General features: G+C 37.2%; 11 protein-coding genes across 16 annotated transcripts in view; 4 read left to right on the plus strand and 7 right to left on the minus strand.

The window, feature by feature from the left end:
- Nucleotides 1–15598: 15598 nt before the first annotated feature.
- Nucleotides 15599–26062, minus strand: LOC103992188 (putative 1-phosphatidylinositol-3-phosphate 5-kinase FAB1C). Its single transcript, XM_009411798.3, has 11 exons — nucleotides 24822–26062; nucleotides 24008–24733; nucleotides 23754–23907; nucleotides 23332–23676; nucleotides 20403–21224; nucleotides 19978–20312; nucleotides 19762–19888; nucleotides 19515–19676; nucleotides 17877–19394; nucleotides 17533–17790; nucleotides 15599–16519 (listed from the first exon to the last, which is right to left on the minus strand). Exons 1-11 carry the CDS (start codon nucleotides 25259–25261, stop codon nucleotides 16265–16267), a joined length of 5142 nt encoding a protein of 1713 aa, XP_009410073.3. The 5' UTR covers nucleotides 25262–26062; the 3' UTR covers nucleotides 15599–16264.
- A 17379-nt stretch (nucleotides 26063–43441) lies between these two features.
- LOC135617549 (uncharacterized protein At1g66480-like) lies at nucleotides 43442–45308 on the minus strand. The gene is made up of 2 exons (XM_065117893.1): nucleotides 44681–45308; nucleotides 43442–43891 (listed from the first exon to the last, which is right to left on the minus strand). Exons 1-2 carry the CDS (start codon nucleotides 45248–45250, stop codon nucleotides 43847–43849), a joined length of 615 nt encoding a protein of 204 aa, XP_064973965.1. The 5' UTR covers nucleotides 45251–45308; the 3' UTR covers nucleotides 43442–43846.
- An 11653-nt stretch (nucleotides 45309–56961) lies between these two features.
- LOC135616200 (cytokinin hydroxylase-like) lies at nucleotides 56962–59713 on the minus strand. The gene is made up of 5 exons (XM_065115391.1): nucleotides 59355–59713; nucleotides 59033–59262; nucleotides 58685–58926; nucleotides 57991–58366; nucleotides 56962–57654 (listed from the first exon to the last, which is right to left on the minus strand). Exons 1-5 carry the CDS (start codon nucleotides 59638–59640, stop codon nucleotides 57232–57234), a joined length of 1557 nt encoding a protein of 518 aa, XP_064971463.1. The 5' UTR covers nucleotides 59641–59713; the 3' UTR covers nucleotides 56962–57231.
- Nucleotides 59714–69899: 10186 nt separating this feature from the next.
- On the plus strand, nucleotides 69900–71544 carry LOC103992190 (zinc finger protein CONSTANS-LIKE 16-like). Its single transcript, XM_009411801.3, has 2 exons — nucleotides 69900–71041; nucleotides 71135–71544. Exons 1-2 carry the CDS (start codon nucleotides 70004–70006, stop codon nucleotides 71366–71368), a joined length of 1272 nt encoding a protein of 423 aa, XP_009410076.2. The 5' UTR covers nucleotides 69900–70003; the 3' UTR covers nucleotides 71369–71544.
- Nucleotides 71545–71804: 260 nt separating this feature from the next.
- On the minus strand, nucleotides 71805–82905 carry LOC103992192 (protein CURVATURE THYLAKOID 1A, chloroplastic). 4 transcript variants are annotated; one of them, XR_010488781.1, is made up of 8 exons: nucleotides 82645–82905; nucleotides 82250–82353; nucleotides 82066–82173; nucleotides 81761–81832; nucleotides 75867–75927; nucleotides 75074–75343; nucleotides 72240–72939; nucleotides 71805–72126 (listed from the first exon to the last, which is right to left on the minus strand). XR_010488781.1 is itself a non-coding variant. In XM_065117894.1 (7 exons), the coding sequence occupies exons 1-7, from the start codon at nucleotides 82793–82795 to the stop codon at nucleotides 72995–72997; spliced, it is 804 nt and encodes a 267-aa protein (XP_064973966.1). In that variant the 5' UTR covers nucleotides 82796–82904; the 3' UTR covers nucleotides 71805–72994. The 4 variants fall into 4 exon arrangements, 1 of the variants encoding a protein (XP_064973966.1); XR_010488780.1 differs by having other exon boundaries at nucleotides 72240–73032; nucleotides 82645–82904; XR_010488782.1 differs by lacking the exon at nucleotides 81761–81832 and having other exon boundaries at nucleotides 72240–73032; nucleotides 82645–82903.
- Nucleotides 82906–83442: 537 nt separating this feature from the next.
- On the minus strand, nucleotides 83443–84628 carry LOC135617550 (cell number regulator 2-like). Its single transcript, XM_065117895.1, has 4 exons — nucleotides 84285–84628; nucleotides 84135–84206; nucleotides 83840–84055; nucleotides 83443–83679 (listed from the first exon to the last, which is right to left on the minus strand). Exons 1-4 carry the CDS (start codon nucleotides 84469–84471, stop codon nucleotides 83606–83608), a joined length of 549 nt encoding a protein of 182 aa, XP_064973967.1. The 5' UTR covers nucleotides 84472–84628; the 3' UTR covers nucleotides 83443–83605.
- A 1284-nt stretch (nucleotides 84629–85912) lies between these two features.
- On the minus strand, nucleotides 85913–89401 carry LOC135617552 (formin-like protein 11). 2 transcript variants are annotated; one of them, XM_065117897.1, is made up of 5 exons: nucleotides 88493–89401; nucleotides 87420–88396; nucleotides 87146–87336; nucleotides 86817–87052; nucleotides 85913–86747 (listed from the first exon to the last, which is right to left on the minus strand). In XM_065117897.1, exons 1-5 carry the CDS (start codon nucleotides 89120–89122, stop codon nucleotides 86022–86024), a joined length of 2760 nt encoding a protein of 919 aa, XP_064973969.1. In that variant the 5' UTR covers nucleotides 89123–89401; the 3' UTR covers nucleotides 85913–86021. The 2 variants fall into 2 exon arrangements, with proteins under 2 accessions (XP_064973969.1, XP_064973968.1); XM_065117896.1 differs by having other exon boundaries at nucleotides 87420–89400.
- Nucleotides 89402–92385: 2984 nt separating this feature from the next.
- Nucleotides 92386–93669, plus strand: LOC135617553 (cell number regulator 2-like). The gene is made up of 4 exons (XM_065117898.1): nucleotides 92386–92692; nucleotides 92773–92844; nucleotides 92955–93167; nucleotides 93295–93669. Exons 1-4 carry the CDS (start codon nucleotides 92401–92403, stop codon nucleotides 93366–93368), a joined length of 651 nt encoding a protein of 216 aa, XP_064973970.1. The 5' UTR covers nucleotides 92386–92400; the 3' UTR covers nucleotides 93369–93669.
- Nucleotides 93670–130375: 36706 nt separating this feature from the next.
- On the plus strand, nucleotides 130376–131399 carry LOC103992195 (cell number regulator 10). Of its 2 annotated transcripts, none has more exons than XM_065115393.1 (4): nucleotides 130376–130592; nucleotides 130677–130748; nucleotides 130845–131057; nucleotides 131132–131399. In XM_065115393.1, exons 1-4 carry the CDS (start codon nucleotides 130376–130378, stop codon nucleotides 131179–131181), a joined length of 552 nt encoding a protein of 183 aa, XP_064971465.1. In that variant the 3' UTR covers nucleotides 131182–131399. The 2 variants fall into 2 exon arrangements, with proteins under 2 accessions (XP_064971465.1, XP_009410080.2); XM_009411805.3 differs by having other exon boundaries at nucleotides 131140–131399.
- Nucleotides 131400–134356: 2957 nt separating this feature from the next.
- Nucleotides 134357–140458, minus strand: LOC135617554 (aluminum-activated malate transporter 4-like). The gene is made up of 6 exons (XM_065117900.1): nucleotides 139974–140458; nucleotides 139263–139400; nucleotides 138890–139159; nucleotides 138147–138283; nucleotides 137899–138045; nucleotides 134357–135325 (listed from the first exon to the last, which is right to left on the minus strand). Exons 1-6 carry the CDS (start codon nucleotides 140326–140328, stop codon nucleotides 134633–134635), a joined length of 1740 nt encoding a protein of 579 aa, XP_064973972.1. The 5' UTR covers nucleotides 140329–140458; the 3' UTR covers nucleotides 134357–134632.
- A 3176-nt stretch (nucleotides 140459–143634) lies between these two features.
- Nucleotides 143635–144179, plus strand: part of LOC135617555 (probable glutathione S-transferase DHAR2, chloroplastic) — a 4651-nt gene continuing 4106 nt past the window's right edge. The window contains exons 1-2 of the mRNA XM_065117901.1: nucleotides 143635–143958; nucleotides 144127–144179. The exon at nucleotides 144127–144179 is cut by the window's right edge and continues 38 nt beyond it. Coding sequence (XP_064973973.1) covers nucleotides 143757–143958; nucleotides 144127–144179 — 255 coding nt within the window. The 5' untranslated portion in view covers nucleotides 143635–143756. The remainder of the gene's footprint in view (nucleotides 143959–144126) is intronic.

The raw sequence follows: 144179 nt of genomic DNA on the forward strand, positions 1-144179 counted from the left end.
CATGCGATGATTCGCCTCCCTGTGGAGTCTGAGAGGATGATGCATGATGAGGTAATATATGGAGGTGGTGTGATATATAGAGTAGACGTGCTGTGGCGAGGCATGGGAACTGCACCTGCGGTGTTGTGGATAACGTAGCCTTTCGGAAAGCCATATAAACAGAAGACGGGGGCTAATGGGAGTCGCACTAACGCAAACAAAGAAGAGTGTTCCAGTTGTAGCTTGTAGATGGATTCGAGGTTTAGGTGGATTGCAGGTCATGTGATTTCTATGTGCTCGACTTGTGGTCCGGAATCAAGTGGGACTATTGAGTTGCAGCACTCATTGGATGCATTTGTACGTAGGAAAATTCTATGTTAAGGGAAGCTTTCGAAAGCCGCAACTTAATCGTGTCAGATAAAAGCAACACGCACTTGCCTCTATCATTCTGCTAAGTTCTAGCCTTTAGAAGACGCGTCCAAGTGGACTGCAATCGGTGCTTGAAATCTTCACGCAGAACATGCATCGAAGAGTAGAAAAGCAGGACGGTGGCGTTGTGAGAGAGACAGAGAGAAAGCACCGGTCATTTTCCTTCGGTCGCCGTTTGTCTCCGATCGTAGCACATCTACTTCAGTGGTGTCCCTCTGCTTCCTTAGGTCATAATTTGGTTAGGTCAAGTAGTGCTGTTTTCCATGTGTTTCGAAGGCCTTTAATCCCATCCCGATTACAATTCTTCATTGAAAGTAAGATTGTATCTATTAGATTGGTAGAGCAGTGACCTAAACACTTCAACTAAAATCAACACTCATCAAATGGGATAATTCTTCCATGGCCCAAATCTCCTCTTCTTAATTCTATTCCAATATATTTTACTTTTTAACAATCGAAGTGTCCTACGAAAAAAAGAGAGTAAGTCTAGTTCTTTGAAGGAAAGAGAATAAGGTGGTTGATCAACATTTATATCGAATGGATGCCGAAAATATTGAGAATCTATATGTTGGGATGATGTATATGCTATCACTATGTTTTACAATATTGCTACAATGGATAACAAGTAATATTATAGTTATTTCGATTGATACATATGATTTATTAGTACATTATTGTACAAGTGATAGGTTGTAGGTTGAAAAATGTGAGAACGTATAAAGTGTTATGAATGAAAGATTAAAACATACGTGATGTAGGTTAATCACAATACATTGAACTTTAATCTCATCGTCATCAGTGATTTTTTATGGTAGTCTATGATATCATCAACAACCATAGGTGATAGAAAGCTTGATCAAATTTCATTGATATGATCTCTATATATATAGGCTAGACGAAAGGCTTCGATTGGAGAAAGGAGCAGCAGTCAGTGACAGAAGTAGGGGTTGTGATCAATGAGAAGGAGGATGATCAGTCGCTTGTTGTCATCAAGGAGATATCACTAAACAGTGAGGAAGGAAGGATAAATCTTGCTCTAAGAGAAGAGATGTTGTGATACCATGATAGATTACAATGTGATAAAAAATTTTGATCAAATTTTATTAATGCGATATCTATTAATAGAGGTTAGAGGAGAAGATTTTCTTTAACAAAATCAAATTAGGCAAGAGAGATTGTCGCATGCAGAAATCTTATCTTCTATCAATAGGAACATCTAAATCATGCATGTAACTGTCACGCAGGTCATGGTGACATGCATCGTCATCCGTCGTCATATATGACGTAAGATGTCCCTTTCGTCAACTGACACGTAGGTCAAACAAGATAAAACTCAGTGCATGATAACAAACAGGTGGTGTCCATAATCGAAGGAAGTCTTAGAAGAGTTGAGAGACGGCGAGAGTGTGGGTTTGGTAGATACAACAAGTGCTACATGAGTGCATGACTCGAACAGCGATTCAAAAGCCCACGAGCACATCTACCTCCTTTCCCTGTCTCTAATTACCCACTTACACTCTTCGTCCTCAAATACTATTATCGTCTTTCTTCTTAGCTCGGCGTTAGATAGGTTGTTACGGTTCACATGCATAGGAACCTTAACCACAAGTCAAAACATCCTTCTTTTGCTATATGTACTCCTTTCCTGGAAGACTTGGGATCTTCATGCAGGTGGTACTTCCTGTATCATTTCTTTTGTAGGTCCAAACCCCAGACACGAGAGAGGGAGAGAGAGAGAGGGAGAGGGTTTGCAGGTCGTGTTGAAGGTTTGGGCAAAAGATCAACCCAGCTGCCGGATTGATACCATTCATTCATTGTTGGGTGAGCGATATCCATGCCTTGCTTGTGTCAGGTGATCAGTCCTTGCGTTATCGACCTTGTGTTCGTTGTCTGTTCGACCTTGAATATGAAGGGCAGGTAAGATGCTATTTTCGATTTATAGTTGACTGCTTTAGGATTCAACTGAGATAGAGCAGATCAAGCTGCAAGTTCAACAACCACATATGGCCTATGAAATTAACGAAAGCATAGGATTTCAGTGTATATATTTATATGCATCTAAGAAACACCATTGTCATGCAGAAAGCATAAGAAATTAGGTGGTTCACTGCAGTTAGGAAATACCTGACCAAATTTTCTAGGATTACTTGAATGAAACCTGATTTATTACAAGCATCTTGATGATCAAAAATCATATGGAAGCATATCTTAGTCAATATTCTGATCTTGGTGCAATTATTCTATGGTCCAGTCTTGAGTGGGGGCAGGGAATCAGACATATCCATGAAAATTGTTAGCAATATATCAGTTAATAAGCATATATTAACTACAACTTTATTAGTTATATTCAATTGCAGGAAACAGAGTAAAAATTTCTTATCATCTCACAAAAGCAAGCAAAGCAATACACTTTCATTCCCACTTCTTTTTTACTATCTCTATCTCTCTCTCTCTCTCTCTCTCTCTCTCTCTCTCACACACACACACACACACACACACACAAAGATACACACGCATTCGTATGGAATGATAGATGAGACCGACGATAGATCGGAGGTGGTAGATCGTGAAGGACCTTTATGAGGCAGGACAAGGATCTGTGACGAGCTTTCATGTAGCAACTTGATCAAACAGGGATTCCTTGGAAGTGAGAGGTGAGGTCTCTCAACTTTTTATGGGGTCTCATATTAGAGTAATGATTGTCGGCAAGCAGCTTCCATCCTTCTTATGCGTCGCTAGTTGCCAAACCCTCATTCGTCGTAGAACACCGTGCCACGGTGCCTACCTTTCAATCTTCTCTCTGCTACCGTAGCTACTTCGAGGCGATGACCAGCCTCTTACGTTGGTACACGTGCATGCATGCAAAACAAAGGTGGCTCCTTGGCCGACCATATCTAACCATTAGATCTTGTGACAGTTAAACTAGTGAGATAAAGTGTACAAAATGCTTAGCCACAAAGTTGTTCCCTAATTGACGTGCCACTACATCAATCATGTACAAAATGTTTCATTTAGGGGTAATAACTAATCACATTGCCATGGCGTAGATGATCACTAGGGAGGGAAAGCATCACCATTGACTGTTTCTTTCGTCGAGTTATGCGCATCTTTTCGGTTCGAATTAGATGTTGATTTATCCCCCAAAAAAAGGGTATATTCGAAAATGCTTCATTTGGCCTAGGAAATCACAGAATCCTCATAGGTTCTGTAAGAAAATTGAGTCGATATTTATCTCAAAATTCTTCTACTCATCTATTCTCTCTCCCTCTGATTTCATGATCATGATTAACACTTTCCTTAGAAGTTGGATATTATTTATGGGAATCTTATCGTTATATTCCTACAAGTGTGAGTATTTTTTCATATCTAAACAAGATTTGGAATCCTATATATTTGTCTTGTGATTAGTCTTTGTATAAAGGCTTATTAATTAGTTTTAAATCTATAAATTCCAGATATAATCTATCTAATATGCATTATATTGACTTAAAGCCAACTTAATTGAGTTTCTAATGGATAGATAGGTGGGATTGATCTCCAATGAAGCTTATCAGATCTTTTTACCAAAAACTTAATGGAATTGAATTGGGAATCGTATCAACTTCATTATACTTTGCATTGGCTTGTTACCTAAAAATATTTTTTATTTTGTTTCTCGTGATTATGTTTAAATTATCTTTTAAAGGATTTTAATATTTTTATTTTTATCTTTTAATGAATTAATTAGATAAAATTTCAGAGATAATGATCTATTGGTTTAAATTATTAATTTATACATATAAATATATGACATATGTATGTATAGATTCATCCAAGTCTTAAGTGTTCAGGTTTATAAGGCTTAGATACATAGTTCAATCTATTTCTTTTTAAAAAGTTCAATATAGTTTTCATTTTTTTTTTTACTTCAATCTTGATTTCTTCTTATTCTATTTGATTTGATCTTGGGCTAATAATATCTTATTATTACTGTTTAAGAAAGAATTGTAATAGTCTTAGGTAAATAAGATAATCTTATTATGATAATTTATATTTTAAAATCTCTTAGGTAAATAAGATAATCTTTTTGGACTATGGATTATAATAGTCATGTTGGTGATTTTAGTATTAAATTTGTCAATAAATCTAACTACAAAATTTGAAAGACTTTTTTGGACTCTTATCTTATAGGAGAATATTTATGGGATGTAGTTGGTAGTAATGCAACAAAAGCTCTAGGTGTTGTAAAATCTAAATTTATATTAAAGAGATCTATCTCTCATGATCACTTTAAACATATTATTGGTTGTCAATTAGTTTTAAAGATTTTAGTCACTCTTAATATATTACTAGAATATGACTCAACTTTAGTATTTGAAGAATAATTTTTTTAAATTTTATCCAATATGATCTTTTAAATTTTTAATACTTTTTAAAGATTAAAAATTTATGTTTGAATATAGCACTCTTAGACCTAGATGGGTAGATTTTTGATGCACAAATAAAATTTATTTTTTATGATCTTCAAAAAGAATATATTTCTTATATTATATTTATTGATAAATGAGTTAAACTATTATCTTTAGTAGAGCTAAAAAATATTTTTATTGCTCATAAATACTTAGCTCATTAAATAACGAGAGTCTCTACTACTAGTCATAGGTGTCCTGTAAGCCAATTACATGAGTGATAACATATGTCACGTGATATAACATAGTCTTTTTTACTTATTATTATGATATTTTCTTATTTTATATTATTTATTGTATAAATATATTATGATGTCAATGGATTTATACAATGAGAATCAGATCGTGATGAGATCACGATAATAAGACATCAAGATAACCAGATAGATTAGTGTATTGTATACCCGTCCATATGATGGAGGCAATTGGTCTCATAGCTGCTCGTGTGGGAACATTAGGGCTACAGTGCAAGTGCTCATTGGAGAATGAGTTTAGTAATTGATCCGCTCACGAAATGTTTGATAGTTGATGATACCTTATTATCAAACAACGATTCCGTCGTCCTAGTAGTATACCTGGTCCTTAGACTTGAGACACCAAGGATATCCTATATGAGTACTCCACTCTTTGATGCCAAACTTATAGATTTGTAAGTTTCAGATCTAGTACAACCGATCATCGGAAGTGACAGCCAACCTTACGAGGGCTATTGAGTGTCGATAGAGGATCATTTACTTTGGGTATCATCTGAGAGGAATATCTCATGTGTTCTTTCTTAGATAAATCCTTAGCCAAGGTCATTCGAATTAAGAGAGAAAGAGTTCTTTGGAAGAATTCGATTAGAGCGAGACTCGAAAAGAAACCGTATAAGCCTGACAACACTATACCTAGTATACGGTCTCTAAGATATTAAATAGATGAGGGTCTATAGGTACATAGTAAGTGAGGACATATATGTCCAAAGGATTGGATTCTCATGTATCGTTTGGGGACTATGGCGTAATGGCCTAATACATTCATAGTCGATTAGTCGAGTGAATTATTATAAAGATAATAATTATAAAGATAATAATTCACTGAGCCAGAAGAAGTTCTGATAGGTCTGACTCACAACCAGCTCGATTTTGGGTATAGAGAGTCATACATATATGGTAGGTGTTGCGACAAGTAGAGATTTGGATATGAGATATCCGTCGGAGCCCCCATTGCTAGTCATATATGCTCTATAAGCCAATTATATGAGTAATATATATATATATATATATATATATATATATATATATATATATATATATATATATATATATATATATATATATATATATATATATATATATATATAGTGATGTCCTTAGATCTATGCAATGAAAATCAAATCGTGATGAGATCACGATAATGAGACCGATTCGTCTTTAAACACAGATTCTAAATAATTCCGGTCATAGGTTACTCGAGAGGGACATCGAGATAACCGGACAGATTGGTATGTTGTATATCCGTCCATATGATAGATGCGGCTGGTCTCATAGCTGCTTGTGTGGGGACAACTAGGGATACAATACATGTGCTCTTTGGGTAATGAGTTCACTAATTGATCTACTTACAAAATGCTAAATGGTTTATAATGTCTTATTGTTAGACAATGATTCCATAGTCCAAGTGGTGTATCTGGTCCTTAGATTTGAGACATCAAGATGTCATGTATGAGTGCTCCACTCTTTGATATAAGACTTATAGGTTTGGATGTCCCAGATCTAGCATAGCCAGTCATCGGGAGTGGTAATCAACCTTACGAGGGCTATTGAGTATCGATAGAGGATCATCCATTCTCAGTGTCAAAAGAGAAATGTCATATGTGTTCTTACTCAAACAAATCCTTGGCCAAGGTTATTCGGATTAAGAGAGAATAAGTTCTCTAGGAGAATCTGATTTGAGCGAGACTCGAGTAGAAACCGTATGGGTCTGATAGTACCATATCCGGTATATGGTCTCTAGGATATTAGATGGATGAGAGACTATAGGTACACGGTAACTAAGGACAGACAGGTCCAATGGATTGGATTCCCCTGTATCGTCTAGGGACTATGGCGTAATGGTCTAATACGTCTGCAATTGATGAGTCGAGTGAATTATTATGAAGATAATAATTCACTGAGCCAAAAGGAGTTCTAACATGTATGACTCACAGCTAGCTCGATATTGAGCCTATAGGATCACACATATATGATAGATATTGCGATGAGTAGAGGTTCAGATATGAGATATCTGTCGGAGCCCCTATCTTATTGGATATCCAATAAGCTACTGAATTATTGGATCCTATGGATAGATCAAATAAGAGCCCATAAGGGATTATTGGATAAAGATCCACTAATCTAAGAAACTTTGGTAGTTGGATGAAGATCCAATACCTAGTAGGGGAGGATCCATTAGAGTTAAGTTGACAGTGGACCTCTATAAATGAGGAAATCAATGATCCATAGACTAGAGTCTTTTACTTGTCTCTCCTATTCTCCTCCCCCTCTCCACCTCGGTTTCGAGTTTTGAGGAGCGTTATCATAGCCCTGCTGTGTGGATCACCGCTAGAGAGAAGGGTGCTTGACCTCCTTCACCCTCTCTTAGAGATCTGTAGGGATATATGGATATACGATCTGCCCATGTAATATAATATATCTTACACGTGGTTTTCTGTTTTATGAATTTTTACACACCAATCTTCACACGATGATGAATATATATTTAAGAATTAGGGATATTATTTTCTGTTCTTCCATTGTGCATGCGATGTCGCCTTCAAGATTTTTCAACATCTATCTCAATGGATATCCAATAAGCCCATAAATTATTAGATCCCATGTATGAAATTCAATAAGAGCCAATGAGAGATTATTGAATAGAGATCTACTAATCTAAGAGGCTTATGTAGTTGGATAAATATCCAATACCTAATAGGGCAGGATTCATTATGGTTAAGTTGATAGGAAACCTCTATAAATAGGGGGGAACAAAAGGCCCATAGGCTAAAGCATTTTTGGTTGCCACCTCTTATTCTCTTCTCCACTTCTCATCCTCAAACAATAGGTGTGGAGATTTGGGTAGCGATTCGATGAGCATCTTCGCAGCCCCTGCTATGTGGATCACTACTAGAGAGGAGGGCGCTTGACCTTCTTCATCCACTCCCACATATCTATAGGATTTAAAGGATATATGATCTCTCTAGGTAACACAACTATCTCACACGTGATTTTTAATTTCACGAGTTTTTTTTGCACCAATTTTCGTATGACTATAAACACCTTTTGGGAAATTTGAGACTTCTATTTTGTGTTCTTCCACTGCACATATGATGTCGCTCCTAGATTTTTCTACATCTATTTCACGGGAAGATATAGATATCATTTTTATAAATAATAATAATAATAATAAAGATAAATAAAAGGATGATATTGGCATAAGTAAGAGCTTTCTTTTAGCAATATAAAATGAAAGAAGATCATGTTATAAGTGTGAAAAGTTAGGTCATATTAAAAAGTATTATTATATTAAAATTTAAGGAGAAAATATTATAAATAATGAAGATTATTCTAATATTTTTATGAAGATTAGGGTAAATGTTTATAATAGAGGTCATGACATCAATCAATTTTGAACATGACTAGATAGTTGATTTAGAATACGACTATTATCTCATTAGTGATCATACTAAATTTATCAATCTTCGTCAATATGAAAGTAATGATACAATTATTATGACAAATAATACTATTTATGAAGTAGAGAAGGAAAATATTATCATAATCTCATATAAAGATAATGATCCTATCACATTGTAGAGTGTGTACTATATTCTTGGTATAAAGAATTTTTTTATTATAAATGTAATTTATATTCTTTTTAGTCCTGACGAAGTTAAGTTTTTTTTACAACATAAAAGAATTAAATAAAAATATAATTCACATTAGTAAAATGTTCAAAGATTTATATATTTTATCAACATATAACTCTTATTTTGATAAGATGAGTATAAACAATAGTAAATCAATCTGATATATTAGACTTGTTCATATAAATTTTTTTAAATTAAAGATTATGATAAAAAAAGTTTAGTTAATGATCTTCCCAATTTTATTACTTTTAGTAGTGATGAAACTTGTGAATATTGTCAAATATGGTAAAGCACACAAATAATCCTTTTGATAAATTACTTTGGAGGTACAAATTTTCCTTAAGAGTTTATTCACAATGATTTAATAGACCTTACTCAAACTCCATCTTATTTAGGATCTTGTCATATGTTTCTTATTATTGATGATTTTACAAGATTTACCTAGGTTTACTTTGTGAAGAAAAAATCAAAAGTTTTTTTAAAATTTTAAGAGTTCAAGTTAATAGTTGAATATATTCTTGAAAGAAAAGATAAGATTAAGAAGAGTTCACTTCTCATAAATTCTTTTCATTCTATAAAGAGCATGACATTAAAAGGGATCTCACTTATGCAAATATACCACAATAAAATGATGTGACAGAATGAAAGATTCAACGTTTTTGGAGACTTATAATGTTCACTTATGTTATTAGTATAACATGTATTTCTTTTATGTTATTACTCAAATGCTTCTTAGGTTAATCAATTTGAGGTCTTCATATTAGCTTATGTTTGGTAAGAACCAAATATTAAATATTTTAGAGTATTTGAATCTTTGTGCTATATTCGCATACCAAACTTAAAGAAAAGCAAGCTTGATGCTAAGGTTAAGAAATTGATTTTTATTGACTATATTGAAAGGAAAATTTATGGTAAATGTATGGATCCACGAGCACATAGGTACGTGGTATCTCTAGATATTATATTTGATGAGATTTTTTTATTATCCTCTATAAGTAATTTTTTTAAAATATCAAACATAATAGTGATAGTAATATATATTCAAAACATAGTAGTTTTTTGATATTTAGTGCTCTTATATATTTTGGCTCATCTTCTTTCTCTTTTGTATCTACTCATGTTATTTTTTCTGATGGAGTAAAGTGATAGAGAGAATAATGATGTTCATAAACAGAAAATTCTAACATTGAAAAAAAAAAAAAAAAAAACAACTACCAAGCTAGCATATTTTAGAGATAAAGATAATGTAAGCATATGTCATTATTTTTTTTTCTAAACTAATCGATGATCTTTAGCTTACTTATTTTAGCGAAACCAAATATGTTAAGAAGTAAGAGGATCCCATGAATTAGGAAATGAAGGCTCTTCATAAAAATAAGATTTGAGATCTTGTGTCAAAACCTATAATTGAATATTTAATTACTTATGAATGAGTCTATAAGATAAAACGTAAGTTAGATGAAAATATAGATTGTTATGAGATAAGACTTATTGCAAGAGGATTTTTTCAAAAATATAGATAAGATTATAAAGAAACCTTTAGTCTTATGGTTAAGATGATATATTTTAGGATGATGATTACTCTAATAGTTAATCTTAGATTGAAGCTTGTCAACTTGATATGAAGAATACCTTCCTATAGGGTGAAATTCATGAGGATATTTATATAGAACAATCACCAAGGTATACTTTTATTTCTAAACCAAATTATGTTTATAAGCTCAAGAAGATGTTCTATAAGCTAAAGCATGCTCTTAGAGTATGGTGTGAAAAAATTATTCGATACTTATATTTTTATAATTATTTTTCTACTTATTTAGATCCTAGCTTATTTATTAAAAATAAAGAAAGCCTATTCATATTACTCTTCTATATGTGGATGGTATGATTATTATAATGACAAAATTTTAAGGTTTTTTAGTGATGTTTCTCTTTGGTTTGAAATAAAATTCTTGGAGAAGCTTAATATTTTTCTTACTTTGGAGGTGATAAATATACAAAAATATATATTTATCTCTTAAACTAGCTATGCAAAAAAAGTTATTAAAAAGTTTAGAATTAATAAAAATAAGAATGTTTCTACTCCACTTGATGCAAATATAAGTTGTAACGATAGTATTGTTCTTTCTGACTCTACGATCTTTTCATGATCTCATTGATGGTCTCATCTACTTAATAAATATAAGATAAGATATTATATTTTTAATTAATCTTGTAAACCATTTTATGTAATTTTTAAGGAAATCACATGTTTGATGCAACAAAGAGAATTCAAAACATGTGAATTATATCCTTCATTTGGGATTATCCTATAAGAAGACCATTCATCTTGAATTGCATGATTACATATATACTAGTTTATGAGGTAATTTAGATAATCATAGATCCAATTTTGACTATATATTTTCATATGATTTTGTGTATATCTCATAATATAATAAGAAATAACAATTGATCTTTCATTATACAATTGAAGCAAAATACAATGTTTCCTTACTTATTGCTCAAGAATATATATATATATATATATATTCTTGAGACATTTAATAGAGGATGTTTACTATCAAATTAATAAATTAACTATTTTATAGCATAATAATTAAAATACCTTAAAATTAGTTACAAATCTAATTTGTTATATAAGAACCAAATATATTGAAATTAAACATAATATCATCTAGAAAAAGACACTTGAAGGAGTTATTAAGGTCATGAAATTAAGAGCAAAATAATATCATAGATATCTTTGTCAAATCTCTTTTCAGAAGATCATTTGAAGATTTTCAAAATAAGTCAAGACTTATCTATGAAAGTATACTTTTAGGAGGTAATATTAAGATTTAAAATATTATCTTTTGGAGGATTTTAAGATTCTTATATTTTATCTTTTACATAAGTTGATTAGATAGAGTTATAGAGATAGGATCTCCTAGTTTAAATTGTTATTCTACACCTATAAATAGATGATATTTATATGTGTAAATTCATTCAAGTCTTAAGTGTTTAGACCTATAGAGCTTAAGCCTATAAGTAGTTTAAAATCTTTAAGTTCAATATAACCTTTTTTTTTTGTTTTTTTACTTTTGCCTTGATTTTTTTTTCTTATTTTGTTTAATCTTGGACTAGTAATACATTATTATATTATATATGATTTCTCCCTTTCTTCATAGATTATGAAGATATTTAAGGATTAATCTCTGATTACCTAATTGAGTGAAAGTATAATAATTGAGATTGTTAATTCGAGTTCCTAAAGAAGATATTATTTGCCTTAATTTCATAGGATTATGAAGATAATTGAGGATTTTAATAAATGTAGGATCCTTTTCCATAAACTTGGTTGGATAAAAATCAACCCATCACAAAAATTTCTCCTTTCTCACACAATACTTTGATTTTACTATGATGTCTTGTAATCTCAATTCAAGATGTTTTCAAAGTACATAAACTAGCTTAGATCCTTAGGATTCTTTATAGCAAAAGATGTTTTTTCCTCTGGCATTAAGATCTTTCTCTTATTCTCTTAATCGATTGTCTCTCCATAATATATTTACACCATTTGCTAGATTTAATGTTTTTCTCTCTGAGAAAGATGTTTTCAATGTTTTTTCTTTTGTTATTTGATGAATTAGGCTTCATATTTAAAATTTATCTTCACTCTATACATATGCCTATATTTCTTGAACAAACTTATTCTTGCTCTACTATGGGGGAAGTCATAACCTATCATTCATGCAATATTCCTACTAAAAATTTTTTTTTTCTTCATATGATATTTTAGTTTATGCTAAAGAAATTTTAAAATGAAACAAGAGATAATTTCTTAACTCTAGGGAAAATATATCCACTCCATTAATGTGATTTAACTTAGATTTATTGTTTACTAGCTATGTTCCAAGTATGATAAGAGATTAGGTGACAAGTAGATATGCCAATGTGATTTCATGAATGAGTGATTAAACTAAAGAATTAGACCTTTAGAAATCCATAATGCAAATTGAAATAGTTTGAGAAATCCATGATAATAAAATTTTGGGACAATGTTTTGGTTCCATGTTAGGAAATAATTCTTTTGAGGTGAAATTTTGGTGGACCCAAAATAATTTAGAAAGGAGAGGATAATAAAGGAGATATCTAACCCTTAAGAATTTAGTTTTCTCTTATATTCTCCTTTAAATTGAACTTTGTAAAAAAAAAGAAGGGTAAAACCTAAACTATCATAATATATAGTGATTTTGGAAGCTTCATAGCTTTTTTGAACTATTTATAATAATTACTCATGTGCTTGATTTAATCATTCACGTACAATTTGATTAGTTAAAAAACTCTTAATTTGAGTCATAAATTAAAACTTTCTCTTGTTCATCTTCAATCACAAAATCAATCTAATTCTAAAATTTACATGTTAATAATCTTTACACTTTTGACATATATAAAAAGTTCATATAAGGTTCTCTTTACACTTTTGACATATGCAAAAAGTTCATCGAGGTTCTTCGAGCTTTACAACTTTTAGGTTTATAATTTTTTCAAATTATATTAATCTTGAATAGGTCTTCAATTATGATGGACTTATTTTGATTTTATAAACTTTTACTTACGTACAAATTTCTTCTCTTTCAAAATTATAAATATTTATATATAATTTTAAATTAGGTCTTCAATATATATATATATATATATATATATATATATATATATATATATATATATATATATATATATATATATATATATATATATATATATATATGTATGTTAAGATCGAAAAGCCAACGAAGATGAGTAATAAACGAAGGACTGCACATTTGACACGGCTTGGCATGGATAAAGCACCCGTTAGTAATTTACTCTCATCCAAATGGTGGAAGGTATGTGAAACATCTCAATTATTTGTGAAAGTGTATTATCTTTTCCATATTTTAGCAACTTGAAACTAAATCTATATACTGTAATTAGTTATAATGAATGATTCATTACTTGTCATCGTCTTTTTGTTTTGTTTTTTTTTTTCGTTTTCTCCTGTATTTATGCTGTAATAAAACAGAATGAAAACCTTAAAGCATGCAACTTTGAAATTGATTGCTAAGGTTGTACCACTAAAAAATTGCTCATGTGGGGCAACTCATAATTAATGATGGAGGAGTTCAGAGAAATACCGATCACAGAGATCAGACAACAGATGAGAAGGATGTGGCAATCAATGTAACATATTGTGATACTATATTTGTACAAAACCTGATTTGTATTGAGTTGGAATCAAATTTATTTAAGCCACTTAATGATTTCATTTGGGTTCGATAATCATATATCATAGATTTAATTAAATTTACTTAAATTGTGTGGTATCTAAATAATCAATCTCTTCAAAATTTTTATGATCCCTTAAGGATTTTTGTAAAAAAAATAATGAATAAAAAAAAATATTTAACTCGAGATTCCACAAGTAAATATATCAACAATCACTTGATAAATAATATAAATTATAAATATATACTTAGTAAATTACAAACATTAATCCTTTTTATTAGAATTTAAAAAATTGGTAGATTGAATTAATTATAATAGGGGTTATATTTTTCATTAATTCAACATAGATGGAAAGAGGATCATTGCAAAGACAACGATGTGCTAATAGTAAAATAGAATTCCAAGCCAAATCATCACGGTAGCAACCTCCATATTACCATTCCTAAACAAATAAGGACTATATATTATAAAATTAGCTGATAATACCTAAGTCATGTGAGACTTTTATTATATTCATTTGTAATATTTTTTTCACAGACCAAAATAAACATGACTGTATTATAGACAAAAGAGCTATAAACATCGATGTTCTTCGACTCCAAACAAACCAAAGTTTTCAAATCTTGCAGAAAATCTTGCTCTCATATTTAACGTAGTTTATCCAATCTGAAGAGCTAACGAATTTACGGCCATGTTGCTCTTTATCAAAACATGTGAGAATCTAACCTTCATAAAATTTTATAAGATATACCAAAAGTTTTTAACAATATTCAAAAAGATCGAGAATATATATCACTATTTATAAGAATTTCAATAAGTTCAATGAATTCGACTCTCCCTACATTACCCTAAGGTATATTACGTTTTTAAAATGCAACACTCAAAGATGATAAGAATTTATTATAAGTAATATGTGAATGGATCAACAATAAGTATAGTGAAACTTAAATTATTAATTGACATGAGTTATTTGAGAACTCTTTTCTTTGACCATTAAGCACTTTATATCATAATACATAAAGTTACAAAAATATTTGTTATTTTTAGAAAAAAAAAAGATACTACGATATAGTACAAAGTATTTTCAATGACTTAATAATTTAGTTTGATCATGCCAAATCTTATAATAAGATTTTTTAATCATAACGCTTGATTAGTAACCTTCACAAAATCAACTTTTATTGTTAATAATTCTATAATATATTACTTGATATTTTGTCTATAAATTATCCCTTTAATCGAGATATAAATGGACTTCCCATTATCGAGATAATTTATAGAATCAACACATAAAAAATATTATCATTTTAAACTAATCTAATTATATATATATAATATCCTTTGTTTGTAAAAATATCCTTTGGTTAAACCTATACCATTGTGAATTGTCAAACCGAAAGGAAATTTCTCAAATTCAAAAAAGATTTTTGAGATTTTGAATAAAGGCATTCATGTGAGATCATTAGACAATCAAATACTATATTCGAGATCGCAAACAAACAATCTTATCATTGTACTATATTTCTGATCGAAATTATTAGTGTGCAGAAAGAAAATGTTCTTTTCCTGTATGACTTCAGCTCACAGTTTACATAAAACAGTGATATGAAAAAAACACAACCACAAGGTTCGATTTTACTAATTCAAGAGCTATTTGACTGCACACATCCTCTTTAAGGAACTTTGGAACAAAAAGAAAAGACCCAATAAGCCTAGCAGAGAATACTGAATCAAAACAGACACACAAAGGAAATGTAGTTGGGAAAGCAATGAGAAAATCTCTGTTTCACTCGTTACATTTGATGAAGTGAACAGTCAATTTAGCCTCATTGCAAGATAAAACTTTCAAGCTGCCATCCAAAACCAGAGTCGCTTTCAACACTCCCGGTTATGACACTTTCTGCTCCTAAGTTTGCAAGTCATGATGCTTTATGCATGTTATAAGCTCGCGAGTATGTCAGCATAATCAGTGACGATGAAGAAACTTAATGAATTTACACTTTTGAGTATAAAAATGAACTACAAGAATATGAGTGATCAAGCTCCAAGTTAGCATCTAGGCATACCAAGATTATGCTTGATGCCCAGACGATTTGGTCCAACATCTCCAATTCAAAAGCATGATCCAAGTAGAGCAATTGAATATGTTGATGATCTACAGTGCGATGAGATGACTACTCTCATCTTTGTAGAATAACTTGCGATGATATCTTCCAACTCTAATTCTATAGAAACAATGCGTGAAAATGTATCTTGCAGCTGGAGAAAGGACTCAAAAGAGCCATTGGTCAGGGACAGTGAGGAAGTAATTTGACATGGCTTTCCTGAACCTTTTCTTGTACTGATCTGGAGAAATTACAGTTGGAGTTGCATTTTTCGGGCCACCAAGGATGCCGGAAGCTTTTACCCATGTTTCAAGTTGCTTGTCCCATGTATATTGCCGCATGAAGTCTATAATTCCTATAACTAGCTCCTTTTGCGTCTCATCAATGCCAACCAGCAATGAGTAGTCCATGACATCAACACACTGCAAAAAAGAGATTTCAAGTAAATAAAAAAGGGAAGCATCTTCTTATGTTGTTGGGACTTCTAACTATGATGAACAGAAATTTATGCTCATAAACTAAAGAAGCCCACAAGCATTGATCTTTGGAAAGAAAGCAGAATAATTTACATGTATACCATTGTTCAAGTTACAGGGTTATCCCACTGTTACATGCTGGAAGATGATTGGCCCCTTTAACTCATATGACTATGCTAGTTATTCTGAAACATTTAGCTATGAGATTGTATAGGCATTGGTAACCCTTCGAGCTAACGAACTTGCTCATGACCTGCTTTAAACATGCTGCAACAGCATTTATTTCTAAGGAAAGATTTCAAAGGGAAACCTGCAACGCCAAATAACAAAGAAAATATCTTACCTCCTGCCTTCCACATCATCATGTTGTTCATTGCCCTTGGATTACCAGAGCAAAACAAAGTCTTTTAGATTGGTGAGTTAACTTGTTATCATTGGTTAAGGTTTAGAAATGGTTGTATCATGAATTCAAATACAACCATACATCTAGTTATGATGAGTAAGATGACTGCACAAACTAACAACATACATTAAAAAACCTAACAAGCCCATGAATAGTAGATAATTACTAAAGATAAGATATGACTATGCTACCTAATAAGTGTTTGGAGTAATTAAATCAAATGAAAAACAAATAACTCCATTGTGTAGTCCATTAAAGGGTCAAATATAGCAGGTAAAATCCAAGGCATTTCCAGTAACTTGGAGAAAAAAAAAAGGCACATGTGTCAAATGAGCATCAACGAAGGCACACCAATGTTTGAAATTTGATTTCTTTCCTTTTTTTTTCTCAGTGAAAGCCAGCCCGAGATATGTTCTGAAAGTTCGAATAGGCATGATCAAATTATCCAATTCACATTAAATAGTAAGAAATTTGAAATTTGATAGGTATTCATATTAAGAAATAAAACATAGTAAACAATTTAGTTATCAGAATCAAAATGAAATAGATTTCTTACTGTGAGAAAATAAGTATCGTTCCATACAGCCCGCTCCAAACTTCTCTTTGCCTTGCTTCCCAGAAATATTGGTTTTGTCTCTAACAGATTCAAATCTAGTAGAACTGTGTTGTTCCCCGAAGTATCAGGGTTATAACGGGAGCGTAGAGAACCTTTGAGATCATAAACTCTTGAAATATTCCTCTTAAAAAAGAGGTTCTCCATTACCATAACATCCATTTTCATTTCCCTCCCGCCTTTTGTGTGCTTGACAGTCACCTGATACATATAAGAGACAAATCATTACAGTGATGCTTTTACATTATATGTTTGCAAACTAAAGTATGATGGTGGCAGTCTGTGACCTGATAAATACCAAGGACTTTAGCAAGGCAGGTGGGACAACCAGAAGTTATGGATTGCGTCAAATACTTGAAGTATTGTGGAGCAAACTCCTCAAACGAATCTAACTCTGTTTTGGTGACCTGCTTAATTATGAATCTTTCATCCAATGACTTGGCGAAGTAAACATTGCTTTTACCACCTTGTGCACTCCATCTCTTGCAGCGGCTTAAGGAACGTATATAATCAAATTCACTTGGGCAGCATATCTTACGAAATGCATGAAACTGCTTTGCAAAGTAGCATGTAACAGAAAACTTTGCCTTGTCTGAAGGAATTGAATACTCATCCTCAAAAGAAATTTTGAAATGTGTTTCTTTCGTATCTAATAGGTTCATCTGAGATAGTTGAGGTTCATCATGTCCAACATGAGAATGATACTGAAATTTTGGTTGTTGAGCTGCTAATCTTGTACCAACATTGTTGTTGCTACCATAATTTCCAACACTTTTTTTTCCCGCCATACTGAAGTCCTCAATTTCATCCAAACTAGATGTTATGCAGTCACTATACTCTTGGGAAGCCATAGCATATGATATTATGCTGGTGGGCTCATCATCATAAACTGCAATAACAATATCATCAAGAGCATTTTGAGGTAGAAGTAACCGTGCCCTGTCAGTCATCTTTTCCAACACTGGTGAGATATGTACAGGTTTGTGATTGAGAAGATCATCCAATCTCTGAACTAACCTAGGAGAATTTTGTGAGTAAGCTCTTCTCATGCTTGTAATTGGGTCCCTTACCATGCTTGCAAGATCGCCAGAGGAGTCAAATGATTTTACTGAAGGTATATGCAATGAAGCAGGAAGAAAACCACCGTGTATTCTTTTACGGAACCTTAAAGCAGAGTCAAATGAATATACTCTTAATGGGGATTTTACCTTCCTGTAGCATGGAGAATCCATCAAAATTACTAATGCATCAGCTTCTGAACTACCTTTCGGTTGATCCATCACTAACTGACCTGAACCACTCCATGCCAAATCAATTTTGTCTGAGAGATTAGACTCACCAAAGATTGATGTATCATCCCAGTCATCATATTGAACAAACACAGAGTTAAAACCTGCTGAGCTCGAACAGTCCTCAATGGACAAGTCAGTTTCAACCATGTTTGTATTACACTCCAAAACCTGGAAGCTAAGTTCTTCATGCTGCTTTGAAAAACTTGATTTATCAGTTCCTAAAAGGGGCGATGACTTTGCAGTAACATCTCCAGCTAAGTCCTCAAATGTTCTACCTTTCCTAGGTATTTCTTCCCTCTGTTCTCTCAGATTGGTTCTAGGTGAAAAATTCGTAAGTCGTGAATCAATTATGGTACAACTTTTTTCTTTGGACAACAAGTCTAATGAATAGAGTCGACGATCCCATATGTAAGAATCAAGTAGAAGTGCACGTCTCAGCCGATTGAGATCTAAGATATCAAATGTTTCCTGAAAGGGTTGAATATTCCCAACCATAACTGGTTGAAGCAAGAGCTGTTACCACATAAGAGGGAAACTTTAATCAATATGGATTTGCCCTCAAAAGATTTATCATGACAAGGCTTAAAACTTCAAATCAAGAGAACTTAAAGAACGAGTGTCATTGCAACTTACATCATACTCATGTCTTTCCATTTTTAACAAACCCTTCAGCTTGATAATGTGTCTATAGATGCTTGCTTCTAAAGGTTTATCCTTTAATGTCGTAATCTTCCTCTCAATCACATGGAGAACATCAGATATCTTACCATGCAAGATATTTATTTTGTTGGATACCTGTGGGAGCAAAAAGTCACAATCTATTACTAAAGCTTTTGAACTTGATGTACACATAAACTTATATGCAAAGAATACAAAATACCAAAATTGCCTCCTGTCTCAACCATTCTTGCTGAATCTGGCAAGTGAAATCCAGAAGTGATGGTGGCAAGCAAACAGATAAAATATCTACAGGAGAATAGCGAAAGAACGCAACCATGCTGCCAAACCTGCAGAAGAAAAGAAAGAAATTGAAATTTGCATTGGAAGTCAACTCATTTGGAGGTTGGTTCAAACTTTCTTATCAAGCATCAAATACCCATAAAAACGAAGGCAGTCTCTTTGTAGAGAGTGACCACAACTTGCAATACGGTTAGCAGTTGCATGACTTGAAAAGCTAAGCTCCAAGAATTTCCCAAAAGAGAGCCCCCATGCAGCATCTGACATAATTACTCTGCGTGCAGCTGGTGGAACTCCATCCTCATCTTTTTCACACTTGAGGCATCGATGCCACATCCAAATCCTTCCATCATGTTCACCAGGTAACTCCATCGAAGGAAGTCGCCTGACCATAATAGTAAGGCTGCCCTGCTGGTGAGTATAACACCTAACATGGGCTTCTGTTGGCTCTTTACAGAATTTACAATAATTTGTCTGATGATGATGAGAGAAAATTTAGAAAAGTTCAGAATGTGTAAAGAACATAGAATAGAGTTGCACGGTCCATTGGCACAAAAAAAATACCTCGTCAAACAAGTCATCACGAAGATATCTCCCCAAAGGCTTATCAAAACTACCATAAAACTTGATGCGGAAAAGCTGAGAGCGCTCACAAACTCTGTTTTTTTTTATACAAGTGCTAGATAAAGAAACCAGTATGCTCTGATGATTGTCAGCCGTGGAAAAGTAATCCCCAGGAACCTCATTCTTGATAGCACTATCTGATTTTTTATGTTCATCTGATCTAAGAAACCTGTCACTAGCAAAGTTGTTTCTTTCTTTAACTGATTTCTCCACCACCTCACGTTGGTGATTGCTTATATCAGTATGTAAAGGTGAAAGGGGAGTGAGCTGCTTGCAACAAAATCCATGGTATGAACCCGTTAACCCACAAACACAAACATCTGAAATGGATCCAAAAGCTAAGCCTGTGTTGTTCTCAGAACACGGAGCAGAAAAGGCATCAGTATTACAAGAGTTAGTTTGTTCAGAAAAATCACTGTGCGTCTGTAGATCAGAACTTGGCTCCAAAATACCTTTGTCCAAATGTTTAATATCTGAGGATAAAGACAGGTTCTTTGTGTCAAGTTCGCAGTTTGAGACATCTTTCTCATGACTATAAGCACTCGGGGCAGCCAAACTAGAAGTTGTTGAAACTAAGTCATCAGCCTCTATCAACTTTTTAGGCAATGTAACTGAAGGCCCTACAGGAAGTTTAGGAAGCATTGCGCCTTCATCTTCAAGGAATGAGGTCTCTAGTGATAGATGATATGCTGCAAAGCTTGCATACTGAACAACATGCTTTAATTTCTTCAATTCTTCAAGGCATGCCCCCCTTAGAAGGACCTATAGAAATTAGATTAAGTTGAGAGCAGCAACCAAAAACTCCAAAGCAACAAAAATGCCAAAAATATAAGAGTACGTCCAAGTATTACCGTACCACACCACCACCACCAGATAAACCAAGCTTGTACTTTCAAGTTTAGGCAATATTTATGATACACAAAGCCATTTAGTTCCTAAAATTTAATCTGTATAAACACCAATATGTAAAAAAATTACATCTTTACAATCATATATGTAGAATGATATCATTTGTGAACAATATCTGTTATTTTACCAACTGACATCAAGTTAGCAGAGTGAATAGTGAACAAAAACAATGTCACTGTTGTTCTATCACAAAAATGTTACTAAAGAAAAGACAGAAAAGAGGCAAGCTTGAGGTAGACTTGTTGAAATGCATCTTAAATGGGTGCTTGCAACTTAACTATCTAAATTTAAAAAGTGATCCTTTGGCAATATTCTAAACCTTAGAATGTGGTGAGGATGTGAATAAATGGGGATACAAATCTGGTTGCATCCCTCTCTGTAAACAGAAAGAAAGTCCCATTTACATAGGCAGCTAGAATGATGCTGGGATAACTACCAGCAAAACTTGAAGCAAATTTAGATACTGAGCAGAAATGGAGAAAAAGAAAAAAAATTAAAGCTAACTACAGAGAGGGAAGAATTATTTATGGTTATAGTTCCTAATGAAATACACAAGCATCGACAGACCCATTGCGTCTCCAGCCTCTCGAGGCTATATACAGGCAATGATAGAAAGTGAAAGAGACTGCCATCAATTGGCCTATCAAACATTAAAGGTTACACGTGTGATGCAAATTAAAAACATACTAAAAAGATGCATCTCTTATTCCAAGCCTTCTCATTTTCAAGCTCAAAATAGTTGCAAGTTCTGTGGGAAACCACCCTAGAAAGAAGCAAGAAGTCGTTGACACCAGAAAGGTAATATCAATTCACCAATATCCTCTTTAAGGAAAAATAATGCAAGTATCTAATATGATTTATACAAGAATTATGCATATAGATAAACATCAACTAAAAAGCTTCGATGAGCATGCTGGCAATGATGATACATTTAACTCTTCAAAGACAAAAGATTTCGTTGAAACAAGTACTTCAAGCCACAATTACGACTTCCATTTTTTGAATGAGGCCCTGGCCTGAAAGCCAATTTTTTCATGGAGGTGTTGCCTTAGTATTTGACCCAAGTAACTTTGCCGGTGTGGGATACCACATTATACTGAGAAAAGGAAAAGAAAAAGAGTTCTACTGGCTAAAGGAGCTTTGCAAATAGGCCTTGCTAGCTCAAACTAAATAACAGATTTCTCTTCTCATCCAAACTAATTGTTTCTAGGTCTAAAGGAGCTTTGCAAATAGGCCTTGCTAGCTCAAACTGTAACCAAAATCATAAGTGCAACTGTCGACACACTAACTTTTTAGGTTTGGTGCAAGGTCATGCTTAGACTGAAATTAAATATAACAGGAATTCAGACCCATTCTTGACATCCATCAGGTAGCCAATCATAATAAGTTGTTGAATCTAATTTCAGTAATGGTGCTCGGCAATCTTAATTGCTCACAAAATAGTAAATACCAACTACGACTTGCAATGGAAGCATACAAGCAATTAGTTTTCACTACAGACTGGAACAGGATTAAATCTAATTTAGGTTATCTAGAGGCTTTAAAGTAGACATTTTAGCAAGTTCTTTGTTTGTAGTTTCATGTTGGATTTTGGAAGAGTTATATATTAGATCAACATCATCCTTGCAACAAGCTATCCATGAATAATAGGTTTGTAACTAGATCACTCATCAATGCAACAAGCTTTAGTGCATGTTACTATGTACTCTATACCTCTACTTCTTGACAAAGTCAAAAAGACCTTAATCTTCATTGCATACAAATTTTGGGCTATACAAGGAAGGAATATGGACGAGCTAAATCAGATGGATCAACTTTTTCAATATTTTCAGATTAATTATCCCTTGGATGTGTCCATTCAAGTAGGTATGCAGCAGATGAGGATGCCTTGGCTGATAAAACAGATGATAAATCTGCATGTCTGCATTGAGTCCAGATAGTGCAAGAAATTCATCATTACCGTGCACCCTAGATGCCGTGGACAGCCTTCAAAGAACATCAAAGTTTTACTGGGTTTCTTTGGATGTCGGGAAGATGAGAATTCCTCATACACTTTTTCTATCCGAAACATTTCACAGTGTCCAAGCTTTGCTGAAGCAACACCATCAATGGATGGAAGAATATGAGCACCAGTACACCTTGATATCCTCTCTAAAAGTGACTTCTTGACATTTAACACTAAAGATATCTCTTTTTTCCCCAAAAGATATTCTTGAGCATATGAGGAAACACTTTTTTCAACAAGAAGCACATTGGGCCGAAGTGCCTCTATCTTAGAAAGAGCCATCTTCATGTAATTGGTTTCCTGTGTATGTCAAAATTGAGTCAAAACTAATATAGAAAAGGACGACCCATCGGAGTATCAAAAGCCACGGTTATAACCTGCTCAAGCAGAGCTCCTATAGATGCCAGTTCATTTGGGATCTTTTGATACTCCAGTGCTCCTCCAAAAAGAAGCAACCTAGGGTTTCTATGCTGCGACACCATGCGTTTATGCTTTACATTCTTAGTACAAACCACTCCCTTCACTAGGGCGCTGTTAAATAATGATCACATATTAGTTTCTCGACTATAAAGGAAATTAGGATATCATGTCATCAACACCCTGTTACAGAAAGTAGCTAAAGAATTCATACCTATCATTTGGACTTCCTGATGCGATACACTTGACTTTAACATAATCACCTGGATCCATGCTACCTCCCTTGCTAGTATCTGGTTTGACAAAATTTGCAGCTTGCCAAGCCAATGAGGATACTATCTCCAGCCAGTCCTGACTCTCCGAATCATTCCCAGCATGAACACCTTCTCCCTTCAATAACTGTGACACAAGGGCCCTAAAATGTGCATGAACAGCATTCCTCAAAGCCTCCTTGTGGGATTCACTAGATTTAAAGAGTTCGTCCGACTCCTCGACGTCATCCTCCTCGTCAGTATGTCCAAAGAAACTGGTCTCTGTGTCGTCCTGCTTGTCCTCGGGGAGAGGAGGGTAAAATATACGATCATTTTCAAAGTTAAAGTGTTGTGGAGCCTTTTGACTTTCTTGATTAATGTATCCACGAAGGTTATCCGAAGCGCAATCACCAGAATTCTCCAGCAAATCCTCAGAATCTGCTCCATATTTTCTTGACTGGCTCAAAGAACCTTGATCAGAAATTCCACACTTTCTCAAGAGAGGACTAACCGATCCTTGCTCAACAGACCTAGAAGGGCTGTCCAAAGGACTTGAATTCGCTGACCTGTACAACTCATTTCCAGCACTGGAACTCATGCAATCTATGTCAGAGTAATCCTGAGACAACACGCTCATCGGGGTGAAAAGCTGCTTCCCCTCATCATCGCCCTCGTCATCTTCGTAACTCCTACAATGACAAGAAAACAGCACAAAAGATGAACCAACTGAACGAATCATGAAGAATAGAAGAACGATCTAAAAAGTGGGGGAATTGCCTGTAAGTCGAACAACGAAGAGGGCGCCGCGGGGACGAGAACTGCCGCGACTCAGCCAACTGGCCGAGCCTGTCAGTGCTAGATCTGGAGAGGGGCGACTTCGGCGAAACGAAACGGTTAACTTCTTCGCTCGCGCTGCCACGTTGCTGCGCTGCTTCCCAGGGTCCATTGTCACCTCGAAAGCAGAGCTTGCAGAGAACACGCTGCTGCTCCGCTCGGTCTAACCTCGCGACAGAACCACACTTCCGGCAGACCACCCGGCCGCAGCTCTGGCACCGGTACCCGAAACCCGGCGACCCCAAGCAGTCTCTGCACTGGCAGCACATGGCACGATCACCGCCGGACGACATCAAAGTGTCCGACCAGACGTCCGGAAGAACGCTCACCCAAGATCTGACCTTTAGTATCAGATCAAGAATTGGGTAATTGGCTACTCCCATAAACCGAAACTGCTCGCAATCATAAAAATAACCTAGCAGTTCCCTTTCTCTCCGATGAAATTTCTTCTTTCCTGTGAAGATCTCTTGCAAACTCCAACCAAGAAGAGAACACACGTACACCACCCAAAAAATTAAAGGCAAGCTTTCCGATTTCTTCTAATCCCAAGAAACCAAAGCCAAACACCAAACACAAAAATCAAAAGCAGAAAAATCCGCACCCTCCGGAAGAGACCAAAATTTTCTCCGACCGGCAACCGGGTGGTATTATGTACAAACAACTTGAAGCTTAGAACACCGGACACCAACGCATTTCAGAGTCCTCCGAAATCCAATTTCTTTTTGCGCCCGAAACCAAATCAGAACGCCAAGAAAGGAGCCGCAGCCCACTCAGCCGATCCCCGATTGCTCTGCAGAGACCCCGGTCGGGTCATTGACCATGAGAGCAGAAGGCCAAACTTTTGGAGGCCCAGCAAGAGGAAGAGAGCTAAATGGGGAGGAGCAAGAGGGCATCGGCAGCGGGGGAGCTGATCTCTACAGCGGCGGTGAATCCCATCGTCGGAGAGGACAATCTCTTCTCCTTTGGAAGAGGCGACACAAGCAGGCTAAAAACAGGTGGAAGGTGGACGGAAGAAGAAATGCTTTCTCGACCGATGGGGCAAATTTATAGTACACCGAAAGCTCTGCGAGGGCTTTGAAAAGAAAAAAAAAAAAGCATATTTAAGCGGAAAGTAGAGGGTATTGGTGGGCTTTCATCCTCCCCGCAGCGAGAGGACGACGAACGACGAAAGGATGAGTAGGAGAGAGATCAAGAGAAAGAGGTGTGTGAAGACGACGGACGATGGAAAGATATTGGCGCCCGAACTCAACCCATCGATTGGACCCACTGAAGGAGAACATGGAAAGTAGTTTGATTTGTGTGGTAATAGTTCCTTGTCCCAAGTCAACTACGACACAAGATTGGGGATTATTCGTGAGTCATAACTTATGGTTTTAGATAGTCTAAATGTAATATGATTCGTAAATTCTCATTAGAGTTTTCCAAGTATTTTATTTTTTAATATTATTTATAATATTAAGATGATTATTAGAATGATATCAAATTTAAAATTACTGTATGTATGATTATTAGGATGGAGTTCAAAACCGACAGCATAATGACGCAAGCAATTGCGCCAATTAATGCAGGTTAGTTGGTAGTTAATGAAAAGCCAACATCTCAATTGACCACCAAATAGGTTAGCAGATGGTAACTTATGACGTCTCAATCTTATCTTTGTTATGTATCCTTTGCCTCCAAAAAAAAGAAAGATCAAAATATTTATCACATAAATAAATCTCAATAAAAAGCCAATATTAAAAGAAAGAATACTAAATATAATTTTCTGATTTGATGACTAATTAGAATGTCACGGGAAACATTAACTTCGAGTTTGACTGTGAAGGAACAATTTGTCAGGAGAAAATATAGTTTATTCTTTGCTATCAAAATGATGTCAAAATGAAGGTAAGTTTTCTATTTGATTAATTTTGTTCTTTTAGGTTTAACCTATTTAAATCATGTACAAAAAAAATTAAATAGCAAACAATTATTAAAAATCAAATTATAAGTTCAGCAAAAAAGTTCACTTTCCCCATGTCTTTAACTGTTCCTTCTCTTCTTTTAATCCTATGGTCAATGACACTATCTGTCCAACTGAAGTACGATTAGAATCACTCATATCTCAGTTCGTATCCTTCCAAATGTGTTCATCGACAACTTTACACCACCTGTTCTTTCCATCATTTTAATCATGTCAGTAATGAGACCAAGATGAAATGGTGATGCAGCGCGGCCCCATCATTTCCTTGGCTCCTTGATCAAGGAGATACCACAAGGTCCCATCATGTCCCCACTTTGTGGAAAAAGGAGAGTTTGGCCTACAGACGGAAGGAGGAGAGTATCATAACTTGCTGACCATGTGGAGTGGAGGAAGGAGGGGAGGACGAGGGAGGGGAGGCGCCGCCCCAAGCTGCAAGCCCGGCTTTTTCCTCTCCCCTTTCCCCGCCCTGACTCACCACCACGTGAAGTGGCCGAGTGCATGCATGCAGGCTTGCGTAAGATTTCCTTCACCATGAAGAATAGTCTTGTGAGGAAGTTTAAGCGAGATAAAAGGGACTGTCTGCCGCGGGATCCTCGTGTTGGAATGGTAGAACAGATTTAATTGATCTTTCATTATGCTGATTAATTGTGTATTGGATGATAAGATCAACCTCATCAGAAAAAGACATCTGTGGATGCTTTACTTCACGGGAAATTGTGAGATGGATGTTGCAAACTGTGACTTCCTTCTTGTCGTGTGGCAATTCTTGTGTGTTGTTGTCGTCCTGTTGATATTGTAGAGTTGAAATCAATCGCTGTGGATGATGACACATGTGATGATTCAGACATGGACTTGACAAGAAAAAGATTTGAATGCGATCATGATGATCGGATATTGATTGTGTTAATTAAAAATGATAAAGAATTTATACATATGGGTTTTGTTTTTCAAATAAAAAAGAGTTAGAGAATTTTATTGATGAATGGAAAATAATCCATTCGCGTCAGCACAAACCAAAATCAAAAAGTTTGCAGGCACTAATATGATTGGGCAGTCGATTAGCAACACAATTTTTTTTTTCTTTTCTCAGAATATATATTATTTTCTAATAATTAATAGGTTTCAGTTGGAACATGTCTTTAACAATATTTAAAATTATTTAAAATTCTACAATGAGAAAGAAATTGTCTACTAAAGATATTGATCATCATCTTGAAGTCAGATTCGATGTGGACACTACCAAAATCATCTTCAAAAATTAAACAAAATTCTTTCTACAGTTTTTGCTTCACAATAATTGTTGTCTGTCTTGTTAAGATATGCGTAATCATGTCTATATTATTTATAGCTTTTTAATTAATTGATTAAGATTGAAGACGATGTATAACATCAAGATGTGGCTGAAATAGGGTTTGAATTCCATTTCCATTTCCATATATATATATATATATAGAGAGAGAGAGAGAGAGAGAGAGACCATTATACAACATTTCCCTTCAGCTTCCTCGTAAAATCTCATGCATACTGGGTGGAGAGGTGGGGGAGGCGACATGATCTTATGAAAAGCATGCATCTTCTCACATGAGAGAGAGAGAGAGAGAGAGAGAGAGAGAGAGAGAGAGGGCATCACCACCTGAGGAGGAACAAATGCAGCTTTTGCACACATTTTATGAGTACCAGATGGACTAAAGGAATCCAGAAAGAGATGAGAACATGATATGGTGGCACAAATGGACAGAGTAGGTGTGATGAAAAGGTGGATTCCTTGCCCTGTCAACAGCTCTTTGGCGGTGGTCGATGACAGCCTCTCCGGCTCCACCACTTGATCGTATCATTTAGGGACATTGTAGGGCACGTTATGTGGGTGATAAATATTGGAAGACCTGCACGGCTCCTCACAGCTTTATGGGGAGCAGACAAATAGCTACATTACATGTTTCTTCTCATCGATCTTCTTCTTGAAATCTGTGTCGCCTGAGGCAAGAAAGTAAAGATCCGTCTCATCACTCAAAAATCTCATTTTTGTTTCAAATTCAATCAACAAATCAAAAATAATAATGATATTAATCTTCTTCTTTCCCAGTCTAATAATATATCTAAGCTGTGTTTACAAATTCATATGAAGTCGTCGGAATCGACTTTATTTTTACTCATGTGGGTTGGGAATAAATGATATTATGACTTCTCTAATCTTTCTCAAATTCTAAAAATTATAATTCGATTCCATACCATTCCATTCTCTAGTCACAATTAATCAAAACGGATTGGTGGATTGTGAGTTCGGTGTCAAATTATAAAACTTCATTCGTTGGGAATTGGGTATATGAAATCAACTCACTCACTCATTTAAACCTCATTCATAATTGCCGGTATCTAAATTTTATTCTTTCATGATTCTACCTAAAATTCAATTCAATAATGTAAAATCCAAAAACTTCATTTTTATTGCACTTGCCAAAATAATATAATAGTGATATCGTGAGTCTAATTATATATTACTCCTATAATTATTTATCTTTAACATTTTGATTCTTATACTTTCAAAAGTTATATTGAGATTTTTATACTTATGTAAATGAAACATTGAGATTATCAAATAAGAGTAAAAATCAAAATATATAAAGTTAAAAATTAAGAGAGAATTTTTTTTTTATAGCAACGGGATTAAATTGTTTCACTTTCGTAAATATAGGGATCTCAATATAATTTTTAAAAATATAAGGATCGAAATACTAAAAGTAACTAATTACATGAGTAATTTGTAATAAGTTGGATATTATGTATTGCCTAATCTTTCCACGATTAAACCTCATCAACTCTCCAAACTATAGCACAATGACATACCTAACATTTGATGTTCATGCAATATTTCACCGATCTGTAAATTAAAATTATCTATTATATATATATATATTTTTTTCCTATGCTTAATTGGGTCAAGTGTTTTATTAGTAAAAGATTGAAGTTTTTATTAGTCTTTAAAATCTTATTATTTTATCTATAATTACTCTAATTATTATTCACTAAAATCCTTATGTAAGTTGAATCATTTATCTTGAATCAAGTATAGGTCTAATTATAGTTGATTGTTGTATTCTGAGTCTAGCTCAATCTGAAATAGTACATAATAAAGTTAGTTAGCTACTAGAAACAATACATTAGAAATTATGATGGGAAGAGGAACAGAGAGTTTTGTAGTAGAATTTTAATGAGATAAGGCTCACCAAACAAAAAAAGATGGGTCGAGGGAACACGAGGAGATGGTTGTTGAGATGGAGACTTGAAGAGCATGGGAGATGCCATCCCGGATCTTCCATTTCTAAATGTCCTTTTGTAGAGGATAAGGGCGTCAAAGAATATATTTAATTGAAGTCTTGTGTTAAATAGCCTAAAACTACAATTAAGACTTCAAAGATCTTATTAGTGTATGTTGTTGTTGGCATGTACCTACGATAAGGAATCGAGCTTAACGTGCGAGAATGATACGTACAACTTCAAAACAATTCGAAGGAAACTACTTTGATCAATGTTATAATTATGGTATCATTTAAGTTAAACTTTTTTAATTATAATTTTTGCTATGAATTATTCGATGAGCATAGTATTTGAAATCAATCGAGATATAAAACTATATCGAAAAGATACTTGACAAAGCACGTTAGTAGAGATTCAAAGAGTTCAGTCAAAAGAGTTCGATGAGCATACCTTGAGTTATGATTATATCTAATATTGAGAATAGTTATATGCATCGTCAAACCATCAATATCATCGTAGAATCGTATGTTGAATCTGAGGGATATAGAACAATAATTTTCTTATCAATCAATGTCAGTTAATAATAAAGCTAATCTATTTATCGAGTTAACATGTCGAAAGCCAACCATTAATATTTTCTTATTAGCTTTGATATGTAAATCTATAATATTTATTTTTTTATTCTTGTTTGAAAGATGATTATTCTTAATTTTATAGTACAAGATTTTGAACGTATATTATCCACCCCACTTGGTATTAGACAATTTGGAATGACGATGTAAATCTAATTATCAAACCATGCGTATTGCTTGACTACTTCGTCGTGGGTGCCTCATGCCATGATTGACAATAGTGATTGATGGGGATATAAAGAGGAATATCCTTTGTATATGAACAAATACTAGAAGACCATAATACGCAGCGGAATAAAATGGAAACACAATCAAACAGAACACCAAGATATACGTGGAAAACCCCTTCAATGTGAAGGGTAAAAACCACGGGGCAAACTAGAGATAATCCACTATGAGAATAATGAATGTACAAATCTCAATCTCTTGCCCAAAACCCTAGCAACAACCACAAGAGAATAACTGGGATACAAGGATCACGTCACTGCCCACAATATCTAAAACTCCCAAGTAATCACAGCAAGAGCCTATTGTAGATTTGATCTAACCTGAGATGAGAACACTGCTAGATAATTGAGAACAGTCTCTCTGCGTTGTCCTTGTCTTCTTCCCTTTTTTTCTCTTCGTTTTCTGCCTTGTTCTCCTTCTTCTCTTTGGAATCTCGTGGCTATAAAGATCTGCCTCGTTGCTGCCTTTTTATAGCTTTAATCTGCCTCTAAAACGCAGCCACCATACCCCCCTAATCTTAATTAGGGTTAGGTTAAGAGGGGGTGTGGGCTGTGGGCTGATAAAGCCCACATGGGCTGAATATGGGCCATCAGCCGAACAACCTCCCCCTTCAGCCCATAAGGGAGGTTGTCCCATGACTCCTCAATGTGAAGCCATGCCGACCAACTGTTGGCATATCTCCTGTCTTTCTTTTGGTAATGTCTTTGTCAATATGTCTGCTCCGTTGTCATCTGTATGAATTTTCTAAAGCTGCAACTGCTTCTCTTCAAATACATTTCGAATCCAGTGGTATCTGACATCTATATGCTTTGACTTGGAATGAAACATTGGGTTCTTACACAAATGGATGGCACTCTGGCTGTCACAATGCACCACATAATTTTTCTGTTTCAGCCCCAATTCTTGTAAGAATTCTTTCATCCATAACATTTCTTTGCATACATCTGTAGCAGCAATATATTCTGCTTCTGTGGTGGAGAGAGCAATACACCTTTGTAACCTGGATTGCCATGACACAGCTCCCCCTGCAAAAGTAAGTACATAACCTGAAGTAGACTTCCTCGTATCTATATCTCTTGCCATATCTGCATCTGTGTAACCTGTTAACACAAGTGGTCCACCTCCAAAGCTTAAACAAACCTTAGAGCTCCCTCTGAGATATCTAAAAATCCACTTCACTGCTGCCCAGTGCTCTTTGCCTGGATTTGCAAGAAATCTGCTAGTAACACCCACTGCATATGCGATGTCTGGCCTCGTACATACTATTGCATACATTAAACTTCCAACTGCTGAAGCATAAGGAACCTTTTGCATTTTCTCCTTCTCCTCATCACTTGACGGACTCTGTTCTGAGCACAACTTGAAGTGACCAAACCATTTGATGTATACACAATGATCTGAAGCCGTTCTTTTATATCCATTTTCTGTCATAAATGAATCAAACTTTCTGTACCACTGTCTTGGAGCTTGCTTTAGCCCATACAAGCTCTTCTTCAACTTGCAGACAAAATTATCTTTACCTTTGATTTTGAAGCCTTCTGGTTGCTTCATATAAATTTCCTCCTCCAAATCACCATGAAGGAAAGCTGTCTTCACATCTAACTGCTCAACCTCCAAGTCCTGGCTAGCAGCAATACCAAGAGCAACACGAATAGAAGACATTTTAACAATAGGAGAAAATATCTCTTCAAAGTCAATACCTTTCTTTTGACCAAAGCCTTTCACAACCAATCTAGCTTTGTACTTTGGTTGAGAACAATATTCTTGAGTCTTCAACCTAAAAACCCACTTGTTCTTCAAGGCCTTCATTCCATTTGGTAGCAGCACCAAATCATAAGTGTGGTTCTTCTGAAGAGCATCCATCTCTTCCTGCATAGCAATTAACCACTTCTCTTTCTGCTCACTCTCAATTGCTTCTTGGTAACTCTCTGGTTCACCTGCATCAGTAAGCATCACATACTCATCTATAGAGTATCTTCTGGAAGGTTGACGTTGTCTAGAAGATCTTCTCAACTGAGGTTCTGCGGGAACTTGCTCTCCTACTTCTTCTTGCTCAACATGTCCTGCAGGTAAATCAACATCAGGCTCTACACTATTTTCCTGCACATTTCCCCCATCACCCTGATATACTGGAGGAATAACTGGGTCACAATCTGCTAATCCTTCTGCAGAAGTCTTGGCTGGTGCCTTCTTCTTCAAATCCTCAAAGGTTTGATCCTCAAAGAAGACCACATCTCTGCTCTGAATACCTTCTGCTTTTCTGGATCTCAAAGCCTGTAACCAAACTGATCATGTGAGTAACCAAGAAAAATACATTCTTTAGATTTACCATCCAGCTTGGACCTCTCATTATCTGGAACATGTGCAAATGCACGACAACCAAACACTCTCAAATGCCTGTAGGAAACATCTTTCCCTGACCATACATGCTCTGCAACATCACCATCTAGGGCTGTACATGGTGATAAGTTGATCACATCAACTGCAGTCCTTAAAGCCTCATCCCAAAACCTTTTGGGTAGCTTGGCCTGTGAAAGCATACATCTGATCTTTTCCATGATGGTGCGGTTCATCCTCTCTGCAATTGCATTATGCTGAGGTGTACCAGGAACTGTCATCTCATGTTGGATCCCATGTGACCTACAATAGTCATTAAACAATCCCGTATACTCACCACCATTATCTGATCTTATGCATTTCAATTTCCTTTCTGTCTCCCTTTCAACCCTGGCATGAAACTCTTTGAAGACATTAATAACCTGATCTTTGGTCTTCAAAGCATAAGCCCAAACTTTTCTGGAAAAATCATCTATAAAAGTGACAAAATAAAGTGCACCACTTATACCAAGAACATCAATAGATCCACCAGGAGTTTTTATTCTCAAAGGGCCACATACATCTGTATAAACACGGTCTAAGGCATGCATTTTTCTAGACAAAGCAGCACTAGCAAATGAAACTCTATGTTGTTTACCAGCCAAACAATCAATACAAGGGTTCAGATGTATACCTCTGAGATCTGGTAATACCTCTCTCTTGGAAAGAGCTTGCAGCCCCTTCTCGCTCATGTGTCCCAATCGCCTATGCCACAACTCCATACTGAAGTCTTTCTCTGTAGCATTTAACTGCTCACCATAAGCTTTAGCCTGCAACCTGTACAAAGTATGACATTTCTTTCCACTAGCTATAACAAGAGAACCCTTACTGAGCTTCCATTGCCCTCTATGAAATCTGCTTTCATACTCTTCATCATCTAGTCTTCCAACTAAAATTAAATTTAGCCTCAAGTCAACCACATGCCTCACATCCTTAAGTACCAACTTGCAGCCAAGGTTGGTCTTTAAATGGATATCACCCATGCTAATGATGTCTGCTGTGCCATAGTTGCCCATCTTGACAACACCAAAGTTTCCAGACCTGTATGTAGCAAAAAACTCCCTCCGTGGTGTAGCATGATAAGAAGCACCTATGTCAATCACCCACTCAAGATCCTGACACACACAAGAAAAAATATCATCAGAAGGAGACAAAATCAAATAATCACCACCTTGCACTGTAGTTGTAGTATTATCCTTTGACTCTGTAGACTCCACTTCTTTTCCCTTTTTCTTGTTCTTCTTAGGTTGCTTACATTGGTTCTTGTAATGTCCTTTCTCACCACAGTTATAGCAAACAATATCTTTTCTTGATCTTGACTTGCTCCTACCCATACGTGAACTGCTTCTAGACTTTGACCTTCCTCTGTTCTCTGAGATAAGTGCCTGTGAATCATTCTGAGATGTTGCCGAACCCTTTCTTCTCAACTCCTCATTCAACAAATTGCTTGTTACTTGACTCATAGTGACAATACCATCTGGCGCAGAATTACTAAGGGAAACCACCAGTGTCTCCCAACTTTCTGGTAATGAACTGAGAAGTAACAATGCCTGCAACTCATCATCAAGAGACATTCTCATAGAGGATAACTGGTTAGTAATACTCTGCATTTCATTCAAATACTCAGCAATAGAAGTACCCTCTCTATATTTTAGGTTCACAAGTTTTCTGATCAAAAAAGCTTTGTTGCCAGCTATTTTTCTTTCATAGAGACTTTCCAATTTTTTCCAAAGAGAATATGCAGAAATTTTAGTAGAAACATGGTGAAAGACACTATCATCAAGCCACTGTCTAATAAACCCAATTGTTTTTCGATCTAACCTCTTCCACTCATCATCTGTCATAGTTGTAGGTTTTGCACTATCCCCTTGCAAAGGTCCATACAAATCTTTGCAATACAAGAGATCTTCCATTCTTGGTTTCCATATCATCCAATTATTTCCATTCAAACTAATCATGCGAAAAATATTACTGGCCTCCATGTTCAAATACAAAAATTAAATCACCAAAACCCCGCTCTGATACCAGTTGATGGGGATATAAACAGGAATATCCTTTGTATATGAACAAATACTAGAAGACCATAATACGCAGCGGAATAAAATGGAAACACAATCAAACAGAACACCAAGATATACGTGGAAAACCCCTTCAATGTGAAGGGTAAAAACCACGGGGCAAACTAGAGATAATCCATTATGAGAATAATGAATGTACAAATCTCAATCTCTTGCCCAAAACCCTAGCAACAACCACAAGAGAATAACTGGGATACAAGGATTACGTCACTGCCCACAATATCTAAAACTCTCAAGTAATCACAGCAAGAGCCTACTGTAGATTTGATCTAACCTGAGATGAGAACACTGCTAGATGATTGAGAACAGTCTCTTTGCGTTGTCCTTGTCTTCTTCCCTTTCTTTCTCTTCGTTTTCTGTCTTGTTCTCCTTCTTCTCTTTGGAATCTCGTGGCTATAAAAATCTGCCTCGTTGCTGCCTTTTTATAGCTTTAATCTGCCTCTAAAACGTAGCCACCACACCCCCTAATCTTAATTAGGGTTAGGTTAAGAGGGGGTGTGGGCTGTGGGCTGATAAAGCCCACATGGGCTGAATATGGGCCATCAGCCCAACAGTGATAATACTAACGGTGTGATAAACGAATACGATGATGATAATACATACTAGCGGTAGATTGTGGCGGCGTAATCACCCACAAAGCAACAAAGTTTGTGTCATCACTGCCTTTAGAACAATTGAATTCTTTGTCAAAAGCTGAAAAATATATCTCTCCTTTTAGCAAAAACTAAAAAATATAGTGGCATAATGGGGAAGATGAAAAAGGATTTCTTAAAAGATGAAGGGAGTGAAAGAGACTGATAGAGGGAAGAGAACATGACAATGATAGCATGAAATAAAAATAATTTAATGAAAGAGGATGTGAGGATGAGAGAAAAACAGTGAGTTAGATAGAAGATAAGAGTTAATGAGGGTGTGGTGTGGCGGCTAGGGATGATACATGACAATAGTGTTGGGTCCAATCATGTTAATTAAATATAAAGAAAAGATAAAGTTATTAAAATAAGAAGAGAGAGAAAAGAAAAAGTAGAATGAGAATAAAAAATGAAGTATTAAAAGTAAGACGAATAAAAAATAACTTGTCCAAGAGAATAATAGAAAGTGAATAACGTTTTCTTTGACCATTCAAAAAGTAAAAATAAAATATATTTTAAAAAAGACATGATTATATTAATATTAAAATTAATTATCTAATAATCGTCATCCCTAATGTCACGATCGATCGATATCTATAAAATTATCATCAATGTGTTATTATCATTTTAGTAATCAAGATAGCTTCAAGTCCATAAGGATTTGAATCTCAAGTCATACCTAAAAAGCTTATACTTATAGCTCAATGTGCATAATATTATTAAAATTAAAAATATTTTAAAGAATATTATATCTTCTAATTCATATTAACATGATAGCTTTGATCGATTAAAATCTGCATATCGATTTTTGATTATCCCAAAATATTTATCATATTATGTCATCGTAAATAAATCAAGTTGAGTCTGTCTTAATCTATAGATATATGATGTTACTAAGAAAATAAGATATATCGAGAGAACACAACTTAATTACCCAAAGTATATACAGTCTATAAGCATCTTCCTATCTCAAATAAGTCACTAATACATTTATGCATGAATGTTATTATATCTCAAGTGGTCCAACTTTGAATTACCAATCTTGACTTTACACCCGCTGATACTTCTGTGGAAGCTCAAAGGGAGAGGCATGGAGAGATTATTGGCGTCGCCATCAGTCCTCCTTAGCGCATGAAGACAGCCATAATAATGCAACCATGGAAAGCTGATGATGCCTTTCTTTTTCTCTGCCCTCACCTAACATCTCTAATGCTATCGTACCATTTGATGTAATATATGCGATCGAGGAGGAGTCCGAAACATCACACCATGATCGGATTAGATTGACTATATTTGTTGACTTCCCTTATGTTTTTTATTTGTTAGAAATATTTACATGTGAGCAATAAAAACAGATAAACTAGAAGAATAATCTCATATCGTTAAGAATATATATATATATATATATATATATATATATATATATTATGTGTATCTAAAAAAACTAAGCCTAAGTCTCGCATCATTAAGAAAAAAATTATGATAAGTAGATGGATTGAGATGGTAGTAATCTCATATTATTAAGGACTCAAATGGTCAAACTATTTATAACAAGATTGAAAGCTTTAAACTTTGGATCTATTGAAATGATATTATTTGATATAATATATGATAACTCGTTATTTGATTTTCAACAAGCTTTCTTTCAAAAAATAGTCTTAAATTTTTATATCATACAAAAAAATGAACGAATGGAAAATGTTTTAATTGTTAGGAACAACCGTAAGTAGGTTAAAGACATCACATTCGATACATGAGAACTTTAATTTCTTCCTTAAATTTCAACAATGTTGAAGTGGATGTGCCTTCATTGAGTTCCATCATCTTTGACTAAGCTCATTTCTATCTCCAAAAAATAAATAAATAAATAAATATAATTTATTTTATTATAAAATATAATTAAAACATAAAAAAGATCATTAAGCAAGAGAATAATGTCAGTGCAATGACACTCCATAAAATATCTTTTACCTTAGAATAATTACCCATGACTCTTCTGATTGCTTGTATCTACAAAACTACTATATGAATAACAAGGAGGATATTCTTGGATGCACCTTTCGAGTAATGCATCTATTGAATGATATTTACAGGTCAATTCATTTTGATACAAATCATACATTTTTGGATGCATCAAACCCAAGCTACCACAATATGTTCAACTTGAACCAATAATGGTTGATGGTGAAGAGGTCAAAGATGAGGTAATCAATGTTGGTTGTGCTGTCAAATTCAGTAACCAAGAAAGAATGCAACTTTAGAATGGCATTGAGGATACACTTAACCAATGAAGAAAAAGTAGAATTCCAGATGATCATCTGTATTGACTATTGAGTCCACCATCATCCACAACAGGGCCAAGATTGAATGAAGCACATCATCATCTACATAACACAGAATAATAGTGGTAGGTTAATGCCTCCACACACACATCAGCATTGAACTCTTTCGACAGCCTACATTGAATGTTTGAACCATCTCAAGTCTGATTTCCTCATTTGATCAACACTGTATATCTCACCTAATGTAAAAAACTTTGCTTCAATTGAGAAAAAATAATTCATCGGCCATATTATTTAGTATCAAAAATTGAATTGACTTATGAGGATTGGATGAATGTATGTACCAATATTGATTTATATTTAAGTGTTTTAGTTAATGATTTAGGCTTGATAAAATTAATTAGTCAATTATTTCATTTGATCGAGTTGTAATAAGTGTGATAAGGTGAGTAGGAAAAGCTTATATAAGATTTAAGTTTTAATGAGCTTCTCTAGAGGTTGATGCAAATAAACGAATTTTTGTTCGACGTTTCCGAGCTATATATTTCCTTCTGATCATTAAATCAAATTAAATTTTAATGAATAACTAATTAATTTTGATTCTTTCAGTTATCCTTTTCCCCTCTCACAGTCCATTAATAACAAAACGGATTATTTTGATATATAAAATATAAATTCTAATTATTATTATTATTATTATTAACTTAAAATTAAGTATTTTGGTTAATAATAAATAACTCACACATCAAATGAGTGTATAATCATTGGTTTGAGTTAAGATATTATAGATAATATTAAATAATTCAGACCATAATTCTAAATTATCACAAAACAACGAGAAAAGACTAATTGAAGCGGTTGGAGATTAGTAGGAAGTGTTTTCTAGAAAGGAATAGAGTGATGATTTGGAGCCATTCTTTTTGTTCTTTTGTATTAGCATGAGTGGAGCCTTTCATAGGTGAAATGGAGGTTGATGGAAAGATGGAACCCGACCAAGATTTATTGAAACTATTTAGCCTACATAGCTAGTGGTTCTATTCGATTTGATTTGAGTTGTCTTTAAATGAGTTTTGATTTATTAATTAAAAAATAATTCAATGTGGAAAAACATTATCCCTTTAAGAAGGTTTTAGAGTTATTGAAGCTTAAAATATCGACTAAATGGACGTAGATCTCATTGTCATCCAGTCAGTGTAGCTTATCATCTTCCCTTCCATAAAAATTAAGCCAATTGTAGAACAAATTTAGAACTAAATTATATATAACTAGAGAAAAAGATTATAAATATATAATATTTTCTATAGTATTTATATATAACTAGACAATCTTATCACATCAGTAGTATTCAATAGAAAATCTTAAAATATATAATATTTTCTATTGCATGAAATATTTTTATTTTCTAATTATAAGTATTTAGGGTCGGCTATAAAAAATAAGCTCGAACATTAATGAATGAGATTAAACACTTTTAGCTCTCTTTCCACTGTAATCTGATATGAAATATCTAATTTATTATAATATGCTCATATGGAGATACTATGATATATTTTTCAGCCCACGATATTATCTCATAGTTTTCAATTCAACCAACTCAAATATAACAGTTCATGAGCACATTCTTTTGGATAAAATTACAGTTGTTTCAAGGTACTTTTTTTCATTATCGAGGAATACATTAAAAAAATTAATTATTAATTAAAGCACTTAATTTTAAAATTCTTGAAAGATTGTTTCATGTACTAGTACGTATTTTGGTATTTAAGGGTTAAAGAGAGCTTTAGAAAATGATGATATTGACGGAAGCTCTCTTGGAATACTTTGTTAAACTTTGTATCTCTTGGATGTATCCTTGAGTGGTGAATTTTTTTTATTTTTAGTTTTGTATCCTTGTTTATTATCCTAGATGATATTTCTGTATTTCTTTGTGATTTTAAATTTGGTGATGAATTTTCTTTTCAATTTTATTAAAGTTTCATTGTGAGTTCGTTTCTTTTCTAGTATCGATTTTCTTTCAAAATTTATTGGTCTTGATATCAATTTTATATTGAGAGATTAACATGTATATGAAAAGTATTATGATATTAACATTTTTGTGTAGGAAAGATGTCTTGGGACTAGTACTATTTAAGGAAGACTAGAACGAGCAAAATGTATAAATCGAGTTTGAACTAAATCATGTTGGTCAGCATAGAATCAACCATCGCATCCAACGACATCAATAGATAATAATATACGAAGCTCATGAGAACAAAAACGAATAAAATTATCTCATTAAGTATTTTGATCATCGAATTTGCTCCCACGTTTCTAAAGAGTAAGAGATGATGTAATGGTGACTATTTACATCGAGTGAATTAAGTATTGATTCATCAAAACCAAATTAGAATACCAAGCTTCATTTCACCAATAATCATAATCTTTAGACACCAAACTATTAACCCATATTTTCTATCTTTGTAACCCTTCATGCCATTGTTAAGGGTGTGGGTCAATTCCAACACCTTATATATATATATATATATATATATATATATATATATATATATATATATATATATATATATATATATATATATATATATATATATATATATATATATATATATATATATATATAATCAAAGAACAAGAGAAGTAGAGTGATATGGAAACCTTTGGCAATCTGTTGAAGCACTTAAAATCTTGTAATGTGCCACCCCACTTGTGAAAATTATATTTGGAGATCAAAGAACAGCAAATGACTGTCTCGACATAAAAGATTGCAGTCTGACATATGGCTGACCCAATTCAGGTGTTTCTTTAATCAGTGAACAACTTCTGATTTCTTAGTTGGTCACTCGTCCTTCCAATTCAAATGTGGATCCAAGAAATCCAATCGAATTAATTGATATCAAACTTTAAAGCTTCATGTTCTTGGATTTGTGAATCTATGATGAGAAATTCGGATATATTATGTAGAAATTAAAATTTAATTATTTTATAAATATCTTATATATCTCTAGGAAATGATATATACAAATATTATTCGTAAGGATTCTTCTTTAGTAGATTTAAGAATGATAAATATTTTTAAAAAAATTTATATGAGAGAATATATAACGGAATTTCAACTTGAATATGGGTTGATTAAAATCGAACTTATAACTTGTTTCCATATATTAAATATTTTGACTCTTTTTGTGATCGTAGACAAAAACAAGCAAATTATGTAAATGATATGTTAGTTATCTTAAAATTTAATTTTATTATGGATTCTTGTATTATTCATGTATCGTCTCCTCTCACCTCCGTTTATCTCGTTAGATATTTTCCATCCAAAAACCATTAGCTAGTTTTCCCCGTAAAGAAAGAATGATTTTGAAACCCTAAGATAATTGACCACTCGATTATCCTCTCTATAAAAATGTGTAATCTTAGTCTTCAAATATCTACGACAAGAACTTTATATTAATAATGGCATTCTAAAGAGTCCAAGGTATAATTGAGTTTTATCGAATAAATTATATGATGCATTCGAAATCGAATTATATAATAATGTGTTGGATGCCATCTAGTGAAGCTATCTTCGGGCCCTCCTAATTATTGCCACTTCGAATGCATTTGTGTTAGACTTAAGAAACCAAGACATCGAATGATTAATTTCAAAAGATCGAGGAAGCAAATAATATAAATCCCCAACACAAAAGTTTTGCGTTGGATTTGGGTTGGATCCTCATCTTTTTTTGGCCCAAATATTTCGCCTTTTAGCTATACTTGCATGACGTGGGCCCAAAAGCAATTTGGAATCCGACCATATAACTTTTGTTGACGAGTCTATCTCGTAGTTATTGATGCAGAGACGTATTTTCCTTTATTAGTCAGATTATTAACTTATATATATATATATATATATATATATATATATATATGGTTGTTGAATTCTCTCATAACACATCGTCGGCGTGCCCGATAAAACTTCAGACTAAGTAATAAAGTCTTTATAATTAAATTTATTAAAATTTGGGAGTCTTAGAGAGCTTATAAATACATATGAGAGGTTCTTTTTATAATAAGATTACAATATTGAGAAAAATATGTTAAAGCGGAATAATTATTTTCCTTTTTGTTTATCAAAATGGGTTCCTCATCAAAATAACTTGATATCAAAATGTAAATATCAATTAGTATAGCATAAACAATAGAACAATAAATCAATCAACAACGTGAAAAACCTAATATGGGAAAAACCATGGACCGTAATCCACCTCATACTTCCACTATCGATAATAACGATAACAGATTTATAGTAAATCTTCTCTAGAATAACCAGAGGATCATATATCTTGACTCAATAATAATATATCATAATCAAATAAGATGGATCTCATCAAAAGATCATATATCTTGACTCAATAATAATATATCATAATCAAATAAGATGGATCTCATCAGAGAAATCTAAATCTCACAAAAATGGATATAGCAAGAAAGTATCTCAGAGAGAATAAACTGTAGATCAACACCGTTAAGATTATAGAGCTTGTTGTAAGTATTCTCTGAATAAAATTTAGACTAAAACTAAAAATATTTGACCACTGATCATCAAGCGAAAAAACTTAATCCTAATTTTTCTCTCTCGCTAGTGTTCACTATAAGCTCGCTGATCTCTAATTCGTTGCCCTCACCTTTTACCTTCTAATTAACATTTGGATTCAAAAAAAGCTCAATTGTCCAAACCGAGCTTTACCCAACAATGTGCAAAAATATCAAAGACGAATACACACTCTATTAGGATCACACCATGTTAAATATGAGGAATGTGCAATGATCATAGATGTAACTATAACACTTAAGGCATAACGATCACATGATATCAAGTTATCGATCGACCCCACGATGCTAAGATATCAACTATATTGTTGATGTGTAGCTTTGATAAGGGACAAGTCAAAACATGGCATGCGCGAAGACCAGTACAAGATCGTGCGCAAGCATGATTGAGCTATAAAAATGGGCATTAAAGTGAGATGTATAAGGTTTTAGGCAGTAGAACCAATGACAGAATAATTAGGTAGGCCCCACAGCCACATCCGATGTGAAGTGCGATTATTCTTTTTTTTATGTATACCAATTACTTACTTTCATCCCAGCTTAAATAAATTTAAAATATTATTTAAGTACAAAATATATGTGAACCCAATTTGAGCATTTCTGATGTATAAGAATGCTCGAAAAGTCAATATAACAAACAATATAGGGTACTCCTTAACTTCCATCTTAACTAGATCTACTAACTACCAATATATACATGCTCGTATGCCATGTATCCATCATGCTCCTTCCTACCTTATCAGACATTACATTTATCTGATTCCACCAAAAACACCATATGACGAGAAAGGAGGAAACACTGGAATTTCAACCCACCACAGGCTTCAATTTCAGAAAAAATGTCAGTGATCTGTTTCCCCTTTGATTCCTCCTGGTTTGATCAGTAGTTGTGCCGAATGGATCAGAACTTCAGCAGCATGGATGACGAATTAGGCGATGATCTCAACCGGCGCCGCTGCAAACCTCGCTCGCTTCTGCAAGAGTGAATCAGTCAGTGACTCAACCCGAGCTGAATTAGATGAATAGATATCTAACTTCTGCATCAAAAGAATATTTAGTTCTCAGCAGTATAATTGATCTGTGTACGGTGAACACGTTTTAAGAGTTCATAATGATGTTTCTGTCATCGGTCACCCTCAGTGCAGCTATTCAACGAAACCATAATTCCAAGTCTAAACGAGAAGAACAGGTCTCGAGTTTGAAAAGGTCATGGATTTTCCTACCGAATCTTACATAATATTGTTGATCAATTGGCTGTGAAGAGCAGCGGGGCAGATGGGGTGTTGATTCTTCACCATGTCATTCTCAACTAAGATTAGCTTTGAAACTAGAAGAAAGAGTAGCTGGTGGAGAGCAGTTCCAAATATTCCCATGAATTTAGATCTAAAACAAGAAAGATGATTCTGATCCAAAGCTATGCTTAAAGGTTTGTTCCTTTACCCAAAAAGAACCATGAAGGAGCTTGTTCTTCTTCCTCCAAATGGAACGCAGAGCTGGACCGGCTTTGCATGTACGGGTTAGGAATGCCCATCTAATTATCAACTAGGTTGATGACCTTTTCTGGAATTCGCTTACAGATCATATTCGTATTCCCGATTATGATCTGAAGGAAAAAGAATCATATCTTCCGTGTGCTTGTCGTTAGTTTGATTCAAGATTCCAACACAGTGAGTGAGCTCGGAAGCAGGAGTTCGCTTACTGATCCCACAAATCGAGCTAAAGATTCATTGGCGAGCAGAGAAGAAGCAGAGAAAAGCACGCACCTCCTTTCGTCCAGTTCCTACTGCCGGTACCGGCAGCTGTGTCGTCGTCGTTGGGGCACCACCGTCCGTCATGGCGCACAGGTTCATAATCTTCTCAGCCGCCTCAATCGCATTCCTGCTGTCCTGCATCAGCTTCTCCACTTCGGCCTTGGGAAGCCTCATCTTAAGGCGGATCGACTCATCCATGTTCTCCTCCGCCTCGACATTCGAGCTGCGGCCGACCGAGGACAAGTCTGACATGGCTCGACGGGCGAGCATGAGGCTCTCCAGCCGCTCCTTGGCGCTCACCTGCAGCTCCCCGGACCAAACCCTACGCGGACCTCTTTGATGATCGGGTGCCCGCGGGAGCTCTACAAGAAAGTAGAGCTTCCCCGTCTCTAGGTGAGCATGAGAGTCAAGCGGCCGGGCTCGGTGGCCGAGCCGCTTCACCTCCTCCGACTCGAGGAGGTTGTAGCCCGGGTAGTCTCGGAGCACGTCCGCGGCCCGAGCTGGAGGCTTCGGCTTCAAGGTGGTGCCATCTATTTTCATTACCTTTATCATTCGCTTCTTTCCGCTCAAGCTATTACCCATCTTTCTCTACTTCTTCCTCTCGGATGGGGGAGTGAATTGGGAACGGAAGGTAGGGGGAGCGAGATCAGTCCAGGGATATATAGAGACAGAGAAGTGGACTGTGAGCAACGTGGGAAGTCGTCAGTCAAATGAACTGAGATGAAACGAAGATGTCCGGAAGTTTGACGGGTTACTAGAAAGACAAGTGGGTTTTCTATTGTGGCCACCACAAAACATGAAACCTCGATTGTCTTCTTCCTCTACGAAGTTTCTCAGCCTCCGCAGTATTTACGATCACTTCCCTTCGGATCCTTTAACTGCCGCAGTGAAAACCAAGTACTCGCCACCCACCAGAGATCGCGTGTCTGGCGCAATGTCATCCATGATCAACGCGTGATGGTCAAAGCACGTTTCCATGAAAGTTTATTACATGTTTCTTATGGTCCGCACACAATCAGCTCTTTTCCTTCTTTCTCTGTAACAACGGAGGGAGGTCTCACATAGGCTCCCACCTGCCACCTCTCGATGATGGAAATCGAGTTGACTTTTCCGGAAGAAGTTAGCGACCCCTTTCCTCCGGCTATTGATATTAGTGTACGAGGTACCACTGGATGACGATATGCTGACCAATTTTATTTACATTATAATATTCTTAAATCTTGACGTAGTTTTTATTCAGATTTCTTACCAAATGTAGGAGAGGTTATTGCATTAGATTTATCCATGCCTTCACGTACGTAGATACGATCTGAAAGCGAGTGGGACCTAATCTTTGAACGGTGTTCATGTCAGCTGTCGTCTTACATTTCTTCCCTGCTTTCGCGCTGGTAACTGAATATGAACCGGATGACTGCGTCCACTACATGGTTATCCAAAAGAAAGGTTTCAGTAACTATCATGGCTCTGGTGGAGGAGGACAAGATCCCAGTGTTAGGGGAACAAAGCCCGTGATTGACGGGCCTGAAATGGCTGCAGCGCTGAGTCTTTGTCGTTAGCAAGCAAAGGCCGCAGCAGGTTCGGGGAACATCGCTTGAAGAAGTCAGAGTGAGACTGGTTAATGACACGGCTTTTGATTTAAATGCTTATTTAACTCTTTGTTAGGAGTGGTCGCGAAGGTCGCTCTGTCAAAGCGCCGAGTAGCGACGACTTTGTCTTCACCACAGCGGGGTGACGCTGCAGCTCTCGTTGGACGGGGATTGTTCGTCGGCTCTCGCTTTTGCGACAGTAGCTGTTTCGTCACCGTGACTGCTTCATGACGACAGAGAGAAGGGGAAGACTCCTTTTAACTCGTAGAGACAAACCATCGCTGAAGTGTGAATTTAACTCATTATTCACGTGCCAATAACACCACAAATTTGTTCTTTGATTATTTTCTTCCCTTTTTCTTCTTTCCAAACTCATGTGATCAGTGAGAAAAAACAAATTGCCTCAACAAATTCTACTAAACCCCATTAATTTGCTAGGAAAAGTCCAACTGCAGGTCATCTTCCTGGTATGAACATTTGTGACCTTCATCAGAAACAATTCCATGAACCTTCGTGTGGGGCATGCAGAAATGAGGTTAATGTAGAGGCTTTACAATCACATGAACAGCAGAATTTATCCACTTATTTTGACTGGATCGAGGGTTCAACGTTAAAAGAGAGGGATTGATGATCATGAGATTGACTCCTCGGTTGCTACCTTTCCATGGTGGATTTGTAAGAATGTTACTTGTCTGATTGACTTTGTTTTTCATTGCATTATGGTTGATTTGCTTCCTAACCCGCAAGTGAATAAAAGGGTTTCTCTTATAGCTCTCAGATGGGAAGATCCAACATGAGTTGGTATAAGCTCAACAGTGATCAATAAGGTAAGGGTGGTATTGACTTTTTGATCAGAGATACTAATGGTGGCTGTTGGATTGTAGGTTGCAATGTTACCGTTGACGGCAACAACAGCTACAGTTAGAGAGGGACTGTGCAATCTACAATCAAACACCAAATGTATCACAAGGCTAATCCAAATGAGCTGACTTGAGACTTCACAGACTAATCCCGACCCGCCCAAGCCCGTCCCATGGTCGGGTTGGGCTTGTGTGGGCTAAAGAGTGCAAATATAATTGCTCCAAATGCTTGTAGACAAATCGAGTCAAGTCTCAATTTGCAGCACAAAAGTGCAGTTAAGAACTTGGATGACGAGGGACAGTGCTTTGACTTGAAATCGACAGACGATTAATTGCAGCAACATTTTCTGAACCTTTTGGAGAAAGTTTTCTGCATGGTCAACGCTTTCACGAGTACTTGATGTAGGAAACATTTCGATGTATGTTAATGTAGAATTAGTAGGCTAACATTTCATTGGATGATACTTTAGATGATGTTAAAAGAGCAGGCCATTTCACTGGATGATAAAGGCAAGCTTTCATGGGAAACTTATAGCTTAGGAGGAACCAGTTCTGTTATCCACCAAGGTGAAGAGCGATTAGTAATCGACAGCACTATCTCCACTGCCAGGAGCCTTTTATCTTAATCTGCCCACAGATGATCCTCGCTGCTTTTGGTTTAGGTAAAACTGTTAGAATAATTTTTTTCTTCCGTTTCTCATCAATATATTAATTTATTATCAAAATATAAATATTAATCGGAGCAACATAAATAGTAGAACAATAAATCAGTGAGACATTAATTTTTTTATGTAAAAAATCTAATACAAAAAAATCATAGAACCATACTCCACCACAAACTTCCACTATCACCGATAATGATAACATGTTTATCACCGATAATGATAACATGTTTACAATAAGTTTTAATAACTAAATGATCATAATACCATCAAAAATATTAACATATATTCATTTCATGAAAAGAAAATTTTAAATCTCATAAAATGAATATAACATGAAAGTACTTTAGAGAGGATAAACTGTAGATCGGTACCATTAAGATTATAGAAATTGTTGCAAGAATTCTTTATATAAAATTTGAGTCAAATCTAATAAAATTTAGTCGCTTGATTATATAGCAAAATCCTCAAAAATTTTAATTTTTTTTTCTCCTTTTCTCTCTCATTGTGCACGTCTCTTCCTTTTTTTTTTCCTTTTTTTTAATAAATAAGATTTAGTTTTACTGTCGAAATCATCTAATCCTTGGACCCAACAATTTTCTCTCTCCAGCTCACTGTACTAAACCCGCTCTTCGTCTACATGCTTCAAGCTTCTTCTTAGACAAAGACTTTATCTATATATGATACATTCTCATCGATATGTATCTTTTCTAAGTATAATTTTTTCATCTCAAGCATATCACAAATCTACCAGTGACAACATCAATATGCTTGGATCTGATATGTTGAATTCTTTCTTCTTTTCTCTCTCACTGTGCACGTCTCTACCTTTTTTTTTAATAAATAAGATTTAGGTTTACTGTTGAAATCATATAGTCCAAGCCTACATATGGGCAGGACCCAACAATTCTCTCCCTCTAACTCATATGGTGGGTTGTACTAAGCCCGCTCTTCGTCTACATGCTTCAAGCTTCTTCTTAGGTAAAGACTTTATCAACATATCTGATTCATTTTCATTGATATACATATTTTCCAAGTGCAATTCTTTCATTTCAAGCACATCACGAATCCAGTAACATTTAACATCAATATATTTAGATCTAGAATAGTATGTTGAATTTTTGGAAAGATGAATGACATTCTGATAAATAATATATCCTTCCTGTTTTAAGCCCAATTCCTATAAAAATTTTTCATCCACAAAATTTCCTTGCAGGCTTCAGTAATTGCTATATATTCTGCTTCTGTGATTATTAGAGCAACACAATTCTATAACTTAAACTGCCAAGAGACTACTCCCCCTGTAAATGTCATTAAGAATCCTGAAGTGGACTTCTTGAAATCAATATCACCTGTCATGTTTGTATATGTGTACCCTTCTAGCATAGGTTCATCACTGCCAAAATATAAACATAATCTGGAAGTGCCTTTTAGAAATCTTAATATCAATTTTACTGCTGTCCAATGTTCCTTACTAGGATTAGAGAGAAATCGATTGACAACTCCAACTGCATGAGCTATATCTAACCTAGTATAAATTATAGCATACATCAAACTATCTATTGCAGATGAGTAAAGTGCTCTGGATATTTTTTTTTTTTTCTTACTTGTAGGACATTGTTTTGAACTAAGCTTGAAATGACCGGCAAGTTGAGAACAAACTGCTTTGGCTTTACTCATTAAGTTTGAAATGACCCGCAAGTAGAGAACAAACAGCTTTGACTTTACTCATGTTGCATCTTTCAAGAACATTTTCAATGTAAGTCTCCTGAGATAGTCAAATCTTCATTTTCCTCCTATAATGAAGAATCTTCATATCAAGTCTTTCATAGCAAAAGACTTACTTAGCTCTCTTTTAAGTTTTTCAATTTTACCAGTATCATGGCCAACAATCAATATATCATCAACATATAGCAGGAGAATAATGAAATCATTATCTAAAAACTTCTTTGTAAATACACATTGATCAGATATGGTTCTACTATATACTTGACTCATCATAAAGGAATTAAATTTCTTATATCATTATCCAAGTGATTGTTTAAGTTTATATAAGCTTTTCCTAAGCTTGCACACTAGATTTTCTTTTCTCTTGACTTCGAAACATTATGGTTGTTTCACATAAATTTTTTCTTCTAAGTCATCGTAAAGAATTGATGTTTTCATATCAAGTTGCTCAACTTCTAAATTTAAGCGGGTAGCCAAACCAATAACAACTCGGATTGAGGGTATTTTCATCATAGAAAAAAATATTTCTTCAAAGTCAATACCTTTCTTCTGACTGAATCCTTTCACAACTAGTCGTGTCTTGTATCTTTGTTGTGAGTTATTATTTTTGGTCTTCAATTTGTAAATACATTTATTTTTGAAAATTTTTTTTCTCTTTAGACAACTTTACCAAGTTATAGGTGTGGTTCTTAAGTAAGGATCTCATTTCTTTTTGTATGGCTTTAACCCACTCATTCTTATGCTCATGTAGAATAGCTTCTTAGTAAGTTTTTGACTCTCCCCCATCAATAAGCATAACATACTCATGTGGAGAATATCTAGTAGATGGTTGTCACTCTTTTATGGATCTTCTCAATGGAATTACAGTTGGTGATGGAGGTGCTTATTCAGTTAGTTCAACATCATCAACTGTAAGAGTATCATCACTGGCATTCTCATGATAATCTTCTTGTTCATCTCCCCCATGATCATAATAAACTATAGGTGAAAGAACTGGACCCAAACTCTAATAAATATAAACAGAGATTTTTGACTTCTCAATATTATTATCATTATTAAATAATTAGTTTTTTAAGAAACATAACATCTTTGCTTCTAATAATCTTTTTATTCACTGGATCCCATAATCTGTACCCAAACTCTTCATGACTATATCTTTAGAAGATACTTGTTTTTGCCTTATTATCAAACTTGAACCTCTCATCTTTGAGAATATGAATAAATACTTTATACCTAAAGACTCTCAAGTGATTATAAGATATATATTTTCTTTTTCATACTTTCTCTGGAACATCACCTTTCGGAGGAATTGATGTAGACAGATTTATCAGGTCAACTATAATTCTTATAGCCTCCGTCCAAACTGACTTAGGTAACTTAGCATGAGAAAGCATATACCTAATCATTTCTTTAATGGTTCTGTTCATCCTTTCTGCCATACTATTCTACCAAGGAGTTTTAGGAATTATTTTCTCAAGACTAATACTATGGAACTTGTAATAATTCTTATTCTCAAAAGGACCCATATACTCGCCATCATTATATGCTCGAACACACTTTAGCTTTTTGCCAATTTCTCTTTCAACACTGATATAAAACTTTTTGAAAACGTCGAGTACATGGTCTTTATATTTCAAAACGAAAACCCAAACTTTTCTAGAATGATCATTAATAAAAGTAACAAAATAAATAGCACCTCTATGAGTTCTAGTTTGCATAGTACAAACATTAGTATAAATCAAATCAATAACATTTGATCTTTTAGATGATAAATACGTATGAAAGGTAAATCTATGTGCTTTTTGCAGCTAAGCAATGATCACAATATTTAAGAGAAGTACCTTGCAACTTTAGTAAGAACTACTTTCTAGCAAGAGTTTAAGTCCCTTTTCGCTGATATGACCAAGTCTCTTATGCTAAAGACCTATACTTTCACCCTTCTAAATTGCATTAATCTCTCCTTTATGTAGTTTAGCTTCTATGACATAAAAGAGTTAAGTTTCTTTTCTCTCGCCATAATTAGAGAATCTTTAGTAAGTTTCCATTTGCTTTCACCAAAATAGCATGTAAATCCTTCATCATCAAATATGTCTGTAAATATCAAGTTAAGACAAATATCTTGAACATGTCTGATATATTTGAGTATCAATTTGCTCCAAATACTGGTCTCTAAGCAAATATCTCTAATACCCACAATCTTATATGTACAATTGTTTCCATTACCAAAATCACCAACAGTGTAAGATATGAAGAAATCACCATGAGAAGTAACATGAAATAAAGCACTAGAGTCAATTACCTAGTTATTGTCCTGAGCTACAAGACTAACATAATCATTATCACAAATAATAATGATAGTGATTAGTAGCAATTGTATTGGTTTCTTTCTTATTTTTCTTCCTTTCATTCTGTTCTCGCTTCCAAAATATACACTCTTTCTTCATGTGATCTGACATGTTATAGTGGAAACATTTGATATTTCTTCTAGACTTGGATCTTCCTCTATAACCATATGAATTTCTACTATGACTACTTCCACATCTTTCTTAATTTTCAGTAACAAATGCACCAGAAGAAGATTCTCCATGTTCTTTTCTTCTGACATTTTCATTTAACAAACTATCTTTAATCATATCTATAGTTAAAGTCCTCTCGAGTTACAAATTGTTACCACATATATTTCCTAACTTTCTGGTAAAGAGTTGATAAGTAATAATCCTTGCATCTCATCATCTATATTCATTTTCATAGTAACCAGCTTGTTTGCAAGACTCTGAAATAGGCTTATGTACTCAACAATGTTATCATCATTTTTGTACTTCAAATTTACAAGTCTTATAAGGAGAGAAATTATATTTCTTACTGTTTTTTTCGTAAAAAAGGTTTTCTAATCTTTGTCGAACAATATCAGCTCTGGTTTCAACAGAAATATACTCATGCAAAATTTATATTCATCCATCTTCTAATATAGGCAATAGCTTTTCTATATTGAACTTATCATACCTCAACTTTAACAGTGGAAACTTTATCTTTAAATTTGATGGGCTTATATAAATCTTTGCAATAAAGCAAATCTTCCATCATGGAATAATTTGATGAGTTCAATTTAATCATACCATCTGATTATTCCATTTTAATCATACAAGAAAAACTAGCACCAAATAACATATTGCTCTAATACCACTTGTTGGGAAAAACTGTTATAACGGAATAATTCTTTTATCTTTTTGTGTATCAAAATGAGTTTCTCATCAAAATACCAACTTGTTATTAAAATATAAATATTAACTAAAGCAGCATAACAAGTAGAACAATAAATCAATCACAAAGTGAGACACCGAATTTGTATGTGAAAAACCCAATACGAAAAAAATCACGGGACCGTAGTCCACCTCAAACTTCCACTGTAACCAATAATAATAACTGGTTAACCAAAGAATCATAGTAATATCAAGAATACATATCTTGATTCAACATTAACATATCATCGTCATCATCAAATATGGATTTCATAAAAAAAAAAATCTCACAAAGTAGATATAATAGGAAAACATCTTAGAAAGAAAAAAACTATAAATCGATACAGTTAAGATTATAAAATTTATTATAAAATTTTCTATATAAAATTTGAATCAAAACTAACAAAGTTTAGCCATTTCATCGTCCTCTAAAATCCTTAATTTTTTTTTCTCCTTTTATCTTATCTCTCTTCGTTTCTTTCTCACGCCGTCAGTATTGACTTCATAGACGCCTTCGCTGTGCACGTTTTTTTTTTCTTTTCAATTTTTTTAACAAATAAAATTTAAACTTACTATCCAAATCATCTGGTCCAAGCCCATATATGGGCTGGACCCAACATTTTGATCTTAGAACTCATCTTTTATGAGCTTCCTTTTCCTGCTGCAAATGTCTTTGTCTATAGAAGAGCAAAACGCAGCGCATGAAAAGGGTGGCAAACCATGTGTGCGTCTCTCGGGTTTGAGGTTAACCCAAGTCACAGAAATGCTTGATGAGGCTTGGCATGAACAAAACCATTGCTTTATCTATCCTCATTCGTCTGCTTTAGCTTTTCTTATGTGTTCTGTAGCTACGGCGATAATGGAGGTGTGTTTGCAGATCTCATTACTCTAAAATTGTGCATCGTTGGACGCCCACAGGAAGTCTTAACGAGGCTAGGAATGTCCAAATATGAAGTCTTGCTTAAAAACCACGTTGCACATGAACTTTAGCTTTGCTTTGCAGCTATATAATATCGAGAGGAGCTAAATCTTTCTTTAATGTGACTTATTGGATACCCACTGGGTGCATGACATGTACATGACGCAGTCGTTGTGTCTATCTATAAAGAGATAGACACACTTCCCATGTGAACATAGCTTGCCACTAATTAATCAGCATGGCCAGTCTAAGATAAGAAGATGAATTATCATCTAAATTAGTATGACATGTACGGGTTAATCAATTTCGTTTAGTATTGAAATCTAAAATAAAATAATAATATATTTAAATTTATAAATATAACTTTTGATATTATTCTAAAATTCTTTATCTAATTTACGAATGTACCGTCGTTAAAGTTATGATGACAATGATTTGTAAGAAAAATTAGATTTACTATCTCCTTTTTTTTTCTATCTTTTATAAGATCATTATGAATGATGAATTTAGAGACAAAAGAAATATGAAAAAAGATTTATAATATCTCATTGACTAATTCATATGAGTAATGAGAGATGAGACAAGATATGTAATATTTTAATAATATCACATATCAACACATCAATATATTCGTATATTTATATATCATAATTAATTTTTTTTATTAGTCGATAACTATAATTATAATCTAATAATATTCATAATATATCTTACCTAACTATATAAAGCTACATAATCTAACAGCCTTCCACTTAGTCAAGTAATTAGTAAGATATATTCAAAATAAAAAAATAAAAAATAAAAATTATAAAACTATAATTTTACCCAATTGGATTTTAAATTTTAAAAATCATTCATATACACATGAATAAAAAAATAGATTAAGAAGTCTAATAAATACAATAATACTCTATATTAAGTCTAACTAGTAATACGAGTCATAACAGTTGTATATCATTAATATCATATTTCCTTTAATATACCACAACAACATTATTATCCCTTATTAATGTAGTTCAAAATGACCTCATAATTTGTATTGTCAAATTAATCCCACTATCACATTCAATATGTACATAATATGAATAGGATAATAAAAATAAATAATTTTTTAAGTACATAAATAAGAACATCAATAATTATGTTCACTCATATATCATCATATCTTTTATGAATTATTTACGAACTCAATTATAGAAATATATTATTTCAAATAATTTAGATTGTAAATCATAATTGAATGAATCAACAATTAAATTAGATTGCTATAATTTAGATTATAGTAAAACTTAAATTATTAATTAACATTAGTTATTTCTGATTTCTAATTAAGTTATTTAACGAGGCTTGGAATGTCCAACTATGAGGTCTTGCTTAAAAACAAATGTTGGGGATGAACTTTAGCTTTGCTTTGCAGCTATATATAATATCGAGAGGATCTAAATCTTTCTTTAATGTGACTTACCGATACCCACTCGATGCATGAACATCTACACGATGCAGTCGTTGTGTCTATCTATAAAGAGATAGACACTTCCCGATGCGAACAGAGTTGCCACTAATTAATTATCACGACCAGTCTAACAAGTTAAACAATCATCTAAATTCGTATGACATGTACGGGTTAATCAACGTCGTCAGCATACCTAAAATCTAACTTCCATGTTAGGGACATAGCTGCTGCCTCTATGGTGACGGAAGGGGCCATGGGGAGAACATTGACTCTTTACATGCACAGGCCGCCGCTTACCTGTTCTCTTAAATCCGAGACGGTGCCATGGCCTGCGCGAGAGAGCCTCGATGGGGAACTTACCACCAATGCCAAGTCTCAGCACTATCCGATCTATCTATCTTCTTCCTATCGTGGTGGATGCAGGAGATCATGTAGCGTAAAAAATGACATGGTGCTCGAGCAGTTCAGCGGGCGACCCCGCAACAGGCGATGAGTGCGCGTCCGTTAAAATTGTGAGTGAGTGCGGCAATCTAAGAAGGCAAGCGGAGCACTGAGACTATTGTGACAGTGAAAAGGAGAGGAAAGTTCGGTCGAAAGCAACGAAAGAAGAGGATGGAGCTGTTTGATATCCAAACTTATTGGAGTCAGTTAAAATTGCTCCTCTTTTCGTATACTATTTCAGCACATTATCTTTGTTGTTTGGCACACAAATCTTTAGCGAATCTGAGTTAACCAAGCATCAACAATTCACTGAGTCCAACTAGAGTTTAACCGAGTTTCAATCCTGGGAAAAATCCAAGGTCGAGACGACTTGAAATCTTGATGAGCTTAGTTTCATGCAAGCTAAATGGCGTCCTAAAGAAGAATCGGTTTTGATTGGATGTGTACCACATTATGTAGGAAGGAGAAGTTTTTTATAGTAACAAATGGATTGAGAAAATGGTGGAATGAGTCATGACAGACAACGACAAGCAGAAAGCTAGAAAATGGTAGAGAGGAAAGTTGGCAAGCTTTAAATCAAGTTGAGCAGCACTTCACATTAAACTTTAAGCTACAGAAATATCATGGGATGGCACATGAGAAGCCTCAGATGCTGCTTAGTTGCTCCTTTACGAACCTTTAGGGTTTATCCACTCTTCATTGCATCTAAGGACATTGCTCTCTGATATAAAGTAATTCGAGTGATAGCTTAATTTAATCCTTGAAACAAAGCACTTCGGAGTCCACCAACTGCCCATTAACTTAAAGCAAGCTCGTTAGGAAGACACGTGCTCCTGTTATTGAATGAACAATCGATTCAGATTAGGTTCCCGCACAAGCCCTCAGCTTGTTTTGAAGTTGAAGGATCAGCAGCTGTAAACCAACTAAGCCGATGAGTTTCTTGCTGCTTGTCAGCTGGAGTTGTAGAGCTCAGCTCGCGTAAGCTTAGTTCTCATTCGGTCATTTAGCTTTCCTAGAGTTGGTTTTTCTCGGTTCTACATATTGGAGGGTCAATATCATACATACTCTCTCAAGACACTAGTTTGTTCATCAGCCGAGAAGACAATCTTTTTAGGACCAAGAATTTTATTTTGCTCATGAAATCATTAGCTACTTGGTGATAGTGGGCATCTTAGCTTAAAGAGATGGGCCCCCTGATGCTTTCTACCTTCCCAGTTCAAAGCTAAGCATAATGAGAGGGGCTGACAACATGAATCAAATTCTCTCACATACATGGGGGAACTTGTCAACTAGTTGCTGCACTTGCTTTGCAACAATCAATGGCGTTTCACATTCCCGTCTCCTTTTGAGAGGTAGGCCAACCTGCCAAAGTTCTCATCGGACACCAATGAATCATATCCATCCACATACCTTTCCTTAAAAAACTATAAGAAGCATATCCAGTACATTGCAATTTGCCTTATGATACACTTGGTCACGCTCAGTAGCATGAAAAACCTGTGCTTGCGGCCTTCAGCGACTTACTGAAGGCGACTGGGCATTCAGAATGCTTGGCACATTATTTTTGCATCATATTCTTCTCATCTTCTGGTCCTCCTCAAAAAGCATGTCCCTCGAAGTCCTTAATACGACTCTCGTTGGAAGAAAACGGAAAAGGGATGTCTCGGTAGGAAGATCAGTGCCTGAGGGGTCTCAAGTGGACGGGGACGCCATACTTTGGCTTCAAGGTGAGGACGTTGATCGGCGCGTGCCGGTAATTATTGGAGATGGCGAAGCTGAAGCTGGAGAGAAGCATGGCCAGGATGATCTTAGCTTCCATCATGGCGTAGGCCTGCCCGACGCAGTTGCGAGGTCCGGAGGCGAACGGCAGGAAGTGGCGAGTCAGAGCAAAGGATCTACCGGCGAACCTCTCTGGGTTGAACTCATGCACATCCTCGCCCCAGATTGTCGCGTCGTGGTGGATCGCCAGCACCGGGATCCAAATGGACAGTCCCTTGGGAATGTGAAGGTCCCCCAGCCTTATATCCTCGAACGCCATCCTCGGTAGAAGGGTTGCAGGAGGGTACAGCCTCAATGACTCGTTAATGATCATAGTTAACTGCAAAGAACAAAGATCATGCAACGTAGTTATAAACAGAAAGCAGACGGGTATGCATCGTTGCGAGTCGTCATTGACACAGCTATAGTGGTCCTCTGGTCAAACCGTTGTGCGGCCACAAGTCCTCTGATCCCATATCAACGAATACTTTATGCTCTACGTGATGATTAAGGTGGAATTCATTGCAGTTAAATTCGGTGGCCGCAGCTACGTGATGATCATTATATGATTGGCCGGATCTCGTTATCATCATTATGAGTCATCGGATGGGCTTCATCTGATATTTTATATGTGAATTGCTTTTTCTTGGTCATGCCTGGATGTGGAATTGCTTACCAGTGTGAGCTTTGGGAGATGCTCCGATGAGGGTGGGTCGTCCCCACAAACTTGCGCAACCTCTGCACGCGCTCGCTCTTGCCATGTCGGGTTCGTGGCGAGGAGCATGACAGTCCATGTGAGGAGCAGCGCCGAGGTCTCGTGCCCCGCGAAGAAGAAGGTCTTGCACTCGTCCATCACCAGCGGGAGGCTGTAGCTAAATCCCTCCCTCTTCTTCTGGGCCTCGGACAGCAGCATACCCAGAAGGCCTCTACCGTACGATGAACTCCTCCCTATCTCGACGCCATCTTTGCTGCTCTGTATGATCTCCATCAGCAGCCTCTCCACTCTTACCTTCATCTGTTTGATCTCCCTCCGGAACCTACTGGGAAGGAACCTGCAACACAAAAAATTAGATGTGCAATCAGTCAATGTGCGGACAAGAACAAATCCAATAGAATTAACAATATGGTGATTCCACAACACGAAGAGGCCAGTTGTTCGAATCATGCAGGCCTCGAAATCTGTGCTCATGTCGAAAACCAACCGACAGCTGTGGACATGCCAGGGATGGAGGGAATATTAAGTAAGAAAAGAAGAAGATGATGAAAGAAGAAGAAGAAGAAGAAGAAGAAGAAGAAGAAGAAGAAGAAGAACATCGCACGTGAATGCGAAACCATTCATTCTTTGAATAAGTTGGTAATATCTGAGTCACCTGCTGCCTGGAATCCACAAGTAGCGGCTCGATAGAGCAGTGAGGCTCTGCAATCTCTCAAGAAGCTGGAAAATCTGCCTGCCTTTCTCGTAGCTGCTATCGAACTCGGTCCGGGATATTATATCTCCGGTAAGGCGAGTCAAGTAGCCTCCGATCTCCACCTCGTCGTCGCCGGTCGCGATGGCATCATGCATGGATTTGATCATTGTCTTCGTGCAGGTCACCATGTAACCGGCATGGCTCTGGGTGATGACATTATAGTCAAGTAGCGGTAAGTCGAGTTGGTACAAAAAGAAGATTGACCCGTTCAAATAACGAAAACGAGATGACACACAGGGGATCGCGTACTTTCAATCTGTCTGCCATGAATGCCGGAGACACGATGCGGCGCTGGTGGAACCAGCTGTGGCCATTAGCCATCAACAAGCCCTGCCCTACGAAGTGATTGGATCCTTGCTGTTGGAGCCAAGACCTGCCGGTGATCTGCGCATATTTGGATGAGAGGAGCTCCTTGATCATGTTGGTCTCCGTCAAGCACAACCTCGGCTCGCTGCCGTACCAGTACATGAACCTCTTGCCTAAATCAAGAAAAACTTCGGTTAGAGAAGATGCTGGTGAAACTTTGCGTGCATGAAATGAGTTCAAGCACAAAACAAAGAGAGCTACGCACCGTAGATTTTGGACCAGAGGACGTAATGGGGCATGAGGCGGCCGACGATGTCGTGACCTATCACCTCCATGTCATCGGAGGTAGTCTTCTTGACGAGGACGGCTATGTCTTTTAGATTTCCGACAAGGAAGCGTGGGTCGGGGCCGTGAACTCCTTGCTCCGCCATCGCTCTCCTGATGCGCTTGGGAGTCAAGTAGTAGCAAGAGATGGTGATCCATACTGCTCTCAGCAACAAGGACAGAACGACCGCGCCCGGTATCAGTATCATGAGCGCCATGAACACCATCTTCAAAGCCTTAAAGAGAGAAAGAGGGGATGCGGCCAAGGAGGTAGACGGGAGGTGTTATGGCCACTGAGACCGTCAGTGGTTCTCTTTATATAAACCCCCAGTGGTTGATTCCTTTAACTAGAAAATGCAATGTGTAGAAGAGTTGCATGCTTCAATGCAATTTGGCTAAAAGAGTAGAAGAGTTATCTGCAAGGATCCTCCTGCTGCAAGCCACTTAAAATGCTTGAGGAATAAGAAGCAGGAGTAAAAATTCAATAAAGAAGTGAAAAAGATCTTGAGAATTTTCAAAAGATAAGTTATGACCATGGATTTTGATACTCACTTTCATATTCTGTTCTTTGACAAAAACCAATTTGGTAAACAAAAGGGCCATGCTGAAAGCATCTGTGCTTCCACTCAAACCTCAAAAAGAAGTCTAAAAAAGAAGAAAACAATGTTAAGATAAGGAACATATTTAACTTAAATATTGTGTTCACTGCATGCAGTTGATTAGATATCCATGGAAAGGCTGATAGATGTATTCTTGGCACAGTTCATGTAAAGTGCCAATCACATCCATTAAGTAAAAAAAAAAAATTTAAAATTAAAAGGTGTTCTATGTGTACAGTTCACACCCACCTTCTCTTGTACTAGTCCTTACTAAATCTCTTCTCCCATCCAATTGATTTGGTCTTGCCCATGCCCAAGCCAGTCTAACAAACACTTCCCTTTTGTTTCTTAATCTGCTTTGGATGTGCATCTACACTTGAATTATTGGATCAAGGCTCAGTGGGCTTTCATACATGGCATATGGAACAGAAGTGGGAATGCTTTGGCATGCTATACTAAATGATGGCATGCCATTGTTCTAAATGTGATGGCATGCTTAGAAACTGCATTCCTTCCTCCCCTCCCTCTAAAAAGTCATGGCTTTTGCACATAAATACTCTTTACTGATTTATTTATCCTTCTTTTCCAAGGTGACCGGTAACAGCATTAGAATATCTTGCTTTGGACTATTAACTCATAGTTCCATGCATTTCTTTAAGTGATAAATGTAAGCATTTTGCTTTACTTGAGGAGGTGTTTACCTTTAATCAGCAGTTTTTTATTATAAACATTTGATGTGTGTAGATTATATCTCTATATAGAGATGTCAAAAATTCTACTTGGAATCCTGTGCAGGTTATGAGTTTCGTTATATTATAGAAAAAATAAAATTACATATTCATATTATAAATTATTTTTTAAAAATATATTTGTCACGAATGGATTAATTGATCGATTAATTTCGTTTGGTCTAATCCACTTATCAAAATGTTTAAACTAAAATTAATAATAGTATACTCATATCTTTATAAGTTAATCTTAATCTTTTTCACTTTCGATACGGGACTAATTTGAGGTGTTATAATATCAGTGTATTAATAACCTAACTTTTTTACATATTATATTATATATATTTTTTAAATATATATTATACAAAGATAAATTAATCTTTGAATTTTTTTTTTTGTATTAAATCTTGCATCCATTCAACCAACTAATATTGCAGCAATAACCTATAAAATTTATCAATAGTTTAGCACCAATAACTTATAAAATTAACATAGTTTCGCATTTTGGTGCTAAGGTTCGATTACAAATAAAAATTTCTTACTTATAAGGATAAAATCATAGATTTTGACTATCGCTATGCTTTGTATTGACAAAAGCCTCCGCGCTTTATTGTCTTACAAGACGCGTTAGTGCTTCACAGAAATGAACTTAATAATACATGGCTTATTAATTTTATGTACTTGGATCATTGTTGTTACTATAATCCTTCTTTAGCTTCGCTATAAGTCATTATGGCTTATAATACAACACAAAGAAATACCTGTTGCCTTAAAATTAAAATAAATAAATTTCAAAATAATTTAATATAAATCACGTCAACAATTACTTCTTATTATTATTGTTTTCCGGTAATTCTCAATGCGTTTTACCAATTTGGAAACACCCAATGGAATTGGTTCCATCCATATCTTTCTTAGGATGCGTCGTTATTCTGAACACCTATATCTGGTTTTTGAATTCTACGTAGAATATGTTCCTTCCAAGTGTTAATTTATTTTAGATTTTTAATATTCTTTGTGTTTTAGAGAGAATTTGGAACAATTTAATGGTGAGAGAGGTACGGAAGAATCAACCCATTGAAACATTCTTTTTCGCCATAAGAATATTTGGTCTAAATATTTAAAACAAAATCAAATTGGCATAGGTTAAAAAAATAATTATTTATGAAATAAAAGAAAATTTTGATAATTCATTATTTCACTCTTTTCAATAAACCAAAGTGTAAATCATACTATGAATACAATTGTTCAAATATAATCGTTATATTTTATTTATATTTATTTTTTTATAACAAAATAAATTATATTAAATAGCGTACAAAATGCTGACACGGCTACATTCAATTTCTTATAAATAGCAACATTTGAATCTATTTGTGGCTTTCCCATGACATCACCAGAGATTTTGTAAGAGCATATTGTATATATTTACACAAAACATTATCTTGACTCAATTTGTTTTGGATTTATTAGAGAAGCAATTTGATTTAATGTGCAATTTTTTGTAAGTGAGCACCGAGTCATGTCACAACTCGAATCACGATCGGCTCGTGTACATCACACTTTTGGACGCCCTTCCACACTCGTGGCTTAAGTGGCGTTGTTTTAGTGCTTCTATATTAGCATGTACCTCCGACGAACCAAGCAAAGCTCGATGGGGACCCAAAGGCACTTGGATAAAGAGGAGGAGGAGCCCATGCTGACAGAGGTCGGAGCAAAGGCGTCTTGCTCCGAAGAATGGGAAATCATGGGATGCCACCAAGCCAAGTCACTCTCACGGATGCTGACACCGCTAAAATAGGGCCAAGATCTACTCGACTCATTTGGTGAATGGCCTACGCGCAGACGTCGATGCAAATCCATCGTCTTGCTCAGCCACAGCATGGGCTCGACGTCGACATCGACGTCCCAAATCTTCTGTACACTCTGCCCTCCTCACCGAGTTCAAAGAATGCAAGATATCCGAACTTGCAATTCGTGTTCTCGGTGTGGCATCATGGAAGATGCTTGTGGCGAGACCAGTGGGATATTCCAACTCCACTGGCTGTTGGATTCCTCATAGTTAAGTTAATTTGCAGTTCGTTTTCGGATTAAATTTTGATAGCAATGCTGTTGATGCTCTCTAACATGCAATTTAAAAAAATTAAAAGTTCGACGGATTAAAGATAAATATAGAATGATAATTTTATATTTATTATGTATTTTGATCCTCAATCAATCTATATGATTTGAGAATTAATCACTATGATATATGTGCATGATTTGAGCATATAATTGAAAAAAATGTCTACCCCAAATCTGTATAAATTAAATTACCTTGAGATTATCATGATATTCTTTGTGGTATTAAAGCCTTCTTATTTTTAAGTAAGATTTCCTCTTTCTCTTATTCTTCAACGGAGTTATCTTAGCATTGCTCGTTCCTCTATTTCCTATGTTGGGGAAGTGATTTCTTCCTCTTTTATTGTTTTAGGACATCAACGTCTACCACCATGGGCTTCTTCTAGCAAGCAAATCTATGCTCTACTTCACGAACAACAGATCACTCCAGAACAATGCTAGGGATCAAGCTTCATTTTCTCATCGAAAACTATTTCTTTGATTTACACACGCAACTATGACATCATCTTCTTTCTTGCTATTCTACTCTGATAAAAAAATTCTCTTACTCACCGATACCTCCTCTCAATTTGTGCCTTCCTTACTGATTTACAATCGTTACTGTTAAGAAATTAAAGTATATTTTTGGAATATCATAAATTAATATTTTTTATTTTAAATAAAATTAGATAGAATTATGTGGATAAATAATTCTTAGTTTAAAACGTTAAAATATATTTTGAAAGATTTCAAATTGATGTCTTATCTTTTAACTAAGGTTAAATAGAATTATAAATATTAGGAACTTTTATATTTTATATCTATAAATAGGTAATATATACATGTTTAAATCAATCCAAACCTGAAGTATTCAAGCTTATAAAGCTGAAGTCTAAGAGTCGTTCAAGATTGTTTTTCTTGTTGAGAAGTTTAATATAATTTTTATTTTTCGTCTTGATTTTTTTATTTTATTTGATTTGATCTTGCGCTAGTAGAACATTGTTACACTAAAGTGCTATGCTTGTATGTGATCCCACCTTTTCTTGCTACTTTGTAGCTACTACAACAGCAATAGCAACTTATGTCTACTGTCTACAACCAAAGATGAAGGCTAGTTGCACCAACTTTGTTTCAAATCATCTGATCTGCTACATCAGGCACGAAACAAAGTAGATAACGACTTCCTAAATTGTCTATGCTTATCATATCTGTTACATATTTGGTTGGATCTTATTAGAAGAAAGACATCAAAGGGGATTTCATCAGAATAGATTTGCTTGATCTAACACAGATATGATCTACTCTAGATCTGATTAGATATAATTAGTGTCATCCTCCATTTGCTACCTAGGATCAACAACCGTAATTGTCACAACACTAAATGTAGTGCAAGGAAGTCATCTTTTTTCAACAATAGCATTAACAACTTATGGTATCTCTTGTGATTACTTCTATAGTTCTTCTATAGTTCTAATCAGTCTCTTTCTTAGACAACACTTATTATTAACATATCTTTTTTCCTTAAGTTTTGATGTTTCGATTGTTATTTTATCTGAAAATAATAGTTTTTCATAATCTATCATGCTCATATCCACCAATTTTCTAGAATTTAGTGGGCTACATCGATAGATCTCTTCCTTCTCCACCCGAAAAGATTCAAATACCAAGAGAAATAAACTTAATGATAAATCCTGATCACATGTTATGATTATGTTAAGATCGTCTTTTTCTACAATCTATCCAAACTTCAATCATTAGCTCCATAGCATCATCGATTTCTTCTTATAACACTACAGTATAACTATGGTCAAAATTATAAATCACATTTATCAATCACTCTCGCACTCACATTCTAATTTTTCTATCGACTTTAATGAAAATCACTCAACAAGGGATTACTATTTTTTATTACATGCAAACTCTATAGGTTATTGTAATTGATTTAGCTTTAATGAGTCATGTTTTAAGTAATGAAGAAGTCATCGTTCACACTCTCAACTTAGGAAATGAATATAAAGAATTGATAGTTACTATTGATTCATGGATATTTTTTGAAGAACTACGTGACAAACTACTTAATCATGAAACTTATATGAAACAAGAAGAAAAAATGATAGGACTTGCAATCATAACTCTCTAAAAAAAAATCTAAAGGCAAAGAAAACTAAAACAATCAAAACAATAAGAAATTTAATAAAGACTTAAACAAGATGCATTATGGACATGTGGGTAACCCAATCATCATCCATCACTCTACTACCAACCTACTAATCATTGTGGCAATTTCAACCTAAAAAATAACTTCAACTACTACTATTACTAAGAAGCATGACACCCTAATAACTACTATAGTCAATAAAAAGTCGTCAATCAATTATGTGATAAGATTGGTCATAAAACCAATATGTGTCATTCCTAACTAAAGTCCAATGACATACCTAATTAGCCTCAAGCAAACATCATGACTAATCTAACTACTTATTCAACCAATTATATTATCGATTTAGGTGCTTCACATAATATCACCTTTAACTTGTAGAGTCTATCCACTTCAACTATGGTGGCAACAAAGACATTCTCATTAGTGATGATAATGGAATCCCTATCATTTACACTGGTTTTATGATACTTAATTTACACATGAATATTTTTATACTTGATGATATTTTATATGCATTTCATATCAAAAGGAACATTTTTTATATCTCTCAATTATGTAAATAAAATAACACTTCTATTGAGTTTTTTTATGACTTATTTCTTGTAAAAAATTTGAGCAATTGAGTATCCTTAGTTTGAGACAAGAATAAAGATAATATATACAAGTGGCTGGTAGCTCCATAAATCACCTAGCTAATCACTTTTGCTTCAATTGCTACTCTAATCGATATGTGACATCGTCGTCTTAGTCATCCATCATCCTCTATTCAATAATAACTAATTTTTCATAACTCTCTTCTAACTTTCAAATTAATAAGATTACTACTGCTTGCATCAATAATAAAAGTCATAGGCTATCTTTTATAACATCTTTTATATCCTACTTGAAGGCACTTAAAATTATTTATGTAAATATTTGGGGTCTTGCTTCAACTACTTCCTTTAATAATTTTAAATTTTTTATTATTTTCATAGATTACTTCACTAAATCTATATGGTTCTATCCTTTCAAACATAAATTTAAAGTTACCTTGTTTTTACTCATTTTACAAAGATGATCAAAAATTTCTTTCAATCTACTATTAAAATAGTTTATACTAATGGAGAGGTGAATATTAAGCTCTAACAGGTTATCCCTCATCATGTGATATATAATATCTCAAGTCACCATCATACACATCTCAACTAGTTGGCTCTCCCGAATGAAAGCACCGACTCATAATTGAAATTGGTCTCACCCTTCTACACTAAACCTCCATACCATTAACTTTTTGGTTAGTAGTATTATAAATTATGATCTACCTCATTAATCATATGCTCACCCTAATCTTATAACACAAGTCATAATTTGAAAAATTATTTTATAAAATTTTAAATCTTTAAAAACTCAAAGTATTTGATTATTTATGTTATCCCTTGCTACGTATCTATGCTTTACATAATTTAACATCAAGATTTATGTATTTTCATTAGGTACTCCCTTGAAAATAATATTTTTTGATATTTTAATCCTTAAACTTATAAGATCTTTGTATCACATAATATTATTTTTGTTTAGTCTATATTTTTCCTTCTCAAATCTTGCTCATTTAGTAATGTGAGCCACTACAATAATCATTCATTGCTGGGTTCAAATCATTATATATCAAACCCCCTTAAGCACACCTCTTACCACATCAATCAATAGTTCTCCTTTAAACTTGTACTCCTTTATTACTCTAGTTTATTAATATTTCACCTCTTATGCAATTTCTCCATCCACCTATTCACCAACTTATTATATGATGCTCGATGAAGCAATACCCTCAACACCACAAATGATATTTTTGTCCTCTTCTCGATAAGTGAAAGTGCATTAGTTTGATGAGGAATATATCATTGACTTTTCACCAATTCTTATACCATCAACATAACCTAATAATATCATCGAGTTTAAACATCACATGACAACATATACCAAAAATGACATCTTTAAACCATACTAAATCCTTAATTTTTATGTTACCATATGCTCTCTACTCGACCCTACTAAACCCACAAGCATCATCAAAGCCTAAAAGCCATATGTGAGAAATATGATATTTTGCTTCACAATGTCATACAAAATGTCATCGGGTGTAAGTAGATCTTTTAAATTATGTAGATCCTAGATGGATCCATTACCAATATGAAGCATGTTTAACAGTAAAAAATTTTCACCAATAATCAAGTATTGATTTCATAAAGACTTTAAGTCTAGTTGTTAAATTGATAATAATTTGATTCATTTTAAATTTGACTATCACTTAAAGCTAGGATGCACGTCAATTAGATGTTAACAATACTTTCTTAAGACTTTAACTGAATATATCTTTATATAGCAACTCGTTGGCTTCATCCATCCTTAATATCCAAACTATGTTTGTAAATTATGAAAAGCTAAGACTTTATCAATCTCCAAAAGCCTAATATATCAAACTTAGTTTTTTTTTATTTTTATTTTTATGTCAACTGACTTCATCAACTCCAAATCTGAAATCTCTCTATTCCTACAATAACAAAAAGATACAATATATATCTATTGATTTATGTTGATGACACTATCATCACTGACAATAATTCTATGGAGATCAAGCAATTCCTTACATAATTAATAGATCAATTATCCATCAAAGTCCTAAGAACCTTAAGATATTTTTTGAAAGTGGAAATAATGTTCACATCTTATAGACTTATTCTATCTCCAAAAAAATACTTTTAAAATATATTATCAAGAATAAAAATATATATTATGCTAAAAAAATTATCACCCCACTCTTCTTCACCGAGTCACTCGGATAATATAATGGTAACCCTATTATGGATCCCTCATAGTATTGATAGATACTTGGTTTCTTATAATATTTCTTTCTTACATGTATAAATATTTCATTTATAATCAATAAATTATCATAATTCATAGCTCCATCATACTTTAATTTGTACTAAATTATATCATGCGATATAAACTCTCAATCATGAAATTCTTCTTTATAAATACTCATCCCTTCATCTTTATACCTTCGTAGATGCTGATTGGATAGAAAATATGAATAATAAAATATTTACATCAACCTACATTATATACCTTAGAATAAACATGATCAATTAGAGTTTCAAGAAACATAATATAATCGTAAGATCCACTTCTAAAACTCAAGTAGGTCACCAATATACTATAGAACTTGATATTACCTCATAGTCCACTCTAATAATATACCGTGATAATATTGGTGTCACCTACTTATGCTCGAACTCGATATTATATTCTCACATTAAATACATTGTTATCGATTTTCACTTTGTTAAAGATCAAATTTTCAAATGTTAACTATGTGTTTCTCACCGACTAGCTAACTCTCTGTAAGGTTTCTTTTGTATAGGGTATTTCAATTATATCATTCCAAAATTGACTTTCATGTTATATCATTCCAAAATTGACTTTCATGAAAGCTCAAAGACATGATAAAGGATCATAATTGAGATAAGTCTAGAATGATAATTTTATATTCCTTATATATCTAATCCTCAATCAATCTATTATTTAAGAATCAATCATCATGATTTAAGAAAAAAAATCTTAAATTTATATAAATATATATTATATTAATGAATTAGATAATCAAGCAGCAAATTGTTCAATCGGCTGCATATATTATTATACTTTCCTTAAAAGGGTTTTATGGGCTGGTATAGTCTGTCGCCATCTATCATCATCCATTCATTATGAGATGAATGATTAGAAGCCCAGTTATGATGATTGACATTTAATATCTGGCCACATCCCTTCTTTAATTTCTGCATCACTTTCGGAGACATTTATGGAACGAGTTCACAGACATACAACAATACCTGACGCACAGCTTCTTATCTCGGAACAGAGATGCTAACATTAACATGATCATTTAATTCTGAAAAGAGACTGTTTTCATCTGTTTAACCTGTGCTTTATCTCTGCAGATAAACAAATAGCAGATGCCATTACCAGACACCAAACAGTTTAAGTAAGCTAATCGAGCTGATGGCATGTTGCACTTGTGCAGCAAAATGTTCATCCACTACTTCACACACATGAACAGTGGATCACTGTTTCCCGTTTTCCCTCAGGTAAACAGTCACATCTGTACAAAGGAGCCCATTCTGTGGGTCAGTGAGCTATCGTGGCTCTCCAAATACCTTGCTCTATTCTCACTTCTGACAGGGAGGTGTTCCGCATAAGTACAAAGGTACAGTAGAGGCCCACTAGAAGTCCCCATACAAGTCTTGAGCGTACTCTGCAGTCGCTCATCCTTCTTTGCCTCTGAAAGCTCTGTCTGTTCAACCATCTTTGGATTTTAATGCTCCTTGCAGTTTATTATACATGTTAAGATACAGATAGAGCTCTGTCAAAGATCGCTGTATTAGCAAACCTGGAACAGATTTGCTTCTTCGAGCACTCGCCAGTTCCTCGAGGATAAGATTGGTTCTGGCAGACACAGAGATCCAGAAGTAATCAGCAATTCCGCGTTGAACAAAAAGCCCGTCGTCGTCGCCACCATGGCGAAATAAAGATCGAACCTTTAAGATTGCAATCCATGGGAGACGTTGACACTGAGCGACTTGTCCGGGGGACCGCCGCCGGGTTTCCTTCTTCCAAACGAGGAATTATTGCTGCGGTCCCGGGCCGATGGCGAGGGCGAGAGCTCCCCCTCGTGGACCCCGCAGGGAAATCTCGACCGCGGCCAATGGGAGTGCCGGGAAGCGGATGCCCTTCCTCGCCTCGGCCAATGGCGTTGCGGATAAGGCCCGCGGCCGTGAGGAAAAGCGCTCCACCGTCTCAAAAGTGCACCTCCGGTGGCCCACCCGGACTTCCTCCTTTTTATAACGTTCGCTTCTCTTCTAGTCTTATCCAGCTCCGGAAGATATAAGCCACGCTCGTGCGATATTTCTGTGCTGCAAGTACAGTGTTCTTGTGGATCTCCTCCAATCTACCATTGTAGCTAGTAATGAGCCTATACGAGAAGCAGCGACCGGCCGCGGTAGCGGCGTCGAGCGCCGTGGCCGGGAAGACGGCACGTGCCTGCGACGGCTGCGGACGTCGCCGCGCTCGGTGGTACTGCGCGGCCGATGACGCTTTCCTCTGCCAGAACTGCGACTCCTCCGTCCACTCCGCAAACCCCCTCGCTCGTCGCCACAATCGCATTCGCCTCAAAACTGCGACGTCGTCCGGTGCGCCCGATGTGGATTCGGACGATTCGGCCCCCTCTTGGCTCCGGGGGTTCAAGCGCAAGGCGCGGACGCCCCGGCCGCACCAGCATGCGAAAACGGCCTCCGAAGCGAGGACGGCGCATCCGACTACGGTGCCGGAGCTCGTCGAGACATCCTTGGATGAGACCGAGGACGAGGAGCAGCAGCTTATCTACTGTGTCCCGGTGTTCGACCCGGCATTCGCGGAATTCCGCTCCCCTCCCCCTCTGGACGACTCAAACGCTCCTTCCGGCAATGAAGCTAAGCCGACGATGGATTTACAAGAATGCACCCCTGCGTCCACCCCAACCATTAATACCGCCAATAGGCTGACCGCCTTCCTTCCGTCAGATATGGAGATTGCGGAGTTCGCAGCCAACATGGAGAGCCTCCTTGGCGGCGGTCTCGATGTCAGCGACGGCTCCTTCTCCATGGAGAAGCTCGGGCTCGTAAACTCTATAGAGGACGGCGTCAACTATTGCTTGGGCGATGCAGGGCGCTTGAAGACGGAGCAGCCGGACGACACAGTAGGGTGCCCAGTCGAGCTGGACATCGACATGTCGAGGGAGACGCTGGAGCTGGACTTCAACTGGACAGGGTCATCGACAGCTGAAGAAGAGGAATTCGAAGAAGAGAAGATAATGGTGGCCACGGAACAGCAACAAGTAACACAGAAAGCCAGACTCAGTCTCGACTACGAGGCGGTCATAATCGCATGGTCGAGCCATGGCTCTTCACCGTGGACTGACGGCGAGCGGCCTCAGATTAATCTAGACAGTTGTTGGCATGACTGTACGGTAAGCTCAGTACTCCCATCACCCAAAATATGTTTAAGCATTGTTTCTCTGGCGTTCGATGAAATGAAAACTGTGGTTTTTGGCGGACTTAAGGGCATGTGGGTGGAAGGAGCGGAAGCACTGGGAGTCGGGCATGGCAGCGACACCGGAGGGGGGTATGCGGATGTGGGGAGGCAGGCGAGGGTGACGAGGTACCGGGAGAAGCGGCGGACGAGGCTGTTCGCGAAGAAGATACGGTACGAAGTGCGGAAACTGAACGCCGAGAAGCGGCCGAGGATGAAGGGCCGGTTCGTGAAGCGAGCTCCGGGACCAGCGTTCGCTCACTGACAGAGCCTCTACAAGCAAATCTAGTTCTTCTAATTTCCAAGTGCTCCGCTTGGTCAATAACCGACTTCTGCTCTTTTTACCCTATCATTGTCTTTGGGCACTTCTGTTGCGAGAGACAGTTTTTGAGTGCCCATTGTTTTTATGATGGGATATATAATAAATCCACTTTTTCTTGATGTGGAAGGACTCAGATTTGAAAGATGCAGCTATTTTTCGTTCTTACATTAAGATAGTTTCAAAAGAAAAAGAAAAAATAAAGGAAGAACAGGAGTTGAGAAAAACATTCCCAGGATATATTGCTAATATACTGTGTTTATGATAGAATATATATATATAATGTGTTCTAGCTAGCCCCTCGAATGTGAAGAACAAGAATATTCTGCTCTCAACTTAACCTTGATAACTATTTTCTAGGGACATGTTCGAGCAGAGCCTCTGGGTGATCAAACATCATTTTCAGATCTTCTAAATGGCGACAAACCATTTCAATTTATCAAAGTATAAAGGATTACAGGCAAAAGCACCAGAAGGAAAGGTCTCAATTGTCTGTTTCATCTTGATTGGTGCTCCGACCATGCAGGTCAAGAAGAACTCGACAACATCCTGGAAACCAGCAAGATTATAAGACTTTGCAAAATCTGGAACATCTCTCTTTTCCCTTACAGTCATATTTTTCTTGATTGCATCATCCCTCCAATTCAGCCAAGGGTAACCAGTAAACAACTGGGAATCCAAACCACTGTAGTGCGAAGACATATCTGGGATCAGGAACAGGGAGAGGTCAGAAGTTTGAGAGCAAGAAAAGGTAAGAGAGAATTAAGGTGTTCATTGGTTTTTCTCATGGATTAAGTTGTCCTCAGAACACAATTACCTTGCACGGCAGTGTTGGCCATATGTTAGGACTTGGATGTGAGTCTCCCCAGCATGAAGAGATAGCTGATACTTTCAGCTGATGAGACTCATGGATAAGATACAGTGTCATGGGATAAGTCCAAGCAGATAATGCATAGGCTACAGAAAATTCCGTCCAAATAAATTTCCCCAGCAGTATTCTCGATGTCACCATCCGTCTCTTTGACAAACCCAATCAATGATATCCATCAGCTTTGGTTACCCTTCTGTGGCAACATCCATAGAAGTTTTTCTCCGTTGGGGATCAAGCGAGAGCCATTGCAGATTGCATTCATCCTTTGTTGTCAATGACATCGCCCTCTGATGAATAATCAAACATGCTCCATTTCAAATATTTGCTATGGAAGTGCTGCACCGAAGATGAGTAAGCTCAAAAACCCATACTTTCCTGACTCGAAGAAGAAACGAGTAGGGCTTTAGGTAATCTAGAAAGTGTCATCTGTGTTGCAGCTTCTGGTTGGCATCTAATGATTTTTTCGCCAAGATCACTATTGTACATAGAAAGGTTGATTCTTCAGTTCAGAAGATGACAACACACGATGATAGCTCTTAATTTGCTTCACACTTTTCTATCTAGCATTTCAATGGTGTACAGAAAAAGGTATTATCTTCCACATTAATGAGTGTCTACTATCCACCACAAAATAGCATTCGATGGCCTGAAATGTTTTCCATCATACAGAAACCATACAAAACATTATTCACTCCGCTCGATCAAAGACAGTGCAGGAGTAACCCAGATTCTTGATATGCTGTAATAAACAAGGATGAAATGTCTAAATATGACAGATGTGCATAAAAGAACTTTGCCAAATGAGCGGTTAATAGAAAAAAAAAACTACGCTGGAGGTTTATAAGTAGCAGAAGCCTTGTCAAAATCACATTTCATGTAGTATTACAATGTTGCAAAGTTATAAAGAAACAAGAGAAAAATACTTAAAAGAAAAAAAAATCATGCAACTTGGACAGTCACTTAGCAATCAAAGACATCAACAGCTCAACCATGTGGGTGACAAGAAGAATGTGTTTGCAGTAAGTGATGCCAGCAGCAGATATGTTCTTAAAAGTATTAATTGTGCCACTGTCAACATCAATGGGAAAATATAACTGTGCACTTGTACATACATATACACATCCATACACACATAAGTATAGATTATATATTTATATTCAGTTTATATCTGGAGTATCACAAATTATTAGAATTATTTTTCTTGTTAATAATATAATTGCACTGCCATATTTGTGAGATGCAATAGTCATGCTATTCACATCACAGCAACAAATTTATGAAATGCTGAAAGAAAAAAAAGAAAGAGAATAATGAGCACAATGACTAACCAAATAGAAAAGCAGAATTAAGAAAATATTCACTTGTGATACACAAATAACAAACAATTTATAGAAAGTTTTGATGTTCCAATTTCAGTTTCTTGGTTAGTGTAAATATTGTAAATATTTTGGTGGTCTTGGAAGTTCAAAAGATTCTTCCTACCTGTTTTCTATTTCCCTCCTACATGGAGAAGTGAAGGCAATCAGACTGGTGAGACAGATCCCTAGAATCTACTAGAAGGTCCGGCAGGGATCAGTGTTATCCTCCATTACTTTGAAAAAGATATTGCTCTTGGAAATTTTGCAGTTTTGGCAATTCCTATTTTAGAAAATTGCATGATTTTAAAATAGAAAAAGAGAAAAATGCATAATTATCTTGATTAACATATTCAATTAACACCATGCCACCATATGCGTATCTCCACAAACACAGAAAGAATTCATCTCGAGGGAGACTCTTCTTGGCACTATATATTTTATATACCTATGTTTCTCTAATGTACGTAATAAACATCATCGGGTACCCTCAAAATGTATTTAAATATGTTACAGTGTAATCCCGCCAAACTCGTTCCCACGATCCTACAGTTCTATTGTGCCTATTCTGATCTCAAACTATCGTAGTTGGACCATTTTAAAAATCCGGAAACGGCCACTTAGCAGAAAAATGGATTCATGGTGATACAATTTACATTTTTTATTCAGGTGATTAGAGGATCTTTCTCAGTCCAAGTTAAGATCCAAATCAAAAGCAAATCAAGTCTCGGGGAGAAGTCCTAGTCCTACCCTAATCCTGCTTGGATAAGGAGTTTACACCTACTTGGATTAGGATAAAAAATGATATATTCAACCTTATTTTCAGAGGCAACTTTGAAAAGCCTCTAAAAACCTAGTTTATGTCAAATAAGTATCCAGAAGCCCCATTATGGATGCAGTATATGTTAAGAAGATCTTAAATTTCCATTTTTTGACTTCTATGATTATAGATTCCTAACTGATCGTACACTGCAAAAGAATAGGAGAGGGAAGGTATAAAGTATAAATAAAAGGCCTTTTTTGCTTAGCCCTATTAGGAAGAAAATCCTATTACACACCATATGCATATTTTTTAAGCATCAATATTGACTTGAATCTCAAAAACATATGCATATTATTAATTCAGTATAGAGTGTACCGTTTATATCAATTTCATTGCTAGATGTGTATAATGAATCACGTAGATTTCGCATTGTTCCCCAGCTGAATGTAAACCCTAACTCAGCTCCTGAATTGCTAATTAGTGTATGTTGTGTGGACACAGAACACATAGGAAACATGAAAGCATATAAAAGATCTGAAAAAAATCAAATTTTTTGATCGTGACTAAGGAACAGAATCACAATTAGACTATGCAGCAATAATGATAGAGATAAACCAATAGGCCAAAATACCCGAAGCGAACAAGATTATCAAAGTCCTCACCAATTCGAACTAATTGTATGATTCTATTTAAGCCGTAGGTTTGCGTTGGAACCCTTGACCGAGATCCTCGTCGGAAGGAAAGGAGGCAAGGGCGGTGACGGAGACTGAGGAGGGGCCCACCCTGCAGCGCCTCTCGACCATCTGGTCGACCGCGGAGGGGTCGCCGGAGAAGAGGGCCTCGACGGATCCGTCCCCTCGGTTGCGGACCGAGCTCCCGGGTGGTCTGGACCGTCCAATCTCCAAAGAACGCCCCTTGATCACCACCCGGAGCTGGAAGGAAATCCAACCATATCAGAGATCAGATGAGAAGAGGAGTCGAGAACGAAGAAAAGGTCGGCGGGAGGGACGATAAAGTTTTGGTGGACGGAGGCATCGGCGGCGACATCGTTCATGGGCGATCCGCGGTGAGAAGATTCGAAAAAGAGAAACAAGAAGGGGCCGTGGATGGCAGAATAAATAAATGAATTTATATTAAATACCACTGATTTACTATATATATATATATTCGACTCAATTTAAAATAGATAAAGATAAACCCTTTGATTCACGAACGGTTATCGATTACTAAGATTTTATTTTGATATAAAGGAATATATTTTGATGTAAAGGATTAAAAAATTTTTATTTTGGTTGATCAGTAACTATAAATAATAATTAATAACTTTTTTATCGGCATTACAAGGAGGAAAATTCTCAGGAATAGCATAAGGCGCTGTTTGATATGCTATCAATGCATCTTAGAGAAGTCATCAAGAGAATCCTCAGAGATTGCCGGATAACTACAGTTGTTCACCTGTTCCGACAATCTTCTTCTTCAAAGATTCAATATCACTGGCTAATTCTTTTCTGCTTTCCTGTAAATAACAAGTGATCTGTCAGGAAAGAGAAGATGATGACAAAGAACAAGTAGGACAAGACTAAGCATTACATTTTTATGACAATTATATGTACCAATTTTTGTGACAATTGGCATCGCAGTTTATCAAAACGAACCAAACAATATGTATACTGTTTAACATTTTAGACTTGAGATCATGTAAGCAATTATCCTAAGCTCTGGCTTTCCATACCAAGCAAAAGAATATTAGACATGCATGAAATTTTAGATACTCTAGAATTCTTATATTTACATACTTTAGCAGCTATAAATGCAATACAACCTATTTACAGATGATTTAGATGAGATATATTCTTTGGTAAGAATCTCTTCTAAGCCCTTTGGATAACTTACAATTAAATTCAATGGTAGTAATGATCATAAATAGCATTGGTGTTCATCAAATAAGTAAAATCTAAAATGACAAATGGGTTAGAAGTGATCAATTGCTTCGAATCAAACAGTAACATTCATTAGAACATCTTGTTGGGTCCAGCCCGTGGGCTAGGATAAATTTGGGCATAAGCCCAAATCAAAGAATTCAAGATAGAAAAGGAAAAATATTAGTGTATGCGCATAGGAAAGAGGAGAGAGAAATATAAAGAGAAAGATTAGATTTCTGAGTTTTCTGCTTGACAATCGATGTCTAAACGTTGTCAGTTTCGACCTAAATTTTATATAAAGAATTCTTGCAGCAAACTCTACAAATATAATGGTGTTGATCTGCAGTTTACCCTCTCTAAGGTACTTTCCTGCGATATCTACTTTATGAGATATAGAATTCTTTCGTGGAGATTCATCCTAATGATATGCTAGAGTCAAGATCTATATTCTTGATGTTATACTGATCCTCTAGTTATTCTAGAGAAGACATACCATAAATCTATTATCATTATTATTGATAGTGGAAGTTTGAGGTGGACTACGGTCCCGTGATTTTTCTCACATTGGGTTTTTCACGTTAAAAAGATTTGGTCTCCCTGCGTGATTGATTATTTGCTCTATTGTTTATGCTGTGCTGGTTGATATTTACATTTGGATATCAAGTTGGTATTTTGATGAGAAACTCATTTTGATACACAAAAAGAGAAAAGAATATTCCGCTTTAACAGGTTTTTTCCCAACAAGTGGTATCAGAGCGTCAGGTTGTTTGGTGCTAGTTTTCTTGTGTGATTGAAATGGAGTAGTTAGATGGTATGATTAAATTGAACTCATCAAATTATTCCACTTGGAGGCGTATGATGGAAGATTTGCTTTATTGCAAAGATTTGTATAAGCCTATCAAGGTTAAAGATAAACCTTCTACTATGAATGATGAAGAATGGGAAGTTCAACATAGAAAAGCTATTGCCTATATTAGAAGATGGATGGATATAAACTTGCATGAGCATATTTCTGATGAAACTAGAACTGATGTTGTTTGGCAAAGGTTAGAAAACCTCTTTGTGAAAAAGACAGTAGGAAATAGAATTTCTCTCCTCAGAAGGCTTGCAAATTTGAAGTATAAAGATAGTGGTAACATTGTTGAGCACATAAGCTTATTTCAGAGTATTGTAAACAAGTTGGTTGTTATGAAAATGAATATAGATGATGAGATGCAAGGATTATTACTTCTCAGCTCTTTACCAGAAAGTTGGGAAACGTATGTGGTGACTATTTGTAACTTCACGCCAGAGGGGACTCTAACTATAGATATGGTTAAAGACAGTTTGCTAAATGAAGATGCTAGAAGGAAAGAACATGGTGAATCTTCTTCTGGGGCATTTGTTACTGAAAAACAAGAAAGACGTGGAAGAAGTCATAGTAGAAATCCACATGGATATAGAGGAAAATCTAAGTCTAGAAGAGATATAAAATGTTTTCACTGTAATAAGCCAGGTCACATGAAGAAAGAGTGTAGATTTTGGAAGCGAGAACAGAATGAAATGAAGAAAAATGAGAAAGAGACCAATATAGTTGCTGGTGAAGGTAATATCACTATTGTCTGTGATGAAGGTTGTGTTAGTCTTATAGCTCAGGACAGTAATTGGGTAATTGACTCTGGTGCTTCATTTCATGTTACTTCTCATGGTGATTTCTTTAGATCTTACACTGCTGGTGATTTTGGTAATGTCAGAATGGGAAACAGTGATACATTTAAGATTATGGGTATTAGAGATATTTGCTTGGAGACCAGTATTGGGAGCAAATTGATAATCAAATATGTAAGGCATGTTCCAGATATTCGTCTTAACTTGATATCTACAGGTAGACTTGATGATGAGGGTTTTGCACATTATTTTGGTGAAAGCAAATGGAAACTCACTAAAGGTTCTCTGATTATAGCAAAAGGAAAGAAGATTAACTCTTTTTATGTCATGGAAGCTAAGCTACACAAAGGAGAGATTAATGCAATTCAAAAAGGTGAAAGTATAGATCTTCAGCATAAGAGGCTTGGACATATCAGCGAGAAGGGACTTCAAACTCTTGCTAGAAAGCAGTTCTTACCAGAGTTGCAAGGTACATCTCTTAAATCTTGTGATCATTATTTAATTGAAAAAACACATAGAGTTGCATTTCAGACATATCCATCATCTAGAAGATCAGATGTTATTGATTTAATTTATACTGATGTTTGTACTATATAAACTAGAACTCTTAGAGGTGCTCTTTATTTTGTTACTTTTATTGATGACCATTCTAGAAAAGTGTGGACTTTTGCTTTGAAATCTAAAGACCAGGTACTCGATGTTTTCAAGGAGTTTTATATTAGTGTTGAAAGAGAAATTGGCAGAAAACTAAAGTGTATTCGATCATATAATGGTGGCGAATACAAGGGTCCTTTTGAGAATTATTACAGGTTTCATGGAATCAGGCTTGAGAAAACAGTTCCTAAAACTCCTCAACAGAACGGTGTGACAGAAAGGATAAACAGAACCATTGAAGAAAGGATTAGGTGTATGCTTTCTCACACCAAGTTACCGAAGTCATTTTGGGGGGAGGCAATGAGAACTTCAGTTGATCTGATAAATCTTTCTCCATCAGTTCCTCTGAAAGATGATGTTCCAGAGAGAGTATGGAGAGGAAAAGATATATCTTATAATCATTTGAGAGTCTTTGGATGTAAAGTATTTGTTCATATTCCCAAAGATGAGAGGTCCAAGCTTGATAGTAAAGCAAAAGCAAGTATCTTCTTGGGATATGGTCATGAAGAGTTTGGGTGGGATCCAGTGAATAAGAAGATTATTAGAAGCAGAGATGTTGTGTTTCTTGAAGACCAATTGTTTGATGATGGTGATAATATTAAGAAACCAGAAACCTCTATTTATATTCCTTGGAGTTTGGGTCCAGTTCCTTCACCTGTAGTTCATGATGATCATGGGGGAGATGAACAAGAAAATCATGGTGAGAATGTAAGTGATGATACTCCTACAGTTAATGATGTTGAACCAACTGAACAAGCACCTCCACCACCAATTGAGATTCCATTGAGAAGATCCACTAAAGAGCGACAACCCTCTACTAGATATCCTCCACATAAGTATGTTATGCTTACTGACGGGGGAGAGCCAGAAACTTACCAAGAAGCTATTCTACATGAGAATAAGAATGAGTGGGTTAAAGCCATGCAAGAAGAGATGAGATCCCTATTTGAGAACCACACCTATGACTTGGTAAAGTTGCCTAAAGAGAAGAAAGCTCTCAAGAACAAGTGAGTTTATAAATTGAAGACTGAAAACAATAACTCACAATAAAGATACAAGGCACGACTAGTTGTGAAAGGATTCAGTCAGAAGAAAGGTATTGACTTTGAAGAAATATTTTCTCCAGTTGTGAAAATGTCCTCTATCCGAGTTGATCTTGGTTTAGCTGCCTGCTTGAATTTAGAAGTTGAACAACTTAATGTAAAAACAGCATTTCTTCATGGTGACTTAGAAGAATAAATTTACATGGAGCAACCAGAAGGTTTCAAAGTCAAGGGAAAAGAAAATATGGTGTGTAAGCTTAGGAAAAGCTTATATGGACTCAAACAGACACCTAGACAGTGGTATAAGAAGTTTGATTCCTTTATGATGAGCCAAGGGTATGATAAAACCACATCTGATCATTGTGTGTTTATGAAAAAGTTTTCAGATGATGATTTTATTATTTTACTACTATATGTTGATGATATACTGATTGTCGGCCATGATGTTGGAAAAATTGGAAAGCTCAAAAGGGAGCTAAGTCTTTTGCCATGAAAGACTTGGGATCGGTGAAACAAATACTTGGCATGAAGATTCTTTGTGATAGGAAGAAAAGAAAGATTTGGTTATCTTAGGAGACTTACGTTGAAAGGGTTCTTGAAAGATTCAACATGAGTAAAGCCAAAGCAGTTTGTTCTCCACTTGTAGGTCATTTCAAGCTTAGTTCGAAACAATGTCCTACAAGTGAGAAAGAAAAAGAAGAAATGTCCAGAGTGCCTTACTCATCTGCAGTAGGCAGTTTGATGTATGCTATGGTTTATACTAGGCCAGATATAGCTCATGTAGTTGGAGTTGTCAGCCGATTTCTTTCAAATCCTGGAAAAGAACATTGGGCAGCAGTGAAATGGATATTAAGATATCTAAGAGGTACTTCCAAGTTGTGTTTATGTTTTGACAGTGATGAACCTGTTCTAGAAGGCTACACAGATGCAGACATGGCAGGTGATACTGATTCCAAGAAGTCCACTTCGGGATTCTTGATGACATTTGCAAGAGGAGCAGTCTCTTGCCAGTCTAAGTTACAAAAGTGTGTTACTCTATCAACCACAGAAGCATAATACATAGCAGTTACTGAAGCTTGTAAGGAAACTTTATGGATGAAAAAGTTTCTACAGGAATTGGGCTTGAAACAGGAAGTATATATTGTTTATTGTGATAGTCAGACCGTCATTCACATCTCCAAGAATTCAACATATCATTCTAGATCCAAGCATATTGATGTGAGATATCACTAGATTCGTGATGTACTTGAGATGAAAGAATTACAGTTGGAAAAAGTGCATACCAATGAGAATGGTTCAGATATGTTGACAAAGTCTTTGCCTAAGGAGAAGCTTGAAGCATGTAGGCGAAGAGCGAGCTTGGTACAACCCACCATATGAGCTGGAGGGGGAGAATTGTTAGGTCCAGCCCATACGTGGGCTTGGACAAATTTGGGCATAAGCCTAAATCAAAGAATTCAAGAGAGAAAGGGCAAAATTGGTGTGTGTGTGTGTGCACGATGAGATTGCAGCATGTGGTAGCATGTAGAGGAGAGAGAAACAGAGAGAGCAAGATTAGGTTTTTGAGTTTTCTGCTTGACGATCGGTGGCTAAACGTTGTCAGTTTCGACCCAAATTTTATGTAGAGAATCCTTACAGCAAACTCTACAATCCTAACGGTGTTAATCTGCAGTTTATCCTCTCTAAAGTACTTTCCTACGATATCCACTCTATGAGAAATAAAATTTTCTTTTGTGGAGATTCATCCTGATGATATGCTAGAGCCAAGATCTATATTCTTGATGTTATATTAATCCTTTAGTTATTCTAGAGAAGACATCGTAAACCTGTTATTATTATTATTGATAGTGGAAGTTTGAGATGGACTACGGTCCTATGGTTTTTCCCACATTGGGTTTTTCACGTTAAAAAGATTTAGTCTCGCTGTGTGATTGATTATTTGCTCTATTGTTTATGCTGTGCTGGTTGATATTTATATTTGGATATCAAATTGATATTTTGATGAGGAACCATTTTGATAACGTTAAAAAGAATATTCCGTTTTATCGTGTTTTTCCCAACCCATCTGTATCTTAAACTTTACCTTGAGAAGTAAATAACGGTATACGAACCATCCAGTGTATCCAAGCCCCACTAATTCCATGATCTTTGGAAGCTGAAACTACAAGAAGCTTTGAGGACAACATGACTCGGAACAAAGCAACTACATTTTTGTGTGTCAACTGTCAAAGATATCACAAGTTTGGCATCATAAATGCTGATTGCATTTCTGCCTTGACTTCTCAAAATATATCGAATGTGGCAGCATTCGATGCTATCACAAGGATTGATAGTTGGTTCATAAGAACATACGAATCTGTAACCAGAGTCAATAAGTCATCTTAATACCAGAGGAACTGAGTTGACAGCACCGACGATTATGGAAGATAGCCACACTGCAACAATTGCACCTCCGCCGTACAAGAAGACCGTGGATTTGTTCTCAATCGAGTCCCACTGCCATCACAGCTCAGTTGGATCAGATTCCAAGACAGGTAAAGAATGCTAATGTGCATGAATTGGGCAGGCTTACTTTGTCCTTCAAATCTGCCAGGGGCTCATCAGTTTGAACAGAGCCAGATGACTCTTCTGATGATGAAGATGCTCTTACCCGGAGCGAAGAAAACCTGCAAACATCTGCAAATAAGAACCTGAATCAGTCGTGCGATGTCACTTGATAACCTGTGCTTAATGCTAAAAGACACACTTGTTTTCCCTTTTTTATTCATAAAACTCAACTTAGGAAACCCTTTGGTATCTTCTAGGATTCACACTCAATCAAAAGAGGAAGATAATCATGAAACTTCCTCAAAATATAATCTTCTCTGTGCAAATTGTACTGTATAAGTGATTCATGGAAGTTCCCAACTAGAAATATAAGAGATTGAAGCTGAAGTTGTATAAGAGGCATGATAAGCGTAAGGATACCATGGGAGTGGGAGGAGGAAAGGGGGAGAGGCAGGGACGAGGAACGGCGAGGTCGCGGCGGGATGAGGACGGCGGAGCCGGGTACAGGGAGGCGAGCTCCGCCCAGCACCGCGGCAGCCGTTGAGGACGCCGCAAACGCCGTCGCCGCCATGGAGGTCTGCTGCGAGAGGACCGACGGCAGCTGCCTTTCTCGCTTCGCTGCCGCTCCTGACTTCGGCAATTCCTTCTTTCTTTTGGCTACTTAACTTTCCTCCCCGTGAGGTGTCGACACCCAACTCTGAGCACTAACCAATGGACAGGTGGCAGATAGGCTCCTTCTGATTGGTTGCTTTCCTGTCATTAACACATGGTGGTATAAAACTGCGATACTGACACTCCGCCCAACTTACGTGCACTTGGGTAATTAATATTTCTGGCTCAATTGTTTTCTTAGTTTAAGTAACTTTGAATTAATTGAATTTGATAAATTACTTTATAAATTACTCTCAAAAAATCCTTTACTTTAATTTAATTAATTAAGATTTATAATTTTGTTGTTGTTGACGTAAGCTAACATCGATATCATCTTGAGGAGATGACGCGGTGTAATAATTGAGTGCAGCCTGGTTTCGCCGAGATGGGGCCCAAACATGACATTAACGTTTGAAACGAGGCTAAGAAATAGCACCTACAAGATGCGTGTACATCCACTGTTGTCCTACTTGAGTCAAAGTCCACCTTCCAAACATTAGAAAGTAAAGAACCGTGTGTAGACTGCAAATGAACAACTATGGGCTGCCATCTTGAACCATCAAATGCTTCATGAAACCATAATCCGTATGAAATTAAGCATCCACGAGACATACATTATTTACTTTTCATACAGGAAGAAACGGGTCGTACAACCGTTATTTGTTCCGTAATTCAACAACTGCAGTCACTTAATTATAATAGCATGTACTTTCCAGGGTGTGTGCGTGAATCACTCGCTCATGCTTTGGACCGGCGGCGCCAAGGTTGCCGTTTCTCCCTGTCTCTCCATGTTTGCATGCCAACCTGCACAAAAGAAAAGGAAGTCAGATCATGCAGAACTCAAAGAAGAACTCACTAAGAGAGAGAGAGAGAGAGAGAGAGAGGAACGATTGCAACAGTCATCAGGAAGAACAAGAGATCTATGGAGGGAGAGAGAGAGAGAGAGAGGGTGTGGCTCTGGAACCTATGCTCATGTCGAAGCCACGACGCTTGAGCTCTCGGTACATCTGGCAGAGAGAGCAGCACTCGCAGCAGCAGCAGTGGACGAGGCAGTCGGCGCAGGGCTTCTCCTTCAGCCCGTACTGCCTCCTCAGCTTGGAGCGGTAGAAGCACGAGTAAAAGCACGGGCAGAACGTCACGGACGCTAGAAGCGCGTACAGTGCCCCACTCACCCCACACGCTTCTCGGATATCAATCCATGGGTTCAGACAACCAAGAAGAACAGATTCCACGATTACATATACAAAGAAAATACTCACAGGTGGATCCTTTGTCGATGATCTCCGCGATTTGGCCAAAGGTAATACAAGGGCAGAAGCAAGTGATGCAGCCTGCAATAACATGCGTTACAAGGAAGAACCAAGATGAGTAACAACAGTTGGGATGAAGAGACCGGAGGGATCGATTACAGTTGCCGACGTCGTCGCAGCAGTGGCAGAGGCCGGTCGACCATGGACCGGTCACCGGAGCTTGGATATGGAAAACGCCGGGAGCTAGGGGCACCGGAACGCCCGTGGTCGGTGGCGCCGCAGGGTAGTAGGAGCCCGTCGACTGCGGCGGCGGAGGGTAGTAGGGATCTGGTTTGGATGGATACATCGTGGAAGAACTGGACTTGGTTGATCTACAGCTGGAAGAAGAGCCACTTGTGGGTTATCTCGTGGAAGATCGCTCTAGGAATTAGCTGATCTTGATTTTATATCATCCACTGGGTCATAGGCGAATGCGAGCAATGGAGTCATCATTGCAAATGTCACACCTTGACCAAATGCTTCGCTGGGTCTTCGTTGTGACAGACATCTCATCTTTATATATATAATCATCCTATGATATAATATATCTACAAGTTCCATCAAATTCTAGGCAATTAAGTAATTAAGCCCGATTTAAATATCCACTTTTCTACTTGAATTAAACCTAAATTTGATTAAAAGAAAAGTGACCTCACCATCATACTTATTCGAAGTTGGCTTTAGTGTATATATCCACAAAGCATGTGGAAGACCCTAATCTTAATTATTCTTTCACTTTGGAACACGGTTTGATTAGAAAAGTCATCTTCGTAATACAAATGAAAGAAGGAAAAGTCAAATAGGCGTGTTAGAGAGGATTGACATTTCATTATCAGCAAATAATTACGAGAAAATGATTGCCTCGCTCATAGAAAGATACAAAGTTAGACTCGTTTGAGAGACCGATTGTGCCTAAGAACGTCTCAGTTTAGTTCAGAATAGCACTCAAGTCATATGCAGCTTCCAAAGCCTTTCTTCTGCAGAAACTTCAATACTTCAAAAACAAAAACACCTCCTCTTTTCTTTAATGCTCAATCTACAGTCTATTTGTTAGCTTTCTAAATGAAAATAAAAGCGATCCTGATATAAAAACTATTATCGTAAGGATTGCTGAGGAAAACCATACTAATATACACTGACAAACCACGACAACATCTGATACAATATGGTAGCTGGGAGGATTCAAGAACAATGAAGCTTAGCGTTTTCCTATGGGGAAACCAACGTGACAAAAGAGCAGTGTTCTTGCGGCCGTATGCGACTCTTGGAAAGCCGAAGGCAATGATCGAAGCCTGCCAAATTGGACTGTGGCCACTCCACTCCAATGACGAGACTTCGTCAGCCGTGTTCTCCGTAGAATTGTCTGCATTCCTAAGAGACTACTAGTCAAAGTAGCTAATAGGTTGATTGCTACGAGAATGGTGGTGTCGAACCGTTCAAATATAATATAAGTTTATTTAAAAATATAAAAATTAATATAAAAAAATCATATTTGGTTATTTTTGTTTCTAGATCAATAAAGATAAATCTTATTTTTATATATAAATAAGTTTTATTTAAGTTTGGAAGTACTAAAAATACAGTGAGTCCATTCAAAAATAATAAATTGATAGTATTAAGTCTTATAAAAGAAATATTGGATCAATTCATTTATGTTCTTGGATTGTTTGAGGTAATACAATTCACAAATTAATTCGCATAACCAATGTAACATATTTTTATCAACACGTTCCAAAGCAATATCATGCCGAGGGTTATCTTCTCATCATGGCTTCTTCACACAAAAGAGAAAGAAAAATTAAGTGATGGCTCTACAATTGGAAGAAATATCATAACAGGGAATGAGGAGGAAGAAACTTATCCGCGTCTATCCAAAAGCAACAACGAAATCGGACCCTGATGAGTCTTCGAGTTGCCCACCTCTTTACATACTCGATCCAACATGCACAGGAAGTCCCTCACGATCACGAAGATCCGAAGTGGGTTCGCTTCATCCTTGCTTACATCTCCATGGTAGTACTCCGCGATGTTCCTGACCTGAAGCAACACTTGGTTTTCGTCATCTTTCAGCTCTTTCACTATCTTTTCGGCTTCATTCAGGAAGGATCTCATGCGATGCACGAATCTCTTGCTCTTGTCGTCAACCGTCATGTCTTGTTCTACTAACTGTTTCGACTGAGACAGTCCACTCGAGAGATTTGAGACGGAGCTGATCAGGACATCCAAGTCCATGCTTGCAGTCTTCTTGACGTTGCCGAGCTCGGTGATCAATCCCGAGACAAGTTTCAGACCTGTTGCCCTGTGATCCTCTTCTTTTTCCTCCGCCGTCTTCGACTTGTGCTTCTCTGTTTCGGTCTCCATTGCGTTTACACCTTCCAGTCGAACTATCTCTTGAACGACAAAATGCAGTAAGGTAGTCTTTCCATCAGTTCCTTTCACATCAGCCAGTTTTAAGAGAGCATCGAGCTTGAAGGCTCTTGCACCTCCTCTGATGGTTCCAACGTTCATCCGGTTTCCAGTTTTGAGCACGGCTTCCAGCAGTCTGAAGAAAAGCCTGCTGGATCTGAGTTCCTTGCAAGCTTCCTGGAAGCAAATTAAGATCGATTAGCACCCAAGTCTCTGATCAATAATAATCTGAATTCGAGTCTTCACCTCGATCATAGCAAAAGAATTTCTTAGATGTGCAACTTCGTCTTCGAATGTTTCCCTGTACAACATGACTTCACTCCTCTGGAACGCAAAGGATACTTGGAGTACCGCCTTGAGGAACTTCTCCGCTGGATCTAGTTCGTCGCCCTTGCCTTCGACGTTGGAAAGCTTTTCTTCTTCTTCCTTCGTTGGCGCCATCTTCACCAGTGCCTCCAGTTGTTGCACGGTCAATCCTTCACCTGACGAAACCCAACCAACAGTGTCTTGAAATTAAAAGAATCATGCCAAAGGATGAGCGAATGCGACTACGGAGTATTCGTTTCTGGATCTACCTAGCATCAGAGCATTGCGAACTTGCTCGGCATTCGCATTTAAGGCCTTCATCAGTATGGTGATGTTCTGCAGTCTCTTGTGCTCCATGACATGCTTGCTGGGAGATGGCGTCTTGCTCTTTCCCTCTTCCGTCCTGGATGAACTTCGCAAATTGTACCCGAAAAGTGATTCGATCATCTTCTCATCGAACCTATAAGGATTCAAATAAAAGGTTGAGTAAGCACCGATCTCGTCCGACCAAGGAACGGAAGAAGATGAGGATATGTCGCTTACTCGAATGAGCTTGATCTTATCTTGTCCCATACCATGGAACGGTCGGGGGCGGCTCTCACTTTGTCCCAGTGCAGGGGTTTCAACTTGGGCAGTGGAGTACCATCTTTGCCGACCGGCGTGCTTAGCTGAGCCGGGCACGGTGGTGGAGGAGGGGCATGGCCAGAACTGCACCCTTTTGGAAATGGTGGTGGCCTGATGGGTGGTGGTGGAGGTAGTGGTGGCGGGCCTGGTGGCTTTGGAATGCGTCCATTACTAACCAATGGCATCGGAGGGGAGAACCCCGCTTTACCATTACCATTACCATCAGGGGAAACTGATTTGCTCTGATGTGGGCATGTCATGGGTTCTTTTGCTGCAGATTCTGCTGTAGAAAGCAAGTCTGCCTTCGAGGGAGCAGGTGAGCTTTTCAATTCATCGGAAGGCGACGACTCAACCGACGCCATTTCTAGCTTTGAACAGAGTTCAGTGCTTTCGAGATCATGAGATTCAATGCTGTGGACGAAGCCAAGTGTTGAAGGTTCACTGCGGCTAAGAGAACTTCTATCCTCAATGCGAGGCGCAGCTCGAGGTCGAGAATCGCTTCCTCCAAATCTTCTTGAAGAAGAACAGAGGAAGGAGTCCGTGGGAGCTGTTACCTTCTGAGGAATCACAAAGTTTCTTGCAGGGATTGCTGAGGTAGTGCCATATGAAGATGATACATTGTTGTGGCTCGATGAGGTAGATCTGTAGGAACTGATTGGAGAACAAATCTCTGAACGGCGACTGAAGTTTTCCTCTGACGAACTCACTGATTGATTCAAAGGATGAGAACTTACTGAGTGGAAGGAGTCGGAGTCGTCGTCATCGTCATCGTCACCGTTGTCGGAACGACACGCGGTCTCCGCCGGAAGATTTTCCTCGTCCAAACAACTGACATTGTCCGACTCACAACTCTTCATGTGTTCTAAATTAGTCATGCTTTCAACCGAGGCCACGCTCTTGAGTTGAGGTGTTTGATGGAGACTCAAATCACTCTCCAGGTACTTGGTTAAAGAATTCAGATAGAACTGGTCCGAGCAGGGATCGAAGCTCACCTTGTTGGAGGGAGCAGCAGCTGCGGACGCTTGAAGCTTCGGTATTCTGCTAGGGAGTAGCATCAGCCTTTCCGGCCTCTTCTTGGATGTCCGTCTTTGGGCCCTCTTGCAGGCTAGAGTGACCGCAACACCAAGAACGACCAGTGTTGCGCCGGCACAGGCCACAACAACGACGATGAGTATCCTTCTCCGGTGCCTTTCCTTGGCTTCGCTTCCACTCCCGTACTCCAGGATCTGAACTGGTGCAATGTGAGGACGACGGTGCAACGGCGAGGCAGGAAGGACGTGGGTTTTGAACAGGGGAACAGGAGCAGGGGTTTCGGCTCCAATGGCAGGGGCAGGAGCTGGGGAGTAGGCAGCTCTGGCGTGCCCTGCTCTTCTGTGCTTGGGGATCTTCATGCCGAGGAGAAACCTGACCCTTGTGATCAGCCGAGTCCCCAAATCTCCACCGGCATTGTCTTCTCCTGACATCGCTTCGACTCTGACCTCCCTCCCTTCGCTCTCAAACTGCAGAATGGTCCTGCTCTCATGCAGAGCCCAAGATGCGCCCATGAACCGGGAGTTCAAGAAGAGGAAGGTGGAGACAAGGACCAAAAAGAGCATGCGAAGGAACCTGGAAGCTGAGACCATGTTCTTTGGCTCAACTTTTCACCACGGCAGGGAAGAACAGCAGAAGGGGGAGGGGGGGTGGGAGGAGTGAGCAAAAGCTCATAAAGGAGACGAGAAGCCTTGTTTCTCGATCATTGAAGTTGGGTGGCGAGGTGGATCCATTGCAAAAGGCTTTAATGCTACTCCAAGGAATCCCTGAGCACGGCAGTTGTCTGCAGTAATGGCCCTTCGCTTATTTTGCCTCATGAGCTATCCTTTACCATACCCTTCCTTCCTCCTCCTCCTCCTCCTCCCCTCCCTTCCCTCGGGTCCTTTTTGTCTCCCTCTGCTGCTGCGTTAGGTGGGATATCACTGCCTTTGGATCCAAGTATTTACCCTGTCCTCTGCCGCCACCCTTTTTGCGTTTGGATCTTCTGATCTATTGTCCCATCATACTCGCATAACCAGCAATCCTCTCTCTGCAACCTGAACTTTTCTGAATGATAGCATGGGATTTGAGCCAAATGGGTTTTAGCAATGAGCTACGCCTCTCGGGACCAGGAGGAACTCATGGAATGTTGTGTATGGGGGAGGTGCATCAGTGGACCACCATTTTTGGTTGGAACTTTTGCTTGCTTCTCAAGAGTAATAGAGTAGGGAGACTTCAAATGTTTCCTTCGACGCCCACTCCTTTTAGTGGATGGAGAGAGTCAAATACCACGTAGTAGTAGTAAAAGATTAGGAGGCATTGGTCTTTTGACTAACGCAATTTGCATTGCCACATCTTTAGGTCGTACACTTCCGTGATTGATGGGGCTCTTAAAATTAAGTATTGGCCTACGTTCATTAGTTGAAGGCACTACTGATCTCACCTACAACATCAGCTACATAGTTAATGTGTTGTTGTCACATGATGACCAGCTTTTCTCATTTACATTCGTCCAAACCTAAGTCTGTCCCTCGGAGAAATATTGTTTCTTCGTTAGCTCACCTTATGCCTGCACATTCCTTGAATTGCCTCTGTGAAATTGCTCAGAGGACATGCAATTCTTGGCCAGAGAATTCATTCCATGTCCGGAAAACCATAAATCTAAAGTAGAAATGGTTCCTTCTCTGATGTCTCGCATTGACTCATCTATTCTGAGTCATGCTAAGCACAATTGAATTCTAGTCTAAACAAGGGGAGTGCGGGTTGGCTGGTTCTCCTCCTTCACCTGTTCTTAGCTTACCTGAAGAGCAGCTGCAATATGGTAAAGCCATTATTTGGTTCCTTTACTCCCAAAATGTTCATTCATTACGATGATTGCGCAGCAGAACACATATATATACACATATATATAATATATAATTTTATATATAACTTTGAAGGAAGGCATTTCTTAGGCAAAAATACACCAATGTTGTACAGTGTGATAGTTCTACATATATATAGAATATATAATTTTATGTGTCCAGTTAGCATCAACTTTGAAGGAGGAAGGCATCTCTTAGGCGAAATACACCAATGTTGTACAGTGTGATAGTTCTACCTTAAATTGGATTGACTGCTATTCATAGTCAAACACGGAAAGAAAAAGATGAAACGAAAACATTATCCTTTTATATAAACAAATTAAACTAAATCTATTTTTGATGGGAAAAAAAGTTTTAAATCTCAGCTATGAATGTGTATGGAAACGAAGAAAGATGTCGTGACAAAGAAATACATCAAGCACCATAGTGTAATATCCTGATTTATTTTTGAATTAGAAGTGGAAAAAGATTTGAGTTGAATGATAAGGATTCATGAGTATGATGTCACATTAACCTCGACTTAAGGATCTTAGTTCATCGATTTAGATTTAATAAACTAATAATTTAGTTATCTCAACGAGTCGATAATTGGACTTCTCTTATGCTATATTAGAATTTGATCCTAAACTACATTAATACTTGTTAGACATTGTGAATTTATAATATCTTAAATTATTTCATATAAAAAGTGAATAAATATTTAAATTAACTTATAAGAGTTGATTGATATATTATAATTAACTTGGGATTAAGTATTTTAATCTGTAGTTTATATTCAATAAGTTAAGAGATCAATCTAATTCCTTGGATCGTTTCTACATTTGAGGTAACTTTGAATATGGAGACCTTCTTTTGTTTCTTGATGATGATCTAAAACTAAACTCATGAACTTATTAAGATTGATAGAATTTTTCTTAACGTTCTCGTGTCCCTCTCATATGATAATATAAGAATATAAAAAAGAAAAAGAGAGAGAGTTTTTATTCCTTTTGATATATAGGCCTCCTAATCCATGGACTATTAGCTCAAGTGCATCTCAAATAATTGCATCATTGTGCTTGTACTACGAGGGCTTATCAACCACATCAATGTGTTAATCAACACATAATCATGAGAAATGGATCATTCAGAAAATATTAACATTATATACTTCTAATTAGAATTTAAAATCAAACTTCTCCTTAACAAGATAGATGAGACGATTAGGTAGGATCTTACATTATATTCATTGATTCGATTTAGATGATTCATGGCAAGCATCATAGCTTAATTCTTTTTGAGAATCCATGTGCCCTTTATTTAAATCTACTTAAATTTAAGTTTCTTCAAAAGAATATTTATCATTAGAAATTATATATCACTTCAGGAAATTTCTGATCATGCCGAACCAATCAAATATATATATATATATATATATATATATATATATATATATTTTATATATATATTATATATTATATATATATATATATATATATATTACACAAGATGTATCTAGTTTATATTTTTATGATGTCGATATTATTTTTTATCTTTTAAACAGCGATTAAAAATCATTAATAATATTTATCTAAAAAAATCAAAGGATCAACACAAATTCATTCTTTATTTTTGTTTTTTTAGATTAAACAGTGTTAAGAGTCTTTAACGAAATTTATCTAAAAATTCACAAAGAATTACCATAAATAAAGTTCTGTACATGTTTTGTATACGAACATTTTCACGATAAATTTTTTAAAAAGAATATGAAAATTTTTATTATATTAAATGATATATATTATTTATACAATAATATGCTAATCAATAATGATCTTTGGGCGAAGAACAAGTATGGCTGATTTAGCTTGTAGATAATGTCGGGCACACTGTGCGCTTCGTCTTCGTCCCAATGGTTTGGCGTCTTCCATTGGCCACACTAATAATGGCGGTGTCTCTTTCGACAAAGACAGATCCGTTGTTGACCCACCTTTTAGAGCAACCAGCGAAGCCGTGGTCGAGTAGGTACAACCACATGCCGTAATGCCTGAATGCCTCGCTCACCTATAACAGTGGCTGATGGATATGATATCAAGATCATCTCCAAGCCCTCTTCTCCCATCTCCCACTTGATCAACTGCTCTTCCACCATGTATCCATCCAAACAACCACAACCCTACTACCCTCCACCGCCGCCGCCGACGACCGACCCCTACTACCCTCCGCCGCAGCCGACGATGGGCGTGCCGGTGCCGACCGCCCCCGGTACTTTCCAGATCCAAACTCCGGCGGGCGGCGCTTGGTCCACCGGCCTCTGCGAGTGCTGCGATGATGGCAGCAACTGTAATCGAGCCCTCCTCCACTTTTACTCGGTAATTCCTTGGTCCAATTGCTGTTGTTAAGCATCCGATCCCTTACTGCAGGCTGCATCACTTGCTTCTGCCCTTGTATCACGTTTGGTCAAATCGCGGAGATCGTCGACAAAGGAGCCACCTGTGAGTACTGTTTCTTCTTGGAGTCATTGGATCCTCCGTTCTTTTTTGTTGTCTGGCTTTTTACTGCATGGAGGATTGAACGGCGAAGCCTTTGATCGGTATCTGTGAAGCATGCGGGACGAGTGGGGCGCTGTACGCGCTTATAATGTATGTGACGTGCTGCCAGTGCTTGTACTCCTGCTTCTACCGCTCCAAACTGCGGGCGCAGCTCGGGCTGAGGGAGGAGCCCTGCGCCGACTGCCTCGTCCACTGCTGCTGCGAGACCTGCTCCCTCTGCCAGATGTACCGAGAGCTCAATCGCCGTGGCTACGACATGAGCATAGGTCTCTCTCTCTCTCTCTCTCTCTCTCTCTCTCTCTCTCTCTCTCTCTCTCTGTGCTGACTCTTCGTGTGTTCTTCCTTTTGGGAGAGAGGGAGACTGAAGCAACGGCGATCTTTCCTTTCGTGCAGGTTGGCATGCAAACATGGAGAGGCAGGGGCAACCCGCAACCATTCCGCCACCGGTCCAAGGCATGAGCCGTTGAGATCTCAACTCAAAGTCCAGTGCTGCCATAATTAGGGACTGCAAGTTGTTTGATAAAATGCGAGGTATGGATTTCATTGTTTATTACTAAGTATCATATGCAGTTAATACGACCTGTAAGAGAAGAATAAAATCAATGTCTGCGGTGGGCATGAATTGGATGATGATCCAAAGTCGTTTACTACGAGTCTACAATTGAGCATTGTTTGGAAAAGTGGACTTTGACTGTGATTGGCCAAACCTTATCATCCTTTGTGACTGTAGCCTCACTTCAGATACATGGACATGATGTTTGGGCCCCAGTTCGTTCACACACAGGCTGGATTCAATTATTATCTCTGCGTCATCTTGATATGTTTCTTCTCCCGCTATCATTAATTATATTAAAAGGCGGCACTAATTATCTATTCCTATCACCCACGTCATGGAGTTATCTATTATATATATAAATACAAACTTATATGTTTCTATCAAAGGCATCACATGGAATATTATTTAATCATAACTAATGTGGATATTGATCATAGACTCATAAATATTTTATTTTTTTAATATTGTAATATGTATACTATTATTGTTATATATATATATATATATAATGTAATATCTTTTGAGTGATATTTTTTAAAAAATTATATTTGGATATTTTCCAATCGATACTCTGCATTTTCCCAAATAATACCCTTAATTTGATAAATATCCAAAATGCCCCTTAAAATTTTTTTTTCGTTAAATTTTTCATCCATTTTTCATCAGTATTAAACTGTTATAATATTTTTATTTGGTTTATTTATAGTATTTTTAATAACATTTATAGTGTTTTTATTGATGTATTGAAAATACGTGGCATCTTCTTTAGTTATCATTGCTCATAGATCATTACAATATAATATTTTTAGGTTTGTAGTTAGTTTAATTAAGGTTAGGAGTTCATTTCGCTTATTTACAATATTTTCGAGTAAACTTTGTAGTATTTTTATTTTGGTGACCAAAATACTATAACAAGTCAAATTTTTATGTTTATTTAGGTAAATTATGATAACTTCTCATATAAATCATAGTATGATATTTTAAATAATTTCTAGTATGTTTTGATTCTGAACTCATTTATAATATTTTCAAATAGGCTTTATAATGTTATTATCATAGTGACCAAAACATTATAACATGTCAAAAACATTATAGTAAGTCAAAAATATTATAACATTCAGAAAACTTTTTCAGGAATAGTTTATATTTTAAATTAGGAATATTATTTTAGAAAAACGATACGGATTGAGAAATAGTCAAAATACAGATATTTTCTAAGAAAATCATCTGTATCTTTTTTTTTGGCTTTATCCTTTTTATTTAAGCATGTCATTACCACAATAACTTCATCGAGAAAAAGTTAAATGAGTCTTTTAATTGCTCACATCCAACAAGGTGCATAATATTGACTTACATGCTAGTAATGTATGGGAGTGAAGACGTGAGAAAGAGGAGGTATCAAAATTGATCACATTTCTATTTGTAACCCGATCTTTAACAACAAAATGTGGACGATATGAATCGCGAAATCCAATTACAAACACAAATACATATAGTGCAAATGATTTACTTTGAAAATTATCTAATGCTTGCAAATATATTGCTTGTTTTAAAAAAATATAAATAGTCCAGAAAAACCTACCAACTATATGAAAAATATGGATTATTCATGTCTAGTCTCATATTTCGATCTACTTACAAGAGGCAAATATTTGTATTATTGTTAACTTAGGCTTAAATATCTTAAGTCATTGGTTTACACTAAAAAAAATTTAAATTTAGTTAAGATAATTAAATCATAGGTTGTTGGGTCCAACCTATGTGAACTTGACAATTGGGCCTATTGAGCTCAAATCAATAATTAAGGGAGAAAGGGTAAAATTGTGTGGGTGTGCACAGTGAAATTGCAGCTTGCGGTGAAAAGAGGAGAGAGAAACACAGAGAGAAAGATTAGGTTTCTGAGTTTTCTGCTTGACGATCGGTGGCCAAACGTTGTCAGTTTCGGCCCAAATTTTATGTGGAGAATCCTTGCAGCAAACTCTATAATCCTAACGGTGTTGATCTACAGTTTACCCTCTCTAAGGTACTTTCCTGCGATATCTACTATGTGAGACACAGAATTATCTTTTGAGGAGATCCATCCTACGTGATGATGAAGATATGCTATCCTTGAGCCAAGATCTATGATCTTGATGTTATTCTGATCCTCTAGTTATTCTAGAGAAGACCTACTGTAAACCCGTTATCATTATTATTGATAGTGGAAGTTTGAGGTGGGCTACGGTCCCGTGGTTTTTCCCACATTAGGTTTTCCACGTTAAAAAGATTTGGTCTCACTGTGTGATTGATTTATTGCTCTATTATTTATGTTGTGCTGATTGATATTAGTATTTTGATATCAAGTTGGTATTTTGATGAGGAACCTATTTTGATACACAAAGAGGGAAAAGAATTATTCCGCATTAACAGGTTTCTTCCCAACAAATGGTATCAGAGCATCAGGTTGTTTGGTGCTAGTTTTTCTTGTGTGATTGAAATGGAGTCTGATGGTATGATTAAATTGAACTCATCAAATTATTCAACTTGGAGGCGTACGATGGAAGATTTGCTTTATTGCAAAGATTTGTATAAGTCCATCAAGGTTAAAGATAAACCTTTTACTATGGACGATGAAGAATGAGAAGTTCAACATAGAAAAGCTATTGCCTATATTAGAAGATGGATGGATATAAACTTGCATGAGCATATTTCAGATGAAATCAGAGCTGATGTTGTTTGGCAAAGGTTAGAAAATCTCTTTGCGAAAAAGACAGTGGGAAATAGAATTTCTCTCCTCAGAAGGCTTGTAAATTTGAAGTATAAAGATGGTGGTAACATTGTTGAGCACATAAGCCTATTTCAGAGTCTTGCAAACAAGTTGGTTGCTATGAAAATGAATATAGATGATGAGATGCAGGGATTATTACTTCTCAGCTCTTTACTAGAAAGTTGGGAAACGTATGTTGTGACTATTTGTAACTCCACGCCAGAGGGGACTCTAACCATAGATATGGTTAAAGACAGTTTGCTAAATGAAGATGCAAGAAGGAAAGAACAGGGTGAATCTTCTTCTGGTGCATTTGTTACTGAAAAACAAGAAAGACGTGGAAGAAGTCATAGCAGAAATCCACATGGATATAGAGGAAGATCTAAGTCTAGAAGAGATATCAAATGTTTTCACTGTAATAGGCCAAGTCACATGAAGAAAGAGTGTAGGTTTTGGAAGCGAGAACAGAATGAAATAAAGAAAAATGAGAAAGAGACCAATACAATTGCTGCTGAAGGTAATATCACTATTGTCTGTGATGAAGGTTGTGTTAGCCTTATAGCTCAGGACAGTAATTGGGTAATTGACTCTGGTGCTTCATTTCATGTTCATGGTGATTTCTTTAGATCTTATAGTGCTAGTGATTTTGGTAATGTCAGAATGGGAAACAATGGTACATCTAAGATTGTGGGTATTGGAGATATTTGCTTGGAGACCAGTATTGGGAGCAAATTGATACTCAAAGATGTAAGGCATGTTCCAGATATTCGTCTTAACTTGATATCTACAGGTAGACTTGATGATGAAGGCTTTGCACATTATTTTGGTGAAAGTAAATGGAAACTCACTAAAGGTTCTCTAATTGTGGCAAAAGGAAAGAAGATTAACTCTTTTTATCTCATGGAAGCTAAGCTACACAAAGGAGAGATTAATGCAATTCGAAAAGGTGAAAGTATAGATCTTTGGCATAAGAGGCTTGGACATATCAGCGAGAAGGGACTTCAATCTTTGGCATAAGATTAACTCTTGCTAGAAAGCAGTTCTTACCAGAGTTGCAAGGTACATCTCTTAAATCTTGTGATCATTGCTTAGCTGGAAAAACACATAGAGTTGCATTTCAGACATATCCATCATCTAGAAGATCTGATGTTATTGATTTAGTTCATACTGATGTTTGTACTATGCAAACTAGAACTCTTGGAGGTGCTCTTTATTTTGTTACTTTTATTGATGATCATTCTAGAAAAGTTTGGGCTTTTGCTTTAAAATCTAAAGACCAGGTACTCGATGCTTTCAAGGAGTTTCATGTCAATGTTGAAAGAGAAACTGGTAGAAAGCTAAAGTGTGTTCGATCAGATAATGGTGGCGAGTACAGGGGTCCTTTTGAGAATTATTGTAGGTTCCATGGTATCAGGCTTGAGAAAACAGTTCCTAAAACTCCTCAGCAGAACGGTGTGGCAGAAAGGATGAACAGAACCATTGAAGAAAGGATTAGGTGTATGCTTTCCCACGCTAAGTTACCAAAGTCATTTTGGGGGGAGGCTATGAGAACTACAGTTGACCTGATAAATCTTTCTCCATCAGTTCCTCTGCAAGGTGATGTTCCAGAGAGAGTATGGAGAGGAAAAGATATATCTTATAATCATTTGAGAGTCTTTGGGTGTAAAGCATTTGTTCATATTCCCAAAGATGAGAGGTCCAAGCTTGATAATAAGGCAAAAGCACGTATCTTCTTGGGATATGGTCATGAAGAGTTTGGGTACAGATTATGGGATCCAGTGAACAAGAAGATTATTAGAAGCAGAGATGTTGTGTTTCTTGAAGACCAATTGTTTGATGATGGTGATAATGTTGAGAAGCCAGAAACCTTTGTTTATATTCCTTGGAGTTTGGGTCCAGTTCCTTCACCTGTAGTTTATGATGATCATGGGGGAGATGAACAAGAAGATTGTGGTGAGAATACTAATGATGATACACCTACAGTTGATGATGTTGAACCAACTGAACAAGCACCTCCACCACCAGTTGAGATTCCATTGAGAAGATCCACTAGAGAGCGACAACCCTCTACCAGATATCCTCCACATGAGTATGTTATGCTTACTGATGGGGGAGAGCCAGAAACTTACCAAGAAGCTATTCTACATGAGAATAAGAGTGAGTGGGTTAAAGCCATGCAAGAAGAGATGAGATCCTTGCTTGAGAACCACACCTATGACTTGGTAAAGCTGCCGAAAGAGAAGAAAGCTCTCAAGAATAAGTGGGTTTATAAATTGAAGACTGAAAATAATAGCTCACAACAAAGATACAAGGCACGACTAGTTGTGAAAGGATTCAGTCAGAAGAAAGGTATTGACTTTGAAGAAATATTTTCTCTAGTTATGAAAATGTCCTCTATCCGAGTTGTTCTTGGTTTGGCTGCCCGCTTGAATTTAGAAGTTGAGCAACTTGATGTAAAAACAGCATTTCTTCATGGTGACTTAGAAGAAGAAATTTACATGGAGCAACCAGAAGGTTTCAAAGTCAAGGGAAAAGAAAATCTGGTATGTAAGCTTAGGAAAAGCTTATATGGACTCAAACAAGCACCTAGACAGTGGTACAAGAAGTTTGATTCCTTTATGATGAGCCAAGGGTATGATAGAACCACATCTGATCATTGTGTATTTATGAAGAAATTTTCAGATGATGATTTTATTATTTTACTGCTATATGTTGATGATATGTTGATTGTTGGCCATGATGTTGGAAAAATTGAAAAGTTTAAAAGAGAGCTAAGTAAGTCTTTTGTCATGAAAGACTTAGGATCGGTGAGACAAATACTTGGCATGAAGATTCTTCGTGAGAGGAAGAAAAGGAAGATTTGGCTATCTCAGGAGATTTACATTGAAAAGGTTCTTGAAAGATTCAACATGAGTAAAGCCAAAGCAGTTTGTTCTCCACTTGCAGGTCATTTCAAGCTGAGTTCAAAACAATGTCCTACAAGTGAGAAAGAAAAAGAAGAAATATCCAGAGTGCCTTACTCATCTGCAGTAGGCAGTTTGATGTATTCTATGGTTTGTACTAGGCCAGATATAGCTCATGCAGTTGGAGTTGTTAGTCGATTTCTCTCAAATCCTGGAAAGAAACATTGGGCAGCAGTGAAATGAATATTAAGATATCTAAGAGGTACTTCCAGGTTGTGTTTATGTTTTGGTGATGATGAACCTGTGTTAGAAGGGTACACAGATGCAGACATGGTAGGTGATACTGATTCCAGGAAGTCCACTTCGGGATTCTTGATAACATTTGCAGGAGGAGTAGTCTCTTGGTAGTCTAAGTTACAGAAGTGTGTTGCTCTATCAACCACAGAAGCAGAATACATAGCAGTTACTGAAGCCTGCAAGGAAGCTTTATGGATGAAAAAGTTTCTACAGGAATTGAGCTTGAAACAGGAAGGATATACTATTTACTGTGACAGTCAGAGCGCTATTCACCTCTCCAAGAATTCAACATACCATTTTAGATCCAAGCATATTGATGTGAGATATCACTGGATTCGTGATGTGTTTGAGATGAAAGAATTACAGTTGGAAAAGGTGCATACCAATGATAAAGGTTCAGATATGTTGACAAAGTCTTTGCCTAAGGAGAAGCTTGAAGCATGTAGGCGAAGAGCGGGCTTGGTACAGCCCACCATATGAGCTGGAGGGGGAGAATTGTTGGGTCCAGCCCATATGTGGACTTAGACAATTGGGGCCTATTGAGCTCAAATCAGTAATTAAGGGAGAAAGGGCAAAATTGGGCAGATTGCAGTGTGTGGCTGCGCACAGTGAGATTGCAGCGTGCGGCGTGCAAAGAAAAGAGGAGAGAGAAATAGAGAGAGAAAGATTAGGTTTCTGAGTTTTCTACTTGACGATCGGTGGCCAAACGTTGTCAGTTTCGGCCCAAATTTTATGTGGAGAATCCTTGCAGCAAACTCTACAATCCTAATGGTTTTGATCTATAGTTTACCCTCTCTAAGGTACTTTCCTGCGATATCTACTCTGTGAGACCTAGAATTCTCTTTTGAGGAGATCCATCCTACGTGATGAAGATATGCTATCCTTGAGCCAAGATCTATGATCTTGATATTATTCTGATCCTCTAGTTATTCTAGAGAAGACCTACTGTAAACCTGTTATCATTATTATTGATAGTGGAAGTTTGAGGTGGACTACGGTCCCGTGGTTTTTCCCACATTGGGTTTTCCACGTTAAAAAGATTTGGTCTCACTGTGTGATTGATTTATTGCTCTATTGTTTATGTTGTGCTGATTGATATTAGCATTTTGATATCAAGTTGGTATTTTGATGAGGAACCTATTTTGATACACAAAGAGGGAAAAGAATTATTCTGCATTAACAGGTTTCTTCCCAACATAGGTGTTGTAATTGATAGTAAATGAGATTTCCCTAACAGGAAATCTCTCTACTTTGTTGAGGGAAATCCTCTAACTGTTGAAGAAAATTCTCCCTTCTAACCTATATAAAAAAAAGGGATATGTTAATAACAATCAACTTCTTCTACAACTTGTTTATCTATTTATTTTCTAACATGGTATCAGAGCAGTTCCTTCTTGGCGATAGCAGTATCGTCGTGTGTTAGCCAAGCGGCCACAGTAACACGCTGCCTCAAGCGGAGTCATTGAAGAAGCACCAAGACACGGATTCAGAGCCAGTGCTAAGGAGCACCGTCTTGGCTCTGCTCATCCACTCCTTCCCTTCCTTCATCGCCGGTCTTGCTTTTCTTCGCTGGCCTTGCTCCCTCTCCTATTTGCTGCCTACAGCAGACACTCTCCGTCGTCGCCACGTAAGGAGGAAAACATTCTCTCACTGCCTCCTTGTTGGGAAATCATAGGGGGGGCGACATCATATGCGCAGCGGAAGAACAAGAAAACAAAAAATCCCCGATTCCCAAAAAGATGTTCATCGTCGTGCGAAGATTGGTGCGCAAAATCCGCAAAAACACAAAACTGCGTATAGAGATTGTGTTACCTAGGGAGATCGTATATCCCTGTTTCCTTGCAGATCCTTAGGAGAGGGTGAAGGAGGTCAAGCGTCCTCCTCTCTAGCGGTGATCCACACAGCAGGGTTGCGACGACGCTTCTCAAAACTCCAAGCCTACTCTGAGGTGGAGAGGGAGAGGAGAATAGGAAAGGCAAGCAAAGACTCTAGCCTATGAGGCTGTGAATCCCTCCTATTTATAGAGATCCCGTGTCAAAACCCTAATGGGTCCTTTCCCTAGTGGGTATTGGATCTGCATCCAATAAGACAAAGGCTCCGTCGGATATCTCATATCCGACCTCTACTCATCGCAATGCCTACCATATGTGTGTGACCCTCTAGGCCCAATATCGAGCTGGCCGTGAGTCATACCTGTCAGAACTCTTTCTAACTAAGTGAATTATTATCTCTGTAATAATTCACTCGACTCATCGACTACGGAAGTACTAGGCCACTACGCCGTAGTCCCCAGACGATACAGGGGAATCCAATCCATTGGACCTGTCTGTCCTCAGTTACCATGTACCTATAGTCCCTCATCCATCTAATATCCCAGAGACCGTATATCGAGCATGGTGCTGTCAGACCCATACGGTTTCTACTCGAGTCTCGCTCTAATCGGATTCTCCCGGAGAACTCTTTCTCTCTCAACCCGAATGACCCTGGCCAGGGATTTGTCTGAGCAAGAACACATGGGATATTCCTCTCATGATACCGAGAGTGGATGATCCTCTATCGACACTCAATAGCCCTCGTAAGGTCGACTACCACTCCCAATGACCAGCTGTACTAGATCTGGGAACAGCCAAACCTATAAGTCTGGTATCAAAGAGTGGAGCACTCATACAGGACATCCTTGGTGTCTCAAGTCTAAGAACCAGATACACCACTAGGACTACGGAATTGTTGTCTGACAATAAGGCATCATCAACCATCCAGCATTCCGTAAGCGGATTAATCAGTGAACTCATTCTCCAATGAGCACCTGTACTGTATCCCTAGTGTCCCTACACGAGCAGCTATGAGACCAGCTGCATCCATCATATGGACGGGTATACAGCACACCAGTCTATCCGGTTATCACGATATCCCTCTCGAGTAACCTATGACCGGGATTATTTAGGATATGTGTTTAAAGGTGAATCGATCTCATTATCATGATCTCATCACGATCCGATTCCCATTGCACAAATCCAAGGACATCACAATATATATGCATTTATGCAATAGTTATAAAGTGATATACGCCAAAATATAATAAGCAAAAAGATTCTGTATCAAGTCACACGTGCCATCACTCACGTGATTGGCTTGCTGGGCACTTATGACTAGCAATCTCCCACTTGACCTAAAGCCAATCACCTATGTGTCTGATCCCCATCAGACCCCTGTGACGCTCAAAGACAATCTGAGACAATGGCTTTGTTAGTGGATCTGCAATGTTATCTTCGGATGGAACTCTTTCCACTGCTACATCTCCTCGGGTCACGATCTCTCTGATAAGGTGGAACCTCCTCAGAACATGCTTAGATTTCTGATGAGACCTAGGTTCCTTCGCTTGAGCAATTGCCCCGTTGTTGTCGCAATATAGGGAAATCGGCTCCTCACTATCCGGCACGACTCCCAAATCTGTGATGAACTTCTTCAACCAGACTCCCTCCTTTGCTGCATCTGATGCAGCAATGTACTCCGCCTCTGTGGTCGAGTCAGCAGTGGTATCTTGCTTGGAACTCTTCCAGCACACTGCTCCTCCATTCAAGGTGTACACATACCCTGAATTCGACTTGCTATCATCGACATCAGACTGAAAACTTGAGTCAGTGTAGCCTTCAACCTTAAGGCTATTACCTCCATATACTAGTAAAAGATCCTTAGTCCTTCTCAAGTACTTAAGGATACACTTTACTGCTTTCCAGTGCTCCAAGCCTGGATCCGCCTGATACCTGCTCGTGACACTCAGAGCATGCGCTATATCAGGCCTAGTACATAGCATGGCATACATGATAGACCCTATTGCTGAGGCATAAGGTATCATATCCATGTTCGCCCTTTCTTCTGGAGTCTTAGGGGACATACTCGTAGAAAGCGATATCCCATGTCTCATCGGTATGAGACCTCTTTTGGAATTTTCCATGCCAAACCTTTTGACAATAGTTTCTATGTACCTGGACTGGGACAAGCCAAGCATCCTTTTGGATCTATCTCTATAGATTCTAATCCCCAAGATATAAGATGCTTCTCCTAAGTCCTTCATGGAGAAGTGTCTAGATAACCAAGCCTTTATTGTGGATAGCATTCCTATGTCATTCCCAATGATGAGGATGTCATCCACATATAACACCAAAAAGCTAATAGCGCTCCCACTTACCTTTCTGTATACACAAGGCTCATCTTCGTTCTTAACGAAGTCATAAGATCTGATTGCCTCATCAAATCTTATGTTCCAACTTCGGGAAGCTTGCTTTAGTCCATAAATGGATCTAAGCAACCTACACACCTTATCTGGGCAGTTCTTGGACACGAATCCCTCAGGTTGCATCATATACACCTCCTCCTCCAGGTTCCCGTTGAGGAATGCGGTTTTCACATCCATCTGCCAGATCTCATAATCATAGTGTGCTGCAATAGCCAATAGAATTCTGATGGATTTTAGCATTGCTACGGGTGAGAAAGTTTCATCGTAGTCAACACCTTGCCTTTGACGATACCCCTTAGCCACTAGCCTTGCTTTATAGGTCTCTACCTTTCCATCTACTCCGATCTTTTTCTTAAAGATCCACTTGCAACCGATGGGTACAATACCTTCGGGTGCATCAACTAGGTTCCAAACCTTATTGGAGTACATAGAATCCATCTCAGAATTCATGGCTTCTTTCCACTTCCCGGAGTCTATACTCATAATAGCCTCCTCGTAGGTCTGAGGATCAATATCCTCTACATCCTCTGCTCTAATATGTCCCACATATCTCTCAGGAGGATGGGATACTCTATCAGACCTGCGTAAAGTTGAAACTTGTGTATTAGATACCTGAACAGACTCGGGCTGTAGAGTGGTGCTTGAGCTTGGTTCTCCAACCTCGCTCAATTCTATCATTCTCCCACTGTCTCCGTCAAGAATGTGTTCCTTCTCAAGGAACACTGCTCTCTTAGCTACAAAGACCTTTTGGTCCTCGAGATGATAGAAGTAATACCCATAAGTTTCCTTGGGGTATCCCACAAATTTACATCGCCCTGTCCTTGATTCTAACTTATCGGGGTTGTGTCTTTTAACATGGGCAGAGCAGCCCCAAATCTTAACTACTTTAAGATCAGGCTTCTTCCCTTTCCATATCTCATATGGTGTAGACACTACCGACTTAGTTAGAACTCTATTCAGAAGGTAAGCTGCGGTTTCTATGGCATATCCCCAGAATGAGATGGGTAGGTCAGCGAAACTCATCATGGACCGTACCATATCTAATAATGTACGATTTCTCCTTTCAGAGACACCATTGAGCTGAGGTGTATAAGGAGGTGTCCATTGGGATAATATCCCATTGTCCTTGAGGAACTGAGTAAACTCTGTACTTAAGTATTCACCTCCTCGATCTGATCGAAGAGTTTTGATACTCTTTCCAGTTTGGTTCTCTACCTCATTCCTATACTCTCTGAATTTCTCAAAAGCCTCGGACTTGTACTTCATTAAGTACACATATCCATACCTTGAGAAATCATCAGTAAATGTAATGAAGTAGGAGTAACCTCCAATGGCATAAGTTGACATGGGTCCACATACATCACTATGTATGAGTTCCAACAACTCAGTGGCTCTCTCTCCAGTTCCACTAAATGGAGAGTTGGTCAATTTTCCACGAATGCAAGGTTCACAAGTTGCATATGACACGTAGTCGAATGGATCTAGATATCCATCATTTATCAACTTTTGAATCCTTCTTTCATGGATGTGACCTAGCCTACAATGCCATAGGTATGCACTGTTCAACTCATCTTGTTTCCTTTTGGACACATTTATATTCATGATATGTGGAGTGGTGTCTAACATAAATAAACCATTATGCAATGTTCCTTTCGTGATGATCTTATCATCTAATAATATCGAACAACCATTGTTCTCAAAAATAAATTTATATCCACTAACTGTTAAACATGAAATGGAGATAATGTTTTTGATAATAGAAGGAACAAAATAACATGCATCTAATGCAATAAAAGCTCCACTAGGCAGATGTAGGGCGACCTCGCCAACAGCTAATACAGCAACTTTTGCTCCATTACCCATCTTGAGGTCCATCTCGCCTCTCTCTAGTCTCCTAGGCCTTGCCAGAACCTGCAACGAATTACATATATGATAAGCACTACCGGTATCTAATACCCATGTGTTATCATAAGAGTCTGACAAATGGAGACTGATCATGAATGTACCTGAAGCTTCATCAAGCTTTTGTTTCGCCCTTTCTGCAAGGTACTCTTTGCAGTTTCTCTTCCAGTGCCCATCTTTACCACAGTGGAAGCACTGGCCTTTGTCCTTTGTTGGGTCTTTCTTAGCAACCTTTGCTTTACCTTGTTTGCCCTTGCCCTTTCCCTTCTTAAGGGACCTTTCTGCTTTCCTTTTCTTTCTGGTCTCACCAGCGTAGAGAACTGGCTTCTCTTTCTTAATAGTACTCTCTGCCTCCCTCAACATATTGAGGAGCTCTGGGAGAGTCACCTCAAGCTTGTTCATATTAAAATTCATTATGAACTGTGAAAAGGAATCTGGTAGGGACTGAAGCACAATGTCCACACACAAGTTATCCTTTAGGACCATTCCTAGACCTGTGAGTTTCTCTATCCACTCAATCATCTTTAGGACATGGTTCTGAACCGGTGTCCCCTCAGTCATCCTAGCGCGGAAAAGGCTCTTGGATATCTCATATCGTTGAGTCCTTCCCTGTTCCTCAAACAATTTGCGGACATGTAGGAGAATGGATCTGGCATCCATCTTTTCATGTTGTCTCTGTAACTCTGGAGTCATAGAGCCCAACATATAGCACTGAGCAAGAGTGGAGTCATCAATGTACTTCACGTAGCGAGCGATCTCATCCTCGCTTGCCCCTTCTTCGGGCGTAGGCATCACTGTATCAAGGACGTACACGATTTTCTCCGCTGTGAGAACAATTCTCAAGTTACGGAGCCAATCCGTATAATTTAGACCAGTGAGGCGGTTGACATCAAGTATGCCACGTAAGGGATTTGAAAGCGACATTTTCTGAAAATAAAGATGTAGCAAAAATGAATAACATGCAGATTTTGCAAGAAATAAACTATCAAGATATGGACTTCTATCTTAATATGCTCCCACTATTTTACTAACGAGTCACGCGACACCCTCAGCACGTGAAACGGAAGTCTCCGGCAGACTTCTAGTGGGGATCAGGATCCAATCAGCGTCTTAGTGTAACCTCGAGGGACTCGACCAATCACACTAAGCCTAAAAGGTAGACAACTCTTGCCGATCACAACTCCTTGTGATTCCCGTCCTGTTCGGCCTCCGAATCACCATGGCCTCGAGGGACTCGACCAACCATGATGCTCGGTTAAGTTAACACCTTCGTTACAAGATGAGTCTGATTTGATGATATACCCTCGAGGGACTCGACCAAGCATATCATGCCCTCAGGTCACCGGTGACATCTCTATGTCGTAAGCAAGATAGCGAATCGCGATATAGGTGAGTCTCGAGGGACTCGACCAACTCAACCTACACCGGGATTCGGTTCCTACTCATAACGATGGAAGGCCACGTGGGTCAATCTAATTGCCTCACGTTTACCGACTTAATATTATCGAGAGATGTTTCTATGATTTGGTCTCCTAATATGACATGTCACACATATACATATTTAATATATATCTACATCGCATGCAAATATATATACATATCTAGTATGTGTATAAGCAATCACACCAGATGATCATAGACCACAACCTAATATGATTAGGCCCGAGCCAGTAGGCCTAATCACTCACATCAAGATCTATGTGTGCAATGGTGCATCTCCATGCCTTGTGATCGTCCATCTCGTCCTCGTCGGTTCCGTCGACATCTTGATGCATCTCCATGCATCACGATCGTCCGTCTCGTGGGTCCCGCTATGGCTTCCACGCTCCCGCTGCGCCTCCTCATGTGATTACAACTTAATCATAGGCACGCAGGCCCGACAATAAACGAGAAATATAATGGAGGTTCGCAGACCTCAATAATAATAATCACAAGTACACACATCACACGGTCCATGATCATCCGTCCACTCATCATACATCACATGTATAAATAATCATCATCATGTAGGACTACTAGATAATAATAAAAATAATAATCAACTAAACCTTTTAATTAATTAATATTTTTTGAAATCAGGGATATATAGGGAATTTCTCAATTCCTAAGGGTATTTTCGTAATTTGGACAAAAGACAGAAACTAGAATTTCTCAAATTCCAAGGGGCAAAACTGTCTTTTGCGCAGAAAACCCTAATACCCTTTCCCCTTTTCGCTGCTGCCGCCGCCGCCACCCTGCCGGCGGCGGCCTGTGCGGCGGGGCGAGGGCACTGCCCTCGCCTGCAGGCGGCACGCCCGCTGGCGGCGATGCCGCTGCGGGTGGGCGCCCTCTTCGGGCGCCGCCGCCTCCGCGGGCGGTGCTGTCCCGCCAGGCGGCCGCCCCTGTGAGGGGGGTTTCGCCCGCGGGAGTAGCGGCGGCAGGCGTCGCTGCAGGTGGGCTCCCCCTTCGGGCGTCGCTGCCTCCGCAGGCGGTGCTGTCCCGCCGGGCGGCCGCCCCTGTGGGGGGGGTTTCGCCCGCGGGAGTAGCGGCGGCAGGCGTCGCGCGTCGCTGCCCTGCGGCGGCAGGCGCCGCTTCCTTTCGGCGGCAGGCGCCGCTGCCCTGCGGCGCCTCTGCCCGTGGGTTGCCAGCCCCGTCGGCAGCAAGCCTGCTGCAAGCAGACCGCCGGCCGGCTGCTGCAGGCATAGTGCCGGCGCATGCGCCGGCGCTGTGCTGCCTGGCTGCGGCTGCCGCTGCAGGTGGCTGCAGGCATGCAGATCGAGGGCAGCAACTGTTGCTGCCCTTCCTCACTTTTGCGTCAACGATTTTGACGTCAATATTCTTCCTAAACACAACACACGCAGTTCAAAAACCAATCATTCGCACAAACAACCTGGCTCTGATACCACTGTTGGGAAATCATAAGGGTGGGGGGCGACATCATATGCGCAGCGGAAGAACAAGAAAACAAAATCCCCGATTCCCAAAAAGATGTTCGTCGTCGTGCGAAGATTGGTGCGCAAAAATCCGCAAAAAACACAAAACTGCGTATAGAGATTGTGTTACCTAGGGAGATCGTATATCCCTGTTTCCTTGCAGATCCTTAGGAGAGGGTGAAGGAGGTCAAGCGTCCTCCTCTCTAGCGGTGATCCACACAGCAGGGTTGCGACGACGCTCCTCAAAACTCTAGGCCTACTCTGAGGTGGAGAGGGAGAGGAGAATAGGAAAGGCAAGCAAAGACTCTAGCCTATGAGGCTGTGAATCCCTCCTATTTATAGAGATCCCGTGTCAAAACCCTAATGGGTCCTTTCCCTAGTGGGTATTGGATCTGCATCCAATAAGACAAGGGCTCCGTCGGATATCTCATATCCGACCTCTACTCATCGCAATGCCTACCATATGTGTGTGACCCTCTAGGCCCAATATCGAGCTGGCCGTGAGTCATACCTGTCAGAACTCTTTCTAACTAAGTGAATTATTATCTCTGTAATAATTCACTCGACTCATCGACTACGGAAGTACTAGGCCACTACGCCGTAGTCGCCAGACGATACAGGGGAATCCAATCCATTGGACCTGTCTGTCCTCAGTTACCATGTACCTATAGTCCCTCATCCATCTAATATCCCAGAGACCGTATATCGAGCATGGTGCTGTCAGACCCATACGGTTTCTACTCGAGTCTCGCTCTAATCGGATTCTCCCGGAGAACTCTTTCTCTCTCAACCCGAATGACCCTGGCCAGGGATTTGTCTGAGCAAGAACACATGGGATATTCCTCTCATGATACCGAGAGTGGATGATCCTCTATCGACACTCAATAGCCCTCGTAAGGTCGACTACCACTCCCAATGACCAGCTGTACTAGATCTGGGAACAGCCAAACCTATAAGTCTGGTATCAAAGAGTGGAGCACTCATACAGGACATCCTTGGTGTCTCAAGTCTAAGAACCAGATACACCACTAGGACTACGGAATTGTTGTCTGACAATAAGGCATCATCAACCATCCAGCATTCCGTAAGCGGATCAATCAGTGAACTCATTCTCCAATGAGCACCTGTACTGTATCCCTAGTGTCCCTACACGAGCAGCTATGAGACCAGCTGCATCCATCATATGGACGGGTATACAGCACACCAGTCTATCCGGTTATCACGATGTCCCTCTCGAGTAACCTATGACCGGGATTATTTAGGATATGTGTTTAAAGGTGAATCGATCTCATTATCGTGATCTCATCACGATCCGATTCCCATTGCACAAATCCAAGGACATCACAATATATATGCATTTATGCAATAGTTATAAAGTGATATACGCCAAAATATAATAAGCAAAAAGATTCTGTATCAAGTCACACGTGCCATCACTCACGTGATTGGCTTGCTGGGCACTTATGACTAGCACTCCTCAATAGCGGCGAACGGTGAATAGTGGTGTCTTCCTCGCTTCCTGGCCAGCAGCAGTAGCAACTACTGCATCTTCCTTCCTCTACCGTAGCAGCTTTTGGTGCCGCTTCCCTCTACACAACGGTGCCTCCTCAACGGCGGTGTCTTCCTCCTCAATAGCGATGAACGGCGAACGATGGTGTCTTCCTCGCTCAGTCTTCCTTGCTTAACAACGGATGTCGCGTCTTCCTCCTTCACTGTCGTAGCTGCTTCCCGGCCAGCAGTAGCTGCAACCGTTGCATCTTCCTTCCTCTATCGCAGCAGCTTTCGCTACTGCTTTCCTCTATACACCTAATTGCTGCAGATTTCTTTCACTGCCGTTTCCTTGAGTATCGCTGTAGATTTTCGCGGTCATTTCCCAGCGAACCGCAGTCTTGAGTATCGCTGCAGTTTTCGCGGCCATCTTCCGGCGAACTGCAGCATCTACAATCTGCTGTAGCAAGCAGCAATCCACAATAGCTACCGGCAGCTTTGGGCACTGTTGTAGATTGCCCAATCTGCTGCAACAAGTAGCAATCTATAGCAGTGACCCCCCCTCCCTTATTCTCCACCTTATGTGACCTGAGTATCACACAAGGTTCACTGCACTGCTTCTAAAAAAAAAAAAAAAGTCTTCGTTCACTTCTTCTGATGTTTCAGTTCCTGTAGGGACTCCCACTTCTTGTTCTTCTACAGGGCTTATCTCCATCAATGCTGCCACGCTGATCCCCTTTAAGTTATCAAAGGATGGCAACTATGCGTCCTGGCGAACTCAATTTTCTAATCTTTTATTTGGATACGACTTGTTAGGTTACATTGATGGCTCCTTCAGTTGTCCTTCAACCATGCTCAACATCCCCAAAGATCCCAGTCCAGTACTCAATCCAGCTCACAAACTGTGTCTACGTCAAGATCGTCTCATCCTCCAATCTATTCAAGCGTCAGTTGCTGGATCCATTGCTCCCTTGATATCTTCATGTGTGACAACAACCAATGCATGGTCTAAACTGCAAACCACCTTGGCAAATCATTCGCGTACTCGCAAACTCAGTCTTCTATCCAAGCTTATGGTGACAAAACAAGAGGGAAGTACTATCTCTGATTATCTACAACATATCAAGGTTATTATCGATGACTTGGCTTTGATAGGTCATTCCCTATGCGACGAAGAGGTTGTCATTCATACCCTCAATAGACTCGACACCGACTACAAGGAATTGGCTGCTGCAATTCGGGCACGCAACTCGCCAGTCTCTTTTGAAGATCTCTATGATAAGCTGACTGACTATGAGATGTACTTGAAACGTGCGGACAAACTGCCTGGATCGATTGTCACAACTCAAGTCAGTCACAAGTCTAAACGGAAGAGCACTCGGTACTCGCCGAACATCACCCAAGGTTTGGCTAATGCGCCTCTTGATTCTGTGAGTTCTATGTAACACCCCTCCTATGCTCCTAGTCATCACTTCTCGCAAAGTGGCAACTCCAGCCATCATCCGTCTTGGCATCCTGCCCTACCGAGCCATCAAAGACGGGTTGTTTGCCAACTGTGTGACAAAGTCGGCCACTCCGCTAAAGTTTGCCGGTCTCTGTCACACCTCCCCCCCTGAATTATCACATTTAGGAGGTGTGACCCTGTCTAAAATCAATAATATTATAATTCATCATCAATTCAATCCAGGATCCAATCTAACAATTTGAGGATACTAAGAATCATTCAAAATCAATATTCATAATTCATAAACCTGTACGTTACATAAATCATAATCCACTTCACTAAAAGATTCACAAAATCTATAGGCAACTCAACTAAACATCAACCACAACACAAATCCATAATCATAGAAATATATACAATCACAAAAAAGATAATTATTTACCATGAGTTCTTATCCTTATACAACTTAAACTTATCATTCCATACACAAGAGCGATCCTCTAAACTTTTACAACACATAAGTATCAACAGATTCCTTAACATTACATCAGAAGTAAAGTATACTATACAACAAAAACCTATCATCTAACAAAGATTAGCTCAAAAATCTTCTAGCCTTTCACTGCTTTAACCCAATTCTAGCTTTTCAGTGCGTGACAAGCTACCCTGAAAAAATTATATAGCAACGGGGTGAGCATAAAGTGCTCAGCAAGCGTCTAACATATCCATAGTGATAGGAGAAATTCAAGCAGGCTTAGTATCAAAATACAAAAGTAGAAATACAAGTGTTCATTTGAAATTATCTCATTTGATATAAAATCACAAAGGTTTACCTCATTCAAAAACAAGCATTAGACATAACAATAGGAGAAGGGAAAATTGGAACATTTCATTGGCAAAAGAAATATTTAGGCATGTATCAAATGACACATGAAGCATTTAGGCGCATATCAAAGGCGTAAGAGTGTTTGGGGGCATGATAATGAAAAACGAAACACTTCAAAGTATAACAAGTGAACCGAATAATAAACACAAGCTTTTATGTCATTTTTGATGTAGCACGCATTCCATTTTTATCCAAAGCATAATATGAACTCATAAACAAAGCTTTGGATATCATATCAATAAACATAGAGGGCGCTGTGGGACCACATACATAATGTGATTCATCAATTTCTGGATGACCACCAAGCATAAGTCTCCCACGTCTGGGAGCTCCATCCACCCACGTCTGAGTGAAGTCAATGGGGCCGGCAGAGCAATCGCGGGCTCTAAGCATAACTCCCTTTACCATTACTAGCAAAGGTTCACAATATCACACAAGACACCAGAGTACAAAAGGGTAGTATGAACAATAACTTTGACATATATCGGAAGCACATGCGGAACAACGAAGATATGCATGTGCCTTTATCAAACAAGGAAATGCAAACAAAGCATTACATAATAAATTTCAGATATATAATAATTTCGATGAAAAATACAAGAACTTCAAAGGACTAATATAAAGCTCAATTGAAGAAGAATTTAGCAGAAATCATATTTCCAATAGGATGAAAATTGAATAGGCAAAACCCAACAAAGTTTTCAATTATGATAGAATTTGAATGGTACATTTTCTGAATTGTTTGAGTAACCAAGCATGCTCCAAATCACTAAAAATAGGTGTCATTGGAAAGCTGTATCAATCTATATTCAGATAAACTCAGATTTATAATTTTTTGAGTTCTTAATAGGAAGTTACAACAAATAGAGTAAAGGAAGGTCAGAATTGATTATCCCTATTTTGTAGACTTGATAGAATCAATTTAAACAGATGTTTTAGAAGGCAAACATACTTCAAAATTTCCAACTAGGTCTTAAAAGAAAGATATACGAATTTAGTTTTCAAAGAACTAAGCTTTGTATAATTCAGAATTTTCTCTATAGAGTTATGAGCAATTTAGTAACAAAAGGTCCGAAATTTCAGTCCCTATTTTGCAGAATATGTAGGGTTAATTGAAACAAAAGTCTTAGTAGGCATTTAAACTCCAAATCATTCAATCTTAGTGTCAAAATAAAGATATTTGAGTCTACTTTCAAATGGATTAGGTTTGCCTAAATCAGAGTTTAGTGCAAAAAGTTGGATCCAAAACAATGTATATAAGTCAGATTACCAAAAAATTTCATATTCATGACTTTGTATCAAAAGGAAAGAAAGGTTTGGTACTAAGCTGAAATCTTTTGAATTATGAAGAATTAAAAGCAAAACAAAGATTTGGAATTCTGTAGGAAGTGATTAGAACACTTGCCTAAGATGAGTTTGATTCCTAAATATAGGGAGTTGATGCAAAACCTCAAACAAAGTTTCCTCTTCTTCTTCTTCTCCTTCTTCTTCTTCTTCTTCTTCTTCTTTTCTCTTCTTCTTCTTCTTCTCAAACTAACGTTGGCTGCAAACTTTCTTTTTAATGGTGCCTTAAATTACTTAGGTTTGGCTCATGCTAAAATAGTGAGGTTGCAAACATGCATGGGGGTTTAGGTGTCAACTTTAGAATAAATGCAAGTGGCTCATCCTTGTTAATGACACATGTCCACTATTTTATTTTATTTTATTTTTATTGACTCAATTCTGAATATTCTATAAATCATATCAAAATTTTAATATTTACTTTTAGGTCCTTAGCATTAAACTTTAATATAATATTATTTAATATAAAATAATTATTAAATAATCCTTATTTTTACAAACAAATATTTTACTAAATTTTCAAAAAAATGGGGGATGTTACACTCTCCCCTCCTTAAAGAAAAATTTAGTCCTCTAAATTTATCATACCTCATTCGACGAAAAGATGAGGATATGCTTTTTATCATTTCTTCCTCAAGCTCCCAAGTTGTTTTCTCTCTATAATGATATCTCCATATCACTTTAACTAGAGGGATAACCCGATTCCTCAAGATCTTTTTTTTTTTTTTTGGAAAACTTGTCCTTTCTATTCGTGTCCTTGATCTCCAGAAATTCTTTTGATCATCAGAACAATTTCATGCATCAAACATCTTCTCCAATCACATCATCTATATTTCTGCTACCAATGTATTAGGTTCACCACACTTCTACTACGCTACTCTGATTTAATATCCTCGATCAACCCTTTTATCGCACTTAGTTAATCAAAAGCAGATGAAGTAGGAGGAGTAAATGTCCTCGTCATTCTAGATTCCTAAAATGCATCAAAGAAAATTTCTACCGATCACTATGGTTTATTAGACCTCAATATATTTTGCACGTCAATATATCAAATATTTCAGTGATTCTCAAACCATGCTCTGATACCAACTCTGTCACGCCCCCCCCCCCTTGAATTATCACATTTAGGAGGTGTGACCCTGTCTAAAATCAATAATATTATAATTCATCATCAATTCAATCCAGGAGCCAATCTAACAATTTGAGGATACTAAGAATCATTCAAAATCAATTTTCACAATTCATAAATTTATACGTTACATAAATCATAATCCACTTCACTCAAAGATTCACAAAATCTAAAGGCAACTCAACAAAACATCAACCACAACACAAATCCATAATCATAGAAATATATACAATCACAAAAAAGATAATTATTTACCATGAGTTCTTATCCTTATACAACTTAAACTTATTATTCCATACACATGAGCGGTCCTTTATACTTTTACAACACATAAGTATCAACAGATTCCTTAACATTACATCAGAAGTAAAGTATACTATACATAAAAAACTTATCATCCAACAAAGATTAGCTCAAAAATCTTCTAGCCTTTCACTACTTTAACCCAATTCTAGCTTTTCAGTGCGTGACAAGCTACCCTGAAAAAATTATATAGCAACGGGGTGAGCATAAAGAGCTCTGCAAGCGTCTAACATATCCATGGCGATAGGAGAAATTCAAGCAGGCTTAGTATCAAGATTCAAAAGTAGAAATACAAGTGTTCATTTGAAATTATCTCATTTGATATAAAATCACAAAGGTTTACCTCATTCAAAAGCAAGCATTAGACATAACAATAGGAGAAGGGAAAATTGGAGCATTTCATTGGCAAAAGAAATATTTAGGTATGTATCAAATGGCACATGAAGCATTTAGGCGCATATCAAAGGCGTAAGAGTGTTTGGGGGTATGATAATGACAAACGATACACTTCAAAGTATAACAAGTGAACCGAATAATAAACACAAGCTTGTATGTCATTTTTGATGTAGCACGCATTCCATTTTTATCCAAAGCATAATATGAACTCATAAACAAAGCTTTGGATATCATATCAATAAACATAGAGGGCGCTGTGGGACCACAGACATAATGTGATTCATCCATTTCTGGATGACCACCAAGCATAAGTCTCCCACGTTTGGGAGCTTCATCCACCCACGTCTGAGTGAAGTCAATGGGGTCGGCAGAGCAATCGCGGGCTCTAAGCGTAACTTCCTTTACCATTACTGGCAAAGGTTCACTATATCCCACAAGACACCAGAGTACAAAAGGGTAGTATGAACAATAACTTTGACATATATCGGAAGCACATGCGGAACTACGAAGATATACACGTGCCTTTATCAAACAAGGAAATGCAAACAAAGCATTACATAATAAATTTCAGATATACAATAATTTCGATGAAAAATACAAGAACTTCAAAGGACTAATATAAATCTCAATTGAAGAAGAATTTAGCAGAAATCATATTTCCAATAGGATGAAAATTGAATAGGCAAAACCCAACAAAGTTTTTAATTATGATAGAATTTGAATGGTACATTTTCCGAATTGTTTGAGTGACCAAGCATGCTCCAAATCACTAAAAATAGGTGTCATTAGAAAGCTGTATCAATATATTTTCAAATAAACTCAGATTTATAATTTTTTGAGTTCTTAATTGGAAGTTACAACAAATAGAGTAAAGGAAGGTCAGAATTGATCATCCCTGTTTTGTAGACTTGATAGAATCAATTTAAACAGATGTTTTAGAAGGCAAACATACTTCAAAATTTCCAACCAAGTCTCAAAAGAAATATATACGAATTTAGTTTTCAAAGAAATAAGCTTTGTATAATTCAGAATTTTCTCTATAGAGTTATGAGCAATTTAGTAACAAAAGGTCCGAAATTTTAGTCCCTATTTTGCAGAATCTGTAGGATTAATTGAAACAGAAGTCTTAGTAGGCATTTAAACTCCAAATCATTCAATCTCAGTGTCAAAATAAAGATATTTGAGTCTACTTTCAAATGGATTAGGTTTGCCTAAATCAGAGTTTAGTGCAAAAAGTTGGATCCAAAACAATGTATAGAAGTCAGATTACCAAAAAATTTCATATTCATGACTTTGTATCAAAAGGAAAGAAAAGTTTGGTACTAAGCTGAAATCTTTTGAATTATGAAGAATTAAAATCAAAACAAAGATTAGGAATTCTGTAGGAAGAGATTAGAACACTTGCCTTAGATGAGTTTGATTCCCAAATATAGGGAGTTGATGCAAAACCTCAAACAAAGTTTCCTCTTCTTCTTCTTCTCCTTCTTCTTCTTCTTCTTCTTCTTTTCTCTTCTTCTTCTTCTTCTCAAACTAACGTTGGCCGCAAACTTTCTTTTTAATGGTGTATTAGATTACTTAGGTTTGACTCATGCTAAAATAGTGAGGTGGCAAACATGCATGGGGGTTTAGGTGTCAACTTTAGAATAAATGCAAGTGGCTCATCCTTGTTAATGACACATGTCCTCTATTTTATTTTATTTTATTTTTATTTACTCAATTCTGAATATTCTATAAATCATATCAAAGTTTTAATATTTACTCTTAGGTCCTTAGCCATAAACTTTAATATAATATTATTTAATATAAAATAATTATTAAATAATCCTTATTTTTAGAAACAAATATTTTACTAAATTTTCAAAAAAATGGGGGATGTTACACTCTCCCCTCCTTAAAGAAAAATTTAGTCCTCTAAATTTATCATACCTCATTCGACGAAACGATGAGGATATGCTTTTTATCATTTCTTCCTCAAGCTCCCAAGTTGTTTTCTCTCTAGAATGATATCTCCATATCACTTTAACTAGAGGGATAACCCGATTCCTCAAGATCTTTTTTTTTTTTTTTTGGAAAACTTATCCTTTCTATTCTTGTCCTTGATCTCCAGAAATTCTTTTGATCATCAGAACAATTTCATGCATCAAACATCTTCTCCAATCACATCATCTATTTTTCTGCTACCAATGTATTAGGTTCACCACACTTCTACTGTGCTACTCTGATTTAATATCCTCGATCAACCCTTTTATCGCACTTAGTTAATCAAAAGCAGATGAAGTAGGAGGAGTAAATGTCCTCGTCATTCTAGATTCCTAAAATGCATCAAAGAAAATTTCTACCGATCACTATGGTTCATTAGACCTCAATATATTTTGCACGTCAACATATCAAATATTTCAGTGATCCTCAAACCATGCTCTTAAAGAAAAATTTAGTCCTCTAAATTTATCATACCTCATTCGACGAAACGATGAGGATATGCTTTTTATCATTTCTTCCTCAAGCTCCCAAGTTGTTTTCTCTCTAGAATGATATCTCCATATCACTTTAACTAGAGGGATAACCCGATTCCTCAAGATCTTTTTTTTTTTTTTTTGGAAAACTTATCCTTTCTATTCTTGTCCTTGATCTCCAGAAATTCTTTTGATCATCAGAACAATTTCATGCATCAAACATCTTCTCCAATCACATCATCTATTTTTCTGCTACCAATGTATTAGGTTCACCACACTTCTACTGTGCTACTCTGATTTAATATCCTCGATCAACCCTTTTATCGCACTTAGTTAATCAAAAGCAGATGAAGTAGGAGGAGTAAATGTCCTCGTCATTCTAGATTCCTAAAATGCATCAAAGAAAATTTCTACCGATCACTATGGTTCATTAGACCTCAATATATTTTGCACGTCAACATATCAAATATTTCAGTGATCCTCAAACCATGCTCTGATACCAACTCTGTCACGCCCCCCCCCCCCCCCCCTTGAATTATCACATTTAGGAGGTGTGACCCTGTCTAAAATCAATAATATTATAATTCATCATCAATTCAATCCAGGAGCCAATCTAACAATTTGAGAATACTAAGAATCATTCAAAATCAATTTTCATAATTCATAATTTTGTACGTTACATAAATCATAATCCACTTCACTCAAAGATTCACAAAATCTAAAGGCAACTCAACTAAACATCAACCACAACACAAATCCATAATCATAGAAATATATACAATCACAAAAAAGATAATTATTTACCATGAGTTCTTATCCTTATACAACTTAAACTTATCATTCCTTACACATGAGCGGTCCATTAAACTTTTACAACACATAAGAATCAACAGATTCCTTAACATTACATCAGAAGTAAAGTATACTATACAAGAAAAACTTATCATCGAACAAAGATTAGCTCAAAAATCTTCTAGCCTTTCACTACTTTAACCCAATTCTAGCTTTTCAGTGCATGACAAGCTACCCTGAAAAAATTATATAGCAACGGGGTGAGCATAAAGAGCTCTGCAAGCGTCTAACATATCCATGGCGATAGGAGAAATTCAAGCAGGCTTAGTATCAAGATTCAAAAGTAGAAATGCAAGTGTTCATTTGAAATTATCTCATTTGATATAAAATCACAAAGGTTTACCTCATTCAAAAGCAAGCATTAGACATAACAATAGGAGAAGGGAAAATTGGAGCATTTCATTGGCAAAAGAAATATTTAGGCATGTATCAAATGACAAATGAAGCATATAGGCGCATATCAAAGGCGTAAGAGTGTTTGGGGGCATGATAATGACAAACGAAACACTTCAAAGTATAACAAGTGAACCGAATAATAAACACAAGCTTTTATGTCATTTTTGATGTAGCACGCATTCCATTTTTATCCAAAGCATAATATGAACTCATAAACAAAGCTTTGGATATCATATCAATAAACATAGAGGGCGCTGTGGGACCACATACATAATGTGATTCATCCATTTCTGGATGACCACCAAGCATAAGTCTCCCACATCTGGGAGCTCCATCCACCCACGTCTGAGTGAAGTCAATGGGGCCGGCAGAGCAATCGCGGGCTCTAAGCATAACTTCCTTTACCATTACTGGCAAAGGTTCACAATATCTGACAAGACACCAGAGTACAAAAGGGTAGTATGAACAATAACTTTGACATATATCGAAAGCACATGCGGAACAACGAAGATATGCATGTGCCTTTATCAAACAAGGAAATGCAAACAAAGCATTACATAATAAATTTCAGATATACAATAATTTCGATGAATAATATAAGAATTTCAAAGGACTAATATAAAGCTCAATTGAAGAAGAATTTAGTAGAAATCATATTTCCAATAGGATGAAAATTGAATATGCAAAACCCAACAAAGTTTTCAATTATGATAGAATTTGAATGGTATATTTTCTGAATTGTTTGAGTGACCAAGCATCTCCAAATCACTAAAAATAGGTGTCATTGGAAAGCTGTATCAATTTATTTTTAGATGAACTTAGATTTATAATTTTTTGAGTCCTTAATAGGAAGTTACAACAAATAGAGTAAAGGAAGGTCAGAATTGATCATCCCTGTTTTGTAGACTTAATAGAATCAATTTAAACAGATGTTTCAGATGGCAAACATACTTCAAAATTTCCAACTAGGTGTCAAAAGAAAGATATGTGAATCTAGTTTTCAAAGAACTAAGCTTTGTATAATTCAGAATTTTCTCTAGAGAGTTATGAGCAATTTAGTAACAGAAGGTCCGAAATTTCAGTCCCTATTTTGCAGAATCTGTAGGGTTAATTGAAACAGAAGTCTTAGTAGGCATTTAAACTCCAAATCATTCAATCTCAGTGTCAAAATAAAGATATTTGAGTCTACTTTCAAATGGATTAGGTTTGCCTAAATCAGAGTTTAGTGCTAAAAGGTAGATCCAAAACAATGTATAGAAGTCAGATTACCAAAAAATTTCATATTAATGACTTTGTATCAAAAGGAAAGAAAGGTTTGGTACTAAGCTGAAATCTTTTGAATTATGAAGAATTAAAAGCAAAACAAAGATTAGGAATTCTGTAGGAAGAGATTAGAACACTTGCCTTAGATGAGTTTGATTCCCAAATATAGGGAGTTGATGCAAAACCTCAAACAAAGTTTCCTCTTCTTCTTCTTCTCCTTCTTCTTCTTCTTCTTCTTCTTTTCTCTTCTTCTTCTTCTCAAACTAACGTTGGCTGCAAACTTTCTTTTTAATGGTGCATTAGATTACTTAGGTTTGGCTCATGCTAAAATAGTGAGGTGGCAAACATGCATGGGGGTTTAGGTGTCAACTTTAGAATAAATGCAAGTGGCTCATCCTTGTTAATGACACATGTCCTCTATTTTATTTTATTTTATTTTTATTTACTCAATTCTGAATATTTTATAAATCATATCAAAATTTTAATATTTACTCTTAGGTCCTTAGCCATAAACTTTAATATAATATTATTTAATATAAAATAATTATTAAATAATCCTTATTTTTACAAACAAATATTTTACTAAATTTTCAAAAAAATGGGGGATGTTATAGTCTCGTCCCCGCCTCCCTGCTCCATCACACTGGCCTCAGGCAAATCTCCTGACTACTCCGACACCTAGCTAGTCCAACTGGATTGTCGACTCTGATGCCTCTCATCACATCACCGCTGATCTTCAGAATTTGTCTCTTTACAATCCCTATGGCGACGATGAAGATATCATCATCGATGATGGTAAAGGATTTCCTATAACTCATACTGGTTCCACAACGCTTAATTCTGACTCTACTATATTTACCCTCGATGATATTTTATGCGCCCCTCATATTAAACGCAATCTTATTTCTGTTTCTCAATTTTACAAACATAACAATACTTCCATTGAATTCTTTCCTGATTCATTTCTTGTTAAGGACTTGAGCACGGGGGCATCATTGGTCCAAAGCCCGAATAAAGACAACATTTACGAATGGCCGTCAGCCTCTCGAATAACCCCGCCCACTATTCATTCTTCTGTTTCGGCTCCAGTTGATGTGTGGCATCGTCGACTTGGTCCCTCGTCCTTTATTCAGCAGAAATTATTTTCTCGTCACTCTCTTCCTCTTTTTAAGTCCACTAATTCTATGATGCATTGTGATGCATGTCTTAGTAATAAGAGTCATCGGCAGCCTTTTGGCTCATATTCCATTTCTTCCTCTGAAACTTTTGAAATTATATATACTGATGTTTGGGGTCCTGCTCCAATCTTATCTTTTGATAAGTTCCGATTTTATGTTATTTTTGTAGATCACTTTTCTAAGTATACATGGATATATCCTCTTTCCCATAAATCTGACGTTTCTCACATTTTTTCCACTTTCCAGAAGTTGGTCGAAAACTATTTTCAGTCTATCATTAAAACGGTCTACTCTGATAGTGGCGGTGAATATCAAGCCCTAGCATCCCATCTCTCAGCTTGTGGTATTCAACACCTCAAGTCTCCCCCACATACTCCTCAACTAGTTGGTTCTACTGAACGCAAACATCGGCATATAGTAGAAACTGGACTCACACTTCTACATCAGGCTTCCATACCTTCAACTTTTTGGACAGCAGCATTTCAAACTGTTGTCTACCTTATTAATCGAATGCCTACACCAATCCTACAATACTAGTCCTCCTTTGACACACTATTTCATAAACCCCCTAACCTTCGTAAACTCTGAGTGTTCGGTTGTTTATGTTATCCTTGGTTACATCCCTATGCCTCTCATAAGTTAACATCCCGATCTACTCCTTGCGTCTTTATTGGTTACTCACTTGAACATAATGCTTTCCGTTGCTATAATCTCCACACTCACAAAATCTTCATATCACGTCACGTTGTCTTTGTTGAGTCTAACTTTCCTTTCCAAACCCTTCCATATCCTACCGTACGGACCACTTCACTATCTCACTGGAGTATACCTTCCGACCAATCGGGCGAGCCTCCCATGACTTCGTCTACTTCCTCCCCTCCTGATCCACACTATATCACTCCAGTTCAACACTTGCCCGTTTCCTCTGTTCCTACTCCACTCCACTCTTCCCCAATTGATGGGGCAATATGTTCCGAAACACAACCATCCTCTTTACCTCCTTCTCGCCCAAGTGCCCCTGACATGTCTCCACTTGACCCGACTTGTGCCACAGATCCTCACCCAACATCTTCTGGTCTCCTTTTATCACAACGCAAGTACATTCAAGATTTATTATTAAAGACAAACATGCAGGATGCAAATGCAGTTACAACCCCCATCTCTACTAGTGGTTCTCTCAAATTATCGAATGGAAGTCCTGCTACGGAACCCACTCAATACCGCCAAGTTGTTGGCTCTTTACAATACTTAGCTCTCACGTGTCCAGACATCTTATTTGCTATCAACAAATTATCACAGCTTATGCAGCAACCATCTACTCTACACTGGTCTACAATCAAGAGACTTCTGCGATATCTTAAAGGGACCCTAAATCATAGACTCTTTTTTCGTAAACACTCTCCACTTCATCTTCATGCCTTTGCCGATGCTGATTGGGCAGGTAACCTTGATGATAGAACATCCACATCGGGGTATATTATCTTCCTTGGTGCTCATCCAATCAGTTGAAGTTCTAAGAAGCAAAAGATAGTCGCCTGGTCTACAACTGAAGCTGAATACCGTGCCATTGCCGCTACCATTGCAGAACTCAATTGGATCACGAATCTACTCCAGGAACTCAACATCGATTCCACCCCTACAATATATTGTGATAATATTGGAGCTACCTATCTGTGCGCTAATCCGGTATTTCACTCCCGCATGAAACATATTGCTATCGACTTCCACTTTGAACGCGATCAAGTTGTCCGCCATCAACTTCATGTTTCTCATGTTCATACGGCTGATCAATTGGTCGACTCATTCACGAAGCCTCTAACTCATAAATTTTTTGCATTACATCAGTCCAAGATTGGCCTCCTTGATAGGAGCGCCATCTTGCGAGGGCATGATAGTAGATGATGGGGCTTGATAGGATTTCCCTCAACAGAGTAGAGAGATTTTCTTAAACAGTTAGGGAAATCTCATTTACTTATCATGCCCCCGCATGATAGTGCTCCTATTAAGGATGTCAATCTTGGACTGATGTAATGCAAAAAGTTTACGAGCTAGAGGCTTTGTAAATGAGTCGGCCAATTGATCAGTCATATGAATATGAGAAACATGAAGTTGACGGCGGATAACTTGATCGCGTACAAAGTGGAAGTCGATAGCAATATGTTTCATGCGGGAGTGAAATACCGGATTAGCACACAGATAGGTAGCTCCAATATTATCACAATATATTGTAGGGGTGGAATCGATGTTGAGTTCCTGGAGTAGATTCGTGATCCAATTGAGTTCTGTAGTGATAGCGGCAATGGCACGGTATTCAGCTTCAGTTATAGACCGGGCGACTGTCTTTTGCTTCTTAGAACTCTAACTGATTGGATGAGCACCAAGGAAGATAATATACCCCGATGTGGATGTTCTATCATCAAGGTTACCTGCCCAATCAGCATCGGCAGAGGCATGAAGACGAAGTGGAGAGTGTTTACGAAAAAAAAGTCCATGATTTAGGGTCCCTTTAAGATATCGTAGAAGTCTCTTGACCGCAGACCAGTGTAGAGTAGATGGTTGCTGCATAAACTGTGATAATTTGTTGACAGCAAATGAGATGTATGGATGCGTGAGAGCTAAGTATTGTAAAGAGCCAACAACTTGGCGGTATTGAGTGGGTTCCGTAGCAGGACTTCCATCCGATAATTTGAGAGAACCACTAGTAGAGATGGGGGTTGTAACTGCATTTGCATCCTGGATGTTTGTCTTTAATAATAAATCTTGAATGTACTTGCGTTGTGATAAAAGGAGACTGGAAGATGTGAAGGTAGCTTCGACGCCCAGAAAGTAGCTCAAGGGTCCGAGATCCTTAAGCGAGAATCAAGCTGCCAGCTGTTTGATGAACGCTTGGATGTTGATGGGATTGTTACCTGTGACAATAATATCATCCACATATACTAGAATATACATTGTGTTTCCATGATGATGTCGCAAAAACAATGAAGTGTTAGATTTGGAGTTAAGAAAGCCGACAGAAGTAAAAAATAAGCTAAGTTCAGTGTACCAAGCTCTCGGAGCCTGACGAAGTCCATAAATGGCTTTCCGAAGTTTGCAAACATGTTGTGGATATTGAGGATGAGTAAAACCCGGGGGTTGTTGCATAAAAACATCTTTGGTTAGAGATCCCTGTAGAAATATATTATTAACATCCAATTATCATAATTGCCAGCCTTTAGTGGTAGCCAGACTCAAGATAAGCCAGATTGTAGTGGGTTTAACAATAGGACTAAACGTCTCAGTAAAATCAATTCCAGGTCGTTGATGAAACCCTTTGGTGACCAAGCGTGCCTTATATCGGGCAACAGAGCCATCTGGGTTCCGCTTAATTCTAAAGACCCACTTACACCCGATGATGTTTTGTGAAGGATGGAAAGGAATGAGATCTCACGTTGAATTATGCAGGAGGGCATTATATTCCTCACTCGTGGAAGTACACCAATGCGGAGATTTTTGGGCTTGAGTGAAGGTGGTGGGTTCAACGTTGAGGGATGAGGAATTCATAATAGCTTGTAGGTTAAGTACTTGACGAGGTTTAAAAATACCATGCTTAGAGTGAGTGGTTATAGGATGATTGGAGACGACAGGATTGAGAGGTGATGTTGGGTGAGAATCTGTGGCATAAGCCGGGTCAAGTGGAGACACGTCAGGGGCACTTGGGCGAGAAGGAGGTAAAGAGAATGGTTGTGTTTCGGAACATATTGCTCCATCAATTGGGGAAGAGTGGAGTGGAGTAGGAATAGAGGAAACAGGCAAGTGTTGAACTAGAGTGATATAGTGCGGATCAGGAGGGGAGGAAGTAGACGAAGTCATGGGAGGCTCGTCCGATTAGTCGGAAGGTATACTCCAGTGAGATAGTGAAGTGGTCCGTATGGTAGGATATGGAAGGGTTTGGAAAGGAAAGTTAGACTCAACAAAGACAACGTGACGTGATATGAAGATTTTGTGAGTGTGGAGATTATGGCAGCGGAAAGCATTATGTTCAAATGAGTAACCAATAAAGACGCAAGGAGTAGATCGGGATGTTAACTTATGAGAGACATAGGGACGTAACCAAGGATAACATAAACAATCGAACACTCGAAGTTTACGAAGGTTAGGGGGTTTGTGAAATAGTGTGTCAAAGGGGGACTAGTATTGTAGGACTGGTGTAGGCATTCGATTAATAAGTTAGACAACGGTTTGAAAGGTTGCTGTCCAAAAAGTTGAAGGCATGGAAGCCTGATGTAGAAGTGTGAGTCCAGTTTCTACTATATGCCGATGTTTGCGTTCGGTAGAACCAACTAGTTGAGGAGTATGTGAGGGAGACTTGAGGTGTTGAATGCCACAAGCTGAGAGATGGGATGCCAAGACTTGATATTCACCGCCACCATCAGAGTAACTGTTTTAATGGTAGACTGAAAATAGTTTTCGACCAACTTCTGGAAAGTGGAAAAAAATGCGAGAAACATCAGATTTATGGGAAAGAGGATATATCCATGTGTACTTAGAAAAGTGATCTACAAAAATAAAATAAAATCGGAACTTATCAAAAGATAAGATTGGAGCAGGACCCTAAACATCAATATATATAATTTCAAAAGGTTTAGAGGAGGAAATGGAAGATGAGCCAAAAGGCTGCCGATGACTCTTATTACTAAGACATGGATCACAATGCATTATAGAATTAGTGGACTTAAAAAGAGGAAGAGAGTGACGAGAAAATAATTTCTGCTAAATAAAGGACGAGGGACCACCAAGCCGACGATGCCACACAGCAACTGGAGCCACAACAGAAGAATGAACAATGGGCTGGGTTATTCGAGAGGCTGACGGCCATTCGTAAATGTTGTCTTTATTCGGGCCTTGGACCAATGATGCCCCCATGCTCAAGTCCTTAACAAGAAATGAATCAGGAAAGAATTCAATGGAAGTATTGTTATGTTTGCAAAATTGAGAAACAGAAATGAAGTTGCGTTTAATATGAGGGGCGCATAAAACATCATCGAGGGTAAATGTAGTAGAGTCAGAATTAAGCGTTATGGAACCAGTATGAGTTATAGGAAGTCCTTTACCATCACCGATGATCATATCTTCATCGCCGTCATAGGGATTGTGAAGAGACAAATTCTGAAGATCAGCGGTGATGTGATAAGAGGCACCAGAGTCGACAATCCAGTTGGACTGGCTAGGTGTCGGAGTAGTCAGGAGATTTGCCTGAGGCCAGTGTGACGGAGCAGGGAGGCGAGAACGAGACCGGCAAACTTTAGCGGAGTGGCCGACTTTGTCACATAGTTGGCAAACGACCCGTCTTTGATGGCTCGGTAGGGCAGGATGCTAAGACGGATGATGGCTGGAGTTGCCACTTTGCGAGAAGTGATGACTAGGAGGATAGGAGGGGTGTTGTATAAAACTCACAGAATCAAGAGGCGCATTAGCCAAACCTTGGGTGATGTTCGGCGAGTACCGAGTGCTCTTCCGTTTAGACTTGTGACTGACTTGAGCTGTGACAGTCGATCTAGGCAGTTTGTCTACATGCTTCTAGTACATCTCATAGTCAGTCAGCTTATCATAGAGATCTTCAAAAGAGACTGGCGAGTCGCGTGCCCGAATTGCAGCAGCCAATTCCTTGTAGTCGGTGTCGAGACCATTGAGGGTATGAATGACAACCTCTTCGTCACATAGGGAATGACCTATCAAAGCCAAGTCATCGATGATAACCTTGATATGTTGTAGATAATCAGAGATAGTACTTCCCTCTTGTTTTGTCACCATAAGCTTGGATAGAAGACTGAGCTTGCGAGTATGCGAATGATTTGCTAGGGTGGTTTGCAGTTTAGACCATGCATCGGTAGCTGTCACACATGAAGATATCAAGGGAGCAACGGATCCAGCAACTGACACTTGAATAGCTTGGAGGATGAGACGATCTTGACGTAGCCACAGTTTGTGAGCTAGATTGGGTACTGGACTGGGATCTCCGGAGATGTTGAGCATGGCCAAAGGACAACTGAAGGAGCCATCAATGTAACCTAACAAGTCGTATCCAAATAAAAGATTAGAAAATTGAGCTCACTAGGACGCATAGTTGCCACCCTTTGATAACTTAAAGGGGATCAGCGTGGCAGCATTGATGGAGATAAGCCCTGTAGAAGAACAAGAAATGGGAGTCCCTACAGGAACTGAAACATCAGAAGAAGTGAACGAAGACATTTTTTTTTTTTTAGAAGCAATGTAGCGAACCTTGTGTGATACTCAAGTCACACAAGGTGGAGAATGAGGGAGCGGGGGCCGCTGCTATAGATTGTTGCTTGCTGCAGCAGATTGGGCAATCTACAACAGTGCCCAAAGCTACCGGCAGTTGTTGTGGATTGTTGCTTGCTGCAGCAGATTGTAGAGGCTACAGTTCGCCGGAAGATGGCCGCGAAAACTGTAGTGATACTCACGACTACAGTTCGCCGGGAAATGGCCGTGAAAATCTGCAGCGGTACTCAAGGAAACTGCAGTGAAAGAATTCTGCAACAATTATGAGTTGTGCTCAAATTTGAATCAACTTCTTCCAATTTGTATAAAAAGAAGGGGATATGTTAATAACAATTAACTTTTTCTATAACTTGTTTATCTATTTATTTTCTAACAGTAATGCCATTGGAATCTCAAATTTGAGCTTTAACGAAAGTTATCGTTGTTAGCCCAACGAATCACGAAGATTTTTTTGGTTAAACTTTATAAATGATATAGTGATATTTCCAAGGAAACTATAAATATTAGTTAAATAAGACACTTTTAATGTTATTACAATTAATCAGCTGAGGAAGCTCTTATTTTTTAGAAAATTTTATGAAAAATTCATAATATATAATCAAATCAACAGACGTTTAGTTTTGGTAAAAAAAGCTGAAAATTTTGACATGAAAAAGAATATATGAGTTGTGCTCTAACTATATATAGTTTATAGCATCATCATCTTAGCCCATAAGTGTTTTGCAAAGCCCTAAATTTAAGTAAAAATTTCCTAGGCTTTTAGAAAGATCGATCATAAGTTCATTCAGTGAAGCACCAGATTACTTTTAGGAAGATCAATCATAATATTCTTTTGTTAGATGATACCTCCCATCATTTTTTTCATTTGGTGCTTCATTTTTAATTAATATCCTTAATGTCTTTTGTTGTCACCAATATCCGGTCACCTTCATCTCATTGCTTCACCTGTCACCTCCATCCCTTTAGCAAAGTCGTCGTAGTCACTTTCACCTATGCCACTACATCCTTAACATTGTCATCCCTTATATTCGAACATATCATGCTTGCACTACTGTCTCTTACGTGCTTAGCACAAACTTAAACACATCATCCAACTCTTCCCACTTCATTGCTTTCGACTATAATGCTTTTAAGCATGGGTGTGACATTTGACTTTACTCTTATTATTGGTACTTTCATGTCTCGATTGTCACCACGTCGACCACCCTCATGATGCCAACTTAGAGAACCATACTAGTAGTATTAACATCCCATGAAATAATAGGATAATTATTGGATTCTGTTTGGCTTGTGTGCCCTTTGCTCACTTGATCATATCGGTTATTCACAAGAGTACTATCACTATCTGGTACTAAAGTGTAGACCTATTATATCCTCTACTAATGTGGCTCCATCATCACATCAAGTATCAAGACCTTATAGAGAAAAAGAGATCGAGGTAGAGGTAAAAGTGATAGGGTAACAAGATTGAAGTGATGCAACAAAAACGATAGGACGAAGACGGTCCCGATGGAGCATTGATTATGACAAGGGACATTTAGAATAGTAGAGAAAAATAAGAGTACCAAATGAGAAAACTGAAAATGAGGATATCTTTCTAAGAAATTAAAAAAAATAATTTTTCTAACAAATCGTCCAAAATATTATTATTATTTACATATATCAACTTTACATACGTAAAAGACAGCATTATACGTATATGCTTTTAGTTGCTTTTGCCACGTATCTATTTTCACATACATCAACTGACAAGTGACCTGAATAGCTTTTACATATATCAATTTTTACACCGAACTCTCTACACACAAACAAATATCCTATTCTTAGAATCCAGTTCAATCCAAACATGAGAGTAGTAAGGTAGGCATCACATGATGCTCTCAAAATGTGTACCCAAATAATGGAAGTCCACGGGATCGCCAACTTTGAGGTTATCTCGTGGAGGCACGTCTGACATCTGCAATCAAAATTTCCAACGCATGTGCAGATGGCGTCGTACCATTGCTCACAGCAGTTTTTTGACTTTGACCGAGTCAATTCCTTGTTCCGGCCGTCGTTTTCTCGTCATCTAGGACGGTTTTGTCCCATAGGAGACGACGCAGCCTCCTCAAAACGTATATGAGACTCAGCTCTGCAGGTAGCGTTTACCAGATATCTATCATATTTCCACTATAATACCTTTCCTCCGAACTGGCACGGAGTGATCCTTAAGCTTCTGAATCTGACTTTGGGCGATTCAAGCAATGCCAAAAATAATAAAACTACGTGTGCGATAATGTCGATGAGATGTTTGTATCGGATATGTTCCCACTTCTCAATCACATGGTTTGTTTCCTTAAATTACTTGTTCTTCGTGTCATCATGCGGAAGACGAAGTCTACCAGTGATATTCTACGTTTTGTTGAACAGTTCATCTCTGACCTTACCGTGTATGCCCTTCTAATTTATTCGATTAGGAACTTTCGGTGTGATAGGATAGCTCGATCGTGCACAGCCAGTCGAGCAGGACTCGCATGTTTATATACGGGATGCTTCTTGCATTCCTTGCATCAGATATCATCTCTGTATCTGTCATTGTCTCCGAAGAAATGTATCCATCCAAGGTTGGTGGGCCGGCATCTGCACCGCCGGTGACCGGCGTTCCCATGGCTCACAATGCCTTTGGTGGTGCTGAAACCCAGCCGGTGTGGTCCACCGGTCTATGTGATTGCATGGATGACTTCGGCAACTGTGGGTTCTTCTGTAGCCGTCGTCCTTATCGACGTCGTGATTGAGATGGCCTAACGTTGTTCTTGTCTTTGTCCATCGACGCAGGTTGCATGACTTGTTGGTGCCCGTGCGTTACTTTCGGCCGGGTCGCGGAGATCGTAGATAGAGGCACAACCTGTAAGTTCCTTAGCTTCAATTTGTCTTCTCGCGAGCAGCAGTTTACGGTGGTTTACCGGCCCGAGTAACGTGTGCATCGACGATGTAAACATGCAGCGTGCGGGGCGAGCGGAGCGCTGTACGCGTTGATAATGGCGTTGACTGGCTGCCAGTGCATATACTCGTGGTTCTACAGGACGAAGATGAGGGCTTATTACAACTTGCCCGATTCCCCGTGCTGCGACTGCTGCGTCCACTTCTGCTGCGAAACCTGCGCTCTGTGCCAGGAGTATAGAGAGCTCAAGAACCGTGGATTCAACATGGCCCTCGGTCTCTCTCTCTCTCTCTCTCTCTCTCTCTCTCTCTCTCTACAGCAGATGATAATGAAGGTTCTTCTCGTTAAGTATTGCAGGGTGGCATCTTAACGTGGAAAGGGAGGCCGGAGGAGGAATGACACAGCCACCAATGATGCAGGGAGGCATGATGCGTTGAGGAGATCATGAGAAATGGACGAGTGATGCTTTCGGTGATGTCACATGTAACAGTAGCTACCGTAATATCTGCTCCTTTTTCTTCGCTTGTATGTGGTGCAATGTAATATATTCATTCGCTCTAGAGTTGTTCTTGTCTTTGAATAATTGGTGAACAAAGGATACTGTTGTTTGGATCCAATTCTTGTCTACAATGTTTAAAGGGCGTATGTGCTATGCATATATTCGAACAAAAAAGATGGTTTTACGTGGATATTGATCTTATCTTTTCGAGGCCTTCATTTTCATTTTGTATGGCTACAATTTAGCAAATACATCACCATAGACCTTTAATTGTTTTATGAAATTGAAAACACAGGTAGATATATTTAATCATACGTGGCAACGACATGCATTCATTCTACCCACGCTTGCCTGTCCGTCTACCTTCCTTCTGATTGGAGTAGCAGTCGCAAGCCTCGTTTCTGGTCACATCACGAGACGGGTATGCGACGCGAGTAGTGACGTGCTCGGGTAGGTGAAAGTATTGTTCTGTTGCGAAAGTCAACTTGACTAACGAAGCAAGTGGCTCAAGTCCAACAGAGAGATACATGGCAATTGGCTTGGTGGGTCCCACGATACCATCAACCTACTACAACTAAAGTCTTCGGTGAAAATGAAAGGAAGTGACAAGAACATATCAAGAACAGATCAAGGAGGATGAATGCAACCTTATCCTTGAAATATTATTTTTATGACTTTAATATCTTAATCTAAGGTCATTATTTTATGGTTTATAAGGCCATCAGCATTAGTGGAAACTTTACGGTTATTTTTTTAATATATTTATCTAAGATATTTTTATTAATATGTCTAATTAGATAAGATATATTATAAATCTTACTAAATTTTGATTATGATTATTGATCAATAATCTTAATTTTTTATGAGATAATCTTGATGGTAAAGATTCTCCTAATTATTATCATAAGTCTTACTAAATTTTGATTATGATTATCGATCAATACAAATATATATTTTATGAGATAATCTTGATGGTAGAGACTCTTCTAATTATCATCATAAATCTTATGTTTTCATCTAAAAAAATTAAGATTTCATCGGGATGAAACACCAAAGATTATATATGTAAAGAATAGAAAGAGGAAAAATATATGAATATAGTTCTTCTTGTATATCGTATGTTCATACGTCAAATAAATTTTTTTTTGAATGGTATCAGAATGTATGTAAATATTAATATATCATATTTGATTTTGATTCTTATATTAAAGTTTTTAATAATAATAGGATAATTATAATTTTTATACTTACAATTTTAGGAGGATTTTAATGGATTCAAGTAATTTTGGAAAAAAAATTTGATTAGAATAGAAGGAATAAAGTTAAAATTTTAAACAAGAAAATCATAATAATTTCTAAACCACGGGGCGTTATACGGTAAAATGTAAATACTGAATTATTTTCTAGATAAATTATCTCGAAACTCATGGATAGAATTATAAAATACACCATTGTGATGAGATCCATACCGTTGATCATCAACATGAGCATTCTAGCCTCCAAAGAGTTGTTCATCGTAGGACAGGACCTCTTTAGGTTTTTTCCTTTTGGATCATATTAAACATGTAAGTTTGTCCAATCCACTTTTGTGAGCATTTAGAAGGGAATGTATAGGCCAAAGTCAGGTCCAAACTTGGATAATTAGATTCAACTCGAGGACACATAAATTTCAACTGAGGGACAAATACCTAATTAGTTACTAAGGTTTGGAGTCAAAATAGATGGAATTAGTAAGTATCCTAGCAGTTGTAAACGGGAAGTCAATGAGCTTCTAAAAAGGGTCACGAGAGATCATTAACCTATCAATTATTGATTGGCAAAGGGAAAGAACAAGACCAAAAGGAATCGAAAATAGCATACCTTTGACATTGATTCCACCTCAATCATACTAGACTCCATGACCATACCTTTGACATTAAATCATGACACCGAGTTTTTTTTTTTTTTTTTACTGGAATAAAAAATCTAATCATGACATCGAATTTTTTTTTTAATCTTGTAAAAGCATAAGGGACAGTTTGATCGATCGATCATTGGTGTGGCTCATAGGCTCACGAGAAATTATCTGCTTTAGGTGATAGATGTATCCATACGATTTTATCATTTCGGAGTATGTGAACTTCAAAAATCATCTTTAAGGATAAAGGAGATCTGTCGGGTTCATAACAGCTTTGATGATTGGGGTGATGATTAAATTGTCTTATTACTTTTTATTTGATGATTGGGGTGATGATTGCTGATTAAATGAGAGCTTTAACATTAGGTATTTTGAGCTTAGTAACTTTCATTCTAAATTGTCTTTAGTAGCTTTGGTTAAATCGTAACAGCAATCGCTTTAGCAATCACTGCTCCGGTGTATATCCCCTCTAAGCGATACAGATGATCTTTGCATTCTCAAAGCTCCCGTATCCCCTTTGCTACAACTTAATGCCATGAATCTTTTGACCACTGATGATTTTGGTCTTACAAATGATGGCTTTGTCATCGAAGACATTGAAGAAAGAATCGTATGGCCTCCTCCTCTATATTGATAGGCTCTACTTGAAGGACCCTAGCAAGCCCTTCAACACAACTTGCACTCCTTCAAAGTTAAAAGACGGACTCGTCAACTACATCTCCTCCTCCTGCAATGGCACATCAAAATCATAATTATGAATATTCTCTCACTTGCTAACCTGTTAAATATTATGAGATTCAACCAATTTTTACAGAACAATCAACTCTGCTATCCATGAATGAGCATCCCACTTTTTCTAAGGTGCAGCACATTCCCCTTTCAATTCTTGTCTACAGGTCTCCAACGCCTCAGTTTTTGGTAACCCCCAACTAATTTATACAGCATTTTCCTTTCAAAATAAACTCATACCTTTCACAATGATTAAGCACAACAAAAGTTTATAGTTTCTTTCACAATCCATTGCTTTTCTAAAAACCTAATAAATAAAACAAGCAATTGTCTTTAGATATCATTCAGGATGTCAAACCACAAAAGCTCCACCTTCTGAGCCAATTTACCATCGCTGAAACAGTACAAACTACTTGAAATGAATGGACAACATTCCCAGGATATGGCTATTGGAAATAATAATAATAATTTATAGGATATTGTTGTAAAAAATACACGGGGTTTTATTTTTTTGGGTCATCTGCATGCCCAACTGATACCAGTGGAATCCAATTTCTTGTCATTATATGTTTACATGAGCCTTTGGCTATTTACATGCTTGCGAGACAGCAATCTGATTGCCAGACAAGAACTCTAAAAGTTCTCCAAAAGTTTTAGCTGCAACACCGACATTTCACTGCAAAACACTCCGTTAGGAATCTTCAAACAACGAATTCCTTGACCCTCTAAACTAATTCCTCGTTCTTCACATGCAACTTCCTGATTCTGGTCCACAGCCCAGCAGTCTCCGACACTGGTTCATCTACATTCCCCTTGAAATTGGCTTGTTCACTTAGCTCTTCAAATGCATCCACCAAATTTTGAAGCCTCGCAACAAATTCAATGAGAAGCGAAGCAAACGTTGCCAGTGACAATGCACTAGCGCTTTCATAGGTTCTCGACTCTTCTCCGTTAAGCATGGCTTCTAAATTAAACGACTGCCTTCCAGGCCACTGCATCTGCCTCTTGAACATGGAGTCCATCTTTGGCAGAGAACCGGTGTCACTTGTGACTAAGTTGTGAATATCAGAACTTGTAGAAAGTGGTGGTGATCGATGATCGACAACTGCTTCACCATTAGATCTTCCTGTGTAGCATTTGCTATCATCTTCCGTGATGTTAGGTCTGCCAGGGATTCCCTTTGTTCCATCAGTGAACTCTACACCCTCCCAGCTTTCTAGATTCACTAGAAGGTACGATTTCCTGTCTATCTTCTTCTGCAAAACTTCAGCTGCCTCATGGACTTCAAAGAGAAAATTTGGTTTATCCAGTTTTCTCATTGTCTTAATTAAATCTCCAAGCTCGCGTAACACTTTAGCACCTTCAAAACCAACTCTCTTCAGCTCGCTGCTAAAAATTTGTCTGCTTTCTGGTGGGGCCTGTGATTTTTAATCACACAAGTGGCAACACTGGTTAAAATGAAAATGAGAACACTTAAGACTTTTATTATGCACATGCAAGTGCATAATACATGTGCTAAAAATCAAATAATTACAATAATCTGCGGGTTCCAGATTATCACATTAATTACATAAATAACAAAGATAGCCTTATACTTGCACAAAGTACCATACTGTATCGGACTTTAACATGATCCACTTCTGCAGGAAGAGAATTCCTTTTTTTCAGGTACGATTAGTAAAGCACAGACAGATGAGATTTTAACAGGTAAGCGTAGTAAAGAATAGATAGTGGAAGGTTTCTGAAGAGAATTCCAAAGTCATGCATCTACAAGGATCCTTTTATATCATTAGTTGTACAGAAGAGAATATCCTGAGGCAGTCCAAGGATTCTAATATCAACTACAAGGATCCATTTCTATCATTTAGCTATATTGAAGTAAATATTCAGAGACAACCCAAGGATTATCATATCCTTGCTATTTCTGATGGTCTTCTTTCATCTTTGTCATTTCAATTTGTATTTTCTAGCTATTTGACTAACTTTTTCACCCAGATACGGCATGATGACTCATGGTAATGAGAAAGGATCATTTTCTATATGTTGCAAAGCAAGGCAAACTAATTTGTAGTTGAATATATTCTTCAAGTGAAGATTGATCCATGATTCTAGTTTATCATGTAATGAAAATTAAGCATAACTGCACCAAGTATAGTATTCCAAGGACTAAAGAAGTAGAGTTGGCCCGGAAATATGTACATGACATCTCTAACTTTTTCAAGTTTTCCAATGATGCAGAAATAAGCAATTTTACTAGCCAAGAATTACCAAGTGTAATGAAAATTTTGGCACAACTTCTGAAATTGACAAACCTAGAAGGATCCAACTCCAACAACCAACATGAAAGTTTCTACATGGATCAAGGAACAATTCCTCAAACAAATAACTCCCTTGAGAAATATATGCTTATTCCTTTATGTACATGGTGCCAGTTTTTGTTATTGAGCAACAATAGGAGGACATCAATTCAAGATGTGGAATTATTTTATGGAAATCCCGTTGATATTTATGTTCCTCCAAAAGTAGACCTTTAAAACTCTCCGATTATGACATTGATTAAGATATACTAATAACTTAAAATTAGGACTATTATGAATCCATGATTGCAGTGTAGGTTCCTGAATCTCTAGCCTACTATTTGATGTATCTTTTTCATTTATCTTTTTTTTCATATAATATCATATCATGTCGATCACTCTATTGCATGTATAACAGCCAAACTTGGAAGATGTTATATAATAACATGTCATGCCATCTATCATATCATGTGACTGCAAAAAGATTCATGCTGCTCTTATTCAGAAGAAAGAAGTATGGTATAATTACGGTACAATTCACCAAATCAACCACGATATAAGGAAGCTTGTGGAAAAAGTCATAAGAACTGAGCAATACTTGCACCCAATGGCAGTTCCAAATATAGAGCTTAATAGAGGCAGAACTCTTCAGCTGGAAAATCCTAGTACAAATTATGTTTTCGTTTTTTCAATGAGTGATGCTACATTCTAAAGCAGTAAGACAATAATCCTTCTTTTGAACTTTCTGCCACTTTACACATTTTTTATACTATGCTTCTTAATGCGATTTTGCACCTTCAATAAAATTAGGCCTATAATAACCCAATAAGGCCTATAATGACCCAATATGTCAAGACCACACCCAAAAGGCTAAGAGAGTTCTTTTCTCGCATTGATCCCATAAAAGACCAGTATTGTTCATTTACCAAAATTTATGTATGATAAACACACACCGCATATAATTTTCTGTTTATGATATAATCTGCTTGTTAGAATTCTAAGGTTCAATTTACATAACAACATCATGATCGGTTCATTGTCAATCCTAATCATGTTCATAATTAGTTCATGATCAACCACAATAACACATCTGCTCTTTGATGTACCACAGTCAAATATGAATGCGGAATGGACTGGTACTCATACCATTCAATGACTAGTCATGAGTTATTATTCAAATCCTATGGCCCTACAAGCACCAAAAGCCTCTTCTGTGTACACCCAATGGACTGCCGACTTTAATCATGTAGTTGGCCATAAGTTATTATAGACCTCAATTAAGTTTTGTTAGACTTGTACAATTTCTTAAGACTCATTCATGCTCTGTCTTCCAAACTGTCGACCCAAGAACATGGTCCTATCACTTAATTTCCTTGCTACATATTGTCAGACAGAAATCTTGCCTTATATGCCACTAAGACCATGCTACATAATTTCCTTGCTACTACATATTCTCAATCATCAATCTTATCTATGCCACTAAGCCATGTGGTAAGATAATGTTATCCACTATTATTTAGGATTCTTAGAATCAATGATAGACTTAGTTAATCATTTTAATAAAAAATATTTCCCATTCTTACCAGATTCAATAAGCGAAAACAAATAAGAACAAACTGAAAGAGAGCTTTCAAGGAAATATAATGTACTAAATCAAACAATGCTAGAAAAATAACACAAAAAAAGCATCCTACCTGAATCTCTGATAGTATACAACCATGTAATGCCATAACCATGAAGGCACAGTGCCTGAGCGAACCACTAACTTTAACATAGCACTTCCAGGGATAATTCCACATTTTGTAAGGACCATGTGGTGGCTCCCAGATAGCAAAACCTAACTATGATAAAACATGGAAAAAAATACTTATAAAAAATACTCATCTTCCATTCAACCAATGACAGATTTCAGGAATGCATAGAAGTTCAAAAAGATACATACAAGAGCATCCTCTTGACTTGTTGATTGTACAGCAGATCGATACCCACTGTACAGAGGATCATCATAAGCCTGGTAAGTAAGAATTTTTGAAGGAACTCTTTCATATTCAACGCATTGAAGGTATCCATTGACACAACCTACAGAAATAACAACAGGATCAGCTGATAAGTATTATGGTTCTACCAATGAAGGATTTTAATTTCAGTCCAACACCAATTTCCGTAACCTACTGGAGTCGTGATATCAGTATGCACCGAGTAGTATACCATTCTGTACTGCCAAATTTCATTAAATAACATAACAAAAAAAAAGAATAGTATTGTACCAATACCAAGATATATGTTTCAGGAAAGGTACTTGGTTGGACTGGTAAATACTGGTGGGTATTTATCAGTCCATCTGGTATTAAAACCTTGCTTCCAATATTAGACTAATCCAGTTATAACTTCAGATTACTCTGCCAACTGAAGATTACATTTCACTTTCTGCCTAACTCTCTGTAGGCAGAAAAAAATTGTAGTAAAAAAATTGCAAAAGTCTTATGTTCAAAATTTTGAATCAATTATTTGACAATGAGTTCAAGTACCATTGTGCAAAATGTACCGATTATCAAACTATTGGAAACAGATTACATTGCTATAGTTGTTGAGCCTGGTCCAAGTCATGAGCACCAAGATGTTTCAAAACTTCAAATCAGATACCATGTGAAATGATAGGATGAAGCGTATTCATATAATAATTACCTTCCAAAGACTTAGCTAGACCTGTGAAGTTCTTTGCTACCAGGTTGTGCAGATCCTCTCCTGCCCAGATTGGATAAATGCAAATATTTATTCCCAAACCAACACCAGCTCCAAGAGCAATTAATAGAAACCGGCTCACTGCAGTCTCAATAAATGCCCTTGTCCTATATCCGGACACCATTATGAAACAAAATGTGAGCAAAAAGACTCGAAAGCCATATTCATAAGGCTTCATTGTCGGGTAGAGCTTTATGAAGCTTGCAAAAAATCCTGCATCGGTGATGGATGAGAAATGAAAAAAAGGAAAAAGTCAGTCCTATATAATGCAAAATACTCAACGATGAAAGCAAGAGACAGGTGTTATGCATCTCACCAGCAACAAAGATGCTAATAACTACAGTTACTTCCTCCAAATCTCCGGTGAGTATTGCTAGTTCTGCAACACCTAGAGCAAGGCCTCCGGCAAGTAATGTTCCTAAACCCCGATTAAGCCCTTTGCTTAGAGTGGCACCTGCATGATGCAGACTTGGATACTCAGGCTGGATTAAGTATGCATGGGGCAAGAATTTAAAAGGAACTAGTAGGAAAATTCATTAATGGGCCTATGATCTGCTCACTCAGAAATTCTCACAAGTAGATAAAAGACTAATTACAACTTCTTTATCTTCTAGCGGTCAAACAGCTCCAATAATGTTCCATCAGTCTTCACACTTTCTCTAAAGAATGTGTTACAAATGTAGAATCGACTCTGTTGACCATGATGAATGACCGTTATAAATTAATTTACAAAGTCAGCTCACTTTTTATAAACATGAAGTAGACTAATTGGCATGTCCATTAATCCAAGGTTTATTCCACCAGAAAAAGAAACCTCCAAGATCTTATACTATACATGAGGGAATCCACATGACAAAGCATGAAGAAGACAGTATCTGATATAAGGAAGCGCATTCATCTTCAAAGCACAGATAAGCAATCAAACTGCGATTTTAGGCATTTTTCGTGTCTCGGAAAATAAATTTGCACGAAGAAAAATAGACGACATGAAGATCTCATCGATCATTCAAGTTCCCACCCACCCCACCTATGCTGAACTCGAAGACCACGACGACGGTGAGGATGGCCCAGACGGAGTACTTGGTGAGGTCCCGGAAGGGCTCCCGGAGGAAGATAAGGAGGGAGATGAGGGTGAGGGCGAGGCCCATCTTGGCGGCGAACACCACCTTCCGTGGGTCCGACCGCCCGAACTCCCAGCCCTCGACGGCCAACCACCGGATGAAGGCCCACGCGGCGGCGATCCGATCGGCCAGGCGGCGGAAGCAGCCTCCCTGCCGGGTGGACGGGTCATCGTAGAGGTGGGGGAGGAGGGTGGAGGAGAGGAGCCGTTCCTTGCTCCGCTGCTCGAAGTTGTAATGGAAGGATCCCAGTTTAGGGGCCATTTGGTGGTGCGTATGGAGTTCTCGGTTACTTGCGGTGGCGAGAGAGAGAGAGAGAGAGAGAAGCTTTTAGGCTTTTCAACGTCAAGGAGGAGTGGGTCGACGCGAAGGTTAGATGGGAAAAGATAAAACAGGGAGAAGCGAAGGCTGATCACATTCCACCAACTATAAATGGCGAATTTATGGGGAAAAAACTGTTTTTAGCTTTTTCCTCATAAAGGTACCTAATTTTTCGAATTTGTTTTTTTTTTTTTTTGCCTAATACCTGCTACTTATTATTTGACAATCCACCCATTTTTGCTCTTTTTCTTCTTTTTTTTTTTGGTATGGATTGACCCCTACGATAAATCTATCCTTTTATAATATTTTTATATTATATTTATATAAAAATATTATACTTGAATCGGTTCATTTTATACCTCCATCCATAGGCAAAGAAAATAAAAAGAGATTGATGGATTGATATTTTAAATATTAAACAAAAAATACATTATATTTTCTGAGAAAAACTCAAAAATTGATCTTTTTCGAAAATTCAGCCAACTACAGTTAAGATATATCCATATTTACATTTATACCCCTATATATATATATATATCGCCTCAAATTACTTCAAAAGTAGGACTAGTAATGATTGAAAAATTCACTAAAGTTGTGGGTACATATTCTAAATGTATATTAAATTGTCTTGATAGATTTGATGATTTTATTTAAATTTTTTAATGTAAATTTTCATAATTCTTGAGAATATGAACGGATCCTAGTCAGTTGACAATCTAAAGGATAAAATCTTGAACCTTTAATTTTATGTCTTAAATTAATTTAAATCAAACGAATCCATTATTCTTTAGTAGTAGTGCATCCATGCAAGTGTAAATACGTAAATTTAGAATTTGAGGGGTATTTAGTAAAATAATTATCTGTAGAGGGGCTATATGGTAAGAAAACTCAACATACGAGCCGCCCAAACCAACATTTCTTAATAGCGCACGAGATACACGAGGGGGTTTCATCGTCATTTCAGTTTCATATTGTGCGGTGCCGGCATGCCCCCGAAACATGTGGTTGGAAATGATTTCCATTCTCAACCGAGAAATGTTGACATTTCTTTTCTGACTGTTCCCTTTATTGGACCGTCCATCAATTGCGGAGAGCGACGGATGTCATCAGATTTAATTATCAAAACTAATTTGAATATATATATATATATATATATATATATATTTATTTATTTATAATTGGTCAGATATAGGCTTGTTATGAAAATGGGTTCCCTATCGGCCGTTTGGCTTTTCGATACAAAGAAGGGTTGTCAACCCCGTGCTTGTGTAATCTGCAACGACTGTAACAAACGTCTATATGGTGTACGATTTTTAATTTCTAATAAGATGACATATAGCTAACAAACGTCACAAATTTACTAATTAAATTTTTTATTTTTATAATCATTTAAAAAGTAATCATGGATGACTTTACCATTGTGTGAAGGCGTTCTTATCCAAAAATTTGAATACATGTATTTATTTTTTGTCAGGTACATTTTTAATTTTATTCTATTATTATTTTATCCAATCGATTAATCAATCATATGGTGGCCTACCATCTTTGATGATGATGATTGCTTTGCTTAGAAGATTGATTTAGCATTCTTAAGATGCAGTCAGTGTGTTAGAGATCAATCAATCATAATCTGTCTTTGTGTTAAGGAGTAGATCTACATGTAACCTTTGTTCTGAGAAGTAGTAGGTCACCCTTGTTTAAGCCTTGAAGGCATTCATCGATGGGCGAATTCTTTTTTTCCTAAGAAGCATTTTCATTTTTAAAATTCTAAAATATATATATTTTTTTTCTTATAAATCAATCATAAAGTTAATCAATCTCGTATAATATTTTTTTATATTGTATTATATTTTTTACAAAACATTAATGTATTTTTAATAATATTATAACATAGTATATAAACACTATTACACAATACCTTTGTACTATATTATAATATTTTTTATATTACTGGATTGATTCATCATGTGCATTGATCGCTAAGAAAAAAGATAGACGATTGGGGTATTTTATTTATTGAAAAAATAAAAAATAAAAAAAATGAGCGTTTATGAAAAAAGACTCAAAAAATAATTTTTTTGTTAATGGATATTTATAGGTCAATGTAAAAATGTTATATAATTTTAGTAATAGCAAAAAAGAAATCTTATTTTTATAGTACTTTTACACAACGTTAACGTATTTTTAATTATAATAATTTTATTTTAAATAATATTAGGAAAAATATTGTAACATAGTATATAAAACACTAGTACACAGTATCTTTGTACTATATTATAATATTTTTTTATGTTACCTATTGTAGTTAAAAATATTATAATTGGATTGATTCACGATTGATCCATAAAAAAAAAATAGATGTTTCGGATATTCTACTTATTAAAAAAATAAAAATTTTAAAAATAAAAATTTTAAAAATTTTAAAAAATAGATGTTTCTGAAAAAAAAATCAAAAGATAATTGTTTTGTTAATGAATATTTAAAGGTCAATGTAAAAATGTTATATAATTTTAGTAATAGCAAAAATATTATAATATAATAATTGTATATATTTTTTTCATAAAAATATTATTTTTATAGTATTTTTAATTATATTAAAAAATACTAAAGTAGTACGACAATATTATAATACAATATTTTTATTTTTAAATAATATTATAAAAAATATTATAACATGGTATATAAACACTATTACACAGTATCTTTGTACTTACACAGTATCTTTGTACTTACTCTATTATAATATTTTTTGATATTAATTAATGTAGTGTAAAAATATTATAATTGGATAGATTCGCCATTAATCCATAAGAAAAAAAAAGATGATTGGGATATTCTAATTATTAAAAAATAAAATTTTAAAAATGAGGTGCGTTTCTAAAAAGAAATCAAAAAATAAATTTTTTTGTTAATCAATTTAAGTCATTAATCTTGTTGATCAATTTAAGTTATTATGTTAAACTAAATTGGGATATCACACCCGAATCATAAATATTAGCCTAAGCTGAAATGAGCACCACAAATTCTTCTGAAAAAGAAAGAAAAAGCCAATTTTTCGAATAATTTCTTCAATTTATTGTGTTTTTCTATTCTCATTTTATGAGGAAACGATTTCGCTTCACTTCCCCGCGACATGTGATTCACGTGAGCCGCTGGATATGCAGGCTTCACTTTCATCCGCCGTCCATTTCCGATGGCGAACGCGTGCGCGTCCCATCTTAAATCTCATCCGTTGATGCCCTACCCGCGCAAACGTCACCAGAAGTAACACCCGTTCGTTCCATCCCATCCCACCATCGCAAACCGCATCCATCTCGGGGTGCTCTCTTTCGTCGTGTACCCACGGCCGCGAGCGGCGAGGGGAAGCAGCGATGTCGGCGGCGACGGCAACCATATCTCCCGCCGCCTTCTTGTCCCGTTCCTCGTCCCTCCTCGCATCCACCGCCGCCGTCCGCCTCCGCTCATCCCGGCGCTGCTTTCGTGTGCTCCCCGTCCGCGCCTCGTCCCCCTCGGAGCCCCCTTTTGAGGTCTGCGTCAAGGCGTCCATCACCGTCCCCAACCGACTTGGCGATTGTAAAGCCTCTCGATCTCATCTCTCTACTCCCCCACTCTCATGAATGATTCCTTTCGAATGTTCTGGTGGAACTAATTGGAACTATGTACTAGACATGTTTGTCTAATTTTCGTTGGTTTTCGGCATCGATGTTTGCTAGAATTAGACCATTCGTAATGTCTGTTCAGGTCCTTTCTCGCAAAGGGTTCTCTTGACCCTCGAGGAGAAGCGTTTATCGTAT

Source organism: Musa acuminata, chromosome BXJ2-7 (assembly GCF_036884655.1).
Source record: "Musa acuminata AAA Group cultivar baxijiao chromosome BXJ2-7, Cavendish_Baxijiao_AAA, whole genome shotgun sequence".
In the NCBI taxonomy this organism is placed as follows: domain Eukaryota; kingdom Viridiplantae; phylum Streptophyta; class Magnoliopsida; order Zingiberales; family Musaceae; genus Musa; species Musa acuminata.

Coding starts and splice junctions, on each gene's coding strand:
- LOC103992188 (XM_009411798.3), bottom strand. CDS start 25,261: ATGGGAGTAGCCAATTACCCAATTCTTGATCTGATACTAAAGGTCAGA. Junction 23,677..23,753: donor TAGGAGCTCTGCTTGAGCAG/GTTATAACCGTG, acceptor TGACATACACAG/GAAACCAATTACATGAAGAT. Junction 17,791..17,876: donor AAGTCCTTGGTATTTATCAG/GTCACAGACTGC, acceptor TATATGTATCAG/GTGACTGTCAAGCACACAAA.
- LOC135617549 (XM_065117893.1), bottom strand. CDS start 45,250: ATGGGTAATAGCTTGAGCGGAAAGAAGCGAATGATAAAGGTAATGAAA. Junction 43,892..44,680: donor TAGGAACTGGACGAAAGGAG/GTGCGTGCTTTT, acceptor TCACTCTTGCAG/AAGCGAGCGAGGTTTGCAGC.
- LOC135616200 (XM_065115391.1), bottom strand. CDS start 59,640: ATGGTGTTCATGGCGCTCATGATACTGATACCGGGCGCGGTCGTTCTG. Junction 59,263..59,354: donor CCTCTGGTCCAAAATCTACG/GTGCGTAGCTCT, acceptor TTCTTGATTTAG/GCAAGAGGTTCATGTACTGG. Junction 58,927..59,032: donor TCATGGCAGACAGATTGAAA/GTACGCGATCCC, acceptor GTCATCACCCAG/AGCCATGCCGGTTACATGGT.
- LOC103992190 (XM_009411801.3), top strand. CDS start 70,004: ATGAGCCTATACGAGAAGCAGCGACCGGCCGCGGTAGCGGCGTCGAGC. Junction 71,042..71,134: donor GTTGTTGGCATGACTGTACG/GTAAGCTCAGTA, acceptor GGCGGACTTAAG/GGCATGTGGGTGGAAGGAGC.
- LOC103992192 (XM_065117894.1), bottom strand. CDS start 82,795: ATGGCGGCGACGGCGTTTGCGGCGTCCTCAACGGCTGCCGCGGTGCTG. Junction 82,354..82,644: donor TTCCTCCTCCCACTCCCATG/GTATCCTTACGC, acceptor TCTTATTTGCAG/ATGTTTGCAGGTTTTCTTCG. Junction 81,833..82,065: donor CTGTCAACTCAGTTCCTCTG/GTATTAAGATGA, acceptor TTGTAGTTTCAG/CTTCCAAAGATCATGGAATT.
- LOC135617550 (XM_065117895.1), bottom strand. CDS start 84,471: ATGTATCCATCCAAACCAGATCCCTACTACCCTCCGCCGCCGCAGTCG. Junction 84,207..84,284: donor CTGCGACGACGTCGGCAACT/GTAATCGATCCC, acceptor ATGTTATTGCAG/GCTGCATCACTTGCTTCTGC. Junction 84,056..84,134: donor CATCGACAAAGGATCCACCT/GTGAGTATTTTC, acceptor ATATCCGAGAAG/CGTGTGGGGTGAGTGGGGCA.
- LOC135617552 (XM_065117896.1), bottom strand. CDS start 89,122: ATGGTCTCAGCTTCCAGGTTCCTTCGCATGCTCTTTTTGGTCCTTGTC. Junction 87,337..87,419: donor ATAAGATCAAGCTCATTCGA/GTAAGCGACATA, acceptor GAATCCTTATAG/GTTCGATGAGAAGATGATCG. Junction 87,053..87,145: donor TCGCAATGCTCTGATGCTAG/GTAGATCCAGAA, acceptor GGGTTTCGTCAG/GTGAAGGATTGACCGTGCAA.
- LOC135617553 (XM_065117898.1), top strand. CDS start 92,401: ATGCCTCGCTCACCTATAACAGTGGCTGATGGATATGATATCAAGATC. Junction 92,845..92,954: donor CGTCGACAAAGGAGCCACCT/GTGAGTACTGTT, acceptor GTATCTGTGAAG/CATGCGGGACGAGTGGGGCG. Junction 93,168..93,294: donor TGGCTACGACATGAGCATAG/GTCTCTCTCTCT, acceptor CCTTTCGTGCAG/GTTGGCATGCAAACATGGAG.
- LOC103992195 (XM_009411805.3), top strand. CDS start 130,376: ATGTTTATATACGGGATGCTTCTTGCATTCCTTGCATCAGATATCATC. Junction 130,593..130,676: donor CATGGATGACTTCGGCAACT/GTGGGTTCTTCT, acceptor CCATCGACGCAG/GTTGCATGACTTGTTGGTGC. Junction 131,058..131,139: donor TGGATTCAACATGGCCCTCG/GTCTCTCTCTCT, acceptor TAAGTATTGCAG/GGTGGCATCTTAACGTGGAA.
- LOC135617554 (XM_065117900.1), bottom strand. CDS start 140,328: ATGGCCCCTAAACTGGGATCCTTCCATTACAACTTCGAGCAGCGGAGC. Junction 139,160..139,262: donor TATTAGCATCTTTGTTGCTG/GTGAGATGCATA, acceptor TCACCGATGCAG/GATTTTTTGCAAGCTTCATA. Junction 135,326..137,898: donor GTATACTATCAGAGATTCAG/GTAGGATGCTTT, acceptor TAAAAATCACAG/GCCCCACCAGAAAGCAGACA.